This window comes from Zootoca vivipara, chromosome 4 (assembly GCF_965207765.1).
Source record: "Zootoca vivipara chromosome 4, rZooViv2.hap1.1, whole genome shotgun sequence".
Classification (NCBI taxonomy): Eukaryota; Metazoa; Chordata; class Lepidosauria; order Squamata; family Lacertidae; genus Zootoca; species Zootoca vivipara.
The window spans coordinates 65,501,166-65,645,344 of record NC_142587.1 but is presented as its reverse complement, the minus strand read 5'-3'; the positions used below and the strand labels follow the sequence as shown (position 1 = coordinate 65,645,344).

The window sequence follows — 144,179 nt, the reverse complement described above, 5'->3', positions numbered from 1 at the left end:
CTACAATTCCCATCATCCCTGACCACTGGTCTTCTTAGCTAGGGATCATGGGAGTTGTAGGCCAAAACATCTGGAGGGCCGCAGTTTGGGGATGCCTGACCTAATCCTTCCCTGGGCCCTCAAGTGAGTTGCTACAAAGCCCCATAACATACCTTAGGTTTACATTGTGTCAACCTAACCACCCCCTCACCGCATCTCCTCTCCCTCCCTCCCAGGAAGCAATAAGAGCTCACCTGCCAGGAAGCTAGTGACTGAATTCTAGCAACTAAATAAAGTATTTTAAAAGACAGTTAACTTTTTGTTTTGTTTTAAACATGGTGCAAAATCCTATATTTGAAGGATAATGCATTCAAAGGCATGCCTATGGACTAATATTTCAATCTGATGCCTTGCCACAAAGTACAAGAACAACACCACTAATGTGTCATATATCGCCAATTTCATGTCATTATGCATTTACCATCTCATGCTAAAATACTTATTGAACTAGCTATCCAATGTTATTTAAAAGTGGGTCACGAATGGAATGCCTGGCACAATGGAACACATGAGCAATCCCAGAGTTATAAATGATCAGTGGAAAGATGGATAATTCTTAGCTATATACAAAGCAAATGGTACCAGCTACGATCATTTATCAGAGATGACATCTGCTATTCATTCTGCTCTGTGCATATCTGAAAATCAGCAACATTTTCACTCTAATTGTGCAGCAGCTCCACAGAGACACTGTCTCAAGTCTCAAGAGAACAGGTTAAGTCTACTTAATATGGGGATGAATCTGATTTCCAGGATGCTATTTGTCAGTCAACATAAGAATTTAAGATACAAGATATATACACTTTGTATGAAAGTCCAATTATGATTACGCATTTTCAGTGCACTTCACCCTTGAGGTCCCAGATGATGTTGAACTGCAACTCCCATCATCCCTGACCACTGGCTAAGCTGGCTGGAGATGATGGTAGTTGTAGTCCGACAACATCTGGGGATCTGAGGATGAAGAACGCTGGGCTGGATAAACTTGTAACTTTCCTATAAGCTTCAATGCTAGACCCAAATCCCCCCCTCCCTGTTTCACAGGATGAAATCTGTCCATCCTGTCTGCAAGAATGTGCTACTTTCCTCCTTTCCACATCCCTTTTGTCTTTTTATTTCATACCTTTTGTCAGCCAGTCCCCTTCCTTGCACTCGCATGTGCAATCAGACGAAGCTTCAGAACTGACATCAGCAGACAGAGACATGGCAGAGCAGCAAGGGAAAAGTAAAGTGTGAGAGGCTGAGTCCAAAAGCCCTTGGAGAGATTTTCTGTCAGGCTGTAGTGAGGAAATGCAAAGTACAGCTCTATCCTTTCTTTTTCCAAGCGTCCAAAGGGCTTCCCTGCCCTCCAGATAGAATGTGTGATGAGGCGGGTGGGGAACAAGTTGGACTGGACTCCCATTATGTAAAATAAAGCCAGTTTTCATTGACATTTTCAAGACTGGCTCCGGGCCTGGGTGAGCCCTGGGAACAGCGTTGTCTGGTAGGCCGCCTCCTACCTCAGTGGTACCTGGGGACAGTGGTAGTGAGCCACCATTCAAATTTCGCACCGGCCACCTGATATAGCATATACCTGAGTGATACTATGTCAAAAGCATTCTGGGAAATTTAAAATGGTGGCTTTCAGTTCCAACACAATATGGCGAGGGCAGGCATCAGCAGCAGTGGTTCTGCTGTAAATTTGGATTGAACACTACTACTACAGTGGTACCTCGGTTTTCGAACATCTCGTAAGTCAAACATTTCAGTTTTTGAACGCCAAAAACCCGAAAGTAAATGCTTCCATTTCCAAACGCGCCTCAGAAGTCGAACAGCTTCCGCTGAGGGGTTTTTTTTTTTTTCAATTTTCTCTATTGAATTTGCAGACCGTCCTTTGTGCCTTGGTTTTCTAATGTTTTGGAAATCAAATGGTCTTCCGGAACAGATTACATTCAAAAACCAAGGTACCAGTGTACTCTCCAAATCTTGGACCTCTTCATCTAATTTGGACAGTCTCTTCCATATCTCAGCTCTCTCAAAGAGGCCAGCCAGCTTCCACTTAATAGCTTCATGCTCACATTACCCTTTATCAGGCTCAGGCTCCATGTTATTATGATCAACGTATGGAATTTTATGAAACTACCTGCTCCTTGATCAGTGGAACAGTAGGTTTCCATGGGAGTATGTAGCTCTTGAAAAGAGAGGTGAGGTGAAAAAAATGTGATGGTTTTTTTCCCACAAGGAGGGAGGAGATATTGCTTGCAATGTAATTTAACACCGTTTTCTTCTTCCTAAGTAAAATCATTTACTGCATCTTAGCTGCATTTCCTTGCCTTCTTTTGATTTGTGTAATTTTCAAGCTACATGTCCTAACTATGTTTGGGAAGGGATTTTCTGGTATGCACTTCAATCCACAGGAATAGAGGTCATTTCAGACCATGGAAAAGGCAACCTCAGGTTTATTTCCTAAATCTTGTGTCTGTTTTGAAGATGATGTAGAATTATGTCTTGCTTATTTTATCACAGCCCAGTGGCCAGAGTGGGGTGCCTTCCTCCCAAACTTAGCCACTGTTCACAAATAAACTAACAGTACCGAAGTATTTGTTTTTCAAATGTGTAACTTATTAGTGAGCTCGTTTATAAACTGCTGCCACTGCTGTACAATTCATTTCTTCAAAGGTCATGTTCCCGATTAAAAGAATAGGGATCAAAGTTATTAGAAGAAATTGTGGTGTGTGTGTGTGTGTGTGTGTGTGTAAATGAATCATTAAATGAGATTTTTTTGACAGAGTTCAGAAGGGATTGTGGACTTCCTGTCTGACATCAGCACATTAACACCATGTTAAGTGGAAAATATATTAGGCAATGAAAAGCGTGGCAGGAAACCTCAGATAGTTCAGAGCTGAAATAGTGTTGGGGGGGGAGAGAATCCACAGGTCAATGGGCATATCTTTGTTTGATAGCAGAGAGGGATAGCACTATTAACAGTATTAATGAATGATCCATGCTTAGCAAGGCTTAGAACAGGAGTAGGAAATTTGTGGTCCTCTGAATTTTGTTGGACTAGAACTCACATCATCCCTGACCATGTGCCATGCTGTCTAGGGCTGATGGGAGTTGGAATCGAACTCTAGAGGGTCACAGTTCCCCTACCTCTGACATGGAAGATGCCAACATCTTGTTTCTCCATTAGGCAATTGTAACATACAAGGACCTTTCATTGAAAAATGGGAATCATGAATACAGATGGCTGTGGACAAGAAATGGAATGATACTTGATTCAGTTTTATGCACTCATTACATTGTAGCAGTGCTTCCCAGTGCGTCCTGAAGCGTTACTGAGTGGGACACACAATTTAGGTGGCTCCCCCCACCCACCCATTTGCCATACTATCTTGTTGGGAGAACCCTTTAAGAAAGATTCCTTTCCTCCCTAAATGCTGTACTTAAATTCTATTCAAATATATATATATACCTTCATTCGCTACCTCAATTAATATTTAAAATGAAAAATAAAGTAATCTTAACTAGCAGCCTTGTACCCAGCATTGCTTGGGAATAATAATAATGATAATGATAATAATTTATTATGGGCGGGCCTCCCCAGCGACTCCAACAGGATATTTAAAACACAGTAAATGATCAAACATTAAAAACTTCCCTAAACAGGGCTGCCTTCAGAGATCTTCTAAAAGTCAGATACATCGGGTTACAGAAGCTTCAGATTGCGTCTTTTCGAGTTTGCACTGCGTGAACCCGGAAGTACCAAAACAGGTTACTTCCAGGTTGTGGCACTTGCACATGCGCAGAAGCGCTAAATCTCACTTTGCACATGCGTAGAAGCGCCGAATCGCGACCCACGTGTGTGCAGACACTGTGCTGCGAGTTGCGAACACTGCAGGTTGTGAACGTGCCTCCCACACGGATCACGTTCGCAACCCGAGTGTCCACTATAGTTGTTTATTTCCCTGGCATCTGGTGGGAAGGCATTCCATAGGGCGGGTGCCACTGCCGAGAAGGCCCTCTGCCTGGTTCCCTGTAACCTCACTTCTCACAGTGAGGGAACCACCAGAAGGCCCTTGGCGGTTGACCTCCATGTCCAGGCTGAACGAGGGGGTGGAGATGTTCCTTCAGGTATACTTGGCTGAGGCCGTTTAGGGCTTTAAAGGTCAGCACCAACACTTTGAATTGTGCTCGGAAATGTATTGGGAGCCAATGTAGGTCTTTCCGGACTGGTGTTATATGGTCTCGGCGGCCACTACCAGTCACCAGTCTAGCTGCCACATTCTGGATTAGTTATAGTTTCTGGGTCACCTTCAAAGGTAGCCCCACGTAGAGCGCATTGCAGTAGTCCAAGCGGGAGAGCATGCACCACTCTGGCAGGTGCAGTTTTGAAACCAGTGGTTAACATCACTGCAGTTTTGAAAGATTCAGTCCACTAGTTTGATTCAAAATAGTTTGATTCAATTGTATCTGAAGACAGAAGAATACCTGCTCTTTGGCCATACAGAATTTGGTTATGATATCTGAAGAGGTGTCCAAATGTGTAGAGAACAGATGTGCAGATAGAGAACTTTCCGAAATATATAGTAGCAGATAATAATAACAACATATTTTTATGATAGGCCATTAAAATTCCCAATTAAACTCTCATAAACATAACATAAACAATCTGTTAAAACATAACAGATAACTCCTGATGTGATATTATAGCTGGGGAGTAGACATTCTGGAGACTCTCCCACAGAGACGAGCCAGGCTAGGAAGAAAACTTCAATTTAAAGGGGACGTGGGCTGTGAGATATTTGGGTTTCAAACTCAGTGACTAGCCACAATGGAATATAGAGAATATTGAAATAATCTTGTGGGAAGGGGACTGGAGAGAGGGTGCTTCTAGGTCACTGTCTGCCTAAAAAAATACAGTTATAAAAATCTTTGCTCCAAAAAGTGATGAATCACTGCTCCAAACCTGCCAATCAGGAGACAGGGTCTCACTGTGAGAAGTAAGTGTGGGACTCAGAGGATTTTCAGCTCTGAGGGGATATCTGATACAATAAATAAATTAAAATAAAAAAGTCTTGAAAATGCAGTTGTGACCAGTTGATGAGAAAAAGCAAAGGAGCAGCAGCTATAAACTAGGTAAATAGAATTTAATGTTAAAATTATAGTTGCGGACATAGCATCACAAGTTAAGGTCAAAGGGACTGAATCAACATCTGTAATGATTGCCTCAGCCAAGTTTCCTGATGTGTTCATTTCCAATGGATAAGAACGGAGAGTAATCTGGGCGACCAACTTTTTGTTTTTGCTTCCCCCCCTCTCCATTTGAAGTATTTCTTTTCTGTGTGAGATACCACATCCTGATTACAAGTGTGCTCAAGGGGCATGTGATGGATAGAACTGCTTTGCTTCAGAGATCCCTGGTGAAGTTCCAGACAGACAGAAAACTCCCCTTTCCCTCCCTCCCTCCCCTCCCTAAAGTCAGGGAGACCTAAAATAATAGCGAAAAGGTTAAAATGAAGCATACAGCTCCACATTTTACTCTAATAAAGCTGTCCAGTACCTGGCCAACTAACAGAACCGTTTTTTTAAAAAAAAAATCAAATGGTAACTGCTTTGCTATATAAAAGCTGGCTTCAAATGGATGATAATAGTGTGACTCTAATACATAATACTGTAGTTATCTAGATTGTCAAACAAGACAAGGTTTTTTAATCAAGTATGTTTCAAATATATTAATAATAAAGCTTGCAGGTGACAGGAGCCTTGAGCTGTTTATATAAGTGTATCAATGTAGGGAGGATTTTGATAATCAAAATCTTGGATAACTTTGGATAACTAAATAATAATAATAATAATAATAATAATAATAATAATAATAATTAATAATTTATACCCCACCCATCCAGCTGGTTTCCCCAGCCACTCTGGGAAGCTCCCAACAGAATATTAATAGTAATAATAAAGTGACAAAACTAAGATATGGATTGGATAATAGATGCCCTAATTGTTTGTTTATATAGATGTAAAGAATGAAAATGAAAGATAAGGAGAAGAGGGATGGGCTTAAGTTTATAGGAAATAGTTTAGTGCCCAGATGAATGATTATTTGAAAGAGAGGACATGCATCAAATTCTAGCCACATTTACACTCACATTAAATTTAAGTGGATGCAGAAGTTTGACTCTGGATTTATTGCTGGAAGTTTATGGAAACTGTCGCTTAGAAGACTGTGGTTGGTTTTCAACTAAGTTTTGCTCAGAATAGACCCATTAAAATTATTGGGCCTAACTTAGCCATGTTCACTAATTCCTCGTCCAAGTTAATAACACTGTTTCCTCTTCTCTTCCTGGACCTATGTTCTATGAAACTGGCCAGTCTACAAAAAAAAAAAAATGGACACAGAGGCATAACTAAGCAGATGGGGAAATATTCAAATGCACAAGTTTTGCGTTTTTGTTTTTCGGCCATAGGACCATGTCCTGCACTGACATCAGCATTTGCAGTGGCCATATTTTTAGGATAGAATTTGATCCAGAGCTTTTCACAGCTCAGCCCCCAAACCTACCTTTAGCATCACCATTTAGGATTGCCTTCACCGGGTACCTGCATTGGGCCACACCCTAGCCAGAGCCCAATACTCACGTCATCCACACTGTACCTTCAAAGCACGCTTATATCCTTTTTAACAGTCATTGCTTACCCCAAAGAATCCTGGGAACTGTAGTTTGTTAAGGGTGCTGTGAGTACTTCGGGGAGCTTTCAGAGAGCTACAATTACCAGCACCCTGAACAAACTACAGTTTCCAGATTTGGGAGCGAAGCCATGACTGCTAAAGTGGTACAGTCCTGGGCACTGTAGTTTGTTAAGGGTGCTTAGAATTATAACTTTCTGAAGAGTAAACTACAGTTACTGTACCAGGATTCGGCCGGAGGGTGGGGCTTTGAAAGTGGTTTAAGGACCTCTCTCTTTTTCCTGTAGGGTATCGTTGAACAGGCCGGCTTAAGCCTAACGCTCGAGTAACAAAATAATGTTCAGGCACCAACAATTTATAGGCTGTGACTTCACCCCTGACATAATAAATGTTTCACTGTGCTGTTTCATTGCAGGACACTGATTTAAGACACCTCGACTCTGTTAATCTTTGGCTTTCAATTGTAGGAGAACAAATTGATTAAAAAGGTAAATAAATGCCGTGGGAGTAACCAAAGGGCCAGCCGTTACTTTCCAAGTCAGCATTTACGTGACCTGGGTTCATTTTGATGAGAATAATTTACAGCAAGATGAATAAATAATAGCAGCGTGTTCTCACTGTCTAAACACAATACATAATACCACGGGATTTATTTATTTATTTATTTTTTAAAAAAACAACCCTCTGCTCTAATGACTGATTGTTGGCTTTTATGTCATGAGCAACTGTGACAAGTAAATCATCTGAAAATAACAGACACGCTTAGCTTTGTGTAAACCACACTCCTCAAAGGGCATCCCAAGTCAATTTGGAGAGACACTGCGCTGCAGTAAAGCAGTGTGATCTCTTTTCTCCTTTCTTTATCAATCGAGAGCCCCACAGATGGTTTGCTGGGCTCACTGTCAGCTATTTACTACTACATGGTTGGATCCATCTCTTCAAAAGAGAGAGGTGTGTATCATGAAGGAAGGTGCACTTCTGGTTCAATGAAGCACAGAAAAGTGCTGCATTCAAGCATTTGGAGAAGGGAACCTCCCTCAGCACGTAGAGCACACTTGAGCAGTTGGCAGGCCCACCACCGCCCTAGCATATACCATGTTTTCTACCACCATAACAAGGTGTGTGTCCTAAACCAGGACACCTCAGTGCTTTTTAGGTGACACTTCGTTCAAATCTCCTGATGACAGCTCCCAGAGGCGTCATATCCTATATAATAAAGTCCAAGTTGTCCCTGCGTCCAAGTTGTCCCGTGTGTCCCTGGGGTACTGCGCATGTGCGCCAGGGACACAGGGATTGGAGGCAGAGACAACCGCCGCTCCGCCAACCGCCGCTCTGAAGCCCCGTCTCATGCTGGAGATGCGCTGGCATGGGACAGCGCTTCCTGGGCGAAGGCAAGCAGGTGAGCTGTCTGCCTGCTTGCCGTAGCCGAGGAAGTCGAAGCGGCAGTGGGCAATTCGGCTGGGGGACTGGCTTGGCGGCGGCGGGAAAAAGGGGAGGAATTCCTCCCCTTCTTCCCGCCACCGCCAAGCCAGTCCCGGAGCCGAAGTATGGCGTGGCGGGGTTTTTCGCCATTTGCCTCCCCCTGGGGGGAAGGCAAATGGTGAGAAGCCCCCGCTGCGGGGTTGCCGGCTTCTCCCTCCCCCTGCCCAACAGAGCCGGCATTTGGCTCTGTCAGGTGGGGGAAGGGAGAAGCAAAGGATCGGATTGCTTCTCCCTCCCCCCACCCGACAGAGCCGGCAACCCCGGGATCTGTGCTTTCTGTCGGTGGTGAGGGGAGGGGAACGAACGGAGAGAAAGGGCTGCTTTCTCTCCGTTCGTTCCTCTCCCCTCACCACCGACAGAAAGGGCTGTCGGCGGCGGAGGGAGAGGAAGGAAGCAGCCCTTTCTCCTCCTTCGTTCCTGTCCCTCTGCCGCCGACAGCAAGGACAGGTCCCAGGGTTCGGAGAAGCGCTGCGCAAGCGCTTCTCCGAACCCTGGGATATTCTAGCGCCCGTTATTGAATGGGCTGAAATACACTAGTAGATATATAAATAGCATGGGGAACAAGATGGAACCCTGTGGGACACCACAAGGCAACTCTCATGGTGCCTCACATGACTACTTTCTGGAAATGGCGCTGTGGGTAGGAGCAGAACCACTACAGTATGGTATCTCCAACCCTCTCAGAGGTCCCAGAAATATACTGTGCTCAACAGTGTCAAAAGTGGCTGAGAGATCAAAGAGTAGTGATTTTACCGTAGTTCTTGAATGAGTCTCTTTCAATCCCAGCCACTGACTTTTGAATATCGTCATGTCCCAGTCAACAAATGCCTTATATCATCTGCTGCCAACCTGGTGCCCTTCGGGTTTTTTGGACTCCAACTTCCATTGAGCCCAAGCCAGTTCATGAGTTGTAGTTCAAAACATCTTGAGGACATCATCATGGCAACCCATGACCCAGATAGTTACTCTGAGATTGAAGCCTATACAGATTTGAGTCAGCAGGAGACAACCCTGGCTGGCTTGAGAAACCTTATGAGGAAGGTGAGAAAGAATACTGCATCCTTTCAAAGGCATTGCTCCAGAAATGTTCACTTCTTGTTTAAAATATCATCTTATTGTCATCAAGCAACAGGCCTTCAAAGCAATGTTAACATCTTCCAATTGTGATCCTCTCTACCTCATCTCTCAGCTATTTTGTGCCAACTTTTGACCTTCCTCTTCCTGCTGAGCCCAATATGGGGTGTCTGCAAACATCCCTGAACTTTCACTTTGGCCTGGATTTTCTTTGGACCCTGAAAAAAGTTCATTAATTTGAAACACATCAATATGCAGTCGGGGAAGGATTAACTCACTAAGTACTGGTGCTTGGAACAGTTATGAAGAACTTGATATAACCTCTTGATCCACAGATCTGCAGGAGATTTTAAAAATGACATTAAAGGCTTTCCACCCCCTGCCCCCAGTAGAAATACATCTAAAACAAACAAACAGAGAACTGCATCAAACTTCCAAATAATATTTTGGGCCAAGATTTTCAAAGGACCTCAGCATGGGGTGGATTTTCAAATGAATCCAACTCCCTTTGCAGCATGTGTTCTTCTGAGACTTGTGTACAGAGCTGCAAAGGGATTTGTACCCCTTTAATAGCTCCTAGAAGACTTATTTTTAAACTGTGTGCAAATTGTGGAATATACTGATGTTGACCTAATATTAGAGCTTCAATGCCACCTTTTGTGGTGTATGGTGTGTTATTATTCCCTCTGAGGCAGTTTGTCCATCTTTGGCCCCCACCTAGCACTCAGATCTCTCAGATCAGGTTTAAGACATGAATAAAAATTCATAGTGTTATGCTCAATATTTCTTTGGAAGAACCATCCAAAATCAAAATTGCAAGAGCAGCCAAGGCAATATGTTGAAATAGAATAGCGTCATTCATTGAGAAATCATGAATTTCCAATATGCACTTGAAAGGGAAAGTAAGGATAGACTGAATGAAGGCTAAGCAATGGACAATAGTACAAAAACAAGCAATATTAGTACACAATAAAATAATAGCTTTGTGCATTATAATTTTGTGCAGTCTAGAGGCCAAAAAGATGCAGCTATCCATTGAGTAAGAGACATTTGGGACTGTAAGCACAATGGCAGCCCTAACTACTATTTCTAGCTGGAGATTCCGGGGATTGAACCTGGGTACTTCAGTGATAATGGTCAAACACACATAGACTTTCTTTTTTTGGCTGTAATTTTCAGACCCTACTTTAATATGTATTTTTGTTCAGTTCTTACTTCTCCTGTGTTCTAATGAATTAGAGATGTCGGCTTTAATGCATTGCAAAAGGAGACTCGGTGAGGATTCCGTTTGCAAAGGGATTTTTGCCAGGTTGGTTCCTAAGAAAAACAATTTAGAATGAAACAGAGCATGCTCATTTAATAAAGAAATAACCATTTCATCTATAATTCAGTATGAATCCACCTACTGGTGTGTGTGTTTGGGAAACAAATTAACAGGACAAGTGCTGCCAAATCTAAATTAGCTTAATCCCAAAAGTAGATTGATTCATGGCTTATGTGCAGCTAACTGCAGAATGCTAAATGGCCCCACCTGTGCCTATATCCTCAGGCCCAAGCTTAGTCATCATTTCAAATGGCTTCCTGTTATTTACTATCTTTTAAAGGTATAGGGAGTGGGACCCAGGTGGCGCTGTGGTTAAACCACTGAGCCTAGGGCTTGCTGATCAGAAGGTCGGCAGTTCGAAGCCCTGTGACAGGGTGAGCTCCCGTTGCTTGGTCCCAGCTCCTGCCAACCTAGCAGTTTGAAAGCACGTCAAAATGCAAGTAGATAAATAGGAACCGCTACAGCGGGAAGGTAAACGGCGTTTCCATGTGCTGCTCTGGTTTGCCAGAAGCGGCTTTGTCATGCTGGCCACATGACCTGGAAGCTATACGCCGGCTCCCTCGGCCAATAATGCGAGATGAGCGCGCAACCCCAGAGTCGGTCACGACTGGACCTAATGGTCAGGGGTCCCTTTACCTTTAAAGGTATAGGAGCTTGATACTCATCTCGTATGGATACCTATCCATTGAGATGATAGGGGGCTATTTCTTCTCCTGAACCTAAAGCTGCAAACAAGTTTAGATACACATATTGAGAGCAATGGATTACACCTGACACTAAGGGATATGGGAAGCTGCCTTATAAAAAGTCAGATAATTGTTCCATGATAAATATTAGCATCATCTTCACTTACAAACCACCCAGGCTCCATAGTTCTAAGCCAGGGGTTTTCCAAGTCAGCCCTACGTGGAGATGTTGGGAGTTCTGCGAGCAAAGCAGGTCTCTACCACTGAGCTATGCCCCTTCCCCAAAAGCTATTGTTGGACTCCAGCTCCCATCATTTCTAGCCAGCATGGCCAATGGTCAGAGTTGACTAAGTGAAGAAGTACAGTACTTCCTTTGTCTGTTCTGAAACATCGAACTTTTTTGGATGACCCCAGGTTCCAGTATTATGAGAGAGGTGGAAAGACTTCTATCAACTTTCTCTATACCATGCACAATTGCATACACCACTATCACATGCCTCCCTTACTCATCTTTCCTCTCAAACATTACAAGCGAATAAGCCTCTAAAATTGGTCATGAGGACCAAATTGTTCAACTGTGGCAGGAAACAATATAGCTGCAAAAAATTGTCATTGGATGAATTCCAGACAAGCCTGAATGATTTCTCCAGATATTTGCACACTTTCCAGAAAAGGGGGGACGGAATAGCCCTGAAATCACAGATAGGTAAATATTCACATTTTGTCCCACGAATATTTGAGAAATCAACTATTTCCTGTTATCATGACCAAGCAGTGAATGTAGGGAGAGTTAGGTCTCAAACATCATTGAAGTAGGGTTGCCATATTTCAAACAGTGAAAATCCGGACAGAAAAGTTGACCTTTTCTTGGCCAAAGTTGTTGAGACAGCTGGATTCCAGGTATGTCCGGGAAATCCCATATGTATGGCAACCTTTATTGAAGATTCAGCCTCCATGTCTAACCATCTATCTTAAAGATCAGTAACAGATGGCAAATAATTGGTCATGGATAAGACCCATGTCAGTTTTCTCCATTGGTTTTGGCTGTTAAAAATCTAAAAGAAAACGACAACAGAATATAACTGGAGTGAGTCAGAGGGGAAAATAAGGTCAAATAAGAGGCTGGCCCAGAGATTTCTGGAAAATGTTCATCTGGTTTCCTGTACAGAACATGTTACCATAATTACCAGACCACTGGGCAACTCCTCCTTATATTTAACTTTCTTAGTGACTTAAAAATAATAATAATCTAGGCACATGGATATGAAGCTATGTACCTTGCTTGATTCGTATTTTCGTTTACTTCATCAGAGACAGAGTAATACCCAGTTCCCACAAATGACAGAGGAAACAATTTCTTGGTGTTCCCTCTCTTGGGCAGTAATTACAATTTGCTTGGAATGCAGTTTATTGTGATTCATTAAGCACACTTCCCAAGGGCATAATTGAGTAACACCTACATAAATATCTGATCCGGTTAAATTCTTGGAGACGATCACAATGAAAATAATAGTAGATAGAACATTAAAAATGTACGGAGATAAAATTAACAGGATATCACAGTTTTCACCGTATATCAGATCCCAATTCAGCCCTTATTAACGCCCATGAGTAGACTTTGACTGACTTGAAATATATTGAATAAGTTGTTAAATGATACTTCCAATTTTGCACAGGTATGGTAAATAGCAGGCCAGCACTACTAGAAATGCAGGGTTCTGGTGGGTGCAGTGAAAATGTCAGCTAGAATCACCTTCCCTAATGTTTCATGTTCATTTAAGGCAATTCCTGATCAAGATATCTGCGTTCCAGACTGTATAATAGAGTTGTCAGTCTACTGTTCCCTGTTGGGGTATGTTATAGATTGAGGTGGGGAACCTGTGATCTTCCAGATCTTGATGGACTACAGTTCCCATCTTCCCTGGCCATTAGCCCTGCTGGCTCCAGTTGATGGAAATTGGACTCTGACAACATCTGGAGGGCCACAAGTTCTCAATCCCTGTTATAGACAAAGATAAGGAAAACCTGAAAATGAAACCAGTTTCTTCCTTTTATTTACTTGTTTGTAAGTTCATTAAGTATAATTATGCCATATTTCTACAAATGATATTCAAGAGAGATAAGAACAAATAAGACATCATAAACATAAAATGCAATATTGTAAAAGTCACAATATGTAACAGGAAATATATATAGAGAGAGATACAATAAAGGAGCAAGTTCGGTTTTGAACATTGTGCTGCCAAAACAAAGAACGATGAAAATAAATTAAGCTAGCTGGTAAGCAAAATAAGTTAAATATTTAAAGTCAGCAAAACAGAGCAGGCTTTGCCTGGTGCCAGAAGAAGAAGAAGAAGAAGAAGAAGAAGAAGAAGAAGAAGAAGAAGAAGAAGAAGAAGAAGAAGAAGAAGAAGAAGAAGAAAGAAGATACCATGCATATCAAGCAGTGAAGCCTCCTTCCCAACAAACAGTCATCTGATAAATGGATGTGGTTCTTTAAAAAAGATTCCAGCTGCAGTTTGCACAAGAACCACTCAGGTATATGGGCATCTGCAGGGTGGTTGCCTGATACCTCAAGTTTCACAAATGATAGAAATGTAAAAGGTAAAGGGACCCCTGATCATTAGGTCCAGTCACGGACAACTCTGGGGTTGCAGCGCTCATCTCGCTTTACTGCCCGAGGGAGCCGGCATACAGCTTCCAGGTCATGTGGCCAGCATGACAAAGCCGCTTCTGGAGAACCAGAGCAGTGCATGGAAACGCCATTTACCTTCCTGCCAGAGCGTTACCTATTTATCTACTTGCACTTTGACGTGCTTTCGAACTGCTAGGTTGGCAGGAACTGGGACTGAGCCATTGCTCACCCCGTTGCAGGGATTTGGACCACCAACCTTCTGATTGGCAAGCCCTAGGCTCTGTGGTTTAACCCACAGTGCCACTCTTCTTTAAAATGAAAGCTGGAGCTCTGAAGATTACAGTTCACCTGAGGGGACAACTCCCCCTCCCCGATGTAAATGCCCATGCTCAGACACCATGGTCCAAAAGCATTTGGGCTTCGTAGCTCAGAAGTATCACCTTTAAGCCTCACTGTAAGCCAGTGAAGTTCTTAACAACAACAACAACAACAACAACAACAACAACAACAACAACAACAACAACAACAACAACAACAACCAATGTTCATAATGACAGCCAACCCCATCAACAGGTTCTTTTCCAGATTCTTCACTTTTTAAGGGTAGCCCCATGTATCACGCATTACAGCCTCTGCCCAGTATACCTGAAGGAACGTCTCTACCCCCATCATTCAGCTCACTGAGGTCCAGCGCCAAGGGCCTTCTGGTGGTTCCTTCACTGTGAGAAGCGAAGTTACAGGGAACCAGGCAGAGGGCCTTCTCGGTAGTGGCACCCACCCTGTGGAACGCCCTCCCGTCAGATGTCAAGGAAATAAACAACTACAGTGGGAGTTTGATTTACGAGCTTAATCCGTTCCGGAAGTCCTTTCTTAAACTAAAACCGTTCTTAAGCCGAGGCACGCTTTCCCTAATGAGGCCTCCCACCGTCGGTGCCCTTCCACCGTCCGGTTTTTATGTTTGATTCTATTTTTAATATTCCATTGGGAGTCACCCAGAGTGGCTGGGGAAACCCAGCTAGTTGGGCAGGATATAAATAATATATTATTCTTACTATTATTATTATTATTATTATTATTATTATTATTATTATAATATTACAGTAACCTGGCCTGGTGCTGGTGATAACCACGGTCAGTTCATTCAGTTCCAGGAGAAAATGCAGCTGCTGTACAACTTAAGTTGGAAAATCTCAGTGTGTTGGGGGAAAGGGTATTGTGGTTGATTGATGGTAAGGGAAAGGGACCTATTCTAAATCCCTTATTGTTATTGCTACCCCAGGATCAACACTGAAATAAAAAAAAAAAGAGAGATTCTAGTGAGGAGACTGCCTACTATTGAGTCACACCATTGTTATATTTAGTTCAGTCTCTTCCACACCAGAAGTAGCCCCTAACCAGATTAACCAATGACTAGGGATTATGGGAGTTGTAGTCCAATATCAGAGAAGCACCACATTGGCTATCTGTTGTCTATACAGACTGGCCCTGGAAAGCCATGACCAGTCGGTGTAGACAATACTACACCAATAATGGGAAGCAGTTAAAAGGAAGCTTTCTATGTTCTTTTCCAGTTGTGAATCCTCATGAGCATTTTAAGCTCTGATGTGCATTCTACCACAGACCCACATCTCTTTCTCTGCAATGTTCTTTTATAGTTTATTTAATCATCATTGTCAGATACCAGACACACAAAGTTTTGTGTGGTGCTGTCTTTTCTTCTCTTTTTGCCCCTTGTTCTGCCTGAGTTTGGCCTTTTGCATTATTATTTTTTTCTAGTTACCTTGGATTATGCTTCTTGTATGTGCAAATTTAATTGCATGAAGAGCCGAACGTCAAGGCACTTTTAATTAATGCCTTAAGAAAGGTATAAACTGGAACTCAGAGGATGAAAGCTCGGCATTTGACTAATTTAACTAAATCACACATTCAGGCATTGCCATAGCTATAAGGACAAGACCCTTTGCCAACTGTTTTTGCACACTTTGAGAATTATTCTCTTTTCTTCAGAGAGTCTTATAATATCGACATTAAAGTAAGCTCCACGGTGGACTTTCATGTTCAAAGTTCTTTTCATTTTTCCCCCTTCTTCAGATCTGATTAAAACCTTCAAACTTGCAAGTTGACATTCTTCTGCATATTGGAAAGGTGCGGGTAGGGAAGAACTGATAAATCTTTCTGCCTTTTGGGATCCCCCTGCACAAAAGATATTCTGCAGTGCTACAAAATATGCTATGGTGTTCACCTAGAAAAAGCATGTGGTGGTTTCAGTGGGGAATGTGGTTGAGGCAGACAGACAGCATTACACTGAAATTTATAGTATTATCTTCTAGGCACTTTTTATTTTATTTTTTAAAAATCTGCATTGTGTAATATGGAATTTTTCATGTCCCATGTCAGTTGATTCCCAGGATAAGAACTGCTCATGTTTAACTCAATCAGATTGAAGGATTTCATTGGTTATATAAGCCAGGCTCCTCAGAATGCAAGGATTCATTAAACCAATATGAAACTATTAATCTTAGGGTCATGGGTTAGAGCCCCACAGTGGGAATGTATTCCTACATTTCAGGGGATTGGACCAAATGACTCTTGAGGTCCCTCCCAATTCTACAGTTCTCTGATTCCACAAATAACAAAGCTGAAAGGGTTCTGACCTAGTTTTTTAAAAATCTACCCTGCCTTTTCTCTAGGCAGCCCAAGGTGGTAAACATGGCTCCCCACCCAGTCTTCCGTTTTATCTTCACAATAATCAAGGGAAGTCCTTAAGGTGGGAAGACAGTGAGTGGCCCATGGTTGCTCTGTGAGTTTCATGGCCAAGTAGGGATTTGACCCTGAATCTTCCTGGCCCTAGTCTGATGCTTTAACCACTACAGTACATTTATAGGGTCATACGTGTAACCTTATGCCACCTCCCTCCCTCATAAATGGGTAAAAAAAATTGTAATATGTGCATTTTAGTTATAGATGTTCATATTTTACTGCTTACTTAATTGGTTTGTATACTTGTAAAACAGCTAAGAAGCCCATTTTGCCATCAAGCAGTATATAATTAAATTGTTACCACCATTATTATCTAATAAAAAGGTAGCAGGACATGCTTGTTTGTGATGAAAAATGACCCATGCTCTTGCCGCATGTAAAGTGTGTTTGTGTGGATTCACCCTGGCTTTCATGTTGGAACTGAAAACTGCCTAGGATCAGTTGTAGAAGCTTTGCTCCCTAAACCTAAATAGGTGAGGGCGGGATATTTGTGCATAGTTACATATTCTGGGACACTTTTCTTCACTGCTACTCCCCATGTTGCAGAAATCAACGGCAATTATGGGTCCTCTTGAACGCATTAAGCCCAATTATGCATCCCACAAAGCTATGGCACATTTCTTTATGTGTACATGAATGTATTGAGTGTGTTCCTCCTCTAGTTTATTTAACCACTCAGTTTAAATGGGTGTGTATGACCAGAGGCATCCTGCATAGTACATCATAGATGAAAGTTCCAGTGCAAAGCAGAACAACCTTAGCTAGAAAACACAAACTCTTGCCTGATGAAAAAGAAACTAAAAATTGTGTTGCACAGTAGTTAGGACATCTTGGCAGTGACAATTCATGTACCACTGACAGCTTATGTGGTTTTGAGGCTTTACAGCCTTTGGGTAAAGAATTGCTCTGAGTGCTGCTGATATTGCTATTGCTTTGAGCGTCATCACACATATTTTTTCATGGTATTAAATCATTCTTTCATAAACAATGGTTTATAATAAAACTGCTTCGTTACCATTGGACCTATCCCAAGCTCCTCGACTCTAAATAAGGGTACAGCTGGGACATATCCTACGGAGATCAACTATACAGAAATATACAAATACCAGAAGGTGGGCTGCATTAGCTGGTGAAAGCTAATATTTTGGCCCTGCTTTTATTTTTATGTTGGAGGAGGAGTATTTAGCATCCCCATTATAATCTCTCTAGACTCACCATTGGTGATAAGATTCTTTCACAAGCCACTGTAAAGGACTGCTATTAATGGAAAAAGAAGTGAAGCAAACTGTAATTTTCTAGCATCAAAAATGAACACGAGAATTTTTTTCCCCTCAGCTAAATATTCTGATTCCTGCAATGTGAACACCAGCTACAAAGCACATATTTGAAGGTTACAGTCCATATTTTTCCATTCTGGTGATAGGAAATTTCTTTGGAAATTAGCTCAGTGCTAGAGTATCTATTTTGCTTGCTGGAGATCCCAGGTTCAGTTCATGGGGTTTCTGAGTAGGACTGAGAATGCCCCCTCCCCTGGAGAGTCACTGCCAGTCAGATGGATCAATGGTCCTATGAGTGTAATCATAGGGAGATTATCCCTGTATATGGATAATTTCCCTATGGGCTGTTGCTGCCATTTTGTGGCTGAACCTGCCCTCCAGCTGCCATTTCATCATTTGCCCTGGCTGATGGGAAACATCATTCCATTGTAAGTTTATTTTTAGTAGATTCCGTAAACCTGACATTGTCCAAATTAGTTTATTTGAAATATCTGGTTGGAAATTTGCAGCATCTATCTATCATCTATCTATCTATCTATCTATCTATCTATCATCTATCTATCTATCTATATAATCTATCATCTATCTATCTATCTATCTATCATCTATCTATCCATCTATCTATTTTATATATTGCCCTTGGATGATCATCCTTGGATGATCACAAGGCAGTTTTCTGTGTAAAAGCACAAAAATCCATAATATAATAAAAGACAAAACAATAGCGTCCCCCAGTTTCAAACGGCATAGATTGTTTAATTGGCCAGAATCCTAATTAGCCAAACCAACCATTGTAAGATGGTTTCGTAACAATGATAAATCTAAGGTAACATGTTTTGTATGCTACTGTCAGGCAGACCCTCTTGGTATGCAACAGTGGGGTGAAGGGAAGGTGATAACACTTGCCCTGAAATTTAAATATCTGTTCAATTTGGCCCACAGATTCTAACCTGCAGCACCGTAGCACATTCCAGTTGGCACAAGAAACTCCATGCTCTGGCCCACCAAACGCTTGATTAGGTGAAGGTCCTGAAAGGTAAAATGAAGGTTAGGAAAGGGCTCCATATGTGAGAAACACTGGTTTGCTTGGCCAGTCTTATGGGTTTCTTCCTTCTGTGATAAGTAATGGCCAAGAGCACAGGCAGTGACTCATTTCTTCCAGAAGATTCATCCCAAATGAATAGTTATCCCAAATGGCTGTTATCTATCTATGAAAGAGGGGGTGCTTAACTATCTCATATACAGTTGATTTATCTTCGTAATGTGGAACCTCTTAATGACCTTTCCTTACTTACATTGTTAAACTTTTATTCAAGTACGATTTGAAGCCAAATAAATAATTTTACATATTTTTAAAGGTCTGATATCACTATAACTCTATCATAGTGAACTCTTGGCTTCATTTATGGGTTGAATCTAAATTAATATTAATATTTCTTAATCTTTTTTCCCCCACACAGCACTATGCATGTTTGCTCAGAAGTAAACCCCTCTGGAACTCATTCTCCCTGAGTTCAGTTAAATTTACTCGCAGGTAAATGCATATTGGACTTCAGCCTTCATATTTTCCAGTCTTTACAATGAGAGTGAATCTGAGGCTGTGTAAAATGTTTCATTCTAGAATCAATGGAGATGGAGTACTTGTCCACACATAACCTAGATCTACTGTATTCTTTTTCCTTTTTGCTGTTGAAAAGTGCTTCTTGAGAAACTGGCTTCATTCCAAATATGAAATATCACTGCATATCGATTTTTGCATTATCCAGCAGTGTGCCTATTTGAAAATGGGTGTAGGGGGTCTCAGCTATTGGAGCTGTATCATCAGCATCCCAGAGATACTGTGGGTGGATGTGTATCAAGATTGTTATCACTCCTTATTTGTTCACCTGGAGCATTTGCAGGGAGACAAAAGCGTTGATAACCTAAAGAAGGGAAGGTTTTAAAATACATTTTAAGTACTCACACCCACCCTTTGGATGGCAGGATCGAGAATCAATCTAGACTGAAAACAGCATGTTGAGGACAAGCATGAACAATTCCAGACTGAGAAAACCTGATTTTGTGCTACACAAGTGTGCATGTGCTCAAAAATGTTCCAGAGTTCCTGTGCTCCAAAAAAGCATAGAATAAAAAATAAATCATTTCATAGTCTCTGGCAAAGTTATTTATTTGTTTCTGTCATACTTAACTTTCAACCAGTGTTTGAATTTTTGGAGGAAAGGTGGGGGCTCTTCATAAAACTCCCCCCCCTTTAGCCCCATCATGGCTCCTTTAGTGTTCTAAAGACATAGCTAAGGGGACTGCAACAAATGTTAAAGGGGTGGCACTCCCTCACACACATATTATTTAAACACTGCTTTCAGCCACTAATATATTGCCCTTAACTTGACATGAATCATTGCAATTTTTGGATGCTTGTTCTAAATCCTTACAAATAAGGGAATCATTTCCGCCACAATTTTTCCATCTGCATATGAAGAGTAAGACTGCCAATCAACCAGACTAAATACCCAAGTTGACCGATTTTTGCTTTTAGGATTGTTACCAGAAAAGCAAAGGGGCAAAACTGTTGAGTGTGTGTTATCACCCAGTGATAGTCTGGGCAGCAAGGTCAGCAGCCAGCTCTGAGTGTTGATATATATTGAGCAGTTTGATACTGACACAGTACAGAAGTAGTCAATCCCCATTCTGCTACTTCATGAAACTGTCCGGGAAGGTTGTTGTGTTCCCTTCCTGTGCACATCAGCACTCGGAAGCTGAAGGTGCGGGGCTTCAGATATGGAAATGTTACATTCAAAAATATTTTGCATCCTATAGTCCGGAGAAGCATCAGAAACCCGTCATCAGCCTTTCTGAGTTCAAGCTACCAATAGTGATCTGCTAGCCGGTTGCTGCCAAAGTTGTCTTTGTCCATGGAGTTTTCTTGGCAGGGATACTGGAGTGGCTTGCCAGTTCCTTCTCCAGGTGGATCACGTTTAGTCAAAACTCTCCACTATGACCTGTCCATCTTGGGTGGCCCTGCATGGCATAGCTCATAGCTTCTCTGAGTTATTCAAGCCCCTTCGCCACGACAAGGCATTGATCCATGAAGGGGATACTTTGGCCACCTCATGAGAAGAGAAGAATCCTTGGAAAAGACCCTGGTGTTGGGAAAGATTGAGGGCACTAGGAGAAGGGGACGACAGAGGACGAGATGGTTGGACAGTGTTCTCGAAGCTACGAACATGAGTTTGACCAAACTGCGGGAGGCAATGCAAGACAGGAGTGCCTGGCGTGCTATGGTCCATGGGGTCACGAAGAGTCGGACACGACTAAACGACTAAACAACAACAACAAGCTGGTTGCTGGGGAACAAAACAAAGCAATTGAATGAAGAAGAAGAAGAAGAAGAAGAAGAAGAAGAAGAAGAAGAAGAAGAAGAAGAAGAAGCAGCATCAAACAAAATTGTACATATGAGGGTCAGCAGTAAACTCAATAAATATCTTAGGAGAATAAAGTCATTCCATATACAGTGGTACCTCAGGTTACAGACGCTTCAGGTTACAGATTCCGCTAACCCGGAAGTAGTACCTTGGGTTAAGAACTTTGCTTCAGGATGAGAACAAAAATTTCATGGTGGCAGCGGGAGGCCCCATTAGCTAAAGTGGTACCTCAGGTTAAGAACAGTTTCAGGTTAAGAACGGACCTCCAGAACGAATTAAGTTCTTAACCCGAGGTTCCACTGTAGTTACTCTGTATAGGTCAAGGAGAGTTTTTGGGTGAGGGAAGTCTACAAGTGCATGAGGCCATCGGTGGAAACAGCCTGACCTTTGTATCCACCAACTTTATAAATCTTAAAGAGTGGGGTCTCTGAGGCTGATCTTAGGACCTGGGCTTTAGGCAGTCATTCAAGTGACTGGGTCCCAAACTGTTCAGGGTTTGAAAGATTAATATTGGAATTTTAAATTGAGCTTGGTAATGAAAAGGTACACAATGCAACTGTTGTGAAACTGGTGTGTTAAAATTGAACTGCCTGAGTCCCACCAGCGTTCTGGCAGCTGAATTTTGCGCCACCTGAAGTTTCCAGCAAACCTTTAAAAGCAGCCCTATACAGAAAGCATGACCATTGTTTGGTCCAGAAGTAACCAGCACATGTGCGGCCATGGCCAAACTGATTTCTCCAGACAGGGTCTCATCTGGAGAGCCAACCTAAGTTGGTAAAAGTCATGAAAGTAAACTGCAAAGAAGACACATAGTGAAAATAAGCAATTGCTCATTGCAATCAATAATTCCCTGAAAGGAATAATAGTGGCACAATATTGTAATGATGCTCCTACATAGCTCCCATATGCTTGAAAAGGTACATTTTCAGTTGACTGGGCCTTTAAAGCAAAGGAACCCAAAAATAACATGGTTTAAGGCCATAATCACCATTTCTGAATATCCAAACAAGGATGTCCATGGTGAGATGTCAGATTTTTAAAAAAATGTATATTGGGTTTAAATAAAAATTTGCTTTCTACTTCTTGGATAAGAAAGAGTCCGAAGTGTTTAGTGAAATGATCTTTCATAAGTTATTAGCATCATTTGAACTGAATTATTGCAGTCACTCAGCTCCATCTTCTGGCCTCCAAATGTACAACATCAGCTTTTTAATATGTACATGGATGGAGTGGAGTTTGGTTTTTTGGTTGTATAGCTGTCTTATGAATCATTAGCAATTGTTTATATTGCAATGTTTAGTGTGGAAAATGCATGAATTGTTCCATTCTCATTTCATTTCATTTCTTTTTTGAATATTTTATTAGTTGAATATAAGAACAACATATAATCAAAGAGAAGCAATCACATACAGTTTCCCCCTAAAAAAAACTACGTCCAGGTAATTACATTAGTAATATAATCAAATTAAAAAATTATTTCTACAGTTGCTGGTTTAAAAAATATCATTCCACATGCTCCCATGTGTCTTGGGTGCATGTTCTTTCTTTGATGCAAATGTAATAAAGGAGGACCACGTTATGTAAAAGTTATGTAGTTTCTCACATTGTTTTCTTTCACGTACCCTTTCTGTTAACTTTTCCATAAAAATTAATTCCCAGACATAAGCATACCAAACTTCATATAGGTTCACGTTTAATGTCCTCCAGTGTCTAGCAACAGCAAGACGTGCTGCAGTTATAAGATGCACAATTAAGTCTTTGACTCTAAGATTTCGTGCTTTTTCTGCATTCTCCTTTTCTGAATCATTATCCTTCACTGTAAAGAAAAGCGAGGCTAATAGATAGATGGATATATAAAAAGTTTGTTCCACCCTTCCTACAAGGAGTTCAAAATGGCTCGCTGCAATTATTTGAAAAAGGTTAGACTCAGACGGCGACTTGCTTAAAACATCACGCTAGCCACAAACCACACTGGACCATCTCTTGATTTGGCAAACCCACTCAAGGGAAGTGGGACTTTCAAGTTACATGCTCTTTGTTTGGGGAAGGGCTGGGCTTAGTGGTAGAGCAGCTGCTTTGTATGCAGAATCCCCAGTATCTCCAGGTAGGACTGGGAAACACCCCAGTCTGAAATGCTGGAGATCTGCTTCCAGAGAATGTCAACAATACTGAGCTAGATGGACCAAAGATTTGACTTGGTGTAAAGTTGCTTCGTTTCCGTGCGCTGCTCTGGTTCGCCAGAAGTGGCTTAGTCATGCTGGCCACATGACCCGGAAGCTGTCTGCAGACAAACGCCGGCTTTCTTGTGTTGTCCTCTGATCAGAATTGTTTTCCAATTCTGATATCCAGCTCGCAGCTCCTGACTCACTCTGGACTGTTGCCCACAGCCCATCCTTGACAGTTAAGCAGGAAAATGGTGATGTTTTACTGTGGGTAATGGTAGTGTGTATGCTAAAGTCTGCTGAAGGGTAGTGAGACAAATGTTTGCAATGGAGGGAGCAGATGTTCCAGACTGAAAGGTCGATCCTGCTGTGAAGGAATATCTGTGAGGGCAGTGAGAGCGTCAAAAATAAAAATACTATTTAATAATAATAATATTCACAATTGGAAATAATAATAATAATTTTTAGCAATGAGAAGAAAATAGAAGTGTGTGCCACATAATTAGGCTATTGGATTGCTTGCTGGTTGGTGGCTGCTTAGCAATTGGAAATAATAGTCATAATAGTAATGTATTGGACTGTGTACAATGTAGTCACAAGAAACAAAATACTGATAAAGACAGAAAGAGAAAACTGAACACAGCTGTAAAAAAAAAGCCTAAAAACTAGAGACAAAATTGGAGGGGGGATTCCATCCTGTTCAGACCTCAAAACCCCTAAGCAAACAGCAGATTCAATTACTATGATCATCCCAGCTCAGTATGGCAAGAGTTAGAAGAACAATAAGACAGACATACCACCAGAAACAATAATATTAATCTCGTTGCCATACATGGCACCATGAAAATATCCAAACATAGTACAGAAATGGAACTGGTTGTATTTCACTAAAAAGGACACATCCAAACTAATTCCCCCACCACCAAAAGAAAAAGAGAGAGCTTGCTTCATGATTCAACTAAGATGTTAAAACTTAGTTATTTAGCAGCTGTTCCCATTCCCTGTAAACTGCATGGCTTCCCGTTTATATTCCTCAGCCGAGTGTTGTAAAGAGTTCATAGCTGAGCTATTAAAAAAAGACCCCCTGGTGCTACTCCAGCTAGAATCTGAGCAGCCCGGATGGGCTAAGACATGCTTTCCTGTCAAAGTGACATCTCTGTTTCAGGCTGAAGAGAAATGGCAGAGTCACCTGCTTCTTGGGTCTCACCAGCTGAAAACTCTCAGTGGATCTTGTAGGCGTGACTTCGCTACGGTGCTACATTTCAGACAGTAGGCAAGAAAAATGTGGGGTGGGGTGGGGGAGAGAAGGAGAGGTGGTAGGTGTAGTACCACTTGAGTACCAACTGCATGAGCCAAATAGGGTTGTTTATCTGTGCACCCAGGTAAGATTGAGTGCCTGTGCTGAAACTGCGTTTTGGCATTGTACTAGGGACATAAGCCTTTTTTTTCTGAATTGTGTGCATCAGGGGTTGACAACATGACACCCTTGGGTGTCAACATGCCCACCAGTACCTCCTACTGCCTGTGTGAAAACAGTGAATATTCCCTGAAAAATCCACAAAGGGTACGAGACTGTTTCTTCTTTGCAAAGGGGCTCACCTCTCTTACACCCTGATCACATCCTGTTAAGCATGCTTACATTTCATTGCGTTTCCCCCCCCCCCCCATTGATGGGCAGAGAGGGGAGCAAGGCTGCATCATTTTGTGGTCCTTTTTCTTCCTGCTCTTCTCGATGCGGCAATCAGTTTGCACAACTTCACGCCCCTCTCCCAAACAGTCATTCCACAACTTATATCCACACAGCAATTCCTCAAAATATCAAATGGTCTCTGAAAGATTAACCACTCCTGGTGGACTGGTACAGAAAGAAAGCCTACAAGGCTGGCTGGCTTTTGCTTCTGTCTCTTGCAGGAAAGGCTAAGTGACAAATAAGAACGAAAGCAAAATATACAAACAGAAATTATTATGAATGGTCACAGTAAGAATAGCAGTGAAGATGCTTTGAGCAAATGTGAACAAAACTACCCGGATTTCTAAATCATTGTAGAAGATGTGCTTTTATATTTGAAGAGGAAACACACATTTTTTGTCTATTTCTAGATTGTAAGCCTCTTGGGACAAGGACCAGCTTAGTCATTCTTTGTAAAGTATAATGTACAGGGATGAGGCTACATTATTAATAATACTAAAGCAACAAGCATATGAAAAGAAAATGAAAGGTTTTTGTTTATTTTTTATTTTATTTTTTGTTAAAACAAAGCAGCATTTACTTTGGTGAAAAACCCACCTCTGTAATTTACATTACAATATCCATTCAGAAGAACAAAATAGAACTCAATTAATTGGTTTTGCAAACTTCTGTAGTAATGTATGTGCTCAAACAGATCTTATTCTGAAAAATAATTACTGTCCACTACACTCTATGACTGCTACTATTAAAAAGACTGGTATTTTTTTTAAAAATAGGGGGAAACGTTTGTTTGGTGATATTGTTTATCTGTTTGCATTTAACGACTACTTACATTTAGTTTTCTTAGAAAGATGTCATTTACAAACAAAACTATACCAAAAAAAGCGCCTCTTCCCATGGCACAAACTAGCAATCTGCACATGACTTGCAGAACACAGTAAACCAAGGTTTGGCATAGCAAGTTGTCTTAACCCACTCTTGTGGCTGAACTTTGTTCTCACTAGCCACAAGCTGTAACCAAGGTTTGCTCTTGCTTTAGCTCAGCATGGTGCTGGACCAAAAGGGAGCTTGCATGTTCGTGCAGGCTTGCTAAGCGGTAATTTGGTTTGCTGTTATGTTGAACAAGACCAATATCTATGTTGAGTATGGTTCCAATGCTGTGAACTGTGGCAGCATGCCAGTTAACACAAACAGGTAGCTGCAAAGAAGCTATCTGACTATCCGGTGTCGCTGCACCCAGGAATTCAGCCTGCCAAATCATTTTTAATACATTTCTTTAGAGCCTTTCTAGATCACTTTCTGCCAAAGGTGACCTCAAAGCCACTTTGCATATACCGGTAACAGTCACACAATTTCAATGCAAATCATAAAAGGCAATGAAAACACCAGCCATAAACAGTGAAAACCGATTTTCTCAAGAACAGTTGAGTGTGTAAAGCTCTCAAAAGGAAGCAAGCAAAAGAAACTGGGTGTCTTCACACATTTCTTATGCTGGGCTCTGTCCAAGGATGTCAGGTGCTGATACCAGCCCTCTTTACCACATTACACATACCCAGTGCTTTTTTTTTAATGTCTCATTTTCCTACTCATATTGAAATACCGCCCCTCAATGAGGCCAAACTTAGATTCACAAAATGTTTAGGGGTATGCGTACCCCTGCATACCCCCAGAAAAAAACCCACTGCCTGTACTTTTACTTAGTTCTTCTGAATTACAACCCCAATTATGCAAAAATAAGTTTTGTTAACACTTACTGTAAGCTCTAGGCTCTCGAGACTGCGATCCTAAGCATACTCACTCAAAAGTCATTCCTGTTAGCAACAGTGGGGATGCATATCTGCAAATATGTGTAGGTTAGGATCAGGTATCAAAAAAAGGCTTGGACTCAGATCTAAGCCATGATCCTAGCCATGATTCTGCAGGGATTGGGGATGTCAGTTGTGCAGCAAATCCAGTAGACTGAACTTCCCCCCGTTCCCCGATCAAATGATGAACAGTGAATTCAACCATTCTTTCTGGATGGATGGACTGTGTGAACTTGGTTGCTGAGCCAATCCAGCCACAGATCCACCTGCCCCACATCTGATGTCACATATGGATGTGATTTGGAGGAAATAGCCTTGCAGGCCAAAATGGGTCCAGATTTGCCCCAGAGGCTGGAAGGTCATTACCCCTGACATATTATTGATTTCTATTTGAAACTGCAGGTTTCCATTTGGAATTAAGGTGCCAAGTCATGAAGTTCTGATGCACTAAACATATTCCTGTGGTTGATTTCATTGGACCTACTTAAACGTGTCAGGGATCAAATTTGTAAAATTATTGTATTTTAATCGTATCGGCGTGCAAAGTTCCTTAAGCGGCATATAATGTTTCTGAGCTATGTTCTAGCCATGGCTAAAAATATAGTGCAGGTTTCAAGCCTTATGCATGTTTTCCACTTAGAAATGGGAGGAACATACTCTTTCAGCCAACAGAGTTGTGAAGAAATCTAAATGGGATGCCATAGGAGGACATCATACTGCTCGCTAGCAAAACACATATAGCATTCTTCCTAGAAGTGAAGTGCAAAGCTGGGATCCCTCATGGTGAATGGACAACATACCTTAATATCCATACAGACTTTCAACCTGCCCAATAAGTCAGATATATCGCTTTCGTCATATCTTCCTCTATGAATATCATAACTTGAAATATATAGTACAATGAGATCTTTCTGGCTCAGAATGTTTTATAAATGGAATGTCAGGTTACTCTATTGTGGCAACTTTTTGATAGTAGAAGTTGTAGCCTGGTTGCTGCTGCTAATAGATCTGCTCTGAGAAAGAGGTTGGACCCATTTAATATAATCGCTTAAAATAGTAAAAAATGTGATGGGGTGGCTTAATTTGTAATTTTTCTCTAAATACTTGTGTCACTATTATTTACCTGGGACCCTTGAGACAGGATCTTCATATATATTTGATTTGCTCTACCTCTGTAGACCTGTAACACTCTGTTCGTAGGATCTATGTGCAATATTATTCTTTAGAAAAAATGCAATGTCTTGGTTCAGTTTATTCAGTGTGATTATTTTCAGCCACAATACAATATATTAGAACCAAGACATTAAACTGAGTGCAGATAGATGTTTCTGGATTTATTCTCCAAGGTATAAAATATGAATGGTATAATTGTTGAACAGCAAACAATTCAACTAAAAACTCTTGAAATGTTATAACTCAAAACTATTTTGATGAAATATTAATCTTGGTATAGTCTCTTTATTTTGGAAAAGGATGCAATTCTTTTGTTCTCAAAACACATTATTAGAAAAGGAGAACCTTTGCAGTTCAATTTCTGTCCTTATTCATGTTGTGCAAAACAATCTGGATTTTCTCATGAGAGATTAATGAACAGATGGGAGATCAGTGGCAGCAAGACTCGGCATCTCATCCATAAGCAATGGGCATGAATGTGATCTAATGTCATTCTTTTTGGAGATGGCTTCATCCAGATCCAGCTGTCTGTCATTGATCTTCACCTCCATGCAGCCGTTGTAAAACACTGTTACAGGGGTTGCCTCAAGTGGAACATCTGCATTTTAAAAAAACAGCACTCTTTATTTAAATATTGATCCATGCCTCTTTTTATTTTTTGACATGTATAAATGCTAAAAGATGTATTCAGTTGTGTATCTCGTATGACACATACAGAGACACACACATATTCAAATAAATGTAGAAATCAAACAAGAGTGAGGAATGTCACACAGAGAGATTAAACAAATAAAATAACATGGAAGACAAACATTGCAGCTATTGAAAATGCCCTGCGTACTCCTGACATTGGGCTCCTCCAGACAACCTGTTTATTGAGCAGTCATGCTGTGCTTGACAAAGCTTGCATGGAGGTTAGACTGTGACCAATCTTTATTGAGCATTCACTCTGATTTGCTTGTTTTACACGTCTTCTCAATAACAATTTGCTTCCCCCTCCCACTTTTCAATGCATGTCACTTCTCACTTTCCTAATTGCAAAAAGTCTGTGTTTTTTTTTAAGTGGATTTGATGTGCTAGGGCAGCGGTTCTCAACCTGTGGATCGCGACCCCTTTGGGGGTCGAACATCCCTTTCACAGGGACATATTTCCGATGGTCTTAGGAACCGAGACACTGCTCCTCTATCCGTCTCCAGGCGGGTCCGCCCACATGCAGATACACCCACAGTCTAGTATCTTCCGGTGCCGCCCCCCCCCTGCGTGAGTGCCATTAAACAGATCTGCTTACTCTGAGCCTTCCCTCTTTGCTTTTTGCGTTGCGCAACCCTCACCCCCATCTGCATGTGCGAAGCCAGATTAATGTTTACACATAAAGCAATTTCGGGAGCAATTTAAAGAGGGGGGGGTTGAGAGAGAAAAGAAAGTGGTGGCTGATGGGCAGAGAGAGGGAACAACTGAAGAGGAATCACTTAGGAAAGGAGAAAGAGAGGGGGGGAGCGAAGGCAGGAAATAAAAAGCAGCAGCAGATGATGATGACTTTAAAGGGGCAGGGTGGATGCTGGTGGGCTGCGCAAAGCGTGGCGGCTTTGCTTTGGATCCCTTCTCCCACATTGCAGGTTCTCACGGCCGCCGTTTCCAGCTTGCATGCAACCGTGATGATGCGGGAGAGGGGAGGGCTGGCAAGCAGGAGGGTGGGGGAAGGTTACGAGCCACAAATTGCAAAGCGGCTGCGGGATCCCGTGCGTGTGGGTGGAATGGAACACTCGGCAGGGCGTGACTCCAGCTCTGCCCCTGGATCCAGGCACGACTTGAGGTAGATTTAGAAAAACTAAAACCAAAAATCCCCCTTTCCATTGCACCCGGCACGACTCAAACTGCTCCCCTCCCCGCAAAAATAGAAAGAAAGAAGGATCAGCTGCAACTTCTCTCCCCCTCCCGAACCGTGGTGCCTAACTTAAGGAAAGCTTGGCCCTTCTGTAGAGTATTTTTATCCATGCACAATATGCCCATTCATACTATAGGTATACAAGCCATACTTTGCAGGGAATGTTTGATGGGCTCAGGGATATACAGTATTTTTTTAAATAAAGAAAATAAATAAATAAAAACACCCCTGTGATTAACGAACTAGTTACTGTTTATGTGTCACCAGTGCCTTCTAATGGTGGGAATTGGAAGTGTGACTCGTGTGCCCCAAGCCCATATACAGCTCTCTCGTCTTGGCTCTGGGGCAGGGAGTGCTCCATGCTGGCATTGTGGGGTAGGAGGGTTCCTCTGACAGCAGTGTGCACACCCACCCTCCTGTCACCTCAGACGAAGTGTTCAATGAACACAACAATGAAAATACATCCTGCATATCAGATATTTACAGTACGATTCATAACAGTAGCAAAATTACAATTATGAAGTAGCAACAAAAATAATTTTATGGTTGGGGGTCACCACAACATGAGGAACTGTATTAAAGGATTGCGGCATTAGGAAGGTTGAGAACCACTGTGCTAGGGCAACAGAGCACTTTCATTTTGCAAACTTAAATTTCCAGGATTAGCTTGAATCCCTTCTGCAAAACAGTGACAATCTGGAGGTACCCATTCAAAATTTGTTCATCACATTCTTTTGTTTTTGTTATAGGTTTTGTTGTTAAGTCTCATTTTGCCACAGAATGGCGCAGCAACTTCAAGCTGGTACACTTCTCAAGGATACCAATGGGGAGACCAAGGAGACCAATAAGTTAATCTTATTGAAAAAGCTCCTTCTCTTTATCCAGCCATTCCCAGTTTCTTAAAACACCTCATGGTTAGACTGTAGCCACCTGGCTCAAACTATGAGGGAAACCTCCCTTAAGTGGCAATTGATGGTAGAAGACTGGGATTTTCCCAGAGAATTTCCCATTGACAAAAATGTGACTCTAGGTGATGTGCCCTTTGACTTTCTGTTGTGTTGATTTATGTACCTGGATTATTTATTTGTGTGTGCTAATTCTTTGCATGGTCCTTGGGAACTATGAAGCACATGGTGGTTTCATGTGATTCTAATTTGCTCTTTCCCCATGACTTTTATTGCCAAGGTTTTTCTCAGCTGATCTCCCCTTTCTCAAACGAGAGGAAAACACCCAAAAGGGCGACGACTGGCCACTGGATAGCAAAGAGCAGGCATCCCCAAACTGCAGCCCTCCAGATGTTTTGGCCTACAACTCCCATGATCCCTAGCTAAGAGGACCAGTGGTGAGGGATGATGGGAATTGTAGTCCAAAACATCTGGAGGGCTGAAGTTTGGGGATGCCTGGCAAAGAGTATGGAACTTCCATACAATGTCCTGAAGGACCACACAGCTGATTCCACCCATAGCTAATCTGAACCCAAAGTTTACTTGCACCAGCTAGGTAACATTGTTTATTAATGTTATCTCAGCAAATTTCAGTTATTCACAATTTCCAGGTTGTTTTTTACACACTTTCAAGGAAGTTCACCAAATCATAGTAGTAGGTAGCATTTTGGATGGCATCTCATAAAAAGGCTTTCCTTCACACATCTCCAAATTATTAATACTGTATAGAAATAATAGGTTGCAAAATACACTAGCTTAGTTACATTTCGTATGTAATTCCTCAAACTAGCCAGCAGAGGACACTTAAATTATGCTGTAACAGCTTCAGAAGATTACGGGGGGGGGGCGGGGGCAGAAAAGAGTGGACAGGGAAAGAGGGAAAATAGGTCCCCTAGGGTCATGTCCAAAAATAGACTTTGCGAGAGAAAGTCCTCTTCTATTAGTGTTAAACTAATGCAATTTTAACCACTATTGCAACACCAGGTTTTGCTAGAAACTATGCAACAGTGTTTTAAAAGAAACAAAAGGACAAATAAAATTGAAACAAAAAAGAATTAAAGCATAACTTAATTATTCTGATCAATTAAATTAATTAAAGGGAACAACACTTACCAGGAATGCCACCTAAGTAGGTATCAACAGAGTCATTCATCACTTGATCAAGAGCAGAGAGCTCCTGTTCCAAGGAGGCAAGCACAGTGTGTGAATCAGCTGTAAGTTCCATCTGCTGTCTAGTCACTCTGAGTCTCAGCAGCCTTCTTCCTGAGGTACACAATCGCTTTGACTCCAACCGGGCCACAATGACATTCTCAATTGATACAATGATATCCTATGGACCAGAAGCAAAAAATGGCCGCCTTAATTGCATTTTATTTTATTTTTTTCTATCCACAAGGAAACTCGAAGCAGTTGACAGTAGAACAGTAAAACAAATACAGTGATATATAAAAAAAATCCACAGACAAACATGAAAAAAGTTACAACAAATCAACAAATGCTCTAATAACCTATACTGTACATAAAACACCTGAGGAAAAAAACCCCACTTACTAAACAATGCACAATTAATAAATCAATGCATCCTACAGCAAAACCATGGCAATAAACAACAAGGGGGCATGTACTTTAGTGGAATATAACCCCCAGCTGAAAATATACTGAAAATATTGTGACACACCGTTAAAGCAGACAAATCCACTCTAGAGCGAGCAGGAGCTAAACAAAAGCAAAAGAGGAGCCCTGCTGGATCACACTAAAGGCCTACTGAGCATCCTGCTCTCATTGTAGCCAACTAGGTGTCTATGGGAAGCCCGCTGGCAGTTTATTAACAGAATGGCTAGGCTAATCACAAGATCCTCTAACCAGGGTAAAGGTAAAGGTACTCCTGAGAGTTAAGTAAGTCCAGTTGCGAACGACTCTGGGGTTGTGGCGCTCATCTCACTTTACAGGCCAAGGGAGCTGGTGTTTGTCCGTTCCGCAGACAGTTTTTCTGGGTCATGTGGCCAGCATGACTAAGCTGCTTCTGGTGAAGCCAGAGCAGCACACGGAAACCCCGTTTACCTTCGCACCAGAGAAGGTACTTGCACTTTGACATGCTTTTGAACTGCTAGGTTGGCAGGAGCTGGGACCAAATAACAGGAGCTCACCACATCACAAGCCTGATGTCTCACACCAGGGGCTTCCCTAGACAACCTGTTTATTGAGCATTCAGCCTAATTTATTTGTACTTACACAGTGGTTAGACAAGGTCCAGTCTTTACTGAGCATTTGTTGTGATTTGTCTGTGGGATGGATAACAGTGAGCACTCTTTCTGATTTGTGAGTGTGCTGGTTACACACTTTCCCCGCTAATCTTTCATTCATCCTACATTTTTCAGTGCCTTCAGCGATACCTTCCCCAATTGCAAAGTCTCAGTTGTTGCGGTTTTAAAGTGGATTTGATGCACCAGGGCAAGAGAGTGCTTTAACTGCGCAAACCTAAATTTACAGTGTGTGCTTGAATCCCTCCCACCAAAAAAGAGAGACTGGGGGAGGGGGGAGGAGAGGCAGCCTTCTCCATTCTCTTATCTGGCAACATAAAGAGATGAGCTGCTGGAGGAAACTGTCTCCAGGAGTGGTTGCGACTGCAGCCCAGCCTGGAGAATCCTCACAAGATGACAAAGATGTACTTCAATGCCGAGGGAATCTCTGAAGTCTATTACCTTTTGTTGTGACATGTTTTATTTTCACAGTGTAGCACAAGAGGAACCAACTGTAACAACATTTTCAAAATAAAAAAATTCTGATGAAGTGTGCATGCACACGAAAGTTCATACCAAAATAAAAACTTAGTTGGTCTTTAAGGTGCTACTCAATGAATTTTTTTATTTTGTTTCGACTCAGACCAACACGGCTACCTACCTGTAACTAGAACATTTTCAAAGAACTTCAAGCTCCGCATCATTATTTCTGATGAGGTAAAAGCACCTTTACAGGACTGTACTATCATCCAGAGAAGAGTTTGCTTTAAAGAATCATGTCGTAAAAATTCTGCACATAGTAAGGTCAAGGAGAGATTTGCCACAGCAAACTTTCAAGCACGCCACCTCCCAAGGGCATTCTGGAGTGGTGCAGCCGAGAAAGGAAAGCTGCCCCTCTGAGTCACCTCAGAGTTCACCACTCTCAGTGGAAAAGCTCCATTCACAATTCCAAAACCAGCCTAGTCATTCACAAGTCCTAACATTAGAACTGTCCTTCGAGTCTTCACCTTGCTTTAAGCCTCTGGGGTTGGGGGGTAGGGGTGGGGTGGGGGTGGAGGAGGATACTGATTTTCAGTCAGATCAGATGCCATGGGAAAGGTGAGGGCTAAAATAGTATCCACACTTTCCCTCAACAAATTCTCCCCCCCCCCCAAGAAAAAAAGAAAAGAAAAAAGAATCTGGCCAGCTCTGTCCACCATGCACAAAGAACTACGGTACCTGTGTGCCCTTGGAGTTGGAGTCAACTATTGACAAAGCAAGAGGCACCATTTCACCAGAAACCAAGGCAAGTAGGACTCCAGTGCCTGTGGATGGCCGGATGGCCAGGGTCACGTTTATTAACCAATCCTCGGCATTGTTCAGGCTGCTGTCTGTTTTATTTTAAACAAATAAAGCAAGAGAAAATTGTCAATTTAGCAAGCCACAAAAGAATTGCTTTCTAGGTTTCTTGGAAAACTTGACTCTCTAACCAAATACTTAACACTGGGGTTTTCTCCTTCCTGAACTTCTTTGTTTAACGACCAGCATGTAATTTCCTCAGAGACCCCCCCTTTTGATGGTTATAAGCCTTCCAGGAAGCACTGACGTCTTCCCAGGGCCCTGATAAAGAACAGGATCAGTGTGTGCCAGTTGCCCTGACGTACTTATTCTTGGTTATTGGTCAAACTGTATGATTACAATGTTCACAGAAAATGGGTAGCTGTTGATCTACAGCACATCACAAGAAGCTTTTCACCCAATAATCTAGTTAGAATCACATCCTGACAACAATTTAGGCTGTCTAAATCTGAAGGACTGCCTACAGTCCTTCCTTTTGTCTCCCTTGATGGTCTGGTCTAGAAGTGTTTACTTATATATGTTTCAAAAAAACTACGTCCCGCCTCAGGGCAAAACCCTCCCAAGCGTGCATCAAAACCATTCCACAGTAAAATTAAAACCTTGAAATATTATATTGAAACAAAAGCAATTACATTAAAAAAATCAGAATGCTGCTTCTTAAATATTTTGAAATGAAAAGGTGTCTTGAAAGATGGTAGGGTAGGAACCACTATATATCTCCCTAGGAATGAAATGGGGCAGGAGGCCTGTACTAAAAATGTGCTCTGGTGTTTCATCTGCCATATACAGAAGCAGAGCTGAGGCCTGAGAAATAACTCAAACTAAATAGAGGACACTGCCTCCTACTTTGGGAATTCTGGTACCACAGCAAGCCTACTACCCACATGGTTAGATGGAGAACATTTTAATAGTTCCACTGATTGCACTGAAGGCAAAGTGAAAGACAACACCCTCCCCTCTCTCTGCGCTGTTCCTTAAATATAGTAACTACCCCAGCTGAAAGATGTTTTCAGAGAAAGTGCAAGAATTACTTACTGTAGTTAATATGAAACTTGGCTACTCCAGTGCCAGGATAGTAAGATCCTTGCCCAACACTTATTAAACAGTGTTTGCTTTCTTTCTGCTGAATGATGTCTTTTACACCAGAATTTCCCTGATTCAACAAGTTCCAGGCGCGGATACACCCATCCAGGCGTGGGTTAATCTGAAGAAGAAGAAGTTGCAGCACTGTTTGTGGCAATCCACAATGGTCCAAAAACATATCCCATACTACATGTTACAAAATGTCATCTAGACACTTTTTTCTTCTTTTTTTTCTTTTTTGGTAAAAATGTACTATGTAAGTTTTATAAATATGCCATATCATATAGTATAATTTTATATGCTAACAAAATTATAAATGGTATATTATATGTTGTTAAATGAGTACATTGAGGTTTAATAGGAAAGTAAGCATTTTTTTCCAATTTGCCCAAACATTTCACCACCAACCACAGGCTCTCTATTTGCCACAGAATTCCCACAGACTTTACAGCAATACGCAAGATTTCCCAGATCATGTACTTAGCTGCAAAATGAATTGTGTCCATAACTTGCCATAAATCCAACAATGTATACTATAGTTTCACCCCTCTACAAGAATTGATAAATGTCACAAGGTTTGCATGTCAGCAGAAGAAAAGAACTGGAGGTGAGAGAAGACAGATTCATGTTCTTTTTCTCTTATTCTGGAAATGCATAGTCACCCTGACACAGCAATTGCAATGAGCATGGGTCTGCTTCCACCCCCATCACAGTTCAGGAAAGAAAGAAAAATCTGCTTGGGATCAAGAGTTTTTTGTCCGTCTCTGAAGTAACATACAAAACTTTTATTAGATCACACAGTGGGGTTTTATCTAGCAAAAGAACTGTCAGTGCCTGTGTGGTGCAGCTCAATTTTGCTTTTTGCTCTTTCTTCAGAGGTGGATTTTATTTTTTGTCAACTGGACAGCAAGGAATGAAAAATAGGACCTCAATTCTAATTTTTGGACAAGCCAATTTCTATGTAACTCTCGTAAAAAAAGAGCTTGCAGTATGGAGACAGCTTTCTGTGGGCTGACTGGTTCTCAAAAAGAAACTTTAATTATACGCCCATCAAGCTAGATAAAAAGAACCCTCAATTTAAATGTTCCATAGGGCCAGTGTTCACACTTACAAGGTTTTTAACCTGTGTGCTGGGTTTTTTTTATGTGCAGTGTTCCCACACCAGGACAACTTCCATTGTGGCCAGAGTTTGTTTGTTTGTATGCAAATGCTGCATAAGGAGTCTAAGAACCCTTTAAATTCCTTTCCTTTTTACCACTGTTGCTGCAAGAGTCCAGGGGGTCAGTGCATCTGGCTGTTAACCAGAAGGTGAGGGGTTGAGCCCACCCAGGGCAGGATTCCTGCATTGTGGGTGCTTGGACTAGATAACTACAATTCTATGATGCTTGAAACTTAAAGCTGCTTCTTTTGTCTGCCCCTTGTTTTGCAGGAGTGGTTTCAAGGATATGGAATGGCTGGGGGAACCCAGCCAGATGGGCAGGGTATTATTATTATTATTATTATTATTATTATTATTATTATGGAATGTCCTTCCTTGGAAAACTCAGCAAGCTCCTTCTCCTTGGATCTTTAAGTCAAAACACTTGAATTTCACTGGATTTTGGACTGTTTCTAAGCTGCATCCTGCTGCTACAATTAGTTTACTGTTGCTCTGGTAACTTTGCACTTTGTTTCCTTTTTCTTACAGTAGCATATATTTCTGCTATAATGTGGCCAAATGGCAGGATACAAATCTTCTAAACAAATAAATCTAGCAGTAATTCCAGCACAAAACTGCTAGCACAAATGGGCCTGTTGCAGATTTGGTGTTTCCAAGCTTAGTAGCCCTATTCTAGTCCTCTCCATTACAACCCTCAATGCACTGGACCACTTTTTCCTCCATTCCAGGATGGCTTCCCTTTTCACTGACATGAATCTGCAGCAGAAGATGCAATTGGTTGCATGCTTCCTTGAATATTTGTTTCTGTTCAAAGTCTCCCCAACTTGAATGCCTTTCAAACTAATGCGTTTACTTTTTTTCTTTTCTTTCTATCTGGGGTCTGGAATTACCTGGAACTAGGAAGGCCAGACTTGTAGATTAATCTACAAAGTGGATGTGTTATGCCCTATGTTCTAACAATAAAACTAAATAATGAAATTCACAAATCTACCTGAAAGGATAATCTCTCGCTGGCCACTCGAATGCAGTGGTACAAATAGATCTCAGGAAATATTGTCCATGATGATGTTTTTAAAAGTGGGGGGGGGAATGCATTAACTCTAATAACAATGAAGGAGATAACACAACAATGTGTGACATTAGCACTGAAAACAATTACCGGTTTAATGAGAGCGCTGTCCACTTTGCGAGGTAGTCCTGCAATATACACCTTTGTCTCCAGAAAGCCATTGGAGGGCTTAAAAAGATTTCTTGGGCTATTGATGCTCATAACTGCTTCTTTTGCTATTTTTACACTGATGCTGTGCTCTAGTTCTTCCACGGAGATCTGAAGGTAAAGGAAACAGATATGAATGTTGAGAGAAGTCATCCTAAACCAACAAAGGGGATCTGTATTCAGAAAGCATTCTGCTTTGACTGGCACAAGGAAAAAGCTCAGTTTGGTTAAAACAAAAAACAAAAACCACCTGTTTCCAGCACTCAGGATGTGTGCACACCGATAGTATGTGGATACATCCATATACAGATCCATATACAGAAGTGTTGGGTCCATGAATTTCCCCGCCCAGAAGCCTTTAACATGAAACGATATCCACACAAGTGCATGTGCTCACAAAGGGCAGGATCCGCTAGAAATGAATTTTCCAGCTTTTCCTGCCATTCTTTAGAAAATGCCAGTATGAGCTCCTCTTGTCTGAATGAAGAATAATAACTGTCTCGAATCTTAGACTCAAAGCTCCGATGGAGGGTTCTTTTATTATGAAGACATGGAAGTATTTTGAGGACATGAAAGTATTTTGTGAAATCGACAATCTGAAGCTAGTATTGCGTATTCATCAAGGGGCTTTAAAAGTGGCTTCTTCTTTTATAAGCAATTCAATGTTCAGTTTCCTAACTCACAGGGGAGGGGGCTTACCATGTGCCACAAACCATCATTAATGGCTTTGCCACCGCTTGTTACTTTGGTTGCCAGTTCATTCTTGAATTGAATTTCAATCTTTCCATCTCGCAGTGCAAGCAAAAACCATTCTGTGTTGTCGTGGGACTCGGCATACAGTATAACACCCTCATTATCGTAAGTCCGGAAGTCAAATTCTGCAGAAAATCTGGGTTGAGGTTAGGAAGGGGGAGAATGAAGTATGACTGATAAAGAAACTGGATCTGTACTTTAAGAACAGAACGGCAATACAATTAATAAATGGTGCTGGTAGGAGAGCTGCACACTGCTATTCAATAGCCACTGATAATAATACATAGGACTAAATGTGCATTCATACTGATATCCACTTACCTTGTAACTTCTGGCAATCTGAACCTTAAATACAAAACAGGGATCCCTGAAGATTGCTCTGCCAGATAAAGCAATTCATAATACTTTTCAAGATTCAGGGCGAGACAATCCTGTACAACCTAGACATAACAGGAAACGAAATGTTACATTATGTTTTGATCAAGTGAGTCCACATTTCTGTTCTGGGCCAGTTTTTGTAATTTATTCCTAATCAATAGGATGAATTCAAGCAACTACCCCCTCCCCAACTATCTCCATGTACGTTGGCTCTTGCAGTCACCATGCAGTGAGGAGATTTTACACATAAGCAATAATATTGATTATACTGGAATGATCTTTAATTTAACTGGTTCCTGGTACTGAATTTCCCACACATTAGATTTGGAAACAGTTTCCACCCACTAAAGGGGAGACTGTTAATAATCCTGCCCAGATTAACAAAGACTTCTGTTTATTCTGCCTAGTTTTAAAAAATAAACCTGTGAAGCTGAAATCTTCTAGGGCAATATTTACTCGGAAGATAAATGGCCTGCTTGCCAGTTCCATTATCTTCAGGGAATGGAATCACACCCCAGGTTGCCTAATCATTAAATCACAGTTAACTACCACTCACTAGGTTCTCTTAAGTATGTTCAAGCACAATAACAACCTTTGATCTGTGAACTATTTAAGCCCCACTACATTGAACTGCGTCAAAGCTTGTTTTAAGTGGTAGCTGTCTGAATACATTTCAACATGCCCAGCCTTGCCAAAGAAGTATAAAGGAAGCTATTCATAGAGGAATGTTTTCATTGAAATAGTGCACAGCCTCATGGTTTCCTCAGCAAGAAGTGTGCATGTTAAACTGCTTTGCCCACTTACTTCACCTCTTATGAATTTTTAGCTTGCTGCAAGAGAATTAAATTATTTTTGAAAAAGTGGAGCCGCGTGTTAACGTTATAAAACAACTATACTAGTGATGGATAGTACAAACACAGGTTTTGAACCTATTATAAACACTTACTTTGGAGAACAGCGAAAGAGACAATCATTTGCAGGACCATTGAAAGTGTTATGATATGGACATGCCATTATTAATTGTTTCCCCCTTGTGTTGTCTCTGGTCCAGCAGGATTTAGAAGTTTTTGAAGTGCTAGAAAACCCCTGCAAATTTAATTTTATGGATACACTCAATGAAGGGTCTCCATCAATGACCTCAGGGCACATGTATGAGGTTAGATTTCCTTTAGGTATTGGGGTTCCAAGCCATAGAGGGACTTATAGGTCAAAACCAGTCATTTGAATTGGGAAGCAACAAACTGGAAGCAACTGAGGTGGGGAGCGAGGACCAGCTTTATGTGGACCCAGTTTACATTCCCCTGCCATATACTGGACCATTTTGGACAAGTGGCTGGTGCATGTGTGGTTTTTCTCAGCCTCATTGGGGATGAATATTACTTTCCAAGGAAAGGAAGGAGGGGATACTTCACCTCACAAGTTCTCATGTCCTTAGAAAGCTTGAAGCCCTTCTTGCCATCACAATAGCAGGTGTAGCTTCCAGGAGCATTGACACACATTTGGGAACAGGCATTTTCCGCACATTCATCCACATCTGTAGTGAAATGGGAAAATGCAGCTTATCACAAGCCCAACCTCCTGGGAAGCAAACTGACATTTAAGTGGCATGAAGCTCAGGCAGTGTTGGGATTGCTCAACACATCCACTGTTAAGTTACATGGCATGCAAATTCCAGGTAATGGCTCCATGGTCCCCGTGCCTTTTTCCAAAAATGAATTTGACATTCATCTACTGTAAAATTGAACGGTCTGTGGACAATAAACCCAAATGCAGCCCACCAGTTAGGTATTGTGGCTTAGCAGATACTTCACCCACACTCCAGTTTTGTAATCCTAGACTACCGCCACCAACTTCATCAAACTTTGTTACAAGTTTTGCCAGCCTACTGAATGTTTATTTTCATGCATCTTAAGGTGCAGCATGCATGAAATTTCACATTATGTGCAAAGGACAATAGGAAAATCTAACTCCCTTAGTCCATGTTTAGGTGAAAAAAGAGACGGTTAAGAAGAGACATGAGAGTGTCTTCAAACACCCAAAGGGCTGCCATGCAGAAGACTGGTCCCTTTAGATGGCAGAATGAAAATGAATGGGTGGAAATTGCAAGGAAGCAGATTTCGGCTAAGCATCAGGAGAAACTTCTTAATGGTAAGAGCTACCTGACATTGGAACAAGCTGCCTCAGGCGGTCCTTTGCTGGAGGTACTTCAGCAGAAGCTGAGTTGCAATCTGTCAGGGATGCTGCAGTTGCATCCTGCATTGCAAATCCTGCACTGAGCAAAGGTTTGGACTAGTGGAGGTGGTCCATTAAGATGAATGAAGCACTCCTCCACCAACCTTGGTCTGCCCTCACCTGCCTGCCTTCTTACTCCAGGGAGTTGGCACTGACTATCTGCTTCCTTCTTCTAGTCATGGTTTTGCCCTTGTAAGAATCAGCAGGGAGGAGGATGGGGAATAAAAGCAGAATTAGTTGGCTCTGCCGATCCTTGGTTCTGGCTTCACCTAGCTTTGGCCACCTTGCCTTCTGCCCTACCACCCTTAATGGGAAACAGCCACTATTGCTTCTAGCTCTAGGCTTCCAGTTTATGTGGTTGTCTTTCTCAATCACAGCAACTCAAAAGCAGTTTCCCCAACCAACCACATTCCACTCATACAAATATGTTCTTGTTGGCATCCGTCTGTCTCGGGAGTCAATGTAAGCGCCTAGAAAATGTCTATGGTGGCTGTGAACTGCATAACCATGACTAACTGCTGGAGAAAAATATTCACAGAAATGAGCTGCAAAGCTAAAAAGTAACAACAACAGCAATAATAATCAGAGAGTAAATTGTGCGAGCAAGCTCAGACCAAGGTGCCTTAACCATGATATGATATATTGCTATTTTTTAAAAAATGTAGCATCTCAAAATGGTCCATATTATATGCTCAAACACTATGCACCGCATACATACATGCTACCTTTGTAAAGCAAAAATCAGCTCGGTACAATTGCAGTGGGAGATGAGTGTGCGTGCCAAATTGCAAAGCCCAGGGGGCTTGGGAAGCATTCATTCAGAAAAGAAATGTGGGCTGACCAGGGCAAAACACATTTTGTCCTGACTGAGCGAAGCTGACTACGTTCTCTGCTTTGTTGGCTAAGCACAATAAATAATTTAGAAGTGCAAGGCTGTGTGAAAGACAGCATTAGTAACTTGCCTCCTCTGAGAGTAAACAAGACTCCCACTGCCTGAAAAGATCCCACTGGGATCAAGCCCAGGAAATCTTGCAAATCCTGTTCCTAAAATATCACGCTTGCCTGATAAAGACTTATCATGCCCTGATGTATAAAATTTAAGTCACAGAGCTTGGTTTTGCAGCAGCCTAAGCATTTATGTGCATTGTCTGACTCGCCAAGCTAAATATTTCCAGTGTATTCTAAACTGGAAAGTAGAATTCCAGTGTATTCTAAACTGCAAAGTATTCTAAACCCTTCCACAGCTGCAGAAAAATATTGTTTTTTGCAGTATTTCTGCCCCATTTTGGGTCACACAAACGTGGCAAAATAGAATGGAAGATACTTAGATTTAACTAGGAAGATATCATTTACTTAGATAATAAATTCATTGACCAAGGATGGTTTTACACTTTACACAGCTGGTGCCAGTTCTGTGAATACATGAGCATTACACCAGTCTTTCTGCAGTAGAACTTTACAATGTGTGGATGTCGTACCAATAGCTTTAAAAGCGGGCACTGACCCATCAGCAACAGGCGGGGGTGTTATAGGGGGCAGAGTCAAAATGGGTGTGGCTAATTTGTATTTTATAAATGGGAAAATGTGGAATTCCTTTTGACATCACAGAATCATAGCAGGGGACCTGTGGGAGTGGACAGTACAAAATAGCCTTCTTTTTTAAAATAAAAGTTGACAAAATTTTGGGACGTCACAGAAAACCCATCGGCATGATGGTACCACAAAGGAGCTTTGGGGGGATAGATAGGTATAGCCTGTGGGCCACAGCTTTAAGCATTCAGCAGGGTGCCACGATTGGAAGTATCTAGCCTCTGAGTGGCCATTGCAGCAGACTCCAGGTCACATCTGCCACATGAAGTGTGTAACTGCTTTAACCAAACCAAATTAGTAAAATGTTCTGAGAACTTTGGAAGGAACTTTGCATGGCAATCTGTGTGGTGTGATGGCTACTGGTCTTGGGTCTGGGTATAGATAAGGCAGGTCCAAACTCCTACTCAGCTTTGGAGCTCAGGTGGTGCTCTTTTAGCTCAATCCTCAAAATGTCTACTCAGAAGCGTGTCCCACAGAGTTCAAGTTTGCTTCTTTCTTTCTGTCTGTCTGGCATTTCTACGTAGCCTTTCAAGATCAGTTTTTGAGGCGATTTAAAATAATGTAAAAAAAAAAAAGCATAAAGGTTCTTTAAAACCAGGGCCGGCCCTACGGCCAGGCTGGGTGGTGCAGGGCGCCAGGGTGCCGTGCCACCAGGGGGCGCCGTGCAGCTGCGCCCACCTGCCCACCACGCTGTACCCGCCGCGCAGCACCGCGCAGCACCGCCCACCCGCCACGCTGGGAAACAGGGCGGGGCGGGGGCACCGGAGGGATCCGCCGCACCACAGTGCCAAATATACTTAAGACGGCCCTGTTTAAAACCTTTGGTACTGGAAATGTAGGAGCAACTTTCTCTGAACCTAACTGACACCAGAAGCAAAAAAATATGGCTTGAGCCTCCCTAAGGAAGGATGAGATGCAAATAACTCAACAGTGGAAATAGACATCACTAACCACATGGTAAAAGATTACATAGGGACAGAAGCTAACTGGACTGGGAGGTGAATCTTACCGACTATAGGACACTGCAATTTTGGACAGTAGGCTAGTTTAGGGGGTGCAGAGCAGGCCAGTGTTGCTGCTTTAAAATGTTTTTATTGTTTTATTCCCAACCCCTTCAGCTGATGGAACCTTGGGTGGCTAGGAGACACAGCTCTGTCCTACATCTTGCTGCCACTTCCTGCCCCTCTGACCTCTGCATCACTCTGCCAAATGGTAGGGTTAGCCCTGGAGGCAGGAAGACAATAGTATGGGGCTCTCTACTTCACATGTAGATGATACATACAGATATTTTTCTGTATTCCACATATTTATTTGACTTCTTTGCTTCTGGGTGGGCGTATGTTGTATATATTGATGGATATGGTGTTTTCTTTAAAGAATATTCCCTTCGTTCAGCTTCCTTTATGTTTTAGAAACAAGATGGTAGAAACTCAAGAGGGCTAATTTGGGTGGCATCGTCCCAACATTGTGACATTTGCAATCTGTGTGAGAAGTAATCTAAACTGCCTATGCATTGCCAAAAAACAACAATGCATGAAATCTATAAAACAAACCAATGGTAAAGGTGCACACACACACACACACACACACACACACACACAACTAAATAGAATGTGGAAAATCTGCAGAAAATAATGATGAATACGTCAAGAAAGGTAAGCTAAAACATCATTTAAAAAAAAAAGTTCTACCTTCACACTTCTTTGTGGTTGAGTTATAGGCATAACCTGCCGGACATTCACACTTGTACTTCCCAGGAGTATTCTTGCACTGTGCTGTCCCACAAATCTTTGGGTCCAACATGCATTCATTCCTGTCTGTAAATGCAAAATGCTATCATTAATTTCCCACAAATAAAGGAATGGATTGATTTCTTGATTTCTGCTGCTATTGGCTATTGTTTCTTGCCACTTGACCCAAGGGCAGAAGGGATCTAAAGAGACAATAAGAAAAAGTGAAATATGCAAAATGTGAACAGCATTAAGCAGTCATGGCCAAACTTGGCCCTCCAGCTGTTTTGGGACTACAACTCCCATCATCCCCAGCTAACAGGACCAGTGGTCAGGGATGATGGAAATTGTAGTCCCAAAACAGTTGAAGAGTCAAGTTTGGCCATCACTGGCATAAACCATAAACACAGGATCTAGGCATTTTACTATTTTTAAAAAAGTTGATAGCCATAAGAATGGGCAGTTTTCAAGAGATAATTATCTTATTTCCCCTATTTTCTCAATGTGCACTATATTTTCCTTGCATGTGCTTACCCAGGTGGCAAGGTTCCATGCGATCAGGCTAAGCAGCTATTTTTGATATTGGAAGTACAGTACATGCTCCTCCATTCCTTTTAATTAAGCAGTATGATTGCAATCCAGGGCCCTGCATGGTGTGGATGGTTCAGCAGCAAGCTAGACAGATGGCACATTGTGAACACATGGGTCACACCAGGCATTAGTGTAGCCTTCCCTCTGCCCCTTGTTTGACCCAATCCCATCTGTTAATAGACTACATTTTCAGAGAAGACCAGTGGATTTACTGGTATGTGCCCAAACTTTGCAACTCCTGAGGCCAGAGTTGCTAATACAGAGTTGCTAATACAACCAGAGTTGCTAAGTTTGCCAATGACAAACTTAGTTGGTCTCTAAGGTGCTACTGGAAGGAATTTTGTTTGTTTGTTTGCTTTGACTACGTCAGACCAACATGGCTACTTACCTGTAACTAATACACACAGTTCCATATAAGACAAACATGTTGATACCTGCCTCTTTGGACCTTAGCACTGCAATCAATAGGTATAAGTCCTGTCACATAATAAGGTTATGTTTTTGTTTTATGTACTGCTGGCATTTCTATGTTTGGCTTCTTCCTTACCCTCGCAGTCCAGTTTATTTGGATGTATATAATAACCATCTTCACAATAACAACGGTAGCTTCCAGGGAAATTAATACAAGTTTGACTACACCCTCCATTTCTGTTTGTTAGGTCTTCACATTCATTGATATCTAGGGGAAAACAAAACAAAACCTTCACTAAGAAATGGCTTGCATCAATAGTGGTTGTTTGATATGGAAAGATATATTTAAAAGTGAGCCAGCTCTATTTTCCACCGTAGGGAGAAAAAAACACCTACGATTACATACCCTCTTCACATTTCTCTCCTTGCCATCCAGGTTTACAGACACAGGTGAACTTGGCTTGCCCATCTCTGCATTCCTTATAACCGTCTTCATTGCATGGCAGTGGAATACACTGGTCTGATATTACTGCAAAGACAGGCAAACAAAGCAGAAAAAGTGTCAGTCTTACGATTCACCTTTTCTTTATCTTGGTAGTTCATCTTTTCTGGAGAGCCAGTGTGGTGTAGTGGTTAAGAGCAGTAGACTCGTAATCTGAGGAACCGGGTTCGTGTCTCCGCTCCTCCGCATGCAGCTGCTGGGTGACTGAAATATACTCGGAGTCAAGAGTGAATTTCATGCTCTTTATTCAGCTCATAGTCATCAAGGAGGAGAAGAGAAGACGAATCGCTCTTTTCCCAAAACCATCTGCTTATATACATTATTTACACAATGGGCCTTGCGTGATTGGCTACTTCAGGGCTACACCTGTGGGCCAATTATATTGTGGATTGACTTTTGCCTGCAGCCTGATTGGCTGCTCCTACAGGCCAATCAGGTAGCAGATTCACTTCTGCCAGCCGCCTGATTGGCTGCTCCAGCAGGCCAATCAGGTTGCGGATTCACTTCCACCTGGAGTTGGATTGGGTAGCTCCCGCTGATTCTGAATCCTATTGTTCTAGGATTCAGCTCAGTACATAACACCCCTCCCCTCTAAGTTCCAGTCCTGCCCGGGAAGTTGCATTCGTAGTCCCCAAGATCTGCTGGCCGCCTCCGTGTGCGTTGTGGCCTGGGGTGTTCCTTGGTCAGGGGTTCTGGTTCTGGCTCGTGTTCCGAGGCTGCTGGCTGTGCCGGGGCTGTCTGGTCTGGCGCCACTGAACCACTAGGTTGTAGCTCTGGTTCCGGTGTCCTTCCAGCCTCGGGGCGCCCCTCTGTGCCTACTGCTTCTGCTTCCTCTGCCCACCCCTCTCGCTCTACAGGCCTCACTGCCCTGCTGTCCCCTTGGGACCCCTCTGTCCCGCTCTCCTCCCGGGTTCCTCCTGGGAATCGTCGCCGTATCTGGTCGCAGTGGCGGCGCCAACATTGCCCCCCTTCCGTTAGTACCTCGTACGACACGGGACCGGTCACCTTGGTGACTGTGGCGGGTACCCATGCTGGGCCTGCCCCAAAATTCTTTGCATACACTGGGTCCTGGGCCACAATTGTCCGGGGGTTCCTGCCTTTCCCCACCACTACCTCATCCTGAGCTCTGTCGGGGTGAAGTCGGTCCAGTCTAGTTGCAAGGCGCCGGCCCATTAGTAATTCAGCTGGGCTCCGGCCCGTCGTTGTGCTTGGGGTGCTGTGCTGTGCTAGAAGAAATGCGGCAAGGCGGTATTCCCAGTCCCCTTGTGTCATGCGGCGGAGGCTGTCCTTGGTGGTCCGCACCATGCGCTCCGCTTGGCCATTGGTGGCAGGGTGGAATGGTGCTGAGCGGATGTGGCGGATGGCGTTCTGCGCTGTGAAGGTCTGGAACTCCTCTGACGTGAATGCGGTTCCATTGTCCGAGACGAGGGTGTCAGGGAGTCCGTGGGTCGCAAACAGCTTACGTAGTACCCGGATGGCTGCCGCCGTAGAAGTGGATGGTACCAGTGCGACCTCCAGCCATTTGGTGTAGGAATCCACCACTATGAAGAATGTTTTTCCCTGGAAGGGGCCAGCGAAGTCCACGTGCAAGCGTGACCATGGATGTCGGGCGGACTCCCAGGGCTGGACTGGGGCCCTTGGGGGATCCGGGCGGGATTCTTGGCAGGTCTGGCAGTGTTGGACCCAGGCCTCTATCTCTCTGTCAATCCCCGGCCACCACACATAACTCCTGGCAAGGGCCTTCATCCTCACTACCCCTGGGTGTGTCTCGTGTAGGGCTGTGAGGACCCTTTTGCGGAGGGGCTGGGGAACAACAACCCTGCTTCCCCATAACAGGCACCCCTTGTGGGCCGACAGTTCATGTTTGCGGTTTGTGTAGCCAGCAAATTCTGGCCCGGGGCTGCTGCTGGGCCATCCTCGCCACACCCAGTCCAGGACCCGGGAGATGACCCTATCTTTTGTGGAATGGTGCGCAACTTCTTGTGCCTGAATGGGTCGGTCGGGAAGCAGCTCCAGGGTCATAACCTCTTGCGCAGGCGCTGGGTCGGGGCCTGTTTCTGGTAGTGGTAGTCTGCTGAGGGCGTCTGCGTGGCCCATCGCCTTCCCAGGGCGGTGGATTAGTGCATACTGGTAGCCGGCAAGGAAAATTGACCACCTGAGGACACGTGGAGACAACACTTGGGGGGTCTGCTTCTCAGGGGCAAACAGGCCAAGCAACGGCTTGTGGTCAGTCACTATGGTAAAGGGCCGCCCGTACAAGAAATCATGGAATTTTTTTACGCCCTTCACGATTGCCAGACCCTCCTTGTCAATCTGTGAGTAGTTTCGTTCGGCTGCAGCAAGCGTCTGGGAGAAGTATGCCACCGGCACCTCTCTTCCATCCGGGAGTTGGTGTCCCAGGACAGCGCCGATGCCATAGGGAGAGGCGTCGCATGCCAGCACCACTGGCAGCCTCTCGTCGAAGTGTGCTAAGACCGAGTTCGAGACGAGCAAGTCCTTGACTGCCTGGAATGCGGCCCTTTGTCGCTGGCCCCACACCCAAGGGGCCCTTTTATCTAGGAGTCTGTGTAGGGGCTCCGCTACCGCTGCCTTATGGGGAAGGAAGGCATGGTAAAAGTTCAATAGTCCCAAGAATGACTGAAGTTCGGGCTTGCTCTTGGGCGCTGGGGCCTCACAAATGGCCCGTACCTTGTCACCGGTTGGATGGACCCCTTCTGCGTCCACCTTAAATCCCAGAAAGTCCACCTGCGGCACTCCCAGTAAACACTTTTCCCGCTTCACCTTGAGGCCCGCCGTCTGGAAACGGTGCAGGACGGAGCGGAGGCGGTCCTCAAATTCCTCTGGTGTGGGCCCGGCGATCAGTACATCATCGAAGAAGGGGGTGACACCAGGAATCCCTTTAAGGAGAGAGTCCATTAGATTCTGGAATATGCCTGGTGCCACGCTAACGCCAAATTGCAGCCGCTTTACTCTGAATGCCCCTCTGTGCGTCACAATCGTCTGAGCCTCTGCTGTGGCTTCGTCCACAGGCAACTGTTGATACGCTTGGGCCAAGTCCAGTTTGCCAAAGATTTTTGACCCAGCCAGGGTGGCGAGGACATGGCTGACCACTGGCACTGGGTATGCATGGGCCGTGAGAGCCTTGTTTATGGTGCATTTGTAGTCTGCACAGATGCGGACCGAACCGTTAGGCTTGACGGGTGTGACAATTGGAGTTTCCCAGGGGGCGTTGGGCACCGGCTCCAGCACTCCTTGCTCCACGAGCCGGTCCAATTCCTCGTCTATGCGGGGTTTCAGGGCAAACGGGACCCGGCGGGCCTTGTGCCTGATGGGTCGTACAGCGGGGTCTAGCTGTAGGGCAATGGGGGGTCCTGTATATCGTCCCAATGCCCCATCGAAAACCCCTGGAAACTCTTTGCATATGGCGTCCACGTCCACTTGTAAGCTAGTGCGGTTCACCCCGGTAACGGCTAGCCCCAGAGGTCCAAACCATGCCAGTCCCAGTAAGCTAACGTAGGGGCCCTTAACTACCAGCAAGTCCAATTGTTGCTTTCGCCCTCGATATTGCACCCTGAAGGTCCCCACCCCCATAGTAGGGACCTTACGTTTCTGGAAGTCCCGGAGGGTGAATGGGGCCGGCCTTAGTTTGGGACCCCCATTAGGGCACAGTTCCCTTAATGTTCGGGCCGAGATTATGGATAGAGTTGAACCCGTGTCCAGCTCCATGCGGCATGGGGCTCCCTCTATCTGTACCTCTATATAAATTTTCTCTGTGCTGGGATGGGGCAACTGGAATACCTGGTAGTCCGTGATCTCCGTCGAGTTGCCTTGGTGCATGGTGCCGTGTGACCTGGGGCTCCTGGGTCGGTCATCTGATGCTTGTCGACGGGTGAGTCGAGCCCGACACACACGGGCGATGTGTCCCAATTTTCTGCACTGCCTGCACTCTGCGTTGCGGAAACGACAGGTCCTCCTCTCGTGGTTCTCCCCGCAGCTTGCACAGTTCCCTCCTTCTCGTCGAGGCTGCTGTGGTGTGTGTGCTGCTTGAGTGCGCCGCTGTACTCGGTGTACTTCCTCCCTGTCAGATTCGGATTCGTCGGTGAGGTCTTCGTGGTAGACCCTCGGTTGGGATGGCGGGGCCGGTCGTGCCTCTTGCGTTGACCTCTCGGCGGCTTCGGTTGCCAGGGCTTCCTCCAGAGCAATCTGGAACGTGAGGTCTTTTTTGGCGTAGAGGCGTCGTTGCAACATCTCGTCCCTCAGGCCACCGACGAGGCGGTCACGAAGCATGTTCTCCAATTCTGAGAAGTTGCATAACCGGGCGGCTTGGCGGAGGGAGGTCACAAACCCAGTTATGGTTTCCCCCGGGGCTTGCCGTTTTGCGTAGAAGGCATTTCGGCAAGCTACCACCGAGGGCTGTGGTGAGAAGTGCTCCTTCAGCCGTTCCATTATTGTTTTGTAAGAGACGGTAGCGACATCTCTAGGTGCAAGGAGAGCCCGGGCGATTTCAAACGTCTCCTCTCCACAGACGCTGAAGAATGTCGCCCTCTTCATGGCATCGTTGGTGACTTCTTTCGCTTGCAGGAGGAAGTTGAAACGGGCGGCGTACCCTTCCCAGTCTCCTGATGCTGGTTTGAATGGCGAGAAGCTGCTGTCGGTTGCCATTCTGGGTTCCTTGGGTCCTGGAGCTGAAGCCTGGATGCACGGTGCGATGCAGCGGTGCAGCAGGTGGCGGTGCTGCGGTGCAGTGCGTGGTGGCGGTCAGCTCAGCAGGATCCCACCTTCGTCGCCAGTGAAATATACTCGGAGTCAAGAGTGAATTTCATGCTCTTTATTCAGCTCATAGTCATCAAGGAGGAGAAGAGAAGACGAATCGCTCTTTTCCCAAAACCATCTGCTTATATACATTATTTACACAATGGGCCTTGCGTGATTGGCTACTTCAGGGCTACACCTGTGGGCCAATTATATTGTGGATTGACTTTTGCCTGCAGCCTGATTGGCTGCTCCTACAGGCCAATCAGGTAGCAGATTCACTTCTGCCAGCCGCCTGATTGGCTGCTCCAGCAGGCCAATCAGGTTGCGGATTCACTTCCACCTGGAGTTGGATTGGGTAGCTCCCGCTGATTCTGAATCCTATTGTTCTAGGATTCAGCTCAGTACATAACAGTGACCTTGGGCTAGTCACACTTCTTTGAAGTCTCTCAGCCCCACTCACCTCACAGAGTGTTTGTTGTGGGGGAGGAAGGGGAAGGAGAATGTTAGCCGCTTTGAGACTCCTTCGGGTAATGATAAAGCGGGATATCAAATCCAAACTCCTTTCTCTACAAGAAAACCTTTCTCTACAGGAACAATAATTGACAAAGCCAATTCAGCCCTGCCAAATGTATTTTATTCCTTGCGGGGTCTTTGGGGCACAGCTAATGGATGCACATTTGACATAGGTTTTATTTCCAACTTCTTTCACCAGTCTGAACAATAGTAAGCTTCCTATTTCTGATGAAGTGGGTGGAAATTCCTCAAGAGTTACGGTTGCCCCCTACATATGCGGCCTTTAAGAATCAGATCCAGAGAGGTTTCTTCTTCTTCAGCCCTATAGAAACAGTTGCCAGGGTTACAGAACACTTTAATCCATTTTAATTGCACAAGCCTAAATACCTGGTATGCACCTGAATCTCTCCAGTAGAAATAGTGACAGTCTGGAGGCAACCGTAGTGTCCCTAAGGCACCTTGGGATCCACCGAACAGTGAGATCAAGTGTTATGATTTCAGGCGCATCAACCAACCACTTCAAAAATTCTTATGTGGGAATGCTAAGACTTGTGGCACTGCTGAGACACAAAGTGCTTGCTGCAGGGCAGGAGGCGCCGATACTCCTGGTATATCACTGCTGCTGCTGCTGCAAGCCCGGTGCATCTCATATTGCAGGCACTACAACTCCCATCATCTGTAGCTAACAGGACCAGTGGTCAGGGATGGTGGGAATTGTAGTCCCAAAACATCTGGAGGGCTGAGTTTGGGGATGCCTGTCATATTAGCTTGAGATGCTACAGAATTTTCGGGCCTGGATTGCCAGGATATGAAGTCGCAGTTACAACATTTTTTTGTTGTCGCTGCTTGTAATATCATTGGAGCTTCTCCAGTGGGTAATCTGTGACAACTGTTTTATGGCACAAGCACATATGAGGAATAAAATTAACATCAAGTACAGCGACGCTCCTCACTAGAGACTATTCAGCAAGATAATTTGCTCACACTTCCCTGCCACCCCCCAAGAGCCTCTAATGAGAGTAAGAGAGAGAGAGACAAGGGATGAATAAGAACACACTTTAATTTGTGACTGCAGGCATGCTAGCACAGCAGTCTGGGAGCCATGTTCCATCTCTGACTGCAGGTGTGATAATGATCAAGGATTCCTTTTTGCCCTTATCTGTTCTCAAGGACAAAAGACAGAGACGGATGCTTAAGGATTAGAATGTATGCTTTGCTTGGGATCTGTTTTCAAACACCTAGAATATGTTGCAATAAGAACAATGGGAAGGAACATTTACAGCAAAGGAAAGCTGCTGCTTCTGGGGGGGGATTGCTTCTTACTCATGTCTTACACCATACTTTGGATGTGTTTATTTATTTGAAATAATCTATATATTGCCTTTCCAGCCACAATGGTTATCAAAGCTGTTTGCACCTGATCAAACAGATTGAATGAACTGCAATGTTTGGAGTTGGATAAAAAGAAAGGAACCACTAGAATCAGTCAAGAATTTAGTACAATTGTCTCCAACTTTTTCAGAGCCCTAGAATCAAATTCATGTTGTAGAAATTTACAGTACCCGTTATTGGGGTTCAGGAAGGGCCAAGACAGGGGAAAGCTTTCAACATTTGTGGCAGCCCTGTTAAGGGAGATGTTGTCTCCCTTAATTATGCCTCAGGCTGCACATGCAAACCACAGCCCATTTCCTCGACCCCATGATGAAAATAAACTCTGGGACTTTGTGGACAAAGTTCTTAGATACCCAGTCAAAGAAGACATTGCAGAGGGCATGGAGAGCTAAGATGGGGCCAAAACAGTGATAAAATCATGATATTTCCTGACTACACGAAGGAGGTTGTAGAGGCCTAGGAGACATTTTCTGGTGCAGAAACACAGCTCAAGAGCACAGCATCATACAGAATTACAGTGGTCCCTCGACTTACGAAGTACTCGACTTATGAAATTGCGAGTTACGGATGGGAAAAAATGGTCGCACGCTTACCTTTTTTTCGACATCCGAAAGGAAAACCGTTGCGGTTTAGATGGGATTTTCTTGACTTACAAATTTTAGATGCGGTTTACTTGACTTACAAATTTTTCCGTTTCCAATGCATTCCTATGGAAAACAGCTTTTTTCGACTTACAAACTTTTCGACCTACGAATGTGCATTCGGGACGGATTAAATTCGTAAGTCGAGGGACCACTGTATCTTCATTACATTTCCCACACTTTTCTGCGTCAGCATTAATGGGAGAGTCCAGTCCTTTAAGGACCCCAATGTGGCTGAAGACTTCCTCAACATCACTTGCATAGTTCTACGCTATGCCTCAGAATAAAGGTTAAGTCTTCTTCTTGCTGGAAAAGCACTGGAGAAACTGAGTCTGTGTAGACATTACTGGCTTAAACCACAGCTGCGTCATTCTTTTTCACAATTTGGATTGAAGATGGTTTGGGGGAAAGCACATCCAAGGGCAGCAATGCACAAGAAATGACAGGATAGATACAGGATAGATATGGCTTCTGACTAATGCTGAGTGCATTGGAAGCAGAGTAAATGTGTGGGGGGGGTTGGGTTTACACAACATGAGCAACTGTGCTATCTGCAATCTGTATTTCTGGTAGACCAACTGGTGTCAGTTACAAGAAAGTTTGGGACAGAAATAATGCATAACCACAAATGCTTACCTTTTACACAAGACCTCAGGTCACCTGGAATCCCGGAAGTCTGTAATGGACTCGTAAAAATTTCCGTTCGAAATGAAGCCAGGCACTCTGTTAAAGCACAAGCAATTTTAGATGTTTATTTATTCACTATATTTATAGGCTGCTTTTCAGGGCTGTCCCTCTCAAGGAAAATCAAGCTCCATATTGAAAGACAGTAACCACTACAACCACAATCTACTGTTCTAAAGATTCTTAAGGACGGTCTTCCACATTCAGCTAAATCACACAGTGGAGGAATTCTGGCATTGTCTTGCTTCAGACTGTAGAGGACTACTGGTGAGTTGTAGGGAGTTTGTTTGTTTTTTAAAAGGCTCTCCCACATCCCACATACAAAAGGAATTTGAAGTAGCCTTCTCCCTTCAATGCTGCCTTTTCATGTGCACAGGTAACAATAAAAAACTCGATCCTCCACCTGTAGACTGAACGTGAAATGGTAGAACCATGTGGTTTTGCTGCTTGCGCAGCTCAGGGATCACCCACACTTCTGTTTGTGCTGCGATTTCTAGGCACAAGCCTGTGATTTGTGGGAATGGGTCTAAGTGGGTTTCCCTGGGGAAAGGGGCAGGACAAAATATCAGCAATGCTCGGACCCGTACAAATCACAGAAATTGTGCCTAGAAATTGTGGCACAGATGGAAGTCCTGTCAGAATCAGAAGAGGCACATTTCTTTTTCATTACAAAAGAGATCATAGGACTGGAAGAAAATGAAGGCCACCCAGATGTTCAAACGTAAGTCCCTTCAAGCACTAGAAATCTATAAGAGCTAGGGATGGGTAGCATATTTTGCTAGAGCTTGAATAATATTATACTCTTTAGCAGTGCTTTCCCCCCAGAGGGCACTCAAGGGTACGCAGTACCAGCACCTCTCTTTTGTTGTTGCTAAAAAGTATGGCACTTACTGTGACAACTTCAGGGCGAGTACTAGCACCTATTTTTCCAGGAAAAAAGCACTGTTCTTTAGTGGTAAAGTTATGTAACTTTGTTTTGGTACTCCATATCTGACTATTTCTGCCTGGTTTCACAACTGATAGCAATCTGATTCTGGCAAAAAACAAAATACCAAATGTACTAAATACGATTAAACATTTTTTTAATAAAATGCATGTCAAGACAGTACAACATTATAGTGCGCCCACCAACAGAAAGCTGACAAAACACTCCCAGGTACAGAAGGTGGGTGTAGACAAGGAATATGATTGCTCAAGCATAAAAAGAGTGCTTAATGCTGTACAGGGAAGGAAAGAATGAGAAATCTCAGAGTAATCAGCCATTACTGCCCAAGAACTGGCTGGTATTGCAACAATCCTAAACACATTTACCTTTGAGCAAGCCCCATGAAGCTCAGCTGAGATTATTTCAAATCGGGCAGCAAAAGACAGCAACATCTGGCTTGCTGCCATTTCATGTGTCCCTCAATGCCTTTTAGATCAATTCCCATACTGCTATGCCTACTGTGGAATGACACGCAGCCACAAAGCTGCTGCTTTATTTATTTGGACAAAAAATAAGTGGTCATGCCCTTCTGTCCCAGGAATGTGACCTCCAGGGCAGCTAAGGCTACAGTACAACAATCTAAAACCACACCAACAAAAAGCAATATCCATTTGCCTGAATGTCACTCGATAATCAAACTTTGCCAGCAGCAAAGGCCTGTTGAAAGAGCAGCTCTTTTTTTTTACTTTTTTTGCAGAAGGCAGGGAGAAAAGAGGTCAGCCAGGTTTCCAGGGGAAGGTGTTTCAGAATTGACAAAAATGTCGCTCCCCATTTATGCCAGATGCATATTTACTTTTGTTGGGGCACAAAGCAATGCTTGCTCTGATTACCACAATGAAACTCATATGGAAGGAAGTGGCCAAGGTAACTATTTCAACTTGTGGGTCCCATTTCATGAATCTTTCCCATCTGATTGCCACCACATGGGAAAAGCATGTGGAAAGCATGTGTGGGTGGGTGGGGGTATTGCATGACCTCACCTGCCTGTGTGGTTGTGCTACTTGCCCATATATTGGTGCCACAGAGACAGCATTAAAGGGAAGAGGGCCCCATATGGCTTGGTGAACAACAACAACAACAACAACAACAACAACAATACCTTGCCCCTCTGGCCGGGCCTCCCCAGCCACTCTCAGAATATTAAAAACATGATAAAATATCAAACATTATAAACTTCCCTAAACCAGGATGCTTTCAGATGTCTTCTAAAAGTCAGATAATTGTTTATTTCCTTGACATCTGATGGGAGGGCGTTTCACAGGGTGGGTGCCACCACCGAGAAGGCCCTCTGCCTGGTTCCCTGTAACCTCACTTTTCGCAGTGAGGGAACCGCCAGAAGGCCCTCGGTGCTTGACTTCAGTGTCTGGGCTGAACGATGGGAGTGGAGACGCTCCTTTGGGTATACTGGGCTGAGGCCGTTTGGCGAAGTCTTTAGTCAGTCTTCTTTCAATGACATAATTGCTCCTAAGAAAACTTTCTCCCAATAATTGCTACTGCAGACAGAAGCTAGAAAGCAGGGCAGTGGGTGATCTCATAGGGAGATGCTAGTCTTGCTGGATTGAAGAAAATATGGCATTAACAGAGAACAGTTCTGTGCTGTGCATCCTGCTTTCAATGAAAAGCACCCCATATAGTGTCACAGTGGGGCAGCTATAATGGGAGATGCTACCCAGACAGACAAGTACTTACATGCTTTGCAAATATAATCACATTAAGCAGTCTCACTAACTGCAAATCCAATTTTCTCCTAAAATCTTTTGAAGAAAAAAAATGTTCTTTTTTGTCATCTAAATGTTAAATAAGTAAATAAATTTGTGCTTTTTAAAATGAAACTTACCTAAATATCGGGGGTAGAAATAATCCTGTGTTTAAAAAGAAAAAGGAAGAAAGGCAGATCCCATTAGAATGTAAATCAAATAGGAGAAACAGGTTAATTGTTTGCACTGCTTAGGATGATAATTAAAATTTGCTTGTGCTGTAACTGTAATAGGTCATAAAGAAACTGAATTTATCCATTTTTAGTATTTGCTGCTTGTTTAATAGTTTAATTAAATAGTTTTTTAATGCAACTCACAAAATATTTATTAAGTAAAGTGCGGCAAAACAGCCTAACTTTGAAAATACTTCTTGAGGAACCATCAAACTTGAGATCAGGTTACGTTATCCTTTCAAATTATGTGGCTAAGAACCTGTTACTGAGCTCACTATTCAATCTCATTTGTGATTTCAAAGAATGAGATGGGGCATCTTTGCTTGGTCACTCTAGAACAGGCATCCCCAAACTTCGGCCCTCCAGATGTTTTGGACTACAATTCCCATCTTCCCTGACCACTGGTCCTGTTAGCTAGGGATCATGGGAGTTGTAGGCCAAAACATCTGGAGGGCCGCAGTTTGGGGATGCCTGCTCTAGAACCTGGAGGTTCCATAATTTTAAGGTCACACCTTAAAGACATCAGTGTATAGTCTGGGATCATGGTCAAGTGCTAAGGGCCACCTGACCTAACAATAACAATAATTTATTATTTATATGCCACCCATCTGACTGGGTTGCCCCAGCCATTCTGGGTGGCTTCCAGCAAATTAAAATATCAGTAACAAGAGCTGATAAAAGCTCTGTTGCATAGTCATTCTCTATCAAAGTGAAGATGAAATATGAGCAATAATTAAATGACACAAGAGCATTATAAAGAGCTGTATAAATTTGAACTAAAGCCATAATATGGAGAAATCCCATATACCGTCACTTGCTCAATGATGTGAAAGTGTACATAGGAGCTGGATAGACTATTAAAACCCTCAACAAAGGCTCCTAGTATTTAGGTTTGCTAGAGAATTCAGAATAGTGTATAAATATGTGCTTCATTATAGCTGTTAAATAAGTGCATGTACACATCTTGAACATTAGAAGGGAATGTTACTGGCTGCCCATACACTGCCAGGCTTGGTTCCAGTTTCTTGGATTAATTTATAAGACCCTTAACAACTTGGAAACAGCATATCAGGGACGTCCTGCACTGTCAGCAAGGTATTTGGGGGAGTCACTCTTAGTGGTCCCCTGTGGCTTGGATACATGGCTCATATCCATCAGGAGCCACACATGCACTATTGTGGGCTTAATTTTGTGGAACTCCCTTCCAGTTAAGGACAGATATTTCCCATCCATGTTTAAATAAATAAATAATCTGCCTTGGTCAGACCACACCTGGAGTACTGCGTCCAGTTCTGGGCACCCCACTTTAAGAAGGATATTGACAAGCTAGAATGTTTGCAGAAGAGGGTGACCAAGATGATCAAAGGTCTGGAAACCAAGCCCTATGAGGAACGGTTGAGAGAGTTGGGTATGTTTAACCTGGAAAAGAGGAGACTGAGAGGAGATGTGATAGCCATCTTCAAATATTTAAAGGTCTGTCACATGTAGGAAGAAGAAGAAGAAGAAGAAGAAGAAGAAGAAGAAGAAGAAGAAGAAGAAGAAGAAGAAGAAGAAGAAGAAGAAGAGAGGAGGAGGAGGAGGAGGAGGAGGAGGAGGAGGAGGAGGAGGAGGAGGAGTTTGGACTTGATATCCCACCTTTCACACCCCTTAAGGAGTCTCAAAGCAGCTAACAATCTCCTTTCCCTTCCTCCCCTACAACAAACACTCTGTGAGGTGAGTGAGGCTGAGAGACTTGAGAGAAGTGTGACTAGCCCAAGGTCACCCAGCAGCTGCATGTGGAGCCACTACATCACGCTGGAGATGGAGCACACTTGCTTTCCCCTGCTCTGGAAACCAATGGTTTCATGTTACAAGAAAGGAGATTCCAACTCCACATCAGGAAGAACTTTCTGATGGTAAGAGTTGTTCAACAGTGGAACATGCTCCTTCGGAAGGTGGTGGGCATTGCTTCATTGGAGGTTTGAAGCAGAGGTTGGATGGGCATCTGTCGTGGATGCTTCAGTTTAGATTCCTGCTTGCAGGGGGTTGGACTAGACAACCCTCAGGGTCCCTTTCAATTCTACAATTCTATGATTCTATAAATCACAGAAGTAGGCTATGCTCTACCAAGACTACTTGCTAGCCTTAGTAACTGGAAACTGTCCTTAGTCTTAAGAGCTCTTACCGTTTCAGGGTTATTTTCAAAGACCTCTCTGGCTTCCTCCTTGTTGCAGTATTCTTCAATGCACTCCCGCTCCAAATTCCCCTTCTTGCTTTCTTCCATAAAGGAGTTTGCTCGACGTTTTCTGGCAAGAAACTCTGATGCATGATGCTCAGATAAAACTTTTAAAAAACAAACATTTTGCGTGTAAGAGGCTCTGCCGTGCAACCAAGCAATGTCTTAGATTAAAATACTGTATAACAAATATAATATAACAAAGATATAAAGTTAAGATTTTGGTGACCACGTGGGCCACTATTAAACCAGCATAACTAATGAATGTCAGCATTGCTTTGTTTTTGTGTGCGTGTGCCGAAAATCCTAACCCACTGAGAACTTGATAAACATATTAAGAACACGACAAATTCCCCATAAAGCCAACTGGGATAATTAAGAATGAACCTATGGAGTGCCATGAAGTTTGGAAAATCTTCCACAGAAGCAGCCAGTTTCTGGACTATTTCTGGACAATTTCACATGGCAACAGAAATCTCGTTTCCACTCAGTTAGAAGTGAAACTAAGTAGACCTGAAGATGTCTTTCAGGATAGCAGCAAGCAAGAACCCTCCATACATCCTCAAAGTGTACTGTACTGGGAACTGTAGTTTGTTAGAGGTGCTGAGAATTGTAGCTCTGTAAAGGCTAAACTACAGTTTCCACAATTCTTTGAGAAAAGCCATGTGCTTCAAATGAATAGTGTGGGTGGGAACAGGGTGGTGGGGCACAACAGCCTAGCATGTTTCCAGCACCTATAACCTACCCATAGCTGCCAAGTACCCCGTTTCCCCGGGAAACCACCGTATTTTCTTACCGTTTCCCACAGGTGTCCCGAACGGCAAAATACCCCGTATTCCCCTGGATTGCAGAGCTCCTGTCGGCGGCCATGTTGCTTCTACGCACTTCCGGACATGCGTAGAAGCGACTTCCGATGCCGCTGTACCCATTTCCAAAATGTCCGCAGCACCAGAAGTTACTTCTACGCATGTACGGAAGTGCGTAGAAGTGACTTCTGGCACCGCTCTGCCCATTTCCAAAATGTCCGCAGCGCCAGAAGTTATTTCATACAGAAAGTATCATGGTGATCAGGCTCCTCATGTGATGCACATCCACATAAGAGAGAACATTGGCCACATCCATGCCACACTAACAGTCATGGAGAAGCTTGGGAACTGTAGTTTCTTAAGGGCATAAGGATATGTAGGCCTGGGGGATGGGCACCACAGTTCCCAGCGTTCTTTGGGGGAAACCATGACTGTTAAAGTGGTACGTATATGAGTTCTTGAAGTGTATGGTGCGGGTGTGACCACTGTAAAAAAACCAGCCACTCTAGAGTTTCCCCTGGCTTAGGTTGGGGGACAAATCGGGCAGGGAATAGTTGGTTTATCCTGGCGATCAAGCAACCATCTATACATAAGGAAAGGTGTGGGTGGGTTTTGAGCACCGCCTATTGTTTGCAATCCTCTCTAATAGTAAACACAGGGGGCTGAGCACCAGCAGAAAAGGAGCCAAAAGACCAATCACTGAAAACTATGAGATTGGTATCAAACCGGGGAACCTTGAGATTGCGAAAGTCTTAAAAAAAAAAAAAAAAACAGAGAGGGAGGGAATCTGCAAGCAATGAAGCCAGTGCAGTAGGAATGAACAAGCTCACTTTCCCACATACTGTTGAGTACTGGGCAGGGATGTATAAAAGAGGCCCCTGACAGCAGAGACTGATTGGCATGCAGAGCACTCTAGGGAGAGAACAAGTACACTCCAGCTAAACTAGGCTCAACTTCCTCCTACTGGCTTGGACTGGTCTGGTCTGTGGGTATTGATATGTATATGTGAGAAGAGTTTAGAAGATTGGACATTTCTATCTAGGTGACTGGGTAAAATGAACAAAATATTGAAATAGCCTAGTTATGCAGCTTTGTATACCTGAGTAAAGAATGGAGTAAAGAAAATACTACATTGGCAAATAGAAAAACAGATTTGTGCCTGAACAACTGCACAGCAAGACCATTCCATAGTTACGTCTGTAATGTGGGATTATCTGGAACTGTGCATTCTTTCCATATTTTTGCCTTGTTAATAATGTCCTGTGATTAAAAATCCAAGTAGTGAATAGGCAGGAAGGCGACTACTTCCATAGCCCTATGTAAATTTAGTAGACTCTTCTTTGTATGGCTTTTTAGACTGGAACTCAAGATATTTTACAAATTTTTAAAAAGTTATAAAATTAGTACATGAATGTGCTCATATCTGTAAGATATAATTACATGGCTTATCTAGCAAAATGTGCACACCAGTGTTTACTAAGAAAGAAATAAACCCTACCACCTAAAACTAAGCAATAAAATGACCTGTTGAGCCTTCCTGGGGAGGGTGTAGCCAGGGGCGGAGCAACAGGGGTGTGGTAGGGGCAATCCACCCCAGGTGCCACCACTAATGGGGGGGGTGAAAAATCCTGGGCAGTGCGCCCCACGCGTCTCTCCTGGGAGAGACGCAGTGGCTTGGGCGCACGCAGGCTCTGCTGCCCAAAAGGTCCGCCTGCTGCCTCCCCCCAGCTGTAGGGTGGCTGAGGGGAAGGAGGCAGGCAGACTCCTTGGAGCCCCATGGCTGGCTGGCCCCGCCCCCATGCCACTGACCCCGCCCCCGCCCTGCTCCTCCCCAGGTACCCAATGGCTTGCTCCGCCCCTGGGTGTAGCATAACTTCAATACCACTAGCACTTCTTCAAGCACTAAAATCTTATATTCCTGTCAGAGGGAACATGCAGCAATGTATCATACAAGTGGACCTACAATAGATAGTTATGGAGTGCTCCTATTCAGGGCACTAGACATGACTTTCCCAAAGACACACCGTCCCACCACTACTGCCTGGTTTTATATTCCCCATCCCACAACAAACAGCTCAGCAACCTGTGGCCACTTAGAATGTAAAGAATGCTTTGTGCTGTTTGGGGGTGTCTCATCTCCCTGGTTAGACTTTCTCCCTCTGTATTTTTTAAAACTTCTGCGAAACTTGAGTTTCTCTGAACCCTGCTGTGAATGGTGCTCTTTTGGTTACTTAAGGAACAAAAGGTTACTTAAGGAACAAAAACAAATAATATGTTAGGATATACAGCTATAGGATATACAGCAACTGCTGCTAAAAATATTTTAAAAATCAATTTTGCTAGTCCAAATGGTTCAGAGCATTTCTCCACAATCAGGAGCATTATTCAGATAATAGACGAGGACAGTAATTTGGATAAATTTGCATTTCTAAATAAAAATACAGCCCTATTTATTTCAGCGGGACGCCTTCTGAGCAAATAAGATTTGGTTTAGGCCAGGGGGAGGTTGAGCAGGAACTCAGAGGAACTGAGTTCCCTTAACTTTTTAAAAATTAAATAAATATTGGGGGGGGGGGTCTGCGGGGGCTGGAACTGATATACTCCCAATGCCTGAGCCAAAAATCAATAAAGTTGTTGCCGTTTCTAATCCAGATCACTGTCTGCTTGAGTTTATTAATCACATCTTATATTTAGTCACTGCTGTATCTGTATGGCACTGTGACTGGCCCAGAATAAACAAACAAACAAACAAACTTTGTAGTGAGTCCCCCCACCTTTTCCCCCAGAAAAATAGCACTGGTTTGGGCTTTAGGAGTTTAAAGTCACTGAAAAGTGATTCATGAATAAGGCTTTTACTGTCAGGGAAAGAAGAAATCTTCTTGCATGTAGGTCATATGTTTCAATTCAAGTGAAAGGAAACTGACCCATTTAGAAGTGCTCCACTGCAATGCAGTGAGGCCTGCAAATCAAATGAGCTTTGGGCCCTTTCCAATCAAAAGTAGAGAGTATATTTTTTAATTTCTTATCTATTTGGGAGAATTTATATACAACTCAATATAGAAAATGCTAGAAAAATGGGACATTTTCAGTCTTGAAAGAACATACAAAATAAAATACAGAAAAACAGAAAAAAACATTTTCAGTAGTGTGGACAACAAGAGGGCAAAAAGAAAGAAAGAGAATGAGAAAGTTCTAATAAGGGTCTAAACAGGAATGGGAAACTTGAGCCCTCCAGATGTTGCTGAACTACAACTCCCATCATCCCTGACCTTTTGCTATGCTGATTGGGGCTGGTGCAAGTTGAAGTCCAGTCCTGGCCCAAAGCAAAGCACATTGGACGCTTGCTGGATATCCAAAAAGAGGGAATTCCACTAAATTAGGGTTGCCATACATCTGGGTTTCCTTGGACATTACCGGGATTTCAATGGCAGAAGTTCAGAGGGAATTTCTGAAATGCTAAAATACCTTGTTCCTGGTGGTTATGGAATGAATGTCAGAGCAGGTATGGAGTGGAACAGTTAAAAGTGCCTCACCTGAAAACTGCAATACCTGGCACACAGCAAATAAGGGAGTCCCTCAAATACGCTGGTCCCAAATTGTGTACAACTTCAGTATCAGCAAGACCTCAACCTGGCCTAGTAGCACAGTGGCAGCAAGTGCAGTTATTTCAGCAACATTATATGCTGGTGACAGGCTGTTCCATAGCTGTCAAGTTTTCCCTTTTCTCACGAGGGAGCCAGTGTGGTGTAGTGGTTAGGAGCGGTAGACTCGTAATCTGGGGAACCGGGTTCATGTCTCCGCTCCTCCACATGCAGCTGCTGGGTGACCTTGGGCTAGTCACACTTCTTTGAAGTCTCTCAGCCCCACTCACCTCACAGAGTGTTTGTTGTGGGGGAGGAAGGGAAAAGGAGATTGTGAGCCGCTTTGAGACTCCTTCGGGTAGTGATAAAGCGGGATATCAGATCCAAACTCTTCTTCTCTTCAGCATAAGGGGATTTCCCTTTAAAAAGGGGAGAACTTGACAGCTATGGGCTATTCTAGTCCGGAGTCTTGACTACTGCACTCTGAGCTAGTTGGAGGGACCAGAGCAACCAGTAATCCATCTCTGATGTCACCAATGCCTGCACTGCTGTGGATACAAGTTATACCTGTCAAGGAACAGCTGAAGTTGATCAGATGTACTCCTAGCCGCCTATTTGACCTAGCTATCTTTCTCAAGTCAACAGGGCACTTGCTTTTGGCTTCCAACGGATATGGACTTCACAGTTCAATAAAACAAAAGTAAAATTGAAACATTTTATTAGCCCCATGTTCAAATCATTGAATGCTTTGAGTTTCCTTCCAGTGCAGATCTTTTGAGGCAAAAACATTTTTTTTACAGCAGCATGGCATACATTGCACTTTCAAGATATATCTCGGTTCTACTAATACAATTGTAAGTTTTGCACAAGTTGCTTTCTACTTTATAAAAGTCAGTTGGCATTTGCTTGTTGGATCCTTGTCTTTGTTTAATTTGTTGAATATTTTTTTTTCTGTATTCTGCCAGAAGTAATATCTCCAGGAAAGCAAATTTGTGATCTATTAAGATTTATAACTTTGAAAAAACTTTTCTATGTACGGCATATCATTTCTGAATGAAAGCAATTCCAATCAAAATGTCTATCAAATAAAAGTGTTTTCCCATAGATCGCTGTGAGATGCAACAGATGTAATAAAACTTGTCAGACTGCTACAATAAAAATAATAAAACTTTTATGCTATCTTAAAAAAACACCCAGCTTTCCTAGCTATGTAACATCATTCTTTTAATTTAATTTTAAATCTTAGTTTTGGATGTCAACATTGAAAGCAGAGGCAAATTCTGTGTTACTTGAAAGCTAATGTTTCTGACATTTTGAACAAGCAATCCTAAACACATTTACCACGGATAACAAATCTCTCCTCATCCTCCTACATTAGGCTAGTGGGCATTGTGGTCATAGGCTATGAAAATGCCTTTCCCTTTTGCCCTCTATTGTAAAAGCTCAACAATCTCATCCCGCTACGCCCATGTTTAGGCCTGGTTTGCAAGTCACATTGTGCCATAGTTTAAAACAAGCTATGGTTTATTCTGAATGAACAGTGTGCTAATGCATACTGCTGAAAAGTTCTTGTAGTGCTCCTCCTCTGCTTCTGTTGCTGCTACACCAAGAAAAAAAACACCTTACGAATCCAAGAATGTAATGGTGAAAGAATACTGCCAAAAACTCGGACAAAATGAGAACTGACTCTTGATCAGAAAAAGAAACATTATTTTTTTTTGTTATTATCCTGTGTCAGATATTGCATAAACATTCTGCAGCACGGCATTGTTTTTAAGTGACCTCATTATTTTGCAGTAGTGGAAAACATGTTTATTTGTCAGTATTACTAATTACTTCTTCAGCACATTGATTGCTTCCTAGTCCTTAGCTCTGCTTTGCACAAAACTGATTGCTTCAGGATGGGGGATGGGGATTTGCTTGAGGAGAATAGGGTCACTTTTCCAACAAGAGCAGCTCTTTATAACCAAATTCAGCAATTCTCAGCCATACCGGATACAAATGAGCCAAATCAAGTTTACAGTTGTCCTCCGCACACATTCTGGAGAGCAAATTTCCTTGAACTCAATGGGATTTACTCCTGAGTAAACACACAAAGAAAATGTGCTGCATCTCTACTATTGCAGAAGTTTGTTGATGCAAGGATATATTCTTTGTACCCTCTTTGTTTTTTAAAACGTTTTGCAATTGTCATTACACACTACACAAGCAGCCAGCTGGAGCAAGAGGGCACCAGGACACAATTCTGAGTTTCACCGGAAAAGCAAACAAAAATGAACTTTTAACTAAAGTTGGGGATCCAACTGATTTTACTTACATGTCCTAGCTTCAGAGAGAGCGGTCGCTGAAATATACAGGCAGGAAATAAACAAGCAAGCCACGCAGTGAAGCCTCATCCTTTGGGGGAGTAGCTGCAGTGGGTTATGTAGGGCGTGTGTATCTGTTGGGGGTTAGGAAGGGGAGGGGGCTATTTGCATTTGCTGACAGGTCCCCTTTTAGCTGCTGCTTCTTCTCTGTTGACACCGTGCCTGGAATCAGGGAGGCAGCAGCAGGGGAAATGTTCAGACCTCCCCCTGTTGAGGGAGGGGAGGGAGGGGAGACTGGCTGGGGGCTGGAATCTGGTTGCATACAGAGGCAGGACATTTCCAGGAAACATTCCTGCTGCATTTCACACGGTGGGTAAACAGGAAGCAGGAGAGGGAACCTCGAGTCCCTATCTCAGAGGCTGTTGAACCTCCCTGGTGCTGGTTTCCAGCAGCTGACTGGAAAAGACATTGGAGAGAGAGAGAGAGAGAGATAGAGAGAGAGAGGGGGGGGGAGGAGGGATATTAGAGACAAAGCTGCCTTTCCACCATATGTTTCCCCACTGGTTTCTTTAGCATTGCACTGCATCACCACCGGCCCACCGGCCTTATCCTGCTTTTCTTCCCCAAATCAAAGGCTGTCACTTGCCAGGTTGAGTTTATGTTTGACTGGACTTTGGTTTCTATTTATGTATTGATAGCAGCTAGTTTTCAGAAGCATACTGGAGACAGAGCCGAGCCCATGGGTAGGCAAACTAAGGCTCAGGGGCCGGGGCCGGCCCAATTGCCTTCTAAATCCAGCCTGCGGATGGTCTGGGAATCAGCGTGTTTTTCATGAGTAGAATGTGTCCTTTTATTTAAAATGCATCTCTGGGTTATTTGTGGGGCATATGAATTCATTCATTCCTCCCCCCCCAAAAAAAAGTCTGGCCCCCCACAAGGTCTGAGGGACAGTGGACCGGCCCCCTGCTGAAAGGTTTGCTGACCCCTGGCCTAGCCACTGCGACTAGCAGTCACTGAGAGCCTCATCATCCATGTATTCGTCTAATCCTCTTCGAAAGCAGTCTGAGATGGTGACCATCACCACTTCCCATGGAAGTGTGTTTCATTGCTAAAACTATGCTCTGTGCATATTTCTATCTTGCTTTTCTATCCAGGAGTTCAAGGTTGTGTGCGCTTTCCTCCCCTTCCTCTTGTGTATTCACAACAGCCCTGTAAGGTAGGCTACGTTTTAAGTTACATAAGCGGCCGTTCTTGTCAGTCGATTTGAGATGGGAATCCAGGAAGGGACCCAATCTGTATAGCATACTACCAGCCCAGGGACCATAGCTGTCAAGTTTTCCCTTTTCTCGCGAGGAAGCCTATTCAGCATAAGGGAATTTCCCTTAAAAAAAAGGGAGAACTTGACAGCTATGCCAGGGACTCCTGCTGGCAGGACGCCCATTCCATATGATGTAGGTATTGGACTTTTAGGGAGGAATTACTATTTATTGAGCCACTCCCTGCCTCTCCGCCTAACCTACCTACCTCGCAGGGTTGTTGTGGGAATTAAATGAGAACTATGCGTGCCACTTGGACTTCCTCGGGCAAAAACATGGGATATAAATGATTTTTTTAAAAGAAGTGTCGACTGGTGGGAGCACAGGATTTACGTGCTACAGAGAACAGTCTTTCAAAAGGCAGCCCTTGCTGCCGCGCATCCGCATCCCGCGCCAGCTCTGATCACCGTGGAAACCCTTCCCCGCCTCCTTCGCAACTAATGGTCGGCGGGCAGCCGCCAATCCAGCCACCGCCCGCTCTCCATTGGCTCCTTTGCTTTCTTTGCCCCCGCCCCCGTTTCCTTCGCTCCGCTCTCCTGGTAACCATTGGAAACCGGCTTGGTTACGCGTCCCTTGCGCGCCCCGCGTCGTTATCGGCCTGCCTCGGGGACCCGAACCAATAAGCGATTTCCCGAGGCGTCACGTGAAAGAAGGGAAGGCGGGACGAAAGCAGCGGGGGTCACGTGTCTCCGTTGGAAGGGCGCTCATGAGAAGTGGCCGCCGCTTTGGGGGCTCCCAGAGTGACGGGTGAGGCGGAGAAAGGGCGGTTAGTGGGAAGAGAGGGAGGGGCCGGCGAGTCCCGCGCGGCGCCTTCGAAGAGGACGCCCCCCTCTCCGCGAGGGTCTGGCTGTGATGGGGAAGCCAAACTTGTCTTGGTGTGTTGACGTGCTCCTACCCTGAGGCGCTGGTAAGAGGGGTTCGTAAGGCTCGGGCCCAGTTGCCAAACGAGGCTCAATCCAGTGTGGGGTGCCGGCTAAATATTCCCAAAGGTTAAAATCCAGCCTATGGAAATATTTTGTATCCATTTACTGTACGCGGGTGGCGCTGTGGGTTAAACGACTGAGCCTCCTGGGCTTTCCGATCAGAAGGTCGGTGGTTCGAATCCCTGCGATGGGGTGAGCTCCCGTTGCTCGGTCCCAGCTTCTGTCAACCTAGCAGTTCGAAAGCACGTCAAAGTGCAAGTATGTAGATAAATAGGTACCGCTCCGGCGGGGAGGTAAAAGGGGTTTTCGTGCACTGCTCTGGTTCACCAGAAGCGGCTTAGTCATGCTGGCCACATCTCCGGGAAGCTGTACGCCAGCTCTCTCGACCATTAAAGCAAGATGAGCACCGCAACCCCAGAGTCGTCTGCGGCTGGACCTAATGGTCAGGGGTACCTTTACCTTTACTGTACATTTGGGATCCAGCTTGTTCCTCTTCACTGCGCTACAAAAAATGTGTATCTGGCGCAAAGAGATGATGCTCCACTACACTGAAAACAAAAAAAACCCTGCTTTTTTAAACTGCAACTTTTTCAGTGGGATAGCCACTTGGGCAACACTTGAAAGCCAACCTTATAAAAGATGTTGATTTCTGAGTTGGTTTTGAAATAATAAAGTTTGATGATTCATTATTCATTGTATCCCCTCCTCCTTTTTAAAAATTTTTAGGTGTAAGACAGCATCCGACTTGCTCATGTCTTGGAACTCCAGGATCCGTCTACATGCTGCGTCCTTAATTCATTTGGTGTGCTGAATGGCTGTTAGATAGGGATGTATAGTCTGATGGCCAATTGTTGCAACTGGCTAAAGCGGTGGCGAGAACCTGTCAGGTAAATTACTAGACATTAGAACCATTTCCTTTTCAATACCTTGAAGTAGTCTGAAGATTGTTCTGTGTCTGGCAAGTGTCTCAAAGACGTTGAGTTATGTCCAATGCTGCTGTTCTTCTCGTGCAGCAGACTTCTGCTTGTGCAAAGGAGCTCTTGATTTCCCAAAGGCCACTGCACAACCTCAAAATTTGTTCCTGGGATCCCTCTAGACCAGATTTTAGGGTGAATGAGAACACAAAGGGTCATTGTGCAGGTGGAGTGTCACTCCTGGAGCATTGGATACAACCCAAAGGCTTTAAAAACAACAATAGCACAACCATTTTGAAATGGCATATTTTTTAAACTGTAAACTGAAGAGAGTAAAAGAAATTGGTAACTTTAAATGTGCACTTTGAAAGGGCATGTGGATGTGAAAATACAATAGACCTTTATTAGTGGCATTCATGTGCTTGTTCTTATTCCCCAGTCTTATTTAAAAACTTATTGGAACTATTTGCAGGTAAAGGTCCCTGTGTCTCTCCATTTTTAGTCTCTGTACCACTTTCTGCTGGAGATTAGTTCAAGAACAAAAGACCTCTGGATATGAGCATGATGTCTTTCTTAAATGGGGGAACATAATCCGTATGTGGGGAAATGTGATAGTAAAAGGCATGGCAAGATGGCACTAGGAAAACGGCGACAACGTTTCTGTTCAGTGCTACAATTGACATCTATCCACATTCATCAATTGGCAAAAACATAATCCCACTTTTTTTTTACTTTTTTTTTCTGAGAAGCACTGATGTGCTTCTTCTTTTTTTAGCAGAAAATTGATTTCTTCTACCCAACTCAATATCCAGAGCTTGCTAGTTCTCTCTTCGTACTTGTTTCTATTGCCGCAGTATGGCCCTATAACAACAGAGGTATCTGAACATAGCAGAAGAGGAAAGCAACACAATGCTCAGAGACATTTCAGAGTTTGTACAAATGTGTGTGTGTGTGGGGGGGGGGAACTTGACAAAAAACATATTTAAGTACATAGGGAGACCTCTGCTTCATATTCATGTAACTGCATCTCAGGATCTCTCTGTGCTCCAGTCCCTTCTCAAAACTTGCATTTTCCAGGAAGCCTTTGGAGTAGCTCGCCTAGTCACACTACCCTATGGTATGAGTAGTTGAAAAAAATTGCATACAGTATTCTTCCCCTGTATTCCCAATGCCTCAATTCCCAACTCTCCATTGCTTCCATGTAAGACTACAGTTACAAATGGTGCTGCATATAAATAATAGGTACTTGGTTGTTGATTATTCTCAAAGATACATTCAATCCCCCCCCTCCAAAATAATAATAATAATTGTGTATGGCATTCAGTCAGGTCAAAGTCTGAAACTATTTTTTCTTTGTATATAATTCAAAGGAGTGTAACATTAATCATGGTGGGTCTTGATAATGCTGGAAAAACAGCAACAGTGAAAGGAATCCAAGGAGGTAAGTAATATCTAAACTATTTTTGTATTTATAAAAGTATTAAGTATGAGCTTTTTAAAATAATGTTTACACAGGAGGAATTTTTTAATTTATTGCCCTTGGCTAAAACAAGGCCAAGGCTGCAGTCCTAACCTCCATTATCTGGGAGTAAACCCCATTGAATTCAGTAGTATTTACTTCTGTGTAGACATGGTTAGGATTGTGCTGCAAGATGCCATATAATGCTAGTAAATACAAAACTCTCAACTGAATAAAACAAGAATTTGTGTTAATGACTATACTGTTTAATTACTCTCAGAATATTTAACACTTTCAGGCATACGTTACAGATACTGCACTTTGTTACTTCATTCAGGCGGTACCAAATACAAATGAGTGACCAAAACCACAGATACAGTGGTAACTCTAGTTGCGAACATCTTTGGATATGTATCCTTCGGGTTGCGCAAGTGGCAAACCCGGAAGTAACGGAAACGTTCTGCATGAGCAGAAGCAGGCTACCACCGTGCGCACATGCGCAGAAGCGGCGCCTCTGGATGTGAATGTTTCGGGGTGCACAAGGACCCCCGGAATGAATTAAATTTGTATCCAGAGGTACCACTGTAGGTCTAGGAAAAGCTATGCAATATAGCAGGATAATTGCTTTCTGTTTGATGCTACAAGTTGCACTTTTTAAGCTGAATGTGGATTCTTTTCTGGTTGAAAGCAAAACTTCTATTGTATGGCTGTGCCCCTCCTTTGGATTCTGCATGGGCTTATATTTGGAGATACCATAGGCACTTGGGCTACAACCTCATGCACTTACCAAGGAACAAGCCCCATTGAAAACAGTTGTGCTTGCTTCTGAGTATGCCTGCATAGATGGTGCAGTGAATCACTGTCAGAACATCTCACTTTTTTGTGAGCATTGCTCTCATTTGTTTTGGACATTGTTAGCCACATGCACATTCCAGAGCCTTTGGATATCACTAAAACTTTGGGAGCAATAGAGGGTTTACAGACAGTTGTTGGAGAAGACTGGTGCCCCTATCATTGTAGAGAAAGAGAGTATTTGTTAGGAATCACTTTGTGTCATAAAATGGAAGGGAAACATTTTTGGTAAGCATTTGAGGAACTGCTGAAATAAATTATTTTTAATTATAGCACATATATAAAATATCCACATTAATGAGGCATTTCACATTTTAGTTTAGGATAGAAAATCAATGATCCCCTTTTGCCCCCCCCTTTTATATGTGTAGTAACTCTTATTTGCTGAAATGCACAGTAATGAGCAGACATCAGTAAATTTTACCTAAAAATCAATGTAGGTATTACCTTTTTATGATATTGACTTGGGATATAATTTGGAAAGAAGAGAATTGTATGTGCATAGCAAAGTGTTATTCTAATGTTATTTTTATATCCCTATTTATAATTGGGAAGGTACCAACAATTTTCCAGATCACCTTTATCCCTTCAGCCATTAAAAATTCTTTTAGCATCACTCCCCCCCCCCTCTGCCAGCTCCAATAAAACAGCATGCAAGCTTCGCATCAAATAAAATTTCTGTTTCAGCTGGGGAGAAGTTTCAGAAGTGTCTGTTCTAAGTGCTTGGTAGTTTGCTGACATACAACATGAACACATTATTTTAGATGAATCCGGTCCAGAATAACAGTGGATTTTTCATATGTGAAATAGTGAGTATCTTTTCTAGGTGAAAAGATCATACGACTTCAGTATGACCCAGATCCAAAGGGCCCATGGGCAAGGGCTTTTCGTTTTCAGCATCTCAGTAGAAGCTCCTGGCCCCTGAAAAGTCACTGTGAACACCAGGGTATCCTCTGTGTTATGGTTCTCAACTGCAACTGGTGAAAAAAGAAAGTCACTTCACTTCTCCCCTGCCCTGAAAGCTCTTGGCATGTGCATGAGCATCTTTGGGCACTGTGATGCCTGTAGCTTCAAACAAGCTCTCATTCTAGCTTTTCTTGGGTTATGAAGCCCTGGCAGAAAGCATGCCAGCAACAAATTATCTTCATTAAATACAAATCTGGATTGAAATGTGGGAATATGAAATCAAGTGAAACAAGATCATTTTAATATGAGGAGTTTGTTACCTCCCCCTGTCCTTAGTGGGTTGATTCTTCAAGGGTTCTACTCAGGGTATGTTACCTAGCTCTCTCAGTTCTTCATAAACTGACATTGTTTTGCATATGAAGTAGACATTATTAACACGAATTTCCAGTCCCACAGTAAAATATTGCCTTAAACATGTCCAGGATTTGTATAGTTCTGTTCTACAGGCTCAAATTGGTAGCCTACCATCACGCAGCAAGCCAGCTGATAAGAAATTTAATTTGCATTCATTGTACAGCAGCTTATGCTTTATTGTCTATCCACATTACATCTTGTGATCCATGTTTGTAATATTTGTAGCCACTATATACATAGAAAAACTAGAAATGGGTCTGTAAAATTCATGTTATTCTGATCCTGAAAGTACATCAATCTCTCCTACCAGATTGATGCATTGCCCCCCCCCCCTTCCCTTACCTCATCAAAAGTAGACTGGAGAGGAATAACATGTTTTCCCTTTCTCCAAACTTGATCTTGAGTTGGAAAACTTATCCTCTTCTCACTTTTCCTTTATTTGATACTTTGAGGATTATGATTCTTGATATTCATTTTAAGTGTCTCTCTGTGTGTGCTCACACATGCTTGTGTGTCTGTTAAGACAGTATTCTGTCTTAAAGTGCCCACAGTCCCTTCAAAAAGATAATTCAAACTGTATCACAAGTGTCTCATAACTTGTCCTTTAATTTCATCAGAGTCCCCAGAGGATGTGGCCCCAACTGTTGGCTTTTCTAAAATTGATCTTAAGCAAGGCCGGTTTGAAGTCACAATCTTTGACTTGGGAGGTGGCAAGAGAATCCGGGCTATCTGGAAGAATTACTATGCTGAATCATATGGGGTAATATTTGTTGTGGATTCCAGTGATGTTGAGAGAATGGAAGAGACAAAAGAAACTATGTCGGAAGTTCTAAAGCATCCCAAGATAGCAGGGAAACCTGTATTGGTGTAAGTAACAAAAATCAAGAATTATTTTAAGTACTGATCCATAACTTAAATATATTCCCTAAAACATTGAGTTTGTGATACTACTTTTTCCTTAAGCTGCCTCTAAAGCAGAATACACTATTTTCTTTCCAAGCAAACAAGCAGAGAAATTGAATTGTATTGTGCTGCTGCTGATGTCGTTAGAAATGATGGCTTCAATATGGCAGAACCATTGTCTGTGCAAACACTCTTGAAATGAGTTATATAATTTCTGCAAACATTCCATTATTGCCTGTAGTGATAACTCTATAATTGTTTTGACGAATAACGATGTCAACACAAGTAATATGACCCTTGTGTTGTCTAATATAAGCATAGCAAACCATTGGTATTAATGAGGTCTCCGTGTTTAACACCAGGGGGTGCAAGTGATACATTATCAAAAGAACCTGGTATCTAGAAACTGAAGTTGTCTCATGAATAACTCTGTATCTCGGGATCTGTGCAGGTCTTACTCCAACATGTTCAGTGTAGCGATGTAGCAGAAAGTGGATGCACTGCAATTTAGACACTTGCAGAGTAAAATAGCCTTCTGCCTTTCTGAACAATATGGTCATGATCCAGCCACAGTGAAGCAGGTTTAAGTCCATTTTAATGTAATGCTAAATTACATGTTCTTAATTCTTCCATTGAAAGCAGTGGGGCTTAATAGTTTAAATTAGAACTGTGAATCTGTGAATTTAGAATTAGAATGAAATGAGAAAAGTGACACTCAATAGTAGCTGGTAACATTTTGACCTGATAGGGCTACAATTTTTAATATATTGTGTTTTCAGCACAACAGGACTTAATACAGCACTTACTAGACGGTTTATTAATTGACAGAAAAGTTGTGCTTAAAATATAATTGAACAAATGCCAGACATTTGGAGATGAATTTCATATTGTTTAATTATCAAATAAATAAATAAATCAGTGTTTCATGTAATTACTAAAACCATTAACTTGTTTATTTTTTTGCATTAATTACCCATGGGTAGTAGTATTTTTTTGGTAACAAAATAAATGTGAAAATTGTCTTTGTGTGAAATTTGTGCTATTACAATGACTTTCTATACTGCATCACCTGTGACCAATCTCACACCCTCTTTCATTTCGCACCCGTTGTTCTGACACCAGTTGCACCACCCTAGTTACTCTTCCGGTTGGCAACTTAATTCTGATGACTGTATAAAATAACTGGCAGAGGAAACTGAGCAAACCTTCCTGCCAATTGCAGAGAACACTCTGAATAACCTTTTATCCCTGATGTTGGGTTTTTGGAACTCAAATGTGATTCAGCTGACAAGGATTTCAGGAAATTCAGTTTGGGGAAATGTTGGTTGAAATATCTCCCTGTATATCCCAAAACAGGAGAAAGGCTCTCCACAACATTATACAATTTATGCCTTAGTGAATCTGATTTTGCTGTGCAACAGACTGGATATTTAAAGTGTTCTAAGATCTGACTATTTGAAATTTTAAATTTCATGTGCATTTTTTTGAATTTTTTTGGGAATACGGTATATATATACACTTTAAAAGTATTCTTGATTTGTTTTTTAAATTAAGCCCCAAAATACTGTTTATGATAAAGGTCAACAATGTTTCAATACTTTCTAAAAATAAAAATAAAATAGGGGCACCAGATGTGGGTGGGGGCATAACATTTTTATATAATCTGAGAGGGGGCATGGCTTAAAGGTTGAGAAATGCTGCTTTAGAACTCTTTCCACATTTTTGTCTAGGAGCTTCTTGTTTATAGATAAATCCCTACAGGTGAAGATCTTGTCATCAGCTACTTCAATCATTTTATAATAAAAATTGTTCAGAGTTTTGTTTTGGAATGACCTAGCTATAGCTGCCAGCTGGTATTTTTATTTCTTAACTTAATTATTGAGCTACATATTTGGGAGAGGGAATTGATCATACTCCTAGTCCTACCATCTTCACTTTAGACAACTGAAATACTGACAACATTTTGCTCTAAAACAATTAGGGTGAAATGAATGAAGTTAGGCTTATATGGAATTTCTTGTTATGATCCCTTTAAGCTAGTATAAGGTTGTAACTTTAGGATGGATGGTTTTGCAGAAGAATATCTAACCTATTTTTATTTATTTATTTCTGAGCCACTATCTAGAATTAGATTTGTTTGTCTCTGTTGAAGTTTCAGTCAATACTTGTTGAAAGTCCATCCGTCTTTACTGGCTAGAAAGAAAGAGTGAATGTGTAGTTCGTGTGTGTGTGTGTGTGTGAGAGAGAGAGAGAGAGAGAGAGAGAGAGAGAGAGAGAGAGAGAGAGAGAGATGTATGCCTATGTACTTGTATTTCCCTGTGACACATAATAATATACTTACCCGTTATCTCAAAAAGCTTTCTGCACCTATTTGGTATAAAGGATTTCGTGGTGACGTGATCTGTCTTACTAATGACCTATGTTAAATTGTAGAAACTGAGAACTAGATTGATTCACCCACTGTAATCTAAAAACACTGAAATGGGTTGTGAGGTATCAGGCCCATGGATGCCCTCCTCTTTCATACCAGGGGCAAAAGCACGAGTAGTTATGTACAAAAGTACATCTTAGTTGTCCATAATATTTTCACTCAAAGTCTTGATAGATGAATAAGTTCAACATGTTGATAGCTTTCTTCCATATAAACACGCTCTAAATTTCCAAATTTGTACAAATCCTGTATTTTTTTCCAGCTTAACTAGTGCAACCGTCTTTAACATTTTCATACTAAAAAGCTCCCTCCTTTAAACCAATAGATGCAAATTGGCACCCAGTTTTAATTATTATATGTACACACACCTGCCCATCTCCCTCCCTCCCACCACCTCTCACCAAAGGAATTCTGGCAGATACTTAATGGGCTGAATTTTTCTCTTTCACACCCAAGCTCTAGCCTCCTTTGCATCTGGAGACCTCTGTTAGGCTCTGCATTCCTGTAATCTAATGGCAGATTACTATACCCCAATCTTAGGTAAAATCAGTGCTATTTTTCACTTTCCTATGCTCTTATTTATCTGATAAGAAAAACAAATGTTAAAGAAGCCCTGAAAGTGGTTTTACTATATTAGTGCATTTCATATGAAATCAGAAAGAGACTGGTTGTGAGTCCTGATTTAAATAGTTGGAGCAATTATTCTAGTGTATGTGTTTGTGCCTTATAATATATTTAAAATATATTTAAAATATATTTAATATATCTGCAGCATTACCTTGCATACTGTTAAGTGACACCTAATTGTAAGCCACTGTTGGTTGGAAAGGTATGCTATATGTGCCTCCTATTGATAGCATAACAGATACCCCTTAACTGCACCTCTGGTTGGGCTAGGGGAATTAGGATCATGTTGTTGAACTAAAGCATGCATGGGTATTGTACTAAAGCATGCACAGTATCTGAATGGACCTGCTGCCTGTATGAATGAAATACATTATCAGAGACTAAGTACTCTTCAGCCAAAAGCCCCTTTTTAAAGTGATCAGTATTTCTGAGCACAATCCTAGTAAAACAAGAAAAATACCATTCTGGTATAGAACACAGGAATTTAATATCGAAGGCTTAGTTTACAAATGCCTATCTGGCTATAAAGCTCTATAGATTGCCTCTGGCATTTATATATCAGCCTAAACTATTTCAGAGGGATGTGAGGATTTCAGTGCTGAAAGTTGTAGATAAAAGTGAATACATTCTGAATGTGTTCTTGTACTGAATCAGTCAAATACGTTTAGAGTTGCAATACCTTTTTGAGGGGATTAGAAGATTTTTAAAAATGTTTATTGATTGAAATCCTATACACAGAAAAGAGAGTAAGTGCCATTGAATTCAGTGGGGCTTGCTTCTGAGTAGATTTCTCCAATATTGTACTAGGAATTCTCTTCTAAACCATATGGAGCTTTCCATCAGCCAGACTATATTTTGGAGTCAGCGTTAGAAATTAGCTGAGCACCAGTCACATTTTTTGACTGGCAACTGGCCTTTTGCGACTGGAGGATGTCTGGGCGCCACCCTTGGCAACTAGCATCTCCACCTGCCTGGCTGTAGTCAGCTGGTCTACAGGCACAGCAGCAGCAAAAAAGTGTGCATTTGAGGGGTGAATCAGCTTCTCCAGGGAGGGAGTTCCAGAGTCTCCGAGCAGCCACCAAGAAGGCTCTTTCCCCTATTCAGGCATGCCTGTGAAGGTGGTAGAACAGAGAGAAGGGCTTCGCTGAAAATCTCAAAACCAGGTCATATTTGCATGAGGGAATACAATCTTTCAGATAGCTTGGACATTAAGGGTTTTATAGGTCATAACCAGCACTTCTGGTAAGCTAGGGCCAATGACAGAGCAGCAGGCAGGAGATTTGATGTACAGTGGTACCTCGGTTTATGAACACAACTGGTTCCGGAAGTCTGTTCATAAACTGAAGCGTTCATAAACTGAAGCGAACTTTCCCATTGAAAGTAATGGAAAGTGGATTAATCTGTTCCAGATGGTCTGCGGAGTACTTAAACTGAAGCGTTCATAAACCGAAGCGAACCTTCCCATTGAAAGTAATGGAAAGTGGATTAATCCATTCCAGACGGGTCCGCGGAGCACTCAACCTGAAGCGTACTTAACCCGAAGCATGAGTGTAATTGGTTCCGGAAGTCTGTTCATAAACTGAAGCGTTCATAAACTGAAGCGAACTTTCCCATTGAAAGTAATGAAAAGTGAACTAATCCGTTCCAGATGGGTCTGTGGCGTTCGTAAACTGAAAATTCGTAAACCGAGGTGTTCATAAACCGAGGTTCCACTGTACAGTACTATATAAGACTCTCTATAAATACATTTTGTGGCCTGCTAAAAAAAATCCACTGTTTACTTCTAGATGGAAACATTTTTGTCCCTCTTGTCCATAAAAATAAACTTAGCTTAATGCTTTTCCATAATCATAAACAATGTTTTCCTTCAAACAATGTTTGAAGCTTTGTTTTAGATGGCATCCTTGTCACAGTCAGGAAGAGATAAGTGAGTAACACATCCTTTCAGAAGGGAACTTGTTTACCAAATCACGCAAAATAATTATTCTGATGGAATGTGTGTGGTGCTGTAACATAGCTCTTATTCTTAAAATTATTTAATTACTCCTGAGTCTGAGGTTTCAAGTGTCTTTTTTGTAGCAATAATGACTAATAATAAAAGCTGAGATTTTTAGGAAGTAAATTCAGCAGTACATCCTGTACTTTTTAAGCAAATGTTCTGAATCGCAGCAACATACAACTTGTAATATTGTAATATGCCAAGGCAAAAATCCTTAAGATGTTTAATTGTATCCCTAGTTTGATGTATGTTCAGTTGCAGGGAAGGGGAGGGGAAGGTATTGCTAAAGCCAGATACTTCATGTACAGGGCTGGTTAAACAGAACTTTGCCACACAGATTAGATTAGGAGCAGTGGTGAAGTAAGCATGGTTTCTGTACCACTTACTTAGTGGTTATTTAAATACTACTGAGCCTTCCGAAAAGAGGCTCCCATACCACTGCCGTAATCTATTTCAGGCACTTTTTCGTAGACTCTTTATGCCAGTGAGTGTAAATATCAGTTGCAGTCAGTTATAGTGAATCAAGAATGGTCTCTTACTTGTATTTGCTATATGCCTGTTCCTACAGTGTTGTGGACTGTTCCATGCCATGGCTATTTTATTTGTCTCCAGTGTAAGTAGGAGGCAGATCAAAGAGAAGGAAAGAATGACTGTCAATAATGCAACACATGTGTTTTCTGATACCTTTTTGCTTCAGTTCATCTTGGATTATCTTGGTGACCTATAAGCATGTTTAGCTGATAACCATTCCTGGGAACTTCATGGCAGTGTTTGTGTCTATGGCTTTTGTGCTGATGCACCAGGAAGAAACAGTGGCTGCTTCTTTCCTCTCCCATGGTTTCACTCATGGTTGTGTCCAAATTTGAGATTGCAGTTTGTCTGACTCCAAATGATCCATTAGCAGTAACTTAGATTTATTATTGGTTTACTGCTCATAGTGTGTTTGGGAGAGCCCAGGATCCTAAGTTTACGCTGAACACTAAACCAAGCCATGGCTTAGCTCTCAGTAATGTAGAGGAGTTTGGGAGGAACTTAAGTCAGTGGCTGCAGTTTCATCACTGTGCACCAGCACACTTGCTCATTCACAGTAAACCACAGTTTGGCTTAGTGTTAGATGTGAATGAGACCAGTGTAGGAAGAAAATACTGTATAGCCATTACACTAAGGAGCTATAATGGCTGGTTGGTTGAGAGGGTGGAGAAACCGGGTGTTGTAAAAATAATTGAGGGAAACAGTGTCTTAGAGTCTTATAAGGATAACCAGTTCATCCCATAAATCATTCTTTATCTTTTTTTTTACCACATTAAACGGAAAAGCCTTTGCTTTTAAGTGTACAAAATTATGTAAATGGCAAGTGTAAAATCCATGATGTTGTATTGCTACATTTTTGCCACAGCTATTCCTTCAGGTTACTTTAAATTACAAGGTTGCATGAATGTAAATACGCTGCTGTTGGAAGAAAATATTATATGAGATTTTAACTGGACATGCTTGGTCTGAAAAACCTGACTAGCTTGGTAGTGACTAGTGTGTGCTAGTCTTGCAAAATGGGAAGGACTGTTTTGGTTTTTTCAAAATGCTGCCAGGGTGGGGGGGAATTTTAAGTTCTCAGGGTTTAACAACAGCATCGGCTGTTCATGCTTTCCTTTATGAACAGATACAAGAGTCCTAAATTTTACATGTCTGGTTCAAATTATTGTAGCCACTTTAAAATTGTTCAATCTATCATTTAAACACCAGGTTTGCATGATTGTTCCGGACTTCATAAAACATAATTTAGGAACAGGCGTTGAGGAAGAGTGTTCCTTGCTCACCCATCCACTCAAATGCTGGCATTTGAGGCTCAATTCCCATTTTGTTGTCTCCAAAATAGGGAACAGTGGCTTAATCTCTGTTAACAGACCAGGCTATTAAGATGGACCTGATCTTGTCTTTCTGTCCTGGCTTGTTAACAGGTGAGTAAGTCAGCCATGGAAATAAGCCAACAAAAGTAAGGTGCTAGTAAAGGTAAAGGACCCCTGACAGTTAAGCATAGCTGCCAAGTTATCCCTTTTTTAAAGGGATTTTCCCTTATGCTGAATAGGCTTCCTCGCGAGAAAAGGGAAAACTTGGCAGCTATGCAGTTAAGTCCAGTCACAAACAACTCTGGGGTTGCGGAACTCATCTCGCTTTACTGGCTAAGGGAGCCGACGTTTGTCCGCAGACAGTTTTTCCGGGTCATGTGGCCAGCATGACTAAGCCGCTTCTGGCGAACCAGAGCAGCGCACAGAAACGTCGTTTACCTTCCCGCTGGAGCGGTACCTATTTATCTACTTGCACTTTGACATGCTTTTGAACTGCTAGGCTGGCAGGAGCTGGGATTGAGCAATGGGAGCTCACCCCGTTGCAGGGATTCGAACCTCCAACCTTCCGATCGGTAAGCCCTAGGGTCAGTGGTTTACACCACAGAAATAATAATAATAATAATAATAATAATAATAATAATAATAATAATAATTTATTATTAACATGAACATGAGCTATGAACATGAGTTTGACCAAACTGCGGGAGGCAGTGCAAGACAGGAGTGCCTGGCGTGCTATGGTCCGTGGGGTCACGAAGAGTCGGACACGACTAAACGACTAAACAACAACTATTATTATTATTATTATTATTATTATTATTATTATTATTTATACCCCGTCCATCTGACTGGGTTTCCCCAAGCACTCTGGGCGGCTTCCAACAGAATATTAAAAACAGTACAGCATCAAACATTAAAAACTTCCCTAAACAGGGCCGCCTTCAGTTGCCTTCTGAAAGTAGAATAGTTACTTATTGCCTTAACTTCTGCTGGGAGGGCGTTCCACAGGACGGGTGCCACTACCGAGAAGGCCCTCTGTCTGGTTCCCTGTAACCTCACTTCTCGCAATGAGGGAACCGCCAGAAGGCCCTCGGTGCTGTATCTCAGTGTCCGGGCTGAATGGTGGGGGTGGAGACGCTCCTTCAGGTATACAGGACCGAGGCCGTTTAGGGCTTTAAAGGTCAGTACCCACACTTTGAATTGTGCTCAGAAACGTACTGGGAGCCAGTGTAGATCTCTCAGGACCGGTGTTATGTGGTCCCGGCGGCCACTCCCAGTCACTTGTCTAGCTGCCGCATTCTGGATTAATTGCAGTTTCCGGGTCACCTTCAAAGGTAGCCCCACGGAGAGCACATTGCAGTAGTCTAAGCGGGAGATAACCAGAGCATGCACCACTCTGGCGAGACAGTCCGCGAGCAGGTAGGGTCTCAGCCTGTGTACCAGATGGAGCTGGTAGACAGCCGCCCTGGACACAGAATTAACCTGTGCCTCCATGGACAGCTGTGAGTACAAAATGACTCCCAGGCTGCGCACCTGGTCCTTCAGGGGCACAGTTACCCCATTCAAGACCAGGGAGTCCTCCACACCTGCCCGCCTCCTGCCCCCCAAAAACAGTACTTCTGTCTTGTCAGGATTCAACTTCAATCCATTAGCCGCCATCCATCCTCCAACCGCCTCCAGGCACTCACACAGGACCTTCACCGCCTTCACTGGTTCTGATTTAAAAGGTAGAGCTGGGTGTCATCTGCATACTGATGAACACCCAGCCCAAACCCCCTGATGATCTCTCCCAGCGGCTTCATATAGATATTAAAAAGCATGGGGGAGAGAACGGAACCCTGAGGCACCCCACGAGTGAGTGCCCAGGGGTCTGAACACTCATTCCCCAACACCACTTTCTGAACACGGCCCAGGAGGAAGGAACGGAACCACTGTATAACAGTGCCCCCAGCTCCCAGCCCCTCTAGACGGTCCAGAAGGATGTTATGGTCGATGGTGTCAAAGGCCGCTGAGAGATCCAGCAGAACTAGGAAACAGCTCTCACCTTTGTCTCTAGCTCGTCGGAGATCATCGAGCAGCGCGACCAAGGAAGGTGCTAGACTGCTACAAGTTTATCACTCTGCATTTCCATGTTGTCCATAGAAGAAAAATCCCATACTTGGCACTTCACATGGGAACTTAGATTTCTAACCTCTTGGTAGACTTGTTCTTTGTTTTTGTTTCTTTAAAAAAGCCTTCTATTAAGCAGAGTAGCTTCCACTAGCCTATTGCATTTTCCTACTAGTCACAAAGGGTATATTTTTCTTTTCCTGATAGCACAGAGTTCCCTGGTTGGGACATAAGAAAGTACTCTGGGCTTTTCCATGCACAAAGTGATTTAATATAATGCTACCTTTAGTTTTGTACCAGCAAGGAATGATTGCCCAAAGCTAAATGGAAGAGGGAGTGTTCTTTGCTTAGCCCTGACACTTCTTCCCAGATTCATAAGCCATGGTTTTTGAAAGTTTGTCGGAACCTGGACTGCACGTGGGGCCAGGTCTCATTTGTTCCTTCCATGTTAATTGTGGAAGACACATAGCCAGCACATTTTTTACTAGAATTCAAAATGTAATGCTTGAATCTGCTCTGAATGTAGTCTGTATTCTTAAGTACTTGTTTTAAAAGCTTCATTTAAATATGACATGTATGAAGTACTTATCAATTACAGTATATTGCATATAATAAAACCTTTATAAAATCACTCTGGAGCAGAATAGTAAATATTTATAGTTTTCCTGACCTTATAATGTCCAGTGACTTTCCTTGCATACTTAGGCCAACATTTATTTTCCTGTTTTAGGCCTGTTTAACTTTTAAGTTTCAGCTACACATTTCAAATACATTACTGCCTTTCTTTCTTATAATTACAACAAAACATGTTTTCTTTATATAGTTCTCTAATATGTAAATTGCCAACATGGTTTAATTTAATCTTCCCCACACATACTTTCCATGCTTGTCTCACACTAGTGATAGATTTGCACTTTATGTAACAAACTGTATATATGGTAATAGTCTTTTTACTTTTCTGTTCTGAGTAAAAATAAATTAGCTTTTTAAATAAATTAAATTAGCATTTGTGAAATGTGGTAATTTGACAACTATGGAGAGCTAAAGCTGCTGGCAGCAAAAAAAGTTCTGCAGACAATAGCTCTTTCATTTCTGAATAATTATGACTCCAGTGTTAAATCACTTTCAGAGTACACTTATTATAATCAATTGACTTAAGCTACTTAATAATAAGTCTTTAGTTTTGTGTTTTTAGTAGTCAATGTCATGTTACTGTGTTCTGACATAATTGTGGTAGGAATCATATTTATGAGATGACCACAAGAATCTCATGCCACAAACGGACCAATCCCTTTTATGGTCTAATTGTTGCAATGCTTACATAAATAGTTGTTATGCTCAGGGTCAAAGAACCACATACCTATTTCTATGTAACCAATACAACTTTCAGCTTGTGTTTTATGTTCTATGACACAACATTTGTGAACCGAGAAAACTTTTGAAAATAACTTGCTTTTTTTAAATGGCTTGGTGGAGGGTAATAGACCAGAAAGTCTATTGAGGTTGATGAAGCCTTTGGACATGCCTAAAATAGATCTCTTGGCTCTAGCCTGAGGCATGATGGCAGCTTACATAGGCCCTCTACATCAGGAAACTGGAACTGGCCACAAAGAAGGAACAATTTCCCCCCTGTATAATGTATATAGTAGTCTTTCCCCCCCTTTTTTTCTTTTTGACCCTAGTCTTTGGATGACATTAATAAACCTGTATTGCTAAGACCTGTTTAACAGAAACAGAAAAGCTCTGCTGCCAAAATAATTCCTTTTTTGGAATAACAAATGTTCAAAGTTGGGTGAAGCATGCTACACATTTGCATCAATTTTTGTTTTTTTTAAATCATATATATTGAAAAAACTTTTTATGTTTTGAAAGTATAAACCAAGACCTTGGTTACATATGCACATCTCCCAAAATATCATATAACTGTTATGTTTATACAAATGACATGGAAAAAAATGTGTAACATACAAAAATAGCTACAGTATATTCTTTACTGCATTCTTAAAGATTTTACACATACAATGTTTTTGTAGTAATCTCTCCCCCTTTTAACCTGTTTCAGTGCAGCTCTTGTAGCTTAACAATCTATTTCCCTGTTCTTCAAATAGTATTTTGTCAAATACCACAGTCACAAATTATTTCAAACTCTTTGTTCTTAGAAAAGCCATACAACAGAGGAATGTGAACTCGCTGCAAATTTGCTGAGCACATTCTGGATGACATTGTCCTAGCATTTATTACTCTGGGCTTGCAGTTTTCCTTCATCTAAACTGCTGAATAAAATTGCTAGGGGCATACAGTCACTTCCCAAGGAAGTGAATCGAATGTGGAGGCAAGTGCTGTGTGGCACGTGGTTGTACCTGTTGTCACAAGCACCTGCTTGACTAGTTCCTGTGACCTGTGACTGGTAACAGAACTCCATCCTGCTACACCCAGCACTACCTTGTTCCCCTTTTTGAGAAACTTCACCATTATAGCAAAGTCCTCTACTAGATCTTAAAAAGCAATGGCAGGGAATGAGCGTCAGAAAGTCTGGCTGTTCCCTTGTAAGTCACCCCTTTTGTTCCTTAGATCCCCTGCCAAATATTGCAGCATTCAGGGCATGTGAAAGGAAAGGAAATGTTGAATCAAACTGTGGCTTTGCCTGATGGTACAATCCCTCCCCCCCAAAAGCAGGGTCACCTATGTTCATTACATACTGGATTAGGGCTATTGCAAAGAACATTTAACTGCTTGTATTCCCCCCCCCCCCAAAAACCCCTATTAACAGCAGGGACAGCACCAGCAGCATATTGCCCTGCACGGATGCTTCTTTCGATACTTTGCTGCCATCCTGAATTTCTCTGTTGTTGTCTGAACATAGTCCTGAGTATTGACAACTTCCATTTCGATGCTGTTGATCATTTCGCCTTGTTCTTCCACCAAAAGTGAGATTTGGACAAAGAGGCCCTTCAAGTCTCTCACCTGGTTCTCCAGATTGACCAGTTCTTTGTGTCTCTGTTCAATCTCAGATAGCTGAGCTTTTGTGATATTGACCTCGGTGAGCAAGTTTTCGTTGAAGATTTCCCATTTTCCTTGTTGTACCATGTCGTTCAGTTCTTCCTCGGAGACTTCTTTTCCAGCCACTTCAAGCTGGCGCACAATAAAAGCTTTGCATTTTTCTTGCTTGGCTGTTATGGCGGCGTTGTACAGAAACATGATATTTTGGAAGCGACGGAATAGGACCGCCCGCTGAGCACTCAGAACCCTTATAATGGCAGATGATGAACCATGTTCTTTCTCTGCTTTCTTCAGTGTTTTTGACAAGTCGTCCAAGCACTTGCTAATGTGTTCTGCTTGAACCTTTATCCCTTTTGTGATGCTGCACTCCTTTTTAAGTACGCTGAATCTCCTCATGGAAGCCACTAGGCTTTTTTGCTGCTGGCTGAACTTTTGGACGTCTGCTGCCAAATTGTTAATATCATTGTGAAGTTGCTGGATTTCATTCAGGTACCTTTCAGTTATGGGCTCCTTTTCAAAAATGACAGCGGTTTGTTCAAGTTCTTTTTCCTCTGCCACAACACTAGGAGAACGGCTGTTTTCTTCTATTAATTGCAGTTCCTTTGCTCGCAATTTAAGCTCTTGAAGGCGGTCTTTCATCTTCTGTAGAGTTTTCTGTGGTTCTGTTCTTTTTAAAACCAGACAGTTGTGTAAACCTAAGGATTAAAAACCATTTTAGTAAGCTGTTGTTTACCCACAGACCTATTACAAGGATGACAGAAAACCTTTAACGGAGAGGGAGGGGGAGTCAGAAAAATGCAGCAGCATAAGCTACCATAAATAGGTTGCACATAAAGCAAATTTTTTTTTCCTTAGAAATACTTGGTCAGTGGTAAGCTTCTCAAGATTCTTTGAAACGTGCAGGAAATACACATAATTGTTGACTGCCTAATACTGGTCCAATATTGTACTGCATCTTTTAAAATTATTCTTTTGGTGTGATGGGCAGAAGGAAAACTCAAGTGGTCTGCAAGCTGACAATATCTTGAAAATTACATATGTAAAAATCTTTTAAAAATCCTAATCATGAATTGGAGACTTGCATGATCTTTCACCTCTTACCTTCTCTCTCCAGAGCTAACCATGGTGCAGTCTAAACTTTGCAGAGCTAACTGCTTGGTGTAGTGAAACATTGTATGAAAGTAAACAATTACCATGTCTGGTTAGAATGTACTCTTCTGCATTTATTAATAAATACAACTGTATTTATTAAAGGAATGAAATAAGTAAGATAATTTGTGCAAGAAATCTGTACGGAAATCTGCTAATCATGACTACAAAGTCAGAAACATTACTTCTGCACCTTGGAAAGAGCTAAATCTGTGACATTAAAAACAAAAACAAAAAGCTAGTTTCTTTTTGGGCATGGAAACAGTCCAGTTATTTTGTACTTCCTAAGAAGAGATACAGCTGTTGCTTCTAAAAACCTGAAATGCTTGGTAAACCTAAAGAGTCATTACATTGATTTGGAGAGGGTGGATTATTTATATCAAGGATGGGGAGCCTTTTTCAACCTGGGAGCCACATTTTCCAGGGTTGGGTGGGATGACAGGCAAAAGTGAGTGGGATGATGGCTTGAGACTCTGACCTTTTTGTACATTAGGCTTTGTTGCATCCACGCAACAAACACACACAGGAGCCTACATACTTCACTTTATCCAGGCAAACGAACACAATTCATGGAAGCATTCTAGTCAGGCAAAAGCAATTGAGGGCATGGAGCAGGGCTGGTGAGAAGGGGTGTGGTCTGCAAAGGTCCCAAGGGCCTGATTGTGCATGCTGGGGGCCATATTTGCCCCCTGGGCCTGAGATTCCCCACCTCTGCATCACATAATTTAAATATCTGTATCCTCGATCCACCCAGTGGTGCCCAAGGTTGCAAACAATAAATAAGATCAAACAGCCATATGAAGTATAAAACAGCGGATAAAATAGGCAGATAAAAATACAGGTCTTTTTTAAAAATAATAAGATCCCCGTCAGTTATATTGGAAATTTGGTTATTGTAGGGATTTTTTTATTACACATTTGTAAATGGTGTCTTGACAAATACACATGCATGCACACACCACTCCCAATTTGAATAACTTTTTTAAAAAGAAAAGAGTGGCTCAGCTTGTTTAAAGGATTGAGGCATTCCCAATGACATTACCAGAATGTGAGTATGATTATATATAAAAACTTGTTATTCACAAATGCTTTATTCTGTACTGGACTGAGGGAAGTAATATCAATGTCTCTTTACTCTTCAGTTTCTACTCTCTGAAGATTAAATAGCTTGTTGATTGCTGACTAAGGATCATAGCTGCCAAGTTATCCCTTTTTTACAGGGATTTTCCCTTATGCTGAATAGGCTTCCTCGCGAGAAAAGCGAAAACTTGGCAGCTATGCTAAGGATCCAATCCCTTGGGGAAAATCTTCTATTCATGTTTTTGACATTTGCAAATGAACTGGTCCCAGTAGAGTGTGCCCTAACATGCAGTTCCATGGCTCTTTGATAAAAGTGCTTCTCACAGGATTATGCTCCAAATGCCAGCTCTTGTGATGCTTGTTTTTCATTGAAGGGTTTTTTGTGGGGGGTGGAGGTGGGAAAGAGAGAGAGAAAGGAGGAGAGAAAGAAGCAAAAGTCTTGGTAGGCTTTCAGTTTGACTGACCTTTTGGTGTATTGCTTGCTGGTTTGGTTCGCTCTCATTTTTCTGTTGTTTACAGCATTTTTGTATGCTGCTGTATAATCTATGGTGTCCCTTTTTTATAACTATATCCTGTATCTATATGCTGTAGACTTATCTGTGAAAACTGGATAAGGAGTGGATGGCAAGAGCTGTAGGCTTTGAGCTGTACTCAGTGGGATTTTTCATAAATTGATTCCCTCAACATGGCTGCCTGAGTACAAACTTCACTTTTGTATGAAGCAGGAAGTTTGATTCTTAAAAACCACTTACTCTGTTGTTTGGCCAGATCACATAGGACATCTAAAATAAATGCCATTACGCATTTGCAGTTCTGGTGTTGGGATTTTCCACTCAGTTTGGCGAAAACACACGGTAATGAGTCTACTTATTGTACAGCGCCAATGGTTGAATACTTCCATGCTGAAACAATTTCCAGTTGGCGATTGTAAACAGTGGAACTTCTCTAAAGTGCTTGCTTCAGGAATAGTTCCCAAATCAATTAATGGTTTGGTTAAAGTACAATCCATAGTTTAATTTAATAGATTGGGTTTGGCAGCAGTGCTTATCTGACGCCCTACAGACTGTGCCTTTAAGGAAGGTGGTGAGTAAGCACCAGCAATATGGTACCTTGTAATCATATTGATGTAACCTTTTGAGCGCCTGAAAATTATATAGCTGGGGTTTATGGCCTGAGATCTGTATTTGCTTGACATATGATACTGTGGGAAACACCTAATTCATTGATACAACTGCCGAGTATGTCCTATTAGTCCCTTCTCAAATGTGTTTTTCTCCCTCCTTAATACTGAGGAATAATTTTCTGTGCCTCCTTGTATCATTCTCCTAAAGTGCAGTCTCTTATCCCATTTCCTTAGAATACCATGAGTGTTCTGGAACTTAATAGGCAAGCATATTTCAGTACCAGTTGTTGGAAACTTGCAGTCTACAAGAAAAATAAGCTGTGTTCTGATAATACATTGCAAAACGCTGTGACTTCTAGAGCAGAAAATTTTATGATGACTTTCTTCAGTAATGTTATAAAACTGCTTGGTACAATTTAGAATGTTCTTTTTTTCTTTTTAAATCATTTTGGTGCATGTAAAAATGAGCTGATGTACTGAATTGAGACTTCAGGGTAGCAACCTGAAAATATCTCTTAGCACAGTCTGACACATCCTTGGCCAGCATTAATTTAGTATGTCTAACCACTTAGTAATTAAGTGGCATAACAATAGTCTCTATTTTGTCACCTACAGAAAACACTGACTTGGATTACATTAAACTGAATTAATGTAAAATTGTAATTCTTGAAGCCTTGTTATTACAGTTAAAAATAAAACCTTTGAAAGTTGGCTGTTGCTCATATGCTTTTTAAGAGGCTCAGTACTCCATTGCTACATCTCTCTAGCTGTGAAACACAAGTGTATACAACAAAGAGTAGAAAATGGCTGTAATAGATTTTGCACTAGCCTCTTTTGCTTCCAGAAACAATGCAAAACTCTGCTTTTAACTCAATATGATTGCCCTGGTTTTAACTTAGAAAGTCTTGTGCAGTTTGGGATCAGAGTATCTGCTTCCATATGAATTTGCCTGAGTGTTAAGATCTTCCTCAAGACACTACTGGGATAGATTTCTTTAAATTTTTGAATGGTGGTATCTCATTCTTGGTGCACTCTTCCTGAAGGCCATCCTTTCCTTTAGGCACCCGGACAAACTATTTTTAAATAAATAAATAAATGACATTTTTAAATTTTATTTTCTCTGTTACTTGCTGTTTTGGCATTTTATCATTTTGCTGTTGCTTTCTAAAAAGTTTGCAACATTTTGAGATGTTAGGCTAGTAGTCTTCAAATTCATCCCACTGGTGCAACGACTTCTGCTGGCTCAGTAGAACTTCCTCATCATCTCCTCTCCCCTCAGGCCCCCCACCTGCTCCCGAGGATTGGGAGTACCCCTAGAACAGATTTGTTGGTGCACGGGGTGAGGAAAGGAAATTCCATTGCACCAGCAAAAGTCCTTGTGTAGCAACTTCATTGGCCACAACTCTATATTTCCTACTTGCTTTATCATTCTATTGTCAGCTACTGTGACATAGGAAGCTGTAATTGAAATATTAAATGTTTGAAATTGTAAATATATCCACCCTATTTCAGTATTATATAAATATATACCGGGTATACACATATATATATACACACACATATACATGTGTGTGTGTTTGTAATACATAGGGTATATATATGATGCCTTGTGAAGATTCTACATTATTGGTGTTGGACCAAGGTCAACACATGTATCATTTTTGCAACAGTTTTATTATATAACAGGGTATTGGGTGAGAGTTGATTATTCCAGAGGGAAGAACCAAATGATACAGGGTGGAGATCACTAAATGAATACTCCCAGAGAAAGGCAGTGTGATTCAGAAACGAGGAGGAGGAGAAGCACTTCGTAATAAGAAACTGCTCATAATGAAACCAGAGCTTCAGTTGCCAATCGGCAGCAACAAACTTGAAAAAACCAGCACCATAAATGTATGCGTTACTTGGAAAGAGCCATAAATAAATTGAGTTAATGTTCTTGGTGACTGGAGAAATCAATTGTATTTGTAAATGCAACTGTACTGTTTGTTGAATAATGTTATGAACAGTTTCATATGGGCTGTGCCAATACTCTTGGAGGTAGGAATTGTTCTCTGCAAGAGTTTTGGTTGTCATTGCAAGACAGATTTTGTGTTGTGAGTTTTGGAGGGCAAGCATGATTTGTTCCCTTGTTGACGCTTTCCCTGGTAAACAGGGAGTCTTGAACTGTTTCAGCTGCTTAACAAAATGTCTACTTCTATATTGGTGAAATACTCAAAGGACTTGGATACCCTGCAGTTGAGCTAGTCATTGAAATCTTCACAGTGGTTATTGCACATTTAATCAGTCTAAGAGAGATACAAAATCTGTTGATATCTCGATTTAATGTTTCCTTTGAGTGTTTGCAGTGTTAACATTGCAGCATTTGTCTAGAACAGTCTTTTCCAAACTGTAGTTGGGGGAACCCTGAGATTCTCTAGGAGAATAACAAGAATGGCAGAAAAATATTTCTGAAAAGCAGGTCCCCAATGTATGAAATGCTGCAGGTGTTCTAGAGCTGCAATCTTCAACCTTTTGAGACTTGGGATCCATTGTTTAGCCCCAACAAGGCTTTCCAGAGCTCACTTCTTAATGTTTTAATGCATATTTCTATGGTGGTAATGTTACAGTTGAGACCCACCTTAGGTCATGCTGTGACTCACCATTTGAAGACCAGCATTCTGAAGTGACTTTGGACAACTTGGCAGTGAAGGCTCTTGCCAGCATGCCCTGAATATTATAGAATACTCTCTATTTTGAGGGGGGTTGTTGACAGACAAGTTGGTGTACAAGGCAGTTTCTGAATGCAGAAAATATGAAAAACCACTATCTAAATTCAGAGTACAGAAATACAGTAGAATATTTTTAAATCACTTGTAAAGCCAGATTTTATAGGAGATTTTTTAATGTATCAATGAAAGTGCCACCTGAGGCATTATGTTGTGCTACCCTGCAGCTTGCAGCAGGCAAATTTAGCTGAACTTTTTAAAAAATCATGTTTTAACCTTTTATAATAATACCCCAGCTTTTTGAGGATTAAGGAAATCCTGGAGTAAAATTTCATTACATCTGTTATCTGTGAGCATGACCTTTGACTGCAAGCGTTTCTACATACAGTACTCATATTTTTTTTCATAAATGTAAGATGATGTCATTTCTGTCAAATGTACACATACACTCCCTTTCCCATGATTCCTAAAATAAAAGTGCTGAAGTTCTCCAACTGTAATAAAGTCCCCTGAGGCTCTTACAACCTTTTTCTGTTTCCTTGATTCCACACCATATTCAAGTAGGTATAATAAGCATACAAGTAAATTAAACAAGAATCCTTCATGCAGTGTTTAGCTTGGAATTCTTAATTTTATAACCACCCATCTCCCAGAATATAGCTTCAAGTATATATTTTGCTGTGAAACTTCCCCAGTTTTAAAATGCAGAATTTGTGCAAAGAATGGTTTTATTGACTTGGGAAATTAAAAATGAACTCTCATCTTTTAAGCTGCTGCTGGCATGCTTCCAAATAAAACGAGTTTGGGTGCATAAAACACGTCTAGCAGATTAGTATTCATGTACCTAAGTAATAAAGCTCTACAAACATATCTATTGGAAATGTTTTCAAACTTTGCAGAGGGCAGACGTCTCCTGTATTCTTAACACATCTTAACATTGGGGGCTTTTAAATTACTCAGTGTTCTACTTTGATTTATTTGATGTAAAATAAAACCGAACTACTTACCTTTTTTAAAAATCCTGAGTTGCCGGAAGCCTCTTTAGGATCTGGTGCTTCAAGGTGCTTTGCAATATCCTTGTGAGGGTAAATAACAGAGCAGGAGTGTGGTTTCCATTAAAACAGTTTCTGCTTACTTAATCCTCCTGGACCTAGACCTTAATAATCATTGGGAAAGTGCATCTTAGAAAGCTGTGGAGTGTGAGAGCCTTCACCAGTTATGATGTACAACAGAGCAAATTGCTTACTTTACGCTTGGGGAATCTGGTTCTGCCTGTTGGAAACCCAGCCTTGCTTTCAAGGCGGGCCATTCTATTCTAATGAGGCAGAACAAGGAAGTGCCATTGCCTGCCTCCTTACTGGACTTGCTGGTTTACATTGCAAATGCCTGTTGCTTAATATGATTCTACTCCTAAAAATAAATCCCCTGAACATCGGATACTTGGCATGCAAATAAGAGGAATTTTTGGACTATGCATATCATTGCCAGGGATCACAGATAATATAGAGGGGAGGAAATGCTGGGGTCCTCAGAGGCCAACAAGCATGCACAAAGTGCTATTGTGTGAATGTACAGAGTGACTGATCCCTCCCCACTCCATGCCATCCATTCACATGAGATGCTCTGTGTGTGAGAGAGAGAGAGAAAGAGAGAGAGAGAGAGAGAGAGAGAGAGAGCCCTTAGAAATAGCTATCACACAGGCATGAAACACCATACAGAGCTTTTGGTTCTGGCCACTGAATATACACAAGTTTGAACTCTACTTAAAAATAACTCTTTGAATTTGTGCATTGAACAATTTACAACAAAACGATAAGCTTGACATTCACCTACTTCAAATAAAATAGAAGTGTATACTGTGTGTTTTAAGAGTAATTAATACAATACTATGATTTTCCTTTTCTGATAATTAACCATTATGTGCAACTTATTCCTCTGAGAAGTAATTATTGTAAATGGGCAATATCGGAGACTGTTACTGCCTTCTATTGCACACATAAATTGAGATTTTCTCCTGCTGTTGCTTGTTGTCTTGTACTTTTACTAATGTAAACAGCGCTGTTGCAACTTCTCACTTGGTGGCTTTCTTTTTCTTAGGTTAGCAAATAAGCAGGATAAAGAAGGCGCCTTGGCAGAAGCAGATGTAATTGAGTGTTTATCTCTCGAAAAGCTTGTCAACGAGCACAAATGTCTCTGTCAGATTGTAAGTGCATTTTAATAAGATTAATTGTAGGTTCATTTTAATAAGATTGATTAACTTTCTTAAACCTGATGTGTGAGCAGAACTTTGAAACTAGAATTGTGTAATCCCATTGTTCCCATCCACTTTATCAGCCATTTTCTCTTCTTCTGTGCTCCGGAGCTCTGGTTGTGATTGCTGCACCAGTTTTAATACAAGACAGGTAGACTTGCTTCAGTGGCTTAATATCCAGGCTGTAAGGAAATTAAGGCCAAACCCATCCTAGCCTTTGCCACCACTCAAATGCTTTAGGCTACTGTTCCACTGTAGTGTCCATCATTGCATTGAATTTAACTGCTGCTCTTGAGCTTTATTAACTTATTTATTTAACAAATTTTGCTCCTAAAAGGTGGCAGCGGGGGGCGGGATCAGTAACCTTTAGAGTAACCGAGTTAAATAAACAAATAAATAAATAAACCGAGTGAAATAAATAGTTTAAGCAATGGCAAATCTTCCCAACATGTCTTTCACCATAAGTTTTATTCCAGGGTTGTGGTATTTGTTGGAACATTTCTATCTGTGGATCTGTGCCATATGCTGGTATACACTTATGCCAAACACATGGGAGTGGGGCTAGTAAGCTCAGCCTCACAACCGTCCTCACATGTCCCTTGGATGCATGGTGGGGTCTTCCTTTCTCCCATTTTATTCTTTGACACTTAAGATGACAGCACTTTCAATTCCGTTAATGTTATGCTGCATGTGTACTGCTTTAGAAGAACCCTAGTAAAATAATAATAATTCAGTGTCCATACCTGCCAAGTTCCTGCCTGAAAAATGAGGGAACGGACTGGAAGTAGCGCTGCTGCCATTTTGGAACTGGGCGGAGCATGCTCAGAAGTGACTTTTGATGCTGCTCTGCCCAGTTCCAAAATGGCCACCGCACCAGAAGTCACACTGCAGCCATTTTGGAACTGGGCAGAGCAGCATCAAAAGTCGCTTCTGAGCATGCTCCGCCCAGTTCCAAAATGGCCGCTGCGCCAGAATAAACCGGGGGAAAACAAAAAAAAATCCGTTTTTTCGGCTGGGAACAGCTGGAAAAACGGGTTCCCTGGGGAATACGGGAGACTTGGCAGCTATGTGTGTCTAAATTCTCATTTAAATCGCTCTTGTACCAAATTGCCAAAGTGATCCCTTTCCTCATATTTTGGGAATATATATGAGGACAGCTTCTGGAAAAGCCATTTTTGGAGTGTGTAGGCAAACCTGCACCTGCATCTCTCTGGATTGCAGCCTTTACAGTTCAGTACTGAGTTGGATCAAAATGTGTATGAGTTCCAACTGACAAACACCTGTATAATTGCCAGTGAGTTAGGATCTCTTCGTCCACGTTGATAGTAATTTAACAATATAATGCTGCTGATTTTTCACTTGCATATAGGAGCCTTGTTCAGCGATCATGGGCTATGGAAAGAAAATTGACAAATCTATAAAGAAAGGTTTACTCTGGCTGTTACATATTATAGCCAAAGATTTTGATGCCTTACATGAACGAATCCAGAAAGACACCATAGAGCAAAAAGCAGCTGAAGAACAAGAGAAAAGAGAACGGGCAGAACGAGTGAGAAAGATACGGGAAGAAAGGTATGTTTGTTTTGCTTTATAAGAAGGGACTGTACGAAAGAACACTATTAAGTTTTTTAAAAAAAAAAATTATTTAGTTATTTAAAGCATGTCATTTGTTTAGTTTGAAGTCGCATAATAACTTTCATTTATTTATTTTGAAGTAATAACTTGAAATAACAGAATAACTTCTGTTTACTTACAAATATTTATTTTGAAATAAATATAATAGCAACCCCAAAGGGAAATAAAAATACTTTACCAAGATAAGTAAGCAGTTACATAAAACCTTTTCTTCTACTGCCTTTCATCATACCAAATGTCAGTGTTGTGTACAGCATGAAACAACATCACATATCAGAAAAGTGTAATGTGCACAACCTTGTTTACTGATATCTTTATGGGTGCCTGGAGGGGAACAGTCGATGAATCTTCCATGGCAATGTTAAAGTTACTATTTAAATACTATTGCAAATGCAGAAAGATCTACCAAAGCTGTTATAAGATTTTTCTATGGGAAAGGGGGCCAATATATTCCGGCAGCCTCCCAGGTTTTTGCTGCAAAAATATTAACACAACTGACATATGGCTCTCAGATCTGCAGCTTCAAAAATCCTGCTTTTTTCCAAACTAAGTTCTATCGCTGCCTGCTAGGGATCCCTTCTTGTGTGTCTAACATAGCTGTCCACCTGGAAGTTGGGTAAATCCCTATTAGTGCTCGGATATGGATTCTGAAGATCCATTATTGGTTAAAACCTACCTGTTTCCCTGTTGGGTTGGCACCCTTAACCCTACTGGATTGCTACCAATCCAAATGGAAAGCTACATTGCATGAAAAGCTAAGAGGCTTGGGGTTTTCCCCGCAGGCCCTGCTAGCGGTAGGTTATGAAAAAGCTAGAGCAATAATCCGCCAACGAATTTGGGATGTGGAACTGCAATGCCACATGAGCGAGATGAATAAACACCCAGCAATAAAAGATAATGGGAGAGGATTTTCCCCAGCAAATTATTTGTCAAAATTACAAATACCTAAATACAGACGGTCATTTACCCTCGCTAGATTCAACGTGCTACCATCTGCCTTATCGCAGGGCAGATTGGAGGGTAAAACATACGGGGAACAAGTCTGCCCCTGCGGCTTGATGGAGGTAGAAACTGTCTCCCATGCCTTGTTATGTTGCCGTTTTTATGGGGATATACACTCGGTATTCATTACCCCTGCTTTGTAAAAATCTTCAAATGAATCCAAACTTCAGTGTCTAAAATCCCTGGTAGAGGACAAGGATCCTGAGATCATGTTAAGAGTAGCCAAATTCTGTGTGACTGCCATAAAACGCAGGGAACAAGTGCTATCATAATGATTAAGGCCTTAAACAATAATCTTAGGTTGTATTTTAGTAACTTAAGTTTTAATTTATATATTTTTATAATTGTTGTTATATCTGTATTGTCCCTGTTATATTTGATTGCAAATTCAAATGTATCCCTATCGTGTTTTATTATTTCCTTGATACTGTATGTGGGATGGAACTGGTCTGTGACCGTGATAATAAATTCATTCATTTAACTCAACTAGAAAAGTACATGTGTTGGAGATTACTAAATCATCAAATCATAGACTTGGAAGGGACCCAGGGGTCATCTAGTCCAAGGAATCTCAGCTATAGCATCCATGACAGATGGCCATCCAACCTCTGCTTAAAAACCTCCAAGGAAGGAGAGTCCACCGCCTCTCGTGGGAGTCTGTTTCACTGCCAAACAGCTCTTGCTGTCAGAAAGTTTTTCCGACTGCTTAGTTGGAACCTCCTTTCTTGTAAATTGAAGCCATTGGTTTGAGTCCTACCCTCCAGAGCTGTTAATTGTAGCTTTCCAAGTGTATTGGTAATCGTGTGGTAGAAGTCATCAACTACTTCATCAGAACCTGGAGCATCATTAGAGTGAGGCTGTGACAGTGAAGCACAGGTGGTGCCTGCTGTTCCTTGCAAAATCTTACGACTAGGTTCAGGTTCTTACATGCTGTTATTATGATGATGTGCACAGCATTCTGGAGTAAAACAACCATGTATGATTTTACTGACGGACCACATGAGGTTTTTGTTTAGTTTCTTAAAAAAATAATCTGTGTTCATAATTCCTTAACATGCCAATCTTTTCCATTGATTTGTGTTTTATTCAGTACAGGGTGTACTGTTCACACATTAAATGACCATTCTAAAGTTCAGCGTTCCAGTATCATTTAATCAGTCCTGATAATAAATGTATTTAAATGTATTGTGCTTCAGTGCAGCTTCTAAACTTTCAAAAGCAGCTGAGAAACATTGTGTTTACACACTGAGCATACAGAGTCCATGTGCTCAAGCATCTGCCTTGGTTGCTTGCTCTCATGACCAGGCATGGCACTCATGTATGTAACAGTGCACATTGAGGCTGCAACATTAACTCTACTTACCCTGGAGTCAGCACCATTCAATTTAGCGGTAGTTGCTTTTGAGTAGACATGATTAGGTTTGCCCTGTAAGCTTGTTTTTGGTAGAAGTTGTAGATGATGTAAGATTGCACAGTATCAAGTTATTTCCATGACTGCATGCATTTGGGAGCACTTTTTTTTCATACAGTAAAGCCTGTAGAGTAAAAATTAGAGGAATGCAGCTGCAGAAAATTCTGCATGGTTCATCAAGAGGCAGTAAAAGGCAGGTACTTTGCACCAGTTTTTCTCACTTAATGTAAACATCCTAGAAATGGCTGATCAGTAGTCTTGTGTTCCTATAGTTTTCTGTTCCTATTCTATGATAAATTAGGTGAAAATAGTACCATACGTCAGAGAAAGCTTTGTAGACTGATGCCCAGCCAGTGATCTCTTTCCAAACTGAAGCTTTATAACAGAAAAGAGATGTTGATATCTTGATCATAGTAATGACTAGTTTTCCCAATCTCTCTGCTCTCCTCTTTCACTCCTGTCCCCATGATTTCTATAGTTGCTGTCTCTAGGATTGAAAAGATATATATTTTTAAAGCAAACAATGGATATATATATATATTACAAGTCTCTGTGGAATTTATGGGAGCATTGTGTCATTTTAGTATACGGTGTGCAGAAAAATAGATGAGATAATGTAGAAAAGATTAAAAATCCATGTAATAAGTAATTAAGTTACAGCGAATGCAGCATGTACATTGATCATACACCAAATCTCTTACGAAAGTTTGCAAAACTTTAACAAAGAATCAGTATGTTTCTTGTTCTCTCAGAAAAGTGCTTTGAAATACAGATTTAGTTCCAGCAGAGACTTTCCACTAGAAGAAGTGCATCTAACTGGATCTAACTCACAAGTGTTGTGTACTGAAAACTTTATATGGTTAACAACCATAACCTCCTTTCCTGATTCTCCCCCTTCTCCTACACAAGCCTCCTTGCCACTGTTTTTCCTCTTCTCTCTCCTCCCCACCTTTTTCCTAGCTGCCCCCATGCCTTTATTTCCTTTTGGTTCCTGACTGTTGTTTGTCTGAATTAAATTGTCCAGAAGCGCCACATGGACTACCTCCAAGCTAGTCAAATGATGCCTCTTTATGGAGTGTGCTTTATTAGAGGTTCCCAAACACACTCAACTCTCTTCTATCTATCTTTCTACTCGCTGCACCTGGTAAATAAGGCTGCCCTTGTGTGCTTTCAAAGAACAGGCAACTCTCAAATCATCCAAAATAGGTGCTGCTAACAATAGCACAACAACAAAATTGGAGAAACCTGTCATGAGAATCAGGTGGTGGTCTTGTGTGCAGTAGCATCTTTGGAAAATATAGGGATATTGAATTTTATCTTGTTCTGATTTTATTAAGAATTTTACACTCAATTTTTTGCCTTAAGGATAGAACAGAATGCATATTCAAATGCATATTGAAAGCTGGTGGTGCTAATAGATAAGAGTGTGTGCCATCAGCCAGGACATTTCAGACTTGGATCTCATTTCAGCCCCTGCTAGCTGGCCTCAAAAAAGCCAGTGCTCTCACCTTCACATTTGTTCTTTGCAATTTGAGGAATAATATGCATTTGTTACAAGGGGTGTTACTGACATAATGTACAGAAAATGCTTTAAACACTTATAATGTTTCAGGGAGGCTTTTAATGTTTAATAGATTACTGTGTTTTATTTTTCTGTTGGAAGCCGCCCAGAGTGACTGGGGAAACCCAGCCAGATGGCCGGGGTATAAATAATATATTATTAATTATTATTATTATTTGCTAAGGAACATAACTTAAATGGCATTTCCTTTGGAATTGTGTCGATTGAAGATCTTCTGTCTTTCTTTTTTAAAACAACAACAACAACAAAGAGATCGGAAAGAGCGAGAAGAAGCAGAACGTGAAGGAAGAAATGTTCCTAATGAGGATTACTCTGAACCAATAAGAGGCAACCCATTCCAGCCTATATCAGCTGTAATCACTGAGGTATCAGAACATTCGTGTGTTTTAAAAAATGCTTTTGATAATCCATATATTTGAGACTGATACTGTTAAATAATGGATATGGATTCTGAGTCAGAGTGTTGATTAGAAGTGATTTTTCCTGCTCAGCCTTCCCCTTAATAGAAAAAGTATTTGGAGTAACACAGATCAGCAACTGCCCCTACCAATATCAAGAATCCTAGATAGGTGCTGGTTTGGGTTTAAAAAGATGGTCTAGAAGTCTTAAAAGAGGTACATTACAATATACATTGGGGATTTTCAACATGATCATCACCATTGTTTCCTTGGAAGTTATTAACATTGATTAAAATATGTTCCCACAGTCAGACTAAATATTCAATGTATAATTTTTAAAACTGGTTTGTATCCACTGCTGTGTGAGCATGGTGTTCCACTCGTGCAACTAGACTTCCTTTCTTCTCCTCTTCCCATGTGCCTCTCCTTAATCTGCTCCAGAGGGTCCCTCAACACAGTGGAACAGATTTTGAGGCTGAATGTGGGGATGGCGGGGGGTTGCAAGGCAGAAGAGGCGGAAGTTCTGTTGTGCAAATGGAACTCTGCTGTACAAACTGAACAGCAGCGTTGGCTACAACTCCGTATCTTAAATAGTCAAGCGAAGACTGTGGTGGACATCTTGTTTGGCGGTTTTCCAAAAATTAATCCTAAACTATTTGATATTTCATATTATAGTACATATACATGTCTGCACACCAGGCAGCAGCCCCTTGCAAGTAATGCAAACAAGAGCGCCATACTTAGGACTGTAGGCTTGGCTCCTCCTATCCAGGAGTCCCATAAACTTCTGCTGCTGCTCCAGGTATGACGCTCGTTCTATAGGATAGCCGTCATTGTTCTAGGAAAAATACTAAATATGGGCTTGTTACATCTATGCAATAACTTTTATAGATACTTCATTTCTATGAGCCTCTTTGAAAATGTATATGCTCCTGCTTTTCCAAATTTGCTGAAAACATAAAATATAATTCAAAACAAAAACAAGTGTTAACAAAAGAGCTGCATTAAAATAAGCTTCCTTGTACTCAGACCACTCTTGATTGTTCCTTTCCCCATGAGCCAAAGACCTTTGGAAGCAGATATTAAGGTCAGAACTGCCTTCATAATGGCAGCACTTTTTTTTATAGTTAAACTGGTTTAGAAGACCGTAATATTACCAAAAAATGTCAGCAGCTCAGCTTCCGAAATCAATGTAAGTGATTAAAAGCTTAGTATTCTCAGCAAGGAAGAAGCTATATTACAAAGTCTAAGTACATTATACACAGTGGTTTGTTTGTGGAATTCCCCAGTAATCTCTGTGTACATATAGGGCAACTAAACTAACGCTACTGAAAATATTTGTACAGCTGAACCTTTAAATACCTGACATTTAAAAACAATTAAAATGTAAAGTTGCATATAGCATATATCTTTACTAAGAATACAGAAACTAATTAATATTCAGAGATTAAGTCTTCTATATCTGAAGTTTAATTCATTTTATATTATTGATTATCTATGATCTAGCAGAAAGGATGGTGTGCTTCCTAGGAGATTAATAAAAAATGTAGGCTGACTGTGAACTCGCTTCAAATAGAAGCACCTTTCTCTCTCTGAAGATTTATTGCTGAGCTGAATGTAAACAATTATAAAATCTTTTGCTTAGTTTGTGCTACAAATGATTTTAATAATAATAATAATAATAATAATAATAATAATATATTTTCACTGATCCTTGTAGAGTTGTTCGTTTTTTGTTTTTCTTTTTGCTGACTTTTCCCCTGTTCCACTGTCCAACCCAAAATTTCATGTCTGCACTGCTGGTTTACAAAAATTGCATTTTTTCTCTGCTTTGTTAGAATGAAAAGAAAATTGAACAAGAAAAGAAGAGGCAGCGGGAGGAAAATGAGAAGTCTGCCATTGCCTTGAAACCTAAAACAGATCAGGAGCAAATGGACACTCAGAGCCTGAACAGCCAGCAATCAAATGAGAGTAGATTGGTAGAAAACTATAAATCTGCACTAACACAACGCTTGGAACATGAAGATGAGAATGACCAGCAAATCTCAGAAAGTCTTGACTCTGGTGATAATGCCACTTTGAATTCTGGAATAGGTGGGTTGAGTTTCATGCTCATAATATAAACACTGTCTTTCACTTAGTAGCCAGCTTCTATTGGGTTTGCCACAACTCCCCTTCTCTGTCCTCTAGCATGCACATAATAGTTGGATGAAAGGCAGGAAATATTTTTCACTTACACTACAGTTTGGAGAAGTGAAGACCCAGCAGGATAGCTGCCTTTTCCTCCTGCTTCTGATTAAACAGGATTTGGGAGAAATGTAGGGGTTCTCATTTGCAGAAGATAAATGGCATAAGAGGTTCCTGCTTCCATACTGCAATGTAAGTTTCTGCTCAGAGATGAAGTGAATGGGTTGGGGGTTTAAAAGCTGCTCTAAATCCTTCATCTTTGTTACCAAATGGGCCCTTGTTGAGTGGGTTATTATTTTTAATTCTTTCGTAAGCTGATGGGTTTGTTATGATACCATGTTACAAATGTTGCTCTTTAGATTGGACTGTTTTAATTGGATAAGAGGTACGCAATATGTTTCTGTGGTATGTTATGATGAAAGTTTGCCTTGTTTATTTAAGGGCAAAGTGGTAATAGTTAATATAAGTGATAACTTATTATAAGATGACATCCCAACATCATACAAGCAGACAGTCACTCATGCAATGGATCTCCCCATTTCTCCAGACCGTCAAATGGGCACAGTCAAATTTCATCTTTTATTCTGAATGATGATGATGATGATGATAAAAATAATAAAACAAACCCCAAATAAGCTTGCAAATCTGTATATATTTCACAGAGTGCACTTGTGCTTGTTCTGAGCAAGCAGGCATTGGATTGACAGGGTCATCTGGTTAGAAGTTGTAACCTTGCTCATCCTGCCTGATGGAAATTAGCAGGGAAAGTCAAAAGTCTTACCATGCAATCCTAAACACACTTGGTGGGGCGTTCTGCTTTGTGCTGTTAGTCAGAGGCTCTTTAATCAAATCTAACCTCAACATTGTGCCCTCCAGGTGTTGTTGGGTTATAACGTCCATCAGAATGGTCCACTATGGTCTGTGGTCAGGGATGTTGGAAGCTGTATAACAAAATATTCAGTGGGCACCAGGGTAGGGAAGGCTAGCCTGAAAATCGCCAGGTATTCCCAGATTGGCCTGCCTCTTTGGAGGTTCTCCCTAAGATTTCCTCATTATCTAGGGTGAGAGAAAACTGTAGATCGCCTTCTTCATTATGCCACACAACTTTTAAATTGTTGTCCCCAGGGAGCTTGCCCAGTGTCCACGTGAATGTCCTTTCAGTACCAGGTGAAAACTTTTTTTCTTTTTTTAGGCCTTTTAACCTCTGCTAAAGTTGTTGCAGTTTTATTTGCTGTTTTTATTTGATTGTCGTTTCAAAGGATTACACTGTTTTTACCATTTGGATACTATAAGCCATTCTGAAAATAAAAAGGCAGGATACTTATTTGTTAAACGAAAAAGTAAACATTAGAGTTGGTTAGATGCAAATTCTGAATTGCAAGTGTTGCTTGTGTTTTGCTTTAGATAACAGCAAAAAGAAAACAAAGAAACTAAAATTGAAAAGGAGTCATCGAGTAGAACCAGTCAATACAGAAGAGACGGTTTCCCCGAATCCTATACCAGTAGCACCTCTTGCACCAGGTTCGTAAACATGAATAACTACTGGGATGTCAGTTTCCAAAAGGCCATTTCACGTGACCTTTCAGATTATAAGAAAATTGATCTCACGTGGCTTTTTCATAACGTATAGAAATTTTAAGAATAAACCTGCCGCTGTTGGATTTTATTCCAGAGTGAACAATACTCTTGCTAGGAGGGATTCCCCCCACCCCACCCAGCACATACTGGAAGATAGTTGGGAGCATCATTTTACAACTCCTAGAATTAAGATGCTTGAAGAATTGGATCTCCATTAATTCTGACAATAATTGACCTGATTCAAAACGCTTGGGGTTAATGGATTAACCACCACTTTTTCCACTTCTCAAATGTTCTGGTGGCAGTTCTTGGTGAAAGCCATATCAAAATATGTCTCTTGAGGGAATATACTAGATTAATGGGAAACATGACAGAATGAATAATAAGTGAACAAATGTGAAGGTGACACAGATTAGAAATAGTCTGGTGACTGTGGGCATATAGGGAATCTCTTTCTCTCCATGCCCTGCTTATACGTTTCCCGGAAATATTGGTTGGTTACTGCTAGAGACAGAAAACTGGATTAAATGGCCCATTACAGATGGTACTTGTCATTAGTAGCAACAAAAAAAGGAGCACAAATGTTTTTGCGTTCTTTCTCATCCCTGACAGCTTGTTTTAAAATGGAATTGTCAATGCATAGTTTATTTATATTATGAATTTCTCCCCAACAGCCTAGATCTCTGCAGACATGTTGTGTTTGGTTCCCACTGACACCTAAAGGAAAATGTTCAGTGAGATTGTGTAATTTGTGTATTTTGATTGTCTCAGTGATATGTTGTTTGTTTGCCTTTAAATATATGCGTGGAACCTTTTCTGGGTTATGAATGAATGAATACGTTCCATCTTCACAAAGATGAATGTTTGCATCAGTAGATTTCTGTTTGACGATGTGGTATTGCTCTTTGATATTCTTTTTCCTGTAGTTGGCTGGGAAACTCCTACTAAAGTTAACAGAATTCGAAAACTTGAACCTCTTGGTGAAACCCGACGTAATGGTAATTTCAGAGGAGATCACAATTTGTTGGTTTTCCTCAGAAACCTATTCAATTTTGCATGCTGGCTTTTTTCTTTCATTTCAACTAACCATGTGCAGCTTTAATAGCATATTTTTTCAAGTTTTGAAAAGAGCTCATTCTTTGTTCTAGCTCCCCCTCCCCCATTTAAAGCGAAGTGTGGGCTTTGTATTGAAGCAAACAGAATGAAGCAAAAACTGGTCTCTGGTGTGCCCCTGCACCATGATTTACAAATAAAGCAACCAGCACCCCGTGGTAACGGATCCCATTGCATATAATACTAAATATGTACTTAGGTATAGACCAGAGGAAAAAATGAAATAAATTGCATATATTGCCAGCTTTACATATATCAGTGAATTCCTAAAGCTCAGGTGAGATGTAGGGATAAATCTGTTTTAAATTAGACCTTTGTTCTAAATCTCATTGATTGTACAATAAATGAGTCAATTCTTTTAAAAATTCAGCTGCCTTTTTCTTCTTCTCAGATGACTAATGGAGGGAAAGTATTTCAAGACCCGTGAAATACACCCAGATGCTTTTGCACTATAGCATATCCTCATTGCTTAAGCATTTCTATTGAACAATATTTCCAAGAATGGGGACGCCCTTAAATCAGTGGTAGAGCACATGCCTTGCATATACAAGATCAAACCTCATATCTCTACTTTAAAGGATCTCCCCTAGAAAAGGCTGCAAAAGACTCATGTCCTAGAGAACTGCTACAAGCCAGAATAGGTAATATTAAGATGGATGAAGGCAGCTTCATACATTTGCAGAACTATTATGTTTTCCAAAAAAGTAAAAAAAAAAAAAGTTAATACTTGTGGTGGTAAGCACAAATACTTTGCACTGTAATGAAACAGTTACGTAATATGCCTTTCCACAAATTTGTGTAACAAAATGCATCTTTCTTTTTAAGGAGTATAAAGAGAAGAAAGCAAGAGAAAAGAGAGAACAACAGAGGTAGGGAGGAGAGTGAAGGGCTTGCATTTACTGATTTCATTCCCTTTGCTCAAAACAAGGCATCCTGATTTGTGCCTAGAGCATGAGAATAGAAATCAAAGATATTTATATATCCTTGGACCCAAAACGGAGCAACTTTCCCTCTCTTTCTGATGTGTAAACGTAAAATGGAAAATCTTCTCATGCAAGAAATACTTCTGATTGCACTTGGTAACTCAGCTTGGTGAATTGCTGACACAAGAATGCATGTGGCGTTCATCACCTATAGATTTGATTCCCAGAAATACAGTTAACAATGCTTATCTGCCATGGAGTTCCTTGCATTCTTGTCCGCATTTCATTAACAAAGACCCACAACTTGGATTTGAGATGATAAAACAGAATCTGGGACAAACAGAGTAATGTGCCATGGCTTTTTTGATGCTACTATGGGCACTAATGAGAGTTTATAATCTTCTGTTAGAAAGTGTGCATTTGCCAGAATTCCAATACTGTTCAGCTTCAGGAGAAACAACAGACTTCATCAACCCTCCAAAAGGTTTGGCCTACACTTCCCATCATCTTTAGTCAGCATGGAGAATGGCCAGCCAGGTCTGATGGGAGTAGTAATTCAAAACATCTGGAAGGCACAAGGTTTGGGGGATGTTGAGACAATTTCCCTAAAATTCAGACTATTTTAAAAACTCTCCTATACAAAAAAGAAAAAAAGAAAAGCCATTGGATTCATGTATATTTTTACTAGAGAAAACTATGTAGCAAATATATATGACAATACCTTACATCATGCAAAATATGAAAAAATAATCAACTTGACAAACTGAATCAAAACTAAGGGGAATAAGATGTATGTAGCTTACCATCTATTTTTGGTGCCACCGATTCAAAAATATCCTAAGAGCTGCTTGCATGCACTTTTCCTGTTTGCACTCTCTCTCACTTTCCTGCTGAGCACATAAGCCATTACTTTTTTCTTACTTGATAATTTTGCACGTATTAAGCTTGCATGTATCACACATGGACATTTTTTAGAGTGTAAAGATGAATGTTTTCCTTCTCTCTTAACTATATTTATTATTTTGGCTGTGGGGGTGGGGTGTCTCCTTTTTCCTTTTCCAAATCCTGTTTATCATAGGAAACACATTGTATTGTCTTAAAAAAAGAACTCCCCAAATGGCTGTTCAGAAGTGCACAAGCAAATCTGGAGCTGGTGTGTCTGGACATCATTACACTTGAAGGACCCTACTATTATTTACTGCTGCTTTATAGCTAAACTATGTTGATGTGGAAAACAGTGGAAGAGAGAGAGGAATGGTCCCTTGAAATTCTTCCTTTCCCTTTCTTTATTGCTCCTGGTCAATGTGGGCTTCACACGGTTAACTATAAAGCAGTTGGGGAAAATAGCAGCAACAGTTTGGGGTGCGCCTGTATATATAATGAAACACATCACCCCAGCAATTCAGGTTAGACGTTTTTAATTCCCTCCCCTCTTTTTCCTTCATATTATGTTTGACCCTATTCCTAGATTTCTTTTAACATACTATGATTTTTCTCGCTGGAATACATTACCTGTAGACTAAGTATCTGCTGCTGTGAAATGTTTCAAGCATTACCAATTTTCTTCTGCAAGTCTTCATGACAAAATGTGATTAGGAGAAATTGCAAAATATGGGTAATTTTTTTTACAAAGGTATACCTTTTCAGTACTGTATGTTTTGCCATTCATTTTGTCATGCCCCCATACTTACTAAACCAGCAGACAGTTCCACATTGGTGTTCCTCTTCTTCAAAAGACTAGTATGGTATTATATATATGGTAATATATGGTATTATATATGTTAACTTGGTTTATTTTCTGATGTGTGTTAGATTTCTATGGAAAGCCGCTGCCTCCACTGACTATACGGCAAAGACCTAACAGCGATACCCATGAAGTAATTTCTTAACCAACAGTCATGTGGCAGTTTTTAAAGAAGCACGTATCATGTAAAGGGAAGGCCTGTATAAGACACTGTGTTCTTGTTTCCAGACACTGTGTTCTTGTTTCCAGAGACACCTGCTATTCTTAAACGTTGCTGGGCAAGGACAGTAAGGCTGCCTTGATAGCTCAGCCGTGAAGATGCCCTCACTAACTATCCTATTTCCTTCTTGACTCACCAATTCTTCTTCAGGGTTAATGTGGAACGAGAGAACTTACATAAGTAAAATTCTTAGGAAATGGAACACTTGTTTTCCTTCCTGGAAAGGGTAGTGGCAATCCTGAAGAGAACATTTTCAAGACCAAATGCAACTTAACTGTGCACCTGCAAGGACTGTTGTTAAGTTTGGCTTAATACTTCAAAGAGACTTTTGTTCTTTTTGTGGAGTTGTAAAATACATGCATGTTCAAGTGGGGGGGTATAAAGTGTACATTTTAACTATTTTTATATTTTTCTAGTATTTTGTTTTAACAGAACTATTTGGTTAACAGAACTATTTTGAAATATTAAAGTCCATGGCTATATTCATAAGCAGAACATATTTAAGAATGTCACATTTTCACAGCACTTCACTCTTGCATGTGATTTGCCTCACATGTTGTCTTGTTGTTACTTTGTCATGCTCTGATCCACCAAGAAGAAATGTGAGTGCAAATGGATGTTGTGCTCATGTCTTTAGTGAACCACAGCTAGACTTTCTGGAATAATACCATTTATATCTTCTGGAGGCAAGAGTGAAGTAGGGGGACTGAATTCACCCCCCACCTCACTTTCCAATAGATTAGTAGTAATAGTCTGTTTGTAACGACCATTCCTTGAATTGATTTTTCATTTCTTCCTGTTAGATTGTGTTGCTCTAGTGTGACAAATGGAATTGTATCCAAAATTATGATAAGTTTTCTACATAGTAACCTAAAATGAATTATCTGAGAACAAAAGGCCCAAGTCTAAGAACAGAAACTACAAGCAATAAAAAGTTGAAAATAATTTAAGTTTCCTGGAAAATTAAATCACTTATTGCAGAAATTGGGAACCTGTCACTCTCCAGATACTGTTGTACTAAAGCTTCTGTCATCCATAACTTTGCAGCTGGCTGAGAGTTGCAGTCAAATAGCATCTGGAGGGCCACAGATTTAGTGTGTATGCATTTTTCATAAGGTAACACTGAAATGCTACTTTTTCACATTTTCGTGTTCAGATTTGTGCATATGAGAATAAATTATCAGGGAAGCCCCTGTACACTTAAGTAGGATGGACAGCTCTGAATATTCTTGGACACAGTGGGTACAAATTCACCCTAGCATTAAAGTGAATAAGGAAGTCTCTTCTCCTATTGGAGCCCTCTGGATCTCTGAAAACTGTCATGTTCTGACAATGTATTTCTAAACTTTTAACAAACTGGACAGGAAAGGAACATGAAAATATTTCTTTGGTACTATGTTTATGTGTGTTTGAATTATCGGTTAAAGAGAGTAACTTGTACACCAGAAATAAAACTGACACACTTGAAGCATCACATTTGACTTTAAACTTCTGTGAATTTTGCATAATTGTAAATTTCATTCCTTGAAATATATCTAACTTAAAACTTGTGTGAATATAAATTTTATTTGCATGTGGATGTAGAAGTTACCCATCCACTAATTCCCCTTGCCTGGGAAAAGCAAGGAACCACAGGACCAGCTATTACCACATCTGAGGATGATCCTGTCTTGGGGAGGGGGTATTTTAACTGGGTGTTGTCTGATAAAAACATGCTTTGACCAATAGTACTGTCAGAGCACGACAGCATCATTTTGAAAAGCATTTATTTGCTGCATTTTCTCCCCCTTCTCTCCCAAGGATCTCAAAAGTGGCCTACATTCTTATCCTCATTTAATTTCCCATAACAACCCTGTGAAGTAGGCGAGCTACTGTCCCGCCCAGCACCACGCTGCTTTCCCCTGCGGGTCGTAGCTTCGAGCCCCACGTCGGGAAAAAGATTCGCTGCACTGCATGGCCCTCGAGGTCCCTTGTGGAAGCCTGCTCCTTTCGCAGCAACTGCAGGGACAGAAATCAGCGGGTTGACTTCCTGCGAAGAAACGAAGCCGCTCTGGGAGGGGTTGCAGCCCCGCCCTTCTGATGACCCGGCGCGCTCGGCGATTCCATTTCCGCTGCGAAGGGCCGGCCCACGAGGCGCCATGCATGCGCTGCGGCGCTTGGGCCGGCTCGCCCGGCGGCTCCGTAGCTGGGTAGACGTCTGTCGCCGGAGAGACACCCACTCCTCGGCCAAGGAGCAGGTGAGCGCCAAGCAGGCGTCGCCTCCTCCAGCAGGGAAAAAGGCGCAGCCCGGGCTTCCTTGCCGCTACGGGAACCAATCGCAAAGCAGAGCCTTCCCGGCCGCGCGCCGCTAGCTCCTCCCCTCTTCCCTCAAGGCTTTGAAAACTGGAAGCCCAGCTGCAGCTGTAGACGCATTAAAATTTAGATTGAAAGATGCAGCGCCAGTTTCCGGACTCGACAGAACTTCTTATTTCCCCCCTTAAAGGGCTGTCCCTTGAAATCCATCCGTTACTTTAAAGCTAGTGTTCGTGCTTCCTCCTCCCTCCGCACCCCCCGCGCGCACAACAAAACGTCGTAGCTCCTGCTGTTCTTGCGCGCGGGTCTTTAATTACAGTTTCGAAAGCTGCAGCCCTGCGCCCTTTCCCCCATTGGCTAGGGTTGGGGCTTACTCTGAAGGAGACTTGCAGAGGATTTCCTCGCGCGTAAAGCGGAAAGCTCGGCCTTCCTGCACGTGCGTTAATGCGTCTCTGTGCGACTGATCAAAGGGGTTGTTTGGTATGGGGAAAGGTTTGCCTGGAGACCCAGGATCGGCCACACCTCCAAGTCGAGGCGACCTTAGCACGGCGTTATGTTTCTGGATTGCTGCATGCTGCTTGCTTATTTACCGAGCCGCTGCAGCTTCAGCGTGCACCCCACCCTGCAATATTATTCATTCCACACTAAGTTGCACGGCTGTCGTAAGTCACTCTCGGGCAGCCTGAGCTAGAAGGAACTGAAGCCCTTTTTCACCCGCTGCTGTTTTAGGGATGAGGCGCACACGCCGGTGCCCTCCCTGCTCGATCAAAATGTTGATTCTTCTGCCCTAAGGGGGCATTTGAAATGGTTTCCCCTTTCAGAACTGGGATATCTTTTTCCACAACTGATAAAATGCAGCTGCCGGATTTTCTTTTTTAATATATCTCTGTGAACACAGTAAAAGATGGGGAACAGAATTCTGATAAATTCACCACCACCTGTCTCCCAACTGGGTCTGAGTGGAGAGTAAATCTGCCTATGGTATTTTAAGTAGCCATCATCAGGCATGGCCAGTTCCAACGCCTGCCATGTGTATTTATTACATGTATATCCCACCTTTAAAAAGCTCAAGGCGGCTTCCTTGGTTCTCCTCTTCCCCATTTTATCCTCCCCTGCAAGCCCGTTAATTAGTTTTGGGTAGAGAGACCAAGTCACCCAGGGAGCTTCATGGCTGAGTGGGGATTTGAAGCTTGATTTTCAAGAACCTTGTTTCTTGCAATCTTAGTAACCACAATGGTTCTGCCTCCATCCTTCTACTGCACCCACCGACATAAAGAGAAACTGGAGAGGCATCTGATTATCTGTGTAGAATACCTTTCCCCAGTCAAGTGACCTTCAGTTGCTTTGCACTTCAACTTCCATCAGTCCTGGTTAGCACAGTTGGCATAGGAGATTATGAGCAGGTGTTTTAAGAGGTCCATTTGCTCTCACTCCCATTCAAGCGAGAGAGGGTAAGCGAGTAGGTAGAGATGATGGACTCTGTGTGTATTTTCTTGGGGAACCTGGATACTGCTTCCTCCTGCTGCTTGTGGCCCTGCAAGGAAATCTGGGCAAGGGGAAGCTGCCTTGTCCTCTTACCTGCTGGCTCTTGTAGGGATGATGTAGCATTGGGGACTTGGGCCCAGTGACCTCAGCCCTCCATGACAAAGGCTGAGGTTGAGCAGGGCCAACCCTGCTGTTAGGCAGAGTGAGGCAATCACCTAGGGTACTTGGAGGAGGGAAGTGTCCTTAGCACTCCTGAGCCTCTAACATTTGATCTCCCTCTGCTGGAGATCAGAGCCACACAGCCTGCCATACACATCCAGGTGCAGTGAATGATGCCATTCTGTTGCCAGTGTTGCCATACATGGAATTGGGGACAAATGGACCATCTTGCCCTTTGCCTCAGGCTGCAAAATATTTTGAACTGGTTCTGTGGACAGGCAGGAAGAAACAGTCTTTTGCTTGCTTATTCTAAAGGTTTTTGCTGCCGTATTTGCATTTTTCTAGAGGTTTTTCTTACTGTTGCTTCTGCATTTTTATATTTGTAAATTTATTGTAAGATGCTTGGGAAAACCTGGTAAGAAGCAACTAGCAAGTCAGTAATACAGCTTCTTAAACTGTACCACATAGAGTTAAAGTACAAGTACAGTACAGCCTTTGGGTAATTGGTATTCATATATGCTTTTTTGTCATCTTCTCTCCAAGTTGGAAACAAAATCAGAAACAAAGCTTCAAAAGAAAATATGCCAAGTTGTTCTCAGACATTTTGAGAAACAATACTCTAAAGAGCTGGGAGAAGTGTGGAACTCAATCAGGTCAATTTTCTGTTTCTTTTCTCTCCCCCACCCTCCCCCCTTGTTCAATGCACCATAAAATAATTACAGTAAGCATAGCTCCTCAGAATGCAAACTAATGCAAAGTTTTGAGTTTTCAAATGTGCTTTCTGTTCCCTGTCTTTTATACTGAGAAGGCGGGGGACAAATCTGATGACTACATACATAGCTGCCAAGTTTTCGCTTTTCTCGCAAGGAAGCCTATTCAGCATAAGGGAAAATCCCTGTAAAAAAGGGATAACTTGGCAGCTATGTACATAAAAAAGGGATGACAAAGTTATGGGTTTTTAGGGGCCAGTGTCCAACCCTCCAGATGTTGAACTTCGACTTCTATCAGCAACAGCCAGCATGGCCAAGGATGCAATGCAGGGGATTGGACTAGAATGACCCTCAGAGTCCCCTCCAACTCTGCAAATCTCTGATGGAAGTCAAACAGCATCTGGATGGCACCATGTGGCTCTATTTCTCATGAGTAGTCACGGGCTGAAAGTACATTTTGCCATGTACCTTATTTATCTAATTATTTAGGAATACATACAGTACCTTGTTTTTAGCAGTTCATTGGCGTTCTGGTTTCATAATAAGATGTACAATATAACTGCTAACTTGGAAATATTGTTACTGTTGTTTTCCCTGGCAAATGAAATTGGGTAAGCATTTTAATATACCTTGATTAAATTTGGATCACCAAGGACTAGAAGAATTGTTCCAGGGATTTGATATGACCCGTTCACTGCTAGTTGGACATCCCTAATGTAAAAGAAGAGTTCGTAATTAGGCACAGGAAGCCTAGTATGCATGCAAATGACACAAGAACCTTTCTATTTAATCTAATACAGACAAATGGACTAAATTCTGTTTGTCTGGGTTTGCTCAGCCAGGACTAAGCATTACTTCAAACTCTCATATGCTGTTAAGAACATAATAAGAGCCTGCTGGATCAGGCCAATGGCCCACCTAGTCTAGCATCCTGTTCTCACAGTGGCCAACTAGCGAGGCTGAGAAAGTGACTTGCCCACCCAAGCTGACCCAGAAAGCTTCATGCCAATCAAACCTGTGTCTTCCCCATCATAGCCCGAATAACCGCTACACCACTCTGACTCTCCTGTAATACCACAGAAAACAGAAAGTAAATCATGTGATAAGGGAAAAATTCAAAGGCAGTTTCTATAATCCAAATCACACTAAGAGTGACTAATTCCAGACTAAAAATTAGGTGCCATAGGCCACCCTCCTGTAGCCTTTCATTCAGTGTATTGATCCAAATGGTGATGATGAAAATGCATTTGCATGTAATGCAGCCTGCAAATTACCTGTAGCCCATCAGTTTAGCATAAATCTCTGCTTGGTGCTGAGCTGTTTCCTCTCCCCTTTTCCTGATGTTGACACACTTTTGTCTTCCTTATATGCCAGAGCATGCTTATGTGTAACATGTATATTTCTTTTTTAATCTCCAGTCAAGTGCTTTCAACACCTCAGTGCTGGCAGTATGCTGTCCTCCTTAATAAATTCAATTTTTCCTCTGAAGTGGAGAATGACTTGCACTCAAAGGGCTATCGCCTCATTCTCCCGGAAACTTCGTCCTGTTTTCGGCAGTCACTCAAGTGTTACATCAGTAGCAGTCCTGGAAGATTCCCTGCTCAGAAACACAGAGCTGGCAAACTGAAAGAATATTACCTGCTGAATGCAGCGTCAGTTCTGGCTGTGCTGGCCCTGGAAGTTGAGAATGGAGAGAAGGTTTTAGATATGTGCGCTGCTCCAGGGGGTAAATCGATAGCAACGCTTCAGTATGCTTGGCCAGGTAAACCACTGCACTCCTAAGCCAATTAGAACACACAAATTGGTTGCTTGATTGCTTAAATAACCTATTAAGCAGGTTATTCAGAGGGATTCATTAAGAAAGCTCTTGCGGCGTTCTTTCCCCCTCTATTGCAGTCAAAACCCAGCACATCAGGAACTGGAATCGGAGCTGTTGTAATTTTTATTTCAAACACAATCTGCATATTATGCCCTTGCTGCCTGACACCAATTTTTCTGTGCATTAGTCTGAAGGCACATGAAAAGAAGTGCTCTGCAGTCCTCTGATATTTTCACATCGTCTTTGTGATACTCTGATACTCTAATTTTGCAGGGTCAGCTAGAGGGGGAACCAACGCAACCTTGGCATGCTTGTGAGGTGCTGATACGTTAAAAGAACGTTTCCCAGTTTGTTGAGTGCAGGAGGCACATGAAAAGGAAAAGAGAATGCGAGAGGATTAGCAGGGCCAGTGCTACTATTTGGCAGACTGGAGAGGCTGCCTCAAGCTGCAGATGTTTGAGGGGCAGCAGCAAGTTGTTTGGAGGACAAGACTTTGTGGGCACATACCCTACTCTATGCTCCCTTAAGCTAGCCTGCTGCTCTCAGACCTGGTGAAAGGATGCTGGCCTGTCATCACCCCAGTAATGCAAATCATTCCTTCCTGTGGGTGCTTTGCAGTAAAAAAGGGACAGTAGGTGCTTCATTGCACACACCTGGAGTATAATGTAGTTTGCCACCGAAGGCAATTCTTACAATATTTTTATTCTACCATCAATGTATGTGTTCCAAAAGAGACTGCTTGACCATTTGGCTGGATCAGTGGTTCCCAAAGCTCTCATCTCCCACCCAACAACTTAAAATGATTTTTCTGTGTGTTGTAGCAAATGTAATGCTCTGTGCTAGAGCTGTATGTTTTTTAAAAAAATTATGTTTTTATCGCTTCTTTTATTTCTTCCATAGAATTCAAATTGTAATACAGTAAAATGCAATGTGAGAAATAAAAGAAGCAAGTGAAATACAATTAAATCAAATTCCTTCAGTAGCACCTTAAAGACCAACTAAGTTTATATTTTGGTATGAGCTTTCGTGTGCATGCACACTTCTTCAGATACATGCACACTTCTTCAGATACATGCTTCGTGCATGCACACGAAAGCTCATACCAAAATATAAACTTAGTTGGTCTTTAAGGTGCTACTGAAGGAATTTTTTTTATTTTGCTTCGACTCAGACCAACACGGCTACCTACCTGTAACTAGAACAATTAAATCAGTATTGATATTTAATGTGAAGGATTTGCTGTCTCCTGTCTTCAACCACAAATCCATAGACACACTGTTGACCACCTGAATGAAGCTCATGGACCAAGCAGTGGTCCACATTTTGGGTACCCCTGGGCTGCAAATGGTTTCCACTCCTCGTATTGTGTACTGTCAAATCATCTGGCAATGGGAGAGACCAATCAATTGATTGCTTCACCACTACATGCTCATGTGTTCTTATTTTATTTTATTTAGTTCTAATTATTGAGATAATGTTGCTACTTCTAGCTTTGGCTTCCGATTTCACAGGGATTGTTCTGATAGTCTGGTTTGCATGCCAACTTGGCCAGTTTGTTGGGACAGGTGGCAAATTGACTGCATGTCTTAACTGATCTGAGATTCTTTTTCTTTAGGGCTTCTGCACTGCAATGAGTATGACCATTTGAGATCACGCTGGCTGAAGCAGACACTGGAATCCTTCATCCCAGAATCTTTGATGAGTCTCATTACTGTTTCACAGTTGGATGGAAGGCAAATTGGAAATCTTCAGCCTGAAGGCTTTGATAAGGTATCTTTATCATGGCTGCTAGCTTCATGGGGCTCAAGACTTTCTCATTCTCCCATCAACCCCTTTTCAGTTCAGGGATATCACCATTCTCATTGATGGCTCTTGAATAAAATAGGAAGATAAAAACTGTAATTTATTAATCATGCATTTATCCTTTGGGTTGCAGAGGGTTCCGTCAGATCTCTCAACAGGGCAACTGATATTAACATCATTTTTTTTCAGTTTATATCCCACCCTTCCTCCAGAAGGAGCACAGGGCGGCAGACACAGCAATATTAAAATATTTAAAAAAACACGTGTGCCTTTTCAAACTATATGATTCTCTAAGATATTTAGAAGATCCCCTTCTGGTGGTGCCATGGCCTGCCGTGATTGATCTGGCATCAACTAGGAAAAAGGCATTATTTGCGATGGCACCTACATTATGGAACAATCCGTCCCCACTCCCAAGATCCAGCGCTGAGCTTTCAATAGCAGTTGAAGACCTTCTTGCTCACCCAAGCTTTCGGGGGGACCCTTGATAACCAGCTTAAGGGCTCGCTATTTATTATTAGTGTACTGTATAAGGTATATATTTCTTACATGGTTTCGTGCAGTTTTATTTTTTTTTAATGGTTGTATGCTGCTTTGATACTTTTTGTTTAAACTGGTTTAGAAACGTTTTTTTATAAACATTTTTGTTTTCCATAAATGTTTGCATTTGAATAAAATGCATGTAGTGCTTGAAATGCAGTAAAAAGTTTCTTTGATTTGTAGGGAGATGGCACTGTCATTAGGTGATATTCTCACAGTATGAGATTTTTATGTCCAGAGTTTCCATGTTCAGTTTATTTTTACTTTGCTTTTGGTCGCTCAGGTACTAGTGGATGCTCCATGCTCAAATGACAGAAGTTGGTTATTCTCTTCCGATACCCAGCAGGCTACCCTACGATTAGCACAAAGGAAAGCATTATCTGCCATACAGATACAGCTGCTAAGGTAAGAAACACAAAGGAAGACGACTGAAATTCAATAACGCTCAGCCCTGGACTGAAGGACGTGCTGAATTGTATTCTGAGGCTTGGTGTCTGTCTGACCCATATACTACCCTCTCCATATGCAGCCACACAGAGCCAGTCATCATTTAAGAAGGCATAGAGCTACACTGTCGCTTCCCAATAACTGTCATGGTATTAGAGAGAGAGAGAGATTCTGCTCTTCATGCTGAGCGATAGGCCTGTAACTAGGACAGTCACAGGAGGCAGAGGAATCAGTTTGCGCTTACTTGCCTTTTAATGTACTTCAATACAACACAGTCTCCTGAACCTTTTTTCAGAAAGCTTTTTCTTTACCCGTAGAAAAAAATAATATAATTTTTTATCACCTTAGTACACTTTGGGGGGACAAATGTATCCTAAGAAAGCCATAAAAATACATTACCTGAGTATGAGGGTATGAAGTGCAGGACCATTTGCACCTGTATTGAGAACTTTCCTTTTCCGGTATAACAATATTGTTGCCTGTAAGTCATCGGGTCAACAGTACCTCACAATGTTAAGTACAGTGGTACCTCAGGTTACAGACACTTCAGGTTACAGACTCCGCTAACCCAGAAATAGTACCTCGGTGTATGTACACCTACAATAATGGCATGTAGCGTCTAACTGACCCTGCAGTTTCTAAAATGTGAAATAGCACATTGCATCATGAACATGCATAAAACATTGGCTGCTGCATTTTTATTTTGCCATTGCCCTTCTCTTGGTGTCCGCAGTGGTAGGGCATTACTCTTGATATTTCAGGTGAGCTGGGTATGTTTCTAGACTTAGCCCAGGATATGATCCCCTCCAGATCTGTTAGGAAGAGTTGGTTTTGGGTTGTTTTGTCCATTGTAGATTGTTTGGTTTCCAAATAATACCAGCACTTGGTCACCATTTGATCGTGCATTTGGAATTATCCACAACACTTTCTGTTTTATTATAATAAAGAACAATCTCATGCTTTCATTATGATTTCTATCTGAAATTGCTGCATCATTATGCATTGAAGGAAAGAGAATTGCTGTCCCCCCCCCCTTTTTTTTGGCACATAACAAAAGTGTCAAATCTTCTAAACCAAGAAAGCTGCTGTTGACACTTCTGGATTTGTAGACAAGGGTTTGTGGCCACATTTCTGGTTTGATTGTTTCCCCGAGTCATGTTTTCCTTAGCTAATCTTCTGACTGGTGGCACCCTGATCAGAAAGCTGTTAGTTGTTATATTCTGTGCAAAACCCTGTAAATGGGTTCTTAAGTTTCTTGTTCAGCCAAGCTGGCCGAGATTATGAGCCACTCTGGCTGACTGCTCACAAAGATGCTTGAGGCAACTCTCAACACCACGTTTCGGAAAGGTCTTACTGTAAACAGAAGAAGGGGGTCACCTAAAGGCCCTTGATGGGAAATTGCCATTAAGTCTGGCCACCTGTTGAGATGAGGGTCCATGTTGCTTGCAAACATTTACAAATGCAGTTGGCCTCGAAATGATCACAGAAGCAGAATCAGTATCACTCAACATAAATTCTACAACTGGCTATGATCGGAGAGGGGACAGTTTTGCTGGGGCACAAGGCAAGTTCTAACTGGAATAAAAAACGTTCTAAAATTCGGATCAGATTTACTTATTTGTATCTAATCAGGTTCATATGGGAAAAGGCTTGCTTATCTCACTATTCCCAAATCTTAACAAGTATGTTAATTTAACCAACTTTGTAATATGGGATATATTCCATAGTATTCCATGTATCATAATTGACAATAGGGCATCCTAGATTTTTTTTTAAAAAAAACTTTGACTATTCACTTACTTCTTCACTAAGAAAATTCTTTCTATCCAGAGGAGACGTTTTCAGCTGGGATCTTACCCTAAGAGCATGCCCAGAATGCTCCCAGTGGGACCCTATACTGTGTATACTGGTGCTGTGTTTTATCAGTGTTCCTAGCCAGATCATGAGGCCAGCAGGAAAGTAGTGGTGTTTACATCGTCTCTTTCCAGCAAACATTGAGCTTGGATAGTGGTGACCTGCACTATAAACAGGAACCTATTTCAGGCCATTTTAATTGTTAAAACCTCCTGTAGTTGAGCTGGAAATTGTAAGTTTGGATTGTGCTGAAAATCTTGAGGGTGGGGATCTAGGCTGTGTGCAGAGTACCTAGCCAACTCTCAGAAGCAGAATTCCCAGGAATCCTCAAGAAAAAGGAGGAGGGAGCTGTAATAGATAAACAATTAACAGGAAGGTTTTCTTTCTCGCGCCTACTTAAAACAAGTGGGTTGGTTCCAGAGAGCATTTTTCCTGCTTTGGTCCCATCAAGTTCAGTGGGACTAATATCCTGATTTACTTTATGTGGGATTGCAACTTTCATCAGCCCTTGGTCATTGCTAGCCAAACCCATACAATTAATTTTCTAAATAATGTATTCTAGGTTTTTCATCTGTCCTCAAGAAAATTCATGGCTTGAATTAGGTGTATTTGGTTTACTGTTTCTTATACTGTTGCCCTTGCCTTATGTTTTACTGAGGCAAGTAGAAATGATTAGAAATGTAAAATGTAGAGCCATATAATATGATAAGGTTATATGAAAGGGGAGGCCAATGAGTTAAGCAAGGATTTCCCCCCTTCTTCCTCATTCATTTTCTCCCGCTATATATTATTTTATGGCTATTGATCAAATGCTAAAGCTTTTAAATGTAGTGCTATGTATCACCTCAGAAGTATTCCAGCTGTCAGGATGAATTGAGAGAGAAATAAAATAGTTTGTTTTCCTAAAAGTAGTGTTCTTTATGGAACGCTCTCATAAATGGCAGCACAAGAGAAGGTTGGGGACTGTTTTTTCTCCCTTTTCTTTGCATGACTTCCTCAAGAAAAGGTCTACAGGAAGCTTGTGATTTATAACCGAAATATGAGTGTCTTATTGCAGTAATGCATCATGTCACCCATTTCCTTTGGAGAAATCAATCACATTTAAAACACTGACCTCCTTCAGTTTTCTCTTTCCAATATTTGACATGTAAAATCCAATTTGTGAACTCCTGGCTCAAGGAAGCATACATCATTCAGTGAATTTTTTGCAAATTTGTATAAATCATTCTAGATTATAATACTGAAGTGGAACATTCTTGACAGCAGGAACCTTGTTGGTAGAGAAAAATCCAAACAAACCAAAATTGCTCATCTCCCCAAAGCACATTTAATCCAATTGGGCCTGCTGTCTAGAAGAGAGAGAAATTGTGTGTTTGATGTAAGCATACCAGGCTACAGCAATAGCAGCTGCAAACCAATAACTTTTCTGCTATAGTTTTGAATATTAATTCAGCCGTCCACCTCTCGTTATTCACAAATAAATAAAACAATAAATGCATTGATTAATCCATTGTTATACGTCCCTTTTCTGTTATGCCTTCTGGCTAAAACAAATAAAAGTAAGTTATTAATACTATAACATTTCACTGTTTTGCCATGAACCAGCAAGACTCTGAAACGGGGATTTTACAGCTTATGTGTGTGCATGAGATCACTCCGTGTGGTTTATTACCCATTAACATATTATTAACACACTGACTAAGGGCAAAAATCCTGGAGTGAAAATCACAGCCATTCTGCTTCTCCTCAGGTCTTGCTGCCACGCTAACCAGGTCTAGGTTGTGGTCTGGCTTAGCGTTACAGTCAACCCTGAGCTTGTGTTCATCTCCGCCAAACAAATTTTGGTTACAGTTCATGGTTTGGCTGAAGGGACTGTTGGAGGGTGTGGGTGACATTTGGAGCATCAATGAGTGCACATGGCTTCCCACTTCACACAGTTGCCCTCTCACTTGTTGAGGTCAGCAACAGTGAAGAAGGGGGTAGGCTGGCATGCTCACAGCCCTCGCTGTTTAGTTGGCCATGAAGAGGGCTAGCTTCAACTGTGCTTCCGGGTCTGGATTGCAGGTAACCGTAGCTTGCTAAATTTGGGTGTTATGGTAACCTCAGAGTTATTGGAGACCAGAAAGTGAAGGAGTGAATTGGAACTAATCAGGGAAAGAAGGAGGGTGAGACTGCACAGATTTGAGGCATAGCACTAGTAGCCAGACCATGGTTTTCCTATGCCATGCAAATGGACCTAACGGCTCACTTCATTTTGATCAAAGAATCGCAGTAATTTAGAGCTTTACTTCTTCCACATGTTATAAATGGCTGGAAGGCTGGAACACACAGTGGGGGAAGTGAGTGATGTACAGTCAGGCACAAAGTACTGCTGTGATCTTTCAAAAAAATTTCTAGGTATATTTCTGTCTATAGCTTGGACAAAGTATGGCACCAGTTTCTGTCTGGGTTGGAGTTATGAATATTAATCTAGTAGTCTGTATCAGATGATCCTTTGAATCTTTCATTTCTTTAAAGGCAGGCATGGCCAAGTGTTAATTAGGCATGTTCTTAGGAGAAGGGGTGTAGCTACATTTATTAATTCATTGCATTAATCACCTTCCTAAGAGCCTAGGGTGATGTACAATAAAACAAAAATAGCAACAAGATACATCAACCATGTTTGCAAAATACATATTTTGTTCCTTTCACCTTGCACTACTTATGAGAGAGAGCTGAGTTTTAGTGCCCAAACTAAATTTTGGGCCATGTGGAGAAATTTAGTGTGAAGTCCCATCGCCCTAGCAGAAGCACTTACAGTGGTACCTTGGTTTAAGTACACAATTGGTTCCGGAAGTCTGTACTTAACCCGAAGTGAACTTTCCCATTGAAAGTAATGGAAAGTGGATTAATCCGTTCCAGACGGTCCGCGGAGTACTTAAACTGAAGTGTACTTAACCTGAAGTGAACTTTCCCATTGAAAGTAATGGAAAGTGGATTAATCCATTCCAGACGGTCCGCAGAGTACTTAAACTGAAGCGTACTTAACCTGAAGCGAACTTTCCCATTGAAAGTAATGGAAAGTGGATTAATCCATTCCAGACAGGTCCGTGGAGTACTTAAACTGAAAGTATTCAAACCGAAGCATACTTAAATCGAGGTATGACAGTATATGGGTTTCTGCTTGCGGGACCAGGTAGTTGACTCCGACTCATAGAGGGTAGCCAATTTGATGCCCTCAAGATGTTGCCGGGCTACAACTCACATAAGTTTCAGCATGACCAGCAGTCAGGAATGATGGGAATTTCTTCAGTATTTGTTTACTATCCCTTGGGTCTATTATACCTCTATTGATTTGCCTCCATCCAGATTTCCAAGAATGTTGTCAGTGCTCCAGATATAAGATATATAGACTGGATTTAGGCTTGGAATTTAATGTGTGTTTGGATGTAAGCACCGTCTTATAAGAGGCGCTCCCCCCCTTCTCTCATGCACCGGATGAATCCCTCTTCTGATTCCGTTATGACAAAGAAACAACACTTCAGAAACAATGCTTTGCAACTTATATGCAAATTTAATGATACAGCTAAAACTCATATGATCAGTTCAGTTGGGTTTCAGCCCTAGCCGCAATGCCCTGCAACATCCCTCAAAGCCTTGCTCTTTTTTACACACAAATCCTTTTTGCAACATGCCCACTCCCATCGCTGTAAAACTGCAAACTGAGAGGGGTGACAGATCCCCCACAGAAGCCCCCCCTTTTTGCCAATTTTTCCCTCCTCCCCCAGGAAACAGAAGAATCTTTCTTTTTCATTGTAGGTTGAAAAGCTACACGTAAGTACAGGGCTTCTTACACACCCTTTTAAGAGCAACGGCTTTAAGGGCAACAATATTATAGCTATACCAGCTGGATAAACTAAAATGTAAAGATTAATCAAGATTGCAGTCTCTCGGTCTCTCCCTCCCTGGGCATAGTCTTGTTTTGGATAACAAAAATTAGATGAAAACAATGGATGACTATGTGAATGATAACAGTTCAGCTAATATTTCAACTTCATATATATCCCTTTCAACCTAAAATGCTGTATTCTCTTGCCGGATTTTTATACAAAAGGAGCTATCATCACCTCCATAAGGTGAGGTGAGACATGTATGAAGCTCTCTGGCACTGCTTTTGGCACACCACCAATGCCAGCGTGTCGCCACGCTTCAGAGGCATATGATAAATTGCATATTGTGGATACAGAAGGGATTTTCTGGCCTTTTCGGATTGATTTTGTGTGGGAGGGGAAAGCCTACAATAACTGGGGAATGTAAGTGGAGTGGCTGTGATGTGGCTAGGACAGGTTGATCTTTAAAAGGAAAACAAAATCTATGATCACTTTCATAAGAAGGAATGTGGGGATGAAAGTAAATGTGATTTCAGCTGCTTGAGTGGCTTAGAGGGGATTGCTTTTCTGCTCATCAGAAGCAGCCCAGCATTCTCAGAAAACGACTTCTAATAGCAAACACGAGATGGCAGCGTTGAAGTACAGCATAATCTCCCATAACTCAGCCTGAAATTTTTGCTTTCTCTTTTTGCTGCTGTTTTAATACGAACAGTGCATAAATTAGGGACATAATTAATGCTGTAAAATAAAAAAAATTCCTTCAGTAGCACCTTAAAGACCAACTAAGTTTTTATTTTGGTATGAGCTTTCGTGTGCATGCACACTTCTTCAGATCATAATTAATGCTGGTCCTTCTAACAGGATAAAGAACATGTAATTAGTCGCTCAAGGAGTGGGCTGAGGAAGTGGAGTTTGTAATGTGAATGACTGCCAACTCTATTGCCCTATCTGTATGTATGTATGCCTCCCTCTGTATAAAGTGTGTGTATGTGTGTGAGAGAGGGGGGGGGGAGAGAGGAGAGGCCAAGAACAAATAAATAGCAGTCTATCACAAAGTTTAATGTGTCTTTATGTGAAGGAGTTGCTTTTTGGCAACTTCTAGCAACAAGATTTTTTTTGCCGGGGGGGGGGGAGGTGACATTTAAAATGTCAAGTTTTTCAAAGTTGCCGAGAATTTGAAGTGATACTTATTGCTCCTATATTCTCTTTTGCTTATTTTTCTTTTCTTGCCTTTCTTTTTCCTTGCGTGTTTGTTTTCTCTCCAGCTATTGCTAATGGAAGCCTTTAGAGGATATTCAGAATGCGTTAACAGCTTTCAAGTCTTCAGAGTGCTTGGGATAAAAAAAAATGTTTATTGTCCCATTTATATCCATGGCTTAAATCCACATTCTTCAACTTCCCTGCTTTGTGATCGATCCATTTATCGTGTTCAACGGTTGTTCTTTGAGCTGGTGCTAAATTTGCGATTAATTGAGCCTTGTTTAAACTCATAATAATGCTGCGTATAATTTACATAGCCCTTTCCCAGAGTGCTTAAAACACTTCACATTTTATATCAGTAATCCTTAAAGGAGCCCTGTAGGAGTGACCAGTATTATTACCATATTACAGTCTGTGGGGGAAGTAAAGGGGCGATTCAAGAAAGTTGGTTGTGCTTAATTAAAAACAGTGGGCCAAGGTAGTTGCAGCTTGTTTCTCAGTGATTTCAATGGAATACAAGTGCAACTTAATTACTTTGGATTAGGGTCACATCTACACCATACATTTAAAGGACATGGCTCCCCCAAAGAATCCTGGGAACTGTAGTTCAGACCTACAGTTTCCAGTACCCTTCAACTACAGTTCCCATGATTCTTTAGGAGGAAGCCATGGGCTTTAAATATATGGTGTGGATTTGACCCAGGATACATATATGTTTTTTTCCCGCCTCCTTCCATCTCCCTGTCCTTTCTATCACTTCTCCCCAAAAGTAGTCTTAGTACCATTGGCACAAATCAACCAAATGTAAGAGTATGACCTATGTTGCGTGACGTCTTTTCCCAGGTTGTTGGCAGATTACTGCTGTGGAAATTTGGTTCCATGCAACTCTTCAACAAATTGAAACTCTTTCAAATACACTGTATAACCGTTTGTTGATGGTTTATCATTTGGCTAAGTTCTGATACACAGAAGCCAGTTTGACCTTGTCCATATTATTGTGTTTTAATACTTCTGTTGGAAGCCGCCCAGAGTGGCTGGGGAAACCCAGCCAGATGGGCGGGGTATAAATAATAAGTTGTTGTTGTTGTTGTTGTTGTTGTTGTTGTTGTTGTTGTTGTTGTAGTATTCTACAGCACAATTTAAATAGTAGTATGTAATATCATTCCCAATAACAGCAGTGTATGAGGATATGTAATATTCCTGCATCAGGAGTGTATGTGGATAGTCTGCCCATTGAGCCCTAGAATGCTATACTGCTAAGCAAGCTGGTGACCTCATAATAGGTACATTGTAAGATGGTGAAATGAGAAGGCGAGTTTCTAGTGAAAAGCAATATTGGCTGTGAGTTTCGGAAAGAGATACAGCATAATCAATGTTTAACAGCTGTAATTGCACACACAAATGAGGACATTTTTATAAGCATGTGACTTGCGTCATTTTTCAGTATGCATATCTGGTTTTAGAGGTTCTCTTTGCACAGTCAGCATCACAGGTATAACATGACGCTGTTAATAAATAAGAACCCCAAAATGCTATTCTAATAGAAGATTTAATGATACAAAATTAGACTCTAAAAGTATTTTCTCAAATAACACGCTAATGGTTTCTGTAATACAATTAAATCGGATTTTATATTCCTTAGTTGTGTGTTAAGAAGTGTGGATCTTGCTACAAGGCTTTCTCATTTGAAATGCATACGTTGAATCAATCCAACTCAACATTTCTTGTTCCTTGCACACAGGTCTGCAATTAAAGCCTTGCGTCCTGGAGGATCTCTGGTTTATTCCACATGCACTCTTTCTAAGGCGGAGAATAGTGATGTCGTAACACACATCCTCGACTCCTGCAGCAATGTTTGCCCAGTGGATATGAGCTCCCTGGCCAGTTCTGCATCCCAGGAATTCACTCTTGCTTCTGGTGTCCAGCAGCATGAACTTCTAGTACTTCCAGAAAGGGGGAAAGCTTGGGGACCAATGTATATATCTAAATTAAAGAAAATGTGATTGGTATTCTTCATGTGGTTGCAGTTCTTTTAGGTCATAATGACCAATCCTTTTTTTTTAAGGGGCAACAGCATTTTGAAGTGAAAACCTGAACAGGAGACTGAAATCCAATCTCTTCTATTTGCTAGCAGCATCCCCATCCATTTTTCTATTTCAGTACCCAATTGGAAGATTGGGGGAGGAGCAGGGGGATGCTCAATGAGACATGCAGAGATGTGTTTTCAGTAATTGTCCCAATTCCAAACGTGAATTGTAGGCGTGTTGAAGAACACCCAATTCACTAGTCTGTGGGCCATGTGTGTGCACTTGCCTGTAGCTTGTAACGGAATTGACAGAATTTGAGCACTAATTTTAAATCCAGTTAAAATGTATTTGCTTGTAGAAACTTATTTCAACACAGGATGACACTAGGAGCAAACAGTTTAAAAAGATGGAAGCAATTGTTTCATGTATTCACAGCACCTCACTACACAAAACAGGGGAAAATTTCAGGAACAAATGCCTGCTATGAATTCTGGTTTTTTTTATGAGAACCAGGAGTGGAGACTTCGTATTAGAATCATAGAATTGTAGAGTTGGATATTCTGGTGGTATCTTCTAGTTTTGCGCACACATTGAGCAGTGGACAGCAAGTTAACACCTAGATCGCATTAATCTATAATGCAGTGTCGGCCGCACCCTGCAAATAGTGACAACTGGAATCCCTTTTGCCCAAGATCCTTCTGCTTGGCTGCAGAGCTCAAATTTGGTTTGTCAAAATAGTCTTGTTTTGGAATTGCTTCACCAACCTTCCATTTCCAAGGATGTTCAGTGAATCCTAAACAGCCACCATCAACCTCATTTAACCGGGGAAAGTTGCTGAGCAGGCATCTCTAGAAACATTAACTTTCTACTGCTTATTAGCAAGTAAGTATGTTAAATAGAAAGTTCAGCCACTGGATAGCATTTCTTTTGCATGCAAAGAAGTAACTTGGGTTTTGTGATTTTTCAGATGCCATGTTTCTGGACCAGTTTTCAGGACAATGAGAGATTGATTTAGTTATTAACACTTTATTTTCCACTATCCTACCAGATTATGCATATCATCATGCACTTTTTAAAAGTCAGTGTCTGGTTTATATGATGGTGAAGCTGTGTCATGTGCCAACAAAATCAGTTTTATTATGAAGTAACTTGTTCCTTTCAAGGATTGTTTTCTGCCTCCCTTGGAGGTTGTAGGTGACACATGGAAACCAGCTTACTGTTACTGCTTTTATCTCTGTCAGAATATGCAATGAAAGAGTTGATTGTGTTGAAAGGCCTCTAAAACAGCAGATTGTCAAGCAAATGTGGTGCTTTGGCATGGAGTTTGGAGACATAAATGCATCTTATCTGGCAGCTGCAAAACAAATACTTGAAATGAAACTAGGATGACAAATGGCAGTAGCCGCCACACAGTGTTACAAGAGCATTTCTACACAAATTCAGCCATAATTACTGGTATAAACAGTCCTGAACAAATGGCTTGTCTAAAGTGATGTCAGTTCTATTCTGAATGCAAGAGAGAACGAAGAAATGGCACTCTCAAGCAAATGTCCAGTCATAATTTATGAATTATTGCAAAACAATACTAATATTTATTTCTTCGGTATTGATCACCCGCTCATTACTGAATATTTCAGTTTTAAAGCAGGGAATGATGAAATAAAATAATAGCAGCATGCCAAAAATAATATACAAATATTACACAATCCATAGAAACAATCGATAAATAAATTAACAGCTCCATCATAAAACTAAACTAAACTGATGTTAAGGCAACAATTAGCATTTCCAATTTAACCAAGTATCTGGATATAGAAAATAGGATATTCACTCACTCTCCTTATTTTTCACATAAAGAAGGCTGCATTCTGTGCCAACAGATTTTCACTCTAGAGCAGGCATCCCCAAACTGCGGCCCTCCAGATATTTTGGCCTACAACTCCCATGATCCCTAGCTAATAGGACCAGTGGTCAGGGAAGATGGGAATTGTAGTCCAAAACATCTGGAGGGCTGAGGTTTGGGGGGTGCCTTCTCTAGAGCTTATGAGCAACTTTCCATCAATCACTCTGTATCCAGTCCAACCAGGTTTTCACTCTGAGTGACATCAACCTTTGCCTCAGTTCTTCCAGTTCTTTGGTCTTCCAGATGTTGGACTGTAACTTCCACTATTGGCCATGGTGGCTGGGGCTGAGGAGTTGGGAGTCCAACCACATCTGGAGGGTCACAGCTTTCCTGTCCCTGATACACGATGCTGTGCTAGATGGACCAAGACTTCAATAGACCAAGGCCGCTTCCAGTGGACCTGTGCTCCCAGGCCTTTAGCATTTCCTACAAGGACAGCCTAAGACTGACTCATATGCAGAATGGCTCACCTAAGAAGAGTCTGCTGGATTAGATGAGTGGCTCATCTAGTGAAGCACCGTGTTCTCACAGTAGCCAACTAGATGCCCTATGGGAGGCCCGTAAGCTGGATCTGAGCAAAACAGCACTCTTCCCTCCTGTGCTTTCCACCAGCTGGTATTCAGACGCATACTCCAACTATGGAGGCAGAACATCTCCATGAAGGTTAGTAGTCACTGATGGAGATGTTCTGCCTCCGCAGTTTACAACAAATGTTTACAGGAACTCGCACCACCATAAATTGTTATGTGTCTCCTTTAGCATCATACTGATCATATTTACTTAGTAAGGTCAGTGAGACCTGCCCTTAAGTAACTGCACAGCCTCGCAGCCTTTGTTGTTTAAGACTGAGAAGTCCTCCATGCAGGGTGCCAATAGATTGGGCTAGCCTCCAAGGCTACAGCATTTAGTAACAGCATGTTTAAAAGCTCCCTCAGCCCACATAACAGCGAAGCAATTAAAAGGCACCACCAAGCTATAACATAATTTTTAAAAACCCAGCAATTCATGAAGCAAGCACATTCACATAAAACTGCCAAAAATAATAATAAAAATGTGCAGATCAAAGTTTGTACGAACCACAGAGGCACTTTAAACACACACTCCTTCCCCCCCAACCCCACCCCAACCTAACCCTTAAAAGCTCTCAGGATGGATTTTACCGCATCTCATACATATATTTAGGTGTCAACATGCATTTATCAGCCTAATGATGAACTACACATGGATCCCCCCCCCAAGAATCCTGTGAACTGTACTTACAGGTGATGGGAATTGTTGTTCTGTGAGGTGGAAACTAAAGTTCCCAGGATTCTTTGGGGGAATGACCTTTGAATGCGCTTTCGATGTGACCATGGGCCATATTAAAACCAGTTCTTCACCACAGTTCTACCCATGCTTATCTGAAAAACAAATCACATGGATTTCAGTGGAGCTGAGATTACAGATCTGTAATGAAGCCCAGCTTTTCAAACATTCTTCCACTGTACTTTGGATTACGCTGCTTCAAGTTATTTTCAGCTGTGTGTTTGATTTGCGTGCTGAATAAAATATATTCTTGCTTTTCTGCTACACTTCCTACATGGTAAATAAAACCGATGGAAAGTGTTGCAACAGGGATATTGTGATTCACTCAACTGAATTTATATCTCGAAATGATTCCAAATTCCGGCATTACATGTAATATTCTGGGGATTACAGCTGTTAGGTGTTTTCAGATTGTCATCTGAATGTATTAGGAACTGTGTTCCTTCGTGTGATTATTCTTCAGGTTTCAAGGGCAAATTTATAACCTTTATGACTCTGATGATCAGCTTGTACACAGGGCACTGCCTTGAACAAAGTCAAACCAGCTCACAGCAAGTTCCATTGTTTGTTTTCCAATCGTACCTCGACATGCAAGGAATTGTACATAAAAACTAGGGAACAAACAAAAATTCCAGCAACTGGCAAATCCCTCACCCAAAAAGCCCCCCACAAAAACCAACCATGATTGGGTCAGGTGAAAATCTAGTGAGCTGGCATCCTATTCAGATCTGGGAACAGCTTCCAGTTCCCAGTCTAAAGTGATCCTGTCAGGGGGCCTGTAAAGTGATTGATATGGTTAATACAAACTAGAGATTTCTGCTGAGCTGCCAGGCTGCACTCTTAGCCTTGCCTTTGAGGACGGGAAGCCTGAGACAGCAACAACAAAAGCATCACAAGGAATGCCAGGCAGCTTTTTCTGCCAGGGTAACTGGAAGGACTCAAATGGAAGAAAATACATGCATATGCTATACCTTTTGTGTGTTATCACCAGAGCAGATTTAATATTATTAAAATTAAGGCCTCTTTCTCTCAAATTTAATAAGCACATTTCTGGGATTACATAATTAGAATTTGAATTGGCTTTTTATGCGTCAAACGCTGCATTTACCATTCACAACAGACAGAGAGCGAGTAAGCACACTGGAGTCCAGCAATGCAATGTTTCGAAATGTCCTAGGAGATGCGGAAATGTATGGTAACAAATCATTGAGATGTGTTGCTTAGAACAGCAGTGCCCAGATAAGGCTAAGAAAAACTCCCATCTGAAAGTCTAGCAAGCCAGGCTTCCTATATTCCTATGAAGTTTTTAAGAAAAAAAATATGGCTGGTGTTCTCCTAAATGATTTGCAGCCTGTTCCTCTCTCCCACTTTCCCCACTGTTTCTTTAGACAGGTTTGTTGTGAGGGTTTTTTGCGCATAGTAAAGGTAGAAGAAAAGATGGGCAATGACAATTAATGTACAGTTAATTCATTGTTTCAGCTGCCTTGCCCAGACCAGAAATAAAGAAGGTGGATATTGTACAATTGGGGGCAATCTGGATACTGGAATTTTAGTATAGAAGGAGAGAAAGCAAAAAAATGACAACAGGAACAGGAGCAATAACCACCAGGCAGCAAAGGAACCATGATTTAAGTAAGGAGGTTGTATTGAAATGGGGCTAGGTTGATAGCATTACAGTGGTACCTCGGTTTATGAACACAGTTGGTACTGTGGGTTTAATTGGTTCCGGAAGTCTGTTCATAAACTGAAGCGTTCATAAACTGAAGCGAACTTTCCCATTGAAAGTAATGGAAAGTGAATTAATCCATTCCAGATGGGTCCGCTGCCTTCGTAAACCGAAAATTCATAAACCGAGGTGTTCATAAACCGAGGTTCCACTGTATGTCAGTAGCAAAAAGAGAAGGCCTGGAAGAGCAGTTAATGGTTGTTTGGGTCTATGTTTAGCCACATTATTTGTAAATGTGCACAATGTTGGGATGCAAATGGTGTTTCCATATGCCATCTCTATATTTCCTTCAGACTTGCTTACATATTTTAATTGCATACATAAATGAGCAATTTATTTTTCAATCACTCCTCAATTCCTATTTCCAGACAATGTGATCTCAAAGAATGGGTGTATTTGACTAAAGGTGTATTAAGACACTTGTGTCCTCTACTGCCCTAGAACAATACAAAATGTATTCTAGGAAAATCCCAATAATTCATGTTCTTGGTGCCAACTCATCACTCCCATTCATTTTTCTTTACCCTGAAGCGGTTAACAATTTAAAACACCATAAAAATACGATAAGCAATAAAATAAAATAAAATAAAATAACTATAGAATACAACAAGCACTACAACATATGAATAAAGCAAGGCAAGAACCATCTCAGCTGCATGGAAACCAATACAAAAGTAGCTACACAGCGACCAATTACATCTACAGTATTTCCCTTATTGAATTTGTATTAGTTGTTTTGATTAATTTGTTGCTGTTGTTTGCTTTATTTGCATACTTTTGTGTTTGATATTACAATGATTGTGCTGTTTGGTGGTTTTTTCTTTCTTTCTATGCTGTTGTGATTGTTGTGAACTGCATTGAGCTCAACATTTTTTGTCGGAAAAGCGGAATACAAATATCAAATCAAATTGGTCTAATCCTCTTTTAAAGCCACTCAAGTCAGCATCATGTAGGAAAACTCGACAAAGTATCACTGACCACGAATCCAGCCTTGCTGCCTAGCTTCCCACAATTGTGTGTGCTGCGGGGATTCGCGAGGTTCCCACTGTTAAATACAAATGAAAGTAAATGTGGAAGTTATTTACCTATTCAGTAATCAGGTTGTCAAACTGAAACGGCAAGCATGGGGACTACACGTGAGCTCCCCTCATCTTTGAAGCTGCGTCGTGTCTCCCATACACAATTTTGACTTAGGAAAATTTTCCATAAACCTTTTCTTAACAGCAAAGAGACATCTGTCAAAAAGCACTTTCATCGGTTAGTCTTTCAACCTTCCCAGAATGCCTGTTGAGCCCTTGAGGGGCTGTAGTGGACCTGGCTACACACACACACACACACACACACACACACACACACACACACACACTATTCCTGATTCCCCACCCCTTACAGTTTACAGAACTACGCAGTGTGTTGTGGCAGGCATCCCACAGCTCAGAGGGCCCTATTTAAAATGCATTGTAGGTAGTAACTAAAATAAAATGACTTCCTTCTTCAGCAAAAATGTCATAACTCTCTTTCATGGATGAGTGGCTGTGAAACCATTCTCAAGGGGAGGGGCTGGTGTCAAATTATAAAACCGAGCTTGGTATAGCTTTCATTATTTATGTGCGTGTGCACTGAATTTTTCTAGGAGTTTTTGCTCTGAGTAACAGCCTTCCCCTTAACATGCAACAAAGAGATACCCCCACTCCCCCACAATTATACACTTATTTTATCCAAAAATTATTCAATTTGGATTATGTATTATTAATATTTAATAGTCCTTAAATATTTCATATTACAGTCTGAACACCTGTGTGATTCACGGCTAGTGGTTCAGCATTCATTTAATAACTCTGGGATGGAACTCAAGACCACAAGTGTTTTAAAACTGTCCGTTATAGCTGTTTCATCCATAGTTTTTTGGCTGCCTAACCTCTTACTCCAGTAGGAGGTCCTTATGTGTGTGTGTGTGTGTGTGTGTGTGTGTGTATGAATTGTATTTTGCATGAGAATTGTTATTGTTTTATGCGAATTTTTGACAGTATTCATGTTTTTAAACGTAAGTCACTTGGAGACCTTGAGAAAAATCCAACAAATAAATCTAAATCTTAATAGAAAATAAAGGAATAAATAAGACGAAGAACTGGACAGCTTGAAATATTGCACTTGGTGTAAGGATGAACATGGGCTGTGCTAGGTCCAACACTGCAAACAGGGAGGGCTGCTACCATGAGGGCCCCCCAACCAGGGATAATGTTAAAAACTAGAGTGACCCTAAATAAGACTAGCAGATCATGCTTAGTATGAGTTGGCCTAATGAAGGGATGGGAAACCTTAGGCCCAGGTGCTGAATGTGGTCCTCCATGCCTTTCTATCTGCCCCCCGGGACTGTCTCTAGGCCACTCCTTGCCACACCACACTCCTGACTTGCCCTGCTTCACACCCTGCAAGTTTTTGACCAGCTGTCCTGTGTCCTTGGAATTAGGATAATGTCTCTTGTGTCATGAACTGGTATACTATGGGGAGGAAGAAGAGGATCCTGGCGAGGGATGGAGCTGGGACTGGGACACACCAGGGCAAGCTGGGGATGGGGGAGGAGAGGTTGGCATAGGAAGTACCCACAGGGTGACGGAGGATGGCAAGGGGATGGAGGCCAATGCACAGGAAGCAGAGGAGCAGGACCCATCCTGAGAGCCAGGGAAGCCGCTGTCTCCATAAACATAGTGGGCTCTGAGGTGTGGGGTGCTCCAAGACGCAGAGGCAGGCAAGGGCCCATGGCCCAGCTCACTAGCTCTGGGAGGAAGTGTGTGAGTCCTCAGCTGGAATAGGCTTGGAGCAGGTGAGGGTCACCTGCCTCATCAAGCCCAGATGCTACAATCATCATGTTAAGTATACCTGGGCAGCTGGGGCTGCTCAACTGCCCATGTTGATAGACTTTAGCTCGAATGCACCAGGATCTCTGAGGCGCTGTGCTTTGGTCTGGACTTTGGACATATGGATTGGCTCTGGACTGGGGACTTGATATCCTTATTTGCTGCCAAATACAGTTATACCTCAGGATACGTCCGCTGCAGGTTGCGTCTTTTCGGGTTACGGATGCGCCGAACCTGGAAGTCTCGGAACAGGTTACTTCCAGGTTTGGCGCATCCATTACCTGCATGCATGTGCAGAAGTGCCAAATTGTGCCTTGCGCATGTGCAGAAGTGCCGCATTGTGTCACGTGCATGCGCAGACGTGGCGCTTCATGTGCGGCCTTTTCATGTTGCGAACAGGCCGCCGGAATGGATCCCATTCGCAACATGAGATACCACTGTATATACACTGTATGTTAGCGCAACAATTTTAGCTGTATCTCTCCCCACCCCCATCTACTTCGTTGTGGCAATTAAGATAGTACAAAAACGAAGTAGTCGCCATGGCAGCAGAACCAGCCATTTTTTAAAAAAGGACGCAGAAGTTCTGGAATGGGGTAGATTAAAATTGAATCTCTCTTTCTCTCAGCAAGTGTGTAGATGTAAACCTAAAGCAATGTGACTTTGGAAGGGTTGGACTCAAGGAAATAAATTTTACTTGGCATTTCTGTGAATAAAGCAAATCCATCTCTCAAAATCTTTGGAGATGCTATCTCACTATGCACTCTGCTTCCCAAAACAAGATTTGAATTTCACAAATGAAATTAGAGTGGCAAGACCTTGCCCTGAATAGAAACTAATCCTTCAGAGTCTTTATCGTGAAGCTGCTCATGTAATCTACAAACTTGTTAATGTGCAAGTTTTGCTAATTCACTCACAATAACTGGTAATATTAATGCAGGCAAGTGTCAATATTAACATTCAGTATTAGATGTATAAAATGCTTCCTGTTTGCCTTTTAAATAATAAAAAATGTGCACTGTAAGATTCAGGTATATCACTCTGAAATTTGTATTTTATTCGAGCAATCCAGATCTCATTACATTAGGCAAACACTGTACTAGCGGAAAGTGGATCATGTAAATACCTCTAATATTATTCATGAATTTTCCCTTCTGCAGTGGGTTGAAAATATGCTACAGATACTCTCTTATAAATGACCTTGTTTAAGTTTTAGTATTGTATTCCTATATATTTTCATTACTATTTAAGAGGCTTTGATTTACTTTGCTAGGTGTGATTTAATATTTCCTTGTTCTTACTGTTCATCTGCATTTTCACTATATTTTAGTTCCTTTTCTTCCCCATATCCTCTCCAGACCTTGCTGGTCTGTTGTCGCTGATTTCTATCACTGGTTTGAACTGTCAACTATACTTAATACGTATAGCCTTAGACAAAGTTTTAATGTAGCTTTTAAAAATCAGTCCATAAGTTATGACTACTTTTTGCTGTGTCATCCACTGGTAGAAATGAGCCCATTAAATACTTGTTATAAGCTGTCTTGCAGTGTAATGCCACTAGTTTATTGTCTGCAGGGAAAATAAGACTTGCTGTTAAAACACTTCAGAGCATGGAAAGAGAGGTCTACATGCCATGTATAGTAATGTCATTGCAATCACCTTTGGGCACTGAACTTGTCTTGATTTTTAAAAAATCCTATTAGCAGAAAATGGTGCTTTTGATAAGCTTTTAGAATTCATAATAGATATATGTCTCATGAAAACATGCATGACAAGAGAGATATTATATATACAGTCATACCTCGGTTTAAGTACACTTCGGTTTGAGTACTTTCAGTTTAAGTACTCCGCGGACCCATCTGGAACGGATTAATCCACTTTCCATTACTTTCAATGGGAAAGTTCGCTTCAGGTTAAGTACGCTTCAGGTTAAGTACGGACTTCCAGAGCCAATTACACTCATACTTCAGGTTAAGTACGCTTCAGTTTAAGTACTCCACGGACCATCTAGAACGGATTAATCCACTTTCCATTACTTTCAATGGGAAAGTTCACTTCAGGTTAAATTCGCTTCAGGTTAAGTACAGACTTCCGGAACCAACTGTGTACTTAAACCGAGGTACCATTGTAATCTCCACATTATGAGCAGACTCTCTCTCTCTCTCTCTCTCTCTCTCTCTCTCTCTCTCTCTCTCTCTCTCTCTCTCTCTCTCTCTCTCTCCTGCTCACACATGTGGACAACATCCTCATGTATACATACATGTACAGATATCATTGCTTACTATGATAGGAATGAGTCTATCCTCATATGCTTTTCCCTCTCCTCTCCTCCTCCAGATGCTTTTGTTCCCAATTATCCAAGTTTAATGCAGGGCTGGACAACCTATGACCCCCCCAGATGTTGGTAAACTGCAATTGCCAGATCTCTGGCCATTGGTCATGCTGGCTAGGGCTAATTGGATTTGGAGTCCAACAACATCTGGACAGCCACACATTCCTTACCCTTAGTTTCATGTTACAACCAAATCCTAAACTGTGGTTAATCCTAACTACAATTTGCTGGGGAGGGGGGCGACGACACACAACTGCATAAAGAATGTTGTAGTGTGTTTCAATCTGGTTTTTTTTTTGTTTATCATTGAATTTACTGATTTTTGAGTGCTTTATAAATAGTTGATTTTAACTGAAATTTTGTTTTATTCTTTTTGTAAACCACTTTGAAGTTGTATTACAACCAAGGGGTGTATACAGCTGGCAAAATATATAAATCTGTAGGTTTCAAGCCTGCTCGATTTAAACAAACCATTGTTAAGCCTTGGTTTAAGCAATTATAGCAAGCTAAGGTTGATTTAAAAAAACAGAAATAAAAACTTCTGAACTCCGCCATGTAGCTGCATCAGAAGTCTGGGAGGGGGAGGGCTATCCACAGTAGAGCAGCTGTGGTGTAGTGGTTAAGAGCGGTAGACTCGTAATCTGGGAAGCCGGGTTCGCGTCTCCGCTCCTCCACATGCAGCTGCTGGGTGACCTTGGGCTAGTCACACTTCTTTGAAGTCTCTCAGCCCCACCCACCTCACAGGTGTCTGTTGTGGGGGAGGAGGGGAAAGGAGATTGTTAGCCGCTTTAAGACTCCTTCGGGTAGTGATAAAGCGGGATATCAAATCCAAACTCCTCTTCTTCTTCTTCTTTGCATGCAGAAAATCCCAGTTTGAATCTCAGGCATCTCCAAGCAGAGCTGGGAATGTCTTCCCCTGGAAACTCTGGAGAGTCTCTGCCAATCACTGTAGCCTATGCTGAGCTTGATGGGCCAACATTCTGATTCGGTATAAGGCAGTTCCCTGTGTTGACCCAGGAGAGGCCAGGTTTGTGCCCATCACATTAATCTCTGTTCATGCTAATTTTGGTTCATGAGGTGCTACAAAAGCTTGAAGCCTGTTTGACGACAAATTATGCAATTCAGGAAAAGTAAGTGTATCACCTTGCTCTAACATGCCGCTTTCAGCTCTCTAAAATGGAACTATAGTCTGTCTCTAATCTAATCTAGTATGAGAACTGTTGCCCCTTTCCATTATTCTGTAGCAAAATTAGTGGACCTTAAAAATCCTGTTATAAAACCATTGCACTAACAACATAAGGCTTTCCCCGAATGAATCTTCATAACATCATTAGCTTTGCCTCTGGTCTTTAGCTCCCACTATATATAAAAAACCCCTTTTACATATTATTTACCATTCCCTCCCTCCCGCCTTGCTTTCCTGCTTAAGCTAAGCAATTGTTAGCAACCAGTTCTAATTTTGGGTCTTTTGCTTCTGCCAGTGCACTTGTAAGAACTCTCAGTAATATTCTCCATGGAGGAATCGGCTCTGTGGCATCCAGGGTCTTCTGCTTTATGACTCTAGCCATTACATTTTGGAATGCCTTCTCTGAAAGGCTACTTGAAAACCCAGATTTTCATTACTATATAATAGCCATCCTTCTGCAGATGTGCCCTCTTGCATAACAAAATAAAATGAGGCAAACTTATTCTGACAATAGCCTTGGCACATGCTATGCCTGAGAGTGGGGATGGTACAACACAAAAGCAACCTCATCTTGTTTTCTAATCACTTTACAAAGCAAAGTCAAGACATTTTTATTTATTTTTTGCTTTTGCTTTTAGATAAAAGGCATTCAACTGAGTTTCACTCCATTGAACCCAGTCTGCAGAACTGACAACATACCTTGAAAAGATTCCTTTAGTAGATAATTAGATCAGTATAATACAAGTATAGTATGAATTAACCTTTGCCACTCACATGTGAATGCAGTCATATATTCTTGGTGTGAATTGTTTTCACTGATTAGCAGGGCTGTCTATTAGGAATTGTAATGTATTGATTGGTGCAAAATGGCAGCAATTAGAGATTTTTTTTTGAAAGGTCCAGAGGCTCACAGATTAGCCACATCATGCTGGTAGTTATGGGTTTTCAATAAAGAAGATAGAAGATGTGTTGAATTTTGAAGCAGAAGAGTGCTTAATCATTTCATTATGAAAAGTAATGGCATAGCTTATTTTCTATGGTAACCTGACCTCCCCTTCACATTAGGCGAGACCAGATTTTCAGATTATTGTCTTTACTTCTTACCACGATCATTTATAATCAGAGCTTGATTCATGCAACCATTTTAATGTGTTGAAATTAGCACAAGTTCACATTTTGGTGACCCCAGGTAGTGTGGTTGCTGACCTTGAGCCAGACATCTTGGAGAGTGAAGTCAAATGGGCCTTAGAAAGCACTGCTAATAACAAGGCCAGTGGAAGTGATGATATTCCAGCTGAACTATTTAAAATTTTAAAAGATGATGCTGTTAAGGTGCTACACCCAATATGCCAGCAAGTTTGGAAAACTCAGCAATGGCCAGAGGATTGGAGAAGATCAGTCTACATCCCAATTCCAAAGAAGGGCAGTGCCAAAGAATGCTCCAACTACCGCACAATTGCGCTCATTTCACATGCTAGCAAGGTTATGCTTAAAATTCTACAAGGCAGGCTTAGGCAGTATGTGGACCGAGAACTCCCAGAAGTGCAAGCTGGATTTCGAAAGGGCAGAGGAACCAGAGACCAAATAGCAAACATGCACTGGATTATGGAGAAAGCTAGAGAATTCCAGAAAAACATCTACTTCTGCTTCATTGACTATGCAAAAGCCTTTGACTGTGTCGACCACAGCAAACTATGGCAAGTTCTTAAAGAAATGGGAGTGCCTGATCACCTCATCTGTCTCCTGAGAAATCTCTATGTGGGACAAGAAGCTACAGTTAGAACTGGATATGGAACAACTGAGTGGTTCAAAATTGGGAAAGGAGTACGACAAGGTTGTATATTGTCTCCCTGCTTATTTAACTTATATGCAGAATTCATCATGCGAAAGGCTGGACTAGATGAATCCCAAACCGGAATTAAGATTGCCAGAAGAAATATCAACAACCTCAGATATGCAGATGACACAACCTTGATGGCAGAAAGCGAGGAGGAATTAAAGAACCTTTTAATGAGGGTGAAAGAGGAGAGCGCAAAATATGGTCTGAAGCTCATCATAAAAAAAACCAAGATCATGGCCACTGGTCCCATCACCTCCTGGCAAATAGAAGGGGAAGAAATGGAGGCAGTGAGAGATTTTACCTTCTTGGGCTCCTTGATCACTGCAGATGGTGACAGCAGTCACGAAATTAAAAGACGCCTGCTTCTTGGGAGAAAAGCAATGACAAACCTAGACAGCATCTTAAAAAGCAGAGACATCACCTTGCCGACAAAGGTCCGTATAGTTAAAGCTATGGTTTTCCCAGTAGTGATGTATGGAAGTGAGAGCTGGACCATAAAGAAGGCTGATCGCCGAAGAATTGATGCTTTTGAATTATGGTGCTGGAGGAGACTCTTGAGAGTCCCATGGACTGCAAGAAGATCAAACCTATCCATTCTTAAGGAAATCAGCCCTGAGTGCTCCCTGGAAGGACAGATCGTGAAGCTGAGGCTCCAATACTTTGGCCACCTCATGAGAAGAGAAGAATCCTTGGAAAAGACCCTGATGTTGGGAAAGATTGAGGGCACTAGGAGAAGGGGACGTCAGAGGACAAGATGGTTGGACAGTGTTCTCGAAGCTACGAACATGAGTTTGACCAAACTGAGGGAGGCAGTGCAAGACAGGAGTGCCTGGCGTGCTATGGTCCATGGGGTCACGAAGAGTCGGACACGACTAAACGACTAAACAACAACAACAACAACATTTTGGTGTGCTGGGCATGTTTCCAGATCATGACTTTATTTAGTAAGTAAGTAAGTAAACCACCCTTCATCCGAAGATCACAGGGTGGTTCACAACATAAGAAAAGACTAATATGGATTGGTTATATTTCAGTCTGCTTAGGTGAGCTGAAAGAGAAGTTGTCTTGAAAAGTTTAAAACTGGAAGAAGTCAGATTGGGCTATTCAATGAAAAGGAGGCAGGGGTTCTAAGCCTTTCCATTATAAGTTTTATAAGATTTTGTAATGAATGATAGATGTGTGAGTAATTGATATTATAGTTTGAGTATAAAATGTTTAAGTAAAATATACTCTGAATGTTCATCTAATATTGAATACAGGGACAAGCTGCCTCTAGTTTTGTACAAGTGTATACTTGTTCATTTGTATTGCTCTGCTATTCCTTACACAGGCACATACTGTGCATTCATTGAAAATTACACGTCCATCAATTTACAAGTGTACAGCTCAACTGTTTTCCGTACACAGATGGCATTTTTGCTGAATGTAATGTGTGAACGTTCAGTGCTAAAAATGGTAGAATTTTTCTGACACAGTTCAATCATTTGGGTGTTGTCTTTTTAGAGTATATAATTGTATCCTTTTAAAATTGGTTTTGTTTTGTTCGCCCAGGTTGTCTTGATAAAGAGAAATGGTTGAAAATGCCAGGAAGCTGTATATTGCATTTTCTAAATGGTGGGATTTTCTTTTGTTTTTGTCTTTGCTAATCACCCTTCTTTTGCTTACAGACTTCCTGTAGGAACCTGGTTGACCACTGCAAGAACAGGATGATGGGCTAGCCGCTAGATACACTATTCTCCTGATCCAGAAGTGCTTCTCTTATGGCCAATGGCTTGTAATCATTGATGTTGTTTTTCAACCAACACCATATATTGGATGTAAAGAGTTCTTTGTTTAATTTAGCATTAGACCTTTCTAAACCCATTGGCTGGCTAGTGTGGTGGAGATCTGTGCAATGTTGCTTGTGGATGTGCTGAATTTCAATAGACCACTTTAGCTATGCAACTTGCTGAGCTTTCTGCCCATGACCTCGAAAAAAGAAGACAAGGCCTTTGCAGTTGTAATAAAGAAGTTGCATTAGATAAAGTTATTTTCAATGGCTCTTTCCAAAAGATTGAGAGTCAATTATGCCAGCAGGTTCATCTTCAGGACAGCAGCACAGATGGGTATATTGTACTTGTCAAGAAGATTTAAAGATGCAATGTCAGAGGTTGATCCCAAGGCCTACTTTTCTCCCAGCAGGATATGAATAATTTCCATTGAATTCCATGGAGTTAGTTGTATTCTGTGGTTAGGCAATTCTGGCTCTCCAGCTTCCTTGTATAGTTACAGTAACAAAATCAGAATCATTCTTGTTAAATATATATCTGCCTACACCAGCAACGTAGAAATTAAATGGGATTATTAAATGTGGTATTCTAAGTCAATTATTCTCACATGGACGGTTGAGACCCACCATGGGGAGACAGGAACTTTGCTAGAGAGTTGCCAGCAGATGACTGGACAGCTGGTTCAAAAACACTAAGGGTCTCAGGGAGGACAATAACAGTGTCCCAAGCAAAGGGAATCTTCAGTATAGCTGACTACTACAGTAGTTACCCACCATCAAGAAAGCTTGAAATCCTACATAAGAGGAGGCTTCTGGATTATACCAATGGCCCATCTAGTCCAGCATCTTGTTCTCACAGTGGCCAAATAGATGCCTGTGGGAAATCACTGAGCAGGACCTGAGCACAAGAGCCCTCCTGTGGCTTCCAGCAACTACGGTAGTACTCAAAAGCATGACTGTCTCCATGCCTGGAGGCAGTAAATCACCATCATGGTTATTAGCCATTGGTAGCCCCTCTGAAGCACTATGTAAGGAAATGAACACAGCCCAGTCCTGTTGTTACTTCAAATAGAATAGCTTTGGTGGGTCGTATCAGGATTGGTACCATGGTATGAGGGAGGGGGCTTGTAACTCTTCCCCACTCACTCCTCTACACAGCTGTTAATTTCTCCAGGTGGGAAACTACTATGAATGCTGAATTGTTACCTTTAAAGAAGCAGCAAAATATAAATGCACAGCAGGAGCACTGGGTTAAAATCAGCCAATAAGCAGGGAAGGGCTGTTCAAGTTACCAGAAGTTCACATAGTTTCTAATACGCTTGTTTGCCTAACATGTTTGTTTCAGCTATTATGTGGTCCACCCACACACTTTCATTTATTCATTCATATTCTAAAAGCCATTTTGGTTTTGATATGAAAAATAAATAAATTATAAAGGATGGTTTTGTTTTTAAATGTGTAGTTTTCTTTCCTTACATGGGAGCTTCAGTGCAATACAAAAACCACAATATCAACAGGCTAATTACAAAGCTGACATTATTATTATTATTATTATTATTATTATTATTATTATTATTATTATTAAAAAAGCAATGTCCTAACAGTGGCCATAACAAAGAACCTAACAAACCAGCATAGTAAAATTAATTTGAATGCAGTAAACCTTAAAAATCCTTCAGCCAGTTAAAATTCTTTAGGACCACAGCATATTTACTCAAAGGCCTTCTAAATCAAATGAGCCTTCAAGGCATCCCCCGCATTGCCCTCCAGAGGGAATTCCTTAATTGTGGGACCACTGCCACTTTTGTGTAACAACCTGACAGATTGTACCTTTGGGTACAAAAGGAGAGCCTCTGAGCCTGATCTTCATAAGCATAGGCAGGCTGGTACAGGTGAAGATGATTCCTCAGATAACCTGGTTCCAAACTGTTTAAGGCTTTATAGGTTAAACAGCAACACCTTAAACTGGGCTAAGAAATGTACTGACAACCAGTGCAATCCATATCATATTGGTGTTAACAGGCTTGATCATCCTATTTCCACCAACAAGAGTGGAGAACACTGAGCTGGAGTCTTCAGAGTAAAGGAGGACAATGCAATCTCCTTGGCCTGGACAGGCACAGACCCAACAGGTTGCTCTTGCCCAGAGCCTCTAATTCAGTACATCCATGTTGGACTGTCTCTGAGGACAATTCATTTTCCCACTCCGAATCCCTAGCCTCATGCCCTGCAGTTTGACCCCAGGGGGCATAGCACAGGAGAAACAACAGGATTGCACACACATTCATTCATTCATTCATTCATTCATTCATTCCCTAGTGCAAGTCTATCTGCCATCCAGTGGAATGGATCAAAATAATCAGCACAATCCAAGAACAGTCCTTCGTAAAAAAAAAAAGGTAGTTTATACTGAATAAATTGTAGATAATCTTAGTCTTCCTTCAGAATCTGAAACAGGCAGCTGCACCGAGGTTTTTGATAATATTCATATGTATTTAAATGCAGGGAATGAATGAATAAAAGGGTAGATGATTGTTCAACTACTTATCGTATAGCCTTATCATTTCTTAACTCATACTGTAAAGGAGCGTGATAAAAATAAACCTGTATATGGCTTCTACCTGCCAGCACACCAGAGTTGTTCTTTCTTATTTTTTCCTTGCAGCTGACAAGGTTTTATAGCTATTCCCTCTCCACTTCAACATATCTTTTGAAAGCACACCCTCCTCAAAACTTCAGTAAGTTTTTGTTCTTTTATTTTCCAAGTTTTCAATTAGACAGGAATTCAAAATCCAGAAATGGTTAGATTCCCACTTATTGCTAACCCCAAGCTCAGCTTCAGTTAGCTGGAAATAGCTGGTGATTTTGTAGTCAAGCAATTTGTCTCATTTCCCCCCTTATTAAAAATGGTATGTCATATAAGTGAAAGGGAGAAAACTAAGCTCTGTCACTCTGAAGATCAGATGTTTGATTCCAGCATTTAACTTGTCAATAGACTATTTTAAAGATGTTAGGGAGAGAATCGTTTAACTTCTCCATCTCAATGTCTCTTTTGAATCTTGTACTTTTATGGATATAAACACTTGGAACACATAAGCAGTTAAGACTCCATACTTTCAAGCAAAGATAAAGAGTCCCCAGTGTTTAGCTCTTCCAGTTGTCAACAACTAACTAATAGTTTTGGGTAATGCTA

At 41.6% G+C, this 144,179-nt stretch overlaps 4 protein-coding genes and 3 long non-coding RNA genes across 16 annotated transcripts; 2 read left to right on the top strand and 5 right to left on the bottom strand.

Annotated features, from left to right (window-relative positions):
* Positions 1 to 28,342: 28,342 nt before the first annotated feature.
* PROS1 (protein S) lies at positions 28,343 to 66,292 on the bottom strand. Its single transcript, XM_035115221.3, is given in 16 exon segments — positions 28,343 to 28,629; positions 28,631 to 28,800; positions 32,145 to 32,361; positions 34,490 to 34,641; positions 35,645 to 35,813; positions 38,011 to 38,178; positions 38,767 to 38,956; positions 39,142 to 39,260; positions 40,611 to 40,732; positions 44,712 to 44,837; positions 45,889 to 46,020; positions 46,159 to 46,281; positions 54,192 to 54,278; positions 57,062 to 57,086; positions 59,319 to 59,476; positions 66,074 to 66,292. Coding segments are annotated over 16 exon segments (2,064 nt in total). The 5' UTR covers positions 66,153 to 66,292; the 3' UTR covers positions 28,343 to 28,602.
* A 1,777-nt stretch (positions 66,293 to 68,069) lies between these two features.
* ARL13B (ARF like GTPase 13B) lies at positions 68,070 to 109,337 on the top strand. 9 transcript variants are annotated; one of them, XR_015949633.1, is made up of 13 exons: positions 68,070 to 68,285; positions 69,028 to 69,188; positions 70,586 to 70,656; positions 73,464 to 73,713; positions 93,917 to 94,022; positions 95,440 to 95,642; positions 99,951 to 100,065; positions 101,937 to 102,192; positions 103,690 to 103,806; positions 104,790 to 104,861; positions 105,368 to 105,617; positions 105,802 to 105,845; positions 107,712 to 109,337. XR_015949633.1 is itself a non-coding variant. In XM_088668043.1 (12 exons), the coding sequence occupies exons 2-11, from the start codon at positions 69,130 to 69,132 to the stop codon at positions 105,807 to 105,809; spliced, it is 1,257 nt and encodes a 418-aa protein (XP_088524169.1). In that variant the 5' UTR covers positions 68,070 to 68,125; positions 69,028 to 69,129; the 3' UTR covers positions 105,810 to 105,845; positions 107,712 to 109,337. The 9 variants fall into 9 exon arrangements, 8 of the variants coding, with proteins under 8 accessions (XP_088524169.1, XP_034970715.3, XP_088524168.1 ...); XM_088668043.1 differs by lacking the exon at positions 105,368 to 105,617 and having other exon boundaries at positions 68,070 to 68,125; XM_035114824.3 differs by lacking the exon at positions 105,368 to 105,617.
* Positions 84,569 to 93,093, bottom strand: STX19 (syntaxin 19). The gene is made up of 2 exons (XM_035114825.3): positions 92,827 to 93,093; positions 84,569 to 86,454 (listed from the first exon to the last, which is right to left on the bottom strand). Exon 2 carries the CDS (start codon positions 86,396 to 86,398, stop codon positions 85,523 to 85,525), a length of 876 nt encoding a protein of 291 aa, XP_034970716.1. The 5' UTR covers positions 86,399 to 86,454; positions 92,827 to 93,093; the 3' UTR covers positions 84,569 to 85,522.
* Positions 109,338 to 109,723: 386 nt separating the features above from the next.
* LOC148685975 (uncharacterized) lies at positions 109,724 to 113,911 on the bottom strand. Its single transcript, XR_015949637.1, has 3 exons — positions 113,784 to 113,911; positions 113,139 to 113,220; positions 109,724 to 109,861 (listed from the first exon to the last, which is right to left on the bottom strand). It is a non-coding gene; the product is annotated as an uncharacterized LOC148685975 (long non-coding RNA).
* On the top strand, positions 109,857 to 126,050 carry NSUN3 (NOP2/Sun RNA methyltransferase 3). Its single transcript, XM_035114826.3, has 6 exons — positions 109,857 to 110,100; positions 112,343 to 112,452; positions 113,928 to 114,271; positions 115,944 to 116,098; positions 116,955 to 117,076; positions 125,783 to 126,050. Exons 1-6 carry the CDS (start codon positions 110,002 to 110,004, stop codon positions 126,042 to 126,044), a joined length of 1,092 nt encoding a protein of 363 aa, XP_034970717.3. The 5' UTR covers positions 109,857 to 110,001; the 3' UTR covers positions 126,045 to 126,050.
* On the bottom strand, positions 114,046 to 132,329 carry LOC148685973 (uncharacterized). Of its 2 annotated transcripts, none has more exons than XR_015949634.1 (3): positions 132,088 to 132,329; positions 129,232 to 129,371; positions 114,046 to 114,183 (listed from the first exon to the last, which is right to left on the bottom strand). It is a non-coding gene; the product is annotated as an uncharacterized LOC148685973 (long non-coding RNA). The 2 variants fall into 2 exon arrangements; XR_015949635.1 differs by lacking the exon at positions 114,046 to 114,183 and adding an exon at positions 125,908 to 126,024.
* On the bottom strand, positions 127,181 to 128,768 carry LOC148685974 (uncharacterized). The gene is made up of 2 exons (XR_015949636.1): positions 128,442 to 128,768; positions 127,181 to 127,422 (listed from the first exon to the last, which is right to left on the bottom strand). It is a non-coding gene; the product is annotated as an uncharacterized LOC148685974 (long non-coding RNA).
* Positions 132,330 to 144,179: the final 11,850 nt, after the last annotated feature.

What these genes read in the sequence shown, in the direction of transcription:
- ARL13B (XM_088668040.1), top strand. Translation starts at nt 69,130, where the DNA reads ATGTATAGTCTGATGGCCAATTGTTGCAACTGGCTAAAGCGGTGGCGA. An exon ending in AGTGAAAGGAATCCAAGGAG is followed by an intron (nt 70,657 to 73,463) that starts GTAAGTAATATC and finishes TAATTTCATCAG; the next exon opens with AGTCCCCAGAGGATGTGGCC. An exon ending in AGAAAGATACGGGAAGAAAG is followed by an intron (nt 95,643 to 99,950) that starts GTATGTTTGTTT and finishes ACAACAACAAAG; the next exon opens with AGATCGGAAAGAGCGAGAAG.
- STX19 (XM_035114825.3), bottom strand. Translation starts at nt 86,398, where the DNA reads ATGAAAGACCGCCTTCAAGAGCTTAAATTGCGAGCAAAGGAACTGCAA.
- NSUN3 (XM_035114826.3), top strand. Translation starts at nt 110,002, where the DNA reads ATGCATGCGCTGCGGCGCTTGGGCCGGCTCGCCCGGCGGCTCCGTAGC. An exon ending in GCTTCAGTATGCTTGGCCAG is followed by an intron (nt 114,272 to 115,943) that starts GTAAACCACTGC and finishes CTTTTTCTTTAG; the next exon opens with GGCTTCTGCACTGCAATGAG. An exon ending in AGCCTGAAGGCTTTGATAAG is followed by an intron (nt 116,099 to 116,954) that starts GTATCTTTATCA and finishes TTGGTCGCTCAG; the next exon opens with GTACTAGTGGATGCTCCATG.